At 46.3% G+C, this 144179-nt stretch overlaps 1 protein-coding gene across 1 annotated transcript; it reads left to right on the forward strand.

The window, feature by feature from the left end:
* The first annotated feature begins 22317 nt into the window (after positions 1-22317).
* Positions 22318-63357, forward strand: LOC139244972 (M1-specific T cell receptor beta chain-like). The gene is made up of 9 exons (XM_070871072.1): positions 22318-22509; positions 23821-24034; positions 25804-26008; positions 29120-29233; positions 54043-54080; positions 55932-56276; positions 58097-58117; positions 59812-59918; positions 62662-63357. Exons 1-9 carry the CDS (start codon positions 22318-22320, stop codon positions 62686-62688), a joined length of 1263 nt encoding a protein of 420 aa, XP_070727173.1. The 3' UTR covers positions 62689-63357.
* Positions 63358-144179: the final 80822 nt, after the last annotated feature.

Below are 144179 nucleotides of genomic sequence, written 5' to 3' on the forward strand. Positions count from 1 at the left end.
CATTTCCCTCTGAAATTGGTGGCCCCTTATTCTCAAACTATGCCCCGAGTTCTAGATTCCCCCCACGAGGGGAAACATTCACTCTCCATCTCCACTGTCGAGCCACTCAGAATCATATTCGTTTCAATAAGTTCACCTCTCTTTCTTCAAAACGGCAATATGTACAGGCCTAACCTGCTCAAACTTTCCTCAAAAGGCAACCCCATCATCTCAGGAATCAACCTCGTGAACCTTCTCTGAACAGACTCCAATGCAACTATACCCTTCCTTAAATACGGAGACCAAAACTGTACGCAGTACTCCAGGTGTGGTCTCACCAACGCCCTGTTGAAAGCAGTTTCAGCTTTTAAAAGGAGGATTGCTTATATACTTGAAAAAAACAACAACATTTCGGGCTATGGGGAAAGAGCAGGGGGTGGGGTCGTCAGATTAATTGCATCATTCAGACTGCACGGGCTGGATTGGCTGCTTCTGCGCTCTGTGAATTTGTGCAGATTTTCAGCCTCCAATTTAATTAAATCGTTGCATGCTGTCTGTCTTGATCCACAGAATATCGTGGTTAAAAAAAATTCAGGCAACTGCCTCGTTGATTGCATTGCTGATCGATCTTAGTTGATCCCCTATTCCTTTCCAGGTAATGTGCTGTCGGACCCGCTAGCCCAGTTGCCCGCTTCGATTGTTGTAGTATAGCGAGGCAGCGCAGAACTGAATGGTTTTCGCAGTGGATTCGCCTATCAGAGTCTGCTTTGGTATAAATTCGCCGGAAAAGGGCCCGTGTTAATTGGCTTTTTCATCTGGTGGTCGCAACGCCAAAGGGCAGAGTGATTAACGGGGAGATTTCACATGTCTTGAGAAAGAAAGGAAGAAAGAAGTATATAAGAAAGAAAGAAGGAAACAAAAAGGTGACAGTAAAATGGAGAGGAGTAACGAAAGAAAGAAAGAGAGAAAGAAAGGAGAAGGAAAGAATAGAAAGGAAGATGGGGAGAAAAAAGTTAGGCGAGAAAGATTGGAGGAGCGGAAGAAAGGAGAGAAAGAAGGAAGTGAGAAAGAAAGGAGAGAAAGATAGAATGTGATGTATCTGCACAAAGCTCATATATGTCAACCGTTCAAAACTTATTGCAACTCACAGAAACGTTGAGTCAATTGCACAGTGCAAAAGCAGTCCTGTGTACTGATTATTCTGACATTTACATCTTAGAAACAAGCATCCGCATAGCCCGGAGGAGGGGACGTTCTATTGGATACTCATGCAATGTCGTTACTTCCTCCACCAAACACTAAACGAGGAGCAGGGGGCGATAAGATCTCATTGATTGTCAGCAGGGCTGGGCTGGGAGGTGCTGAGTCTGTGATCATGGTGTGCACTGTTTGCCGATATACACTGTTGCTGGTTCTTGCAGGTAACTCTTTATACCTGTCGGGCAATTCGGGCACGATTTAATCTGGTAACTTATAGTCGGGATGCTGAATGTACGCTGCAATCTGTTAGATCACTGAAATATTTTATAATTTTGAGCTCAGCGAGTTGTTAGGATCAGGAGTGTCCTGCCTGAGAGGGAGGTGAAACACATTCAATAGTAACTCGCAAAAGACAATTGGATTAAAAGCTGAAGGAGGTATTCTGCAGGGCTGTGGGGAAAAGGTGTGTCGCAGTAGGAATAATCGGGAGGTTTTTTCAAAGAGACCGAACTGCAAGATGGACCAAATGCTTCCCTACCCTGCTGTAACACACCATGTTCCTAAACATCCATTATATTTTGGCCTAATTGGTTTCTAGAAATGCGTCACTTGCCTCGTTTCATCACTTTGTGCTGAAGGTTGGACGGGCCGAGGCGGCGGAATCGGATGCGCACGGTGTGATGGGTCCCGCTAACATTTTGCATCTCGCCACTACTCCCCCACGCCACCCCTCACCCCCAGCAATGTGCACTGGGACCAAGTGCAGCAATTTAACGCCGCTCCGGTCGTGTTCAGCTGATTCTAGACCATCCACTGATGACGAGTCTGTATTTTAGTTGGGCGAACTGTTCGACTGTGGTGTACATCGCGCGTTTGAGCAGAAAGTGTCTCTCTCTATCTCTCCATCTATCCCCGTTGCAGCTGTTTTGTTTAACGCGACCTGTTTCTCCTGTTCCTGTGTAGCCCCTTGCAGGAGCGCGCTGGTTTCACAGTGGCCGAACCGGCTGTCGCTTGGAGCCGAGCTCACGGCTGAAATGTACTGTTACCAGAACGACACCAGCGATACCTACATGTACTGGTACCGGCAGCATCGCGGGACAGTCTTTCAACTCATCGCGACCTCTGTCGGCACATCGGTCCCCACGTTTGAAGAAGGTTTCAAGGACAGGTTTGATGGTAGCAGATCCGATCTTAAATCTTGCAGCCTAAAAATACTGAGCGTGGATCTGGCTGACACGGCGGTGTATTACTGCGCTGCCAGTGATCACAGTGATTCAATCAGGTTTAGACCCGCTTCAAAAACATACCAGCCTCTCACACTGAGCCGAAAACTCACTTAAGCAGAGCTCCAAAAGTCTCCTGCACGTCGCTGAAAGCTTGCACCGTTTTCTGGTGACTGCAATGTGTTAAATATGGACATCTAATCTAATTTAGACACATCAAAAACGATTTCTGTATTTCAGATCAAAGGGATTAGGTCAACCAATTTCTTTATGAGAACATAAGAAGTAGGAGCAGGAGTCGGCCATACGGCCCCACGAGCCTGCTCCGCCATTCAATAAGATCATGGCTGCTCTGATCATGGACTCAACTCCTATCATGATAAGCCGACCCTCGGAATCTAGGAAGACATGCTTCCACTCTTAAAATAAGTCAGAAACAGATTGGTTTGTGCAGATCCCTTATACGTTTTGCGATCATTCGCTAGGTGTGCTCAATTGTCAGTGTTTCTTTCTCTCCGTCTCAAGAAAGAAAGGAAGGAAGAAATCAATACGAAAGAAAGAAGAGTAAAGAAGTCAGCAAAATAGAGAGAAGTTAAGAAAGAAAGAGAGAAGAAAAGAAGGAGAGAAAGAAAGAAGAGGAGAAAGAAAGAAGGCGAGATGGAAGGAAATAAAGAGAGAAAGAATGTCGTGTATCAGCACAAAGCTCATATATATCAACAGTTCAGAAATTAATGAAACTCGCATACACTATCAATAGATTGCCCATTGCAATAGTAGTTCTGTGCACTGATTATTCTTACATTTACATCTCAGAAACAAGAATCTGCATTGCCCGGATGAGGAAAATTTCTATTGGATACTCTTGCAATGACGTTACTTCCTCCACCAACCACAAAACGAGGCACAGGGGTGATAAGATCCCATTGAGTGTCAGCAGAGCAGGGTTGGGAGGTGGGGAGTCTGTGACCATGATGTGCACTGTTTGCCTATATACGCTGTTGTTAGTTCTCGCAGGTAAGTCTTTATACCTGTCGGGCAATTCGGGCACGGTTTAACCTGCTAACTGATAGTCGGGTTGCTGAATGTACGCTGCAATCAGTTAGCTCACTTAAAGGCTTTATAATTGTTCAGCGCAGCGAGTTGTTCGGATCAGAAGTGTCCAGCCTGAGAGGGCGGTGGAACTCACTAAATAGTAACTCGCAAAGGCAAATTGGATCAGTAACTGAAGGGGGAAATTCTGCAGAGCTGTTGGAAGAAGGTATGTCGGAGTAAGAATAATCGGGAGGGTGTTTCATTGAGACAGCACTGCAAGATGGACCAAATGGTCTACTCTGCTGTAATACCCCATGTTCCTCCAATTCTATTATATTGTGGTCTAATTGGTTTCTAAATATATGTCACCTACCTCGTCGCCTCCGTTTGAGCTGAAAGTTAGACAGGCCGAGACGGCGGGTCCAGGCCGATTGCCCAGGTGAGTGAACCAAACCAGTCCATCTCCATAGCCTGGTGGACAGAGAAAAGGAGCCAGAATCAGCGGCGCACTGGGTGAGCGGAGCCCACTAACATGTTACCACCAACCCTCCCAGCAATGGTCACTGAGGCCAAGTGTACCAATTTAGCACCACTCCGGTCGTGACCAGCTGGTAATAAGCCATCCACAGATGACGAGTCTGTATTTTAGCGGGTCGCACTGTTCGACTGTGTTGTGCATCGCGCGTTTTGGTAGAAAGTTTCTCGCTCCCTCTCTATCCCCGTTGTAGCTGTTTATATTTGACCCGAACTGTTTCTCCTGTTCCTCTGCAGCCCCTTGCAGGAGCGCTGTGGTGTCCCAGTGGCCGAACCGGCTGTCGCTTGGAGTGGGGCTCACCGCTGAAATGCACTGTTACCAGAACGACACCAGCGATAACTACATGTACTGGTACCAGCAGCGTAGCGGGGCAGGGTTCCAGCTCATAGCGACCTCGGTCACTACCAATGACCCCACGCCTGAAGACGGTTTCAAGGAGAGGTGTAAAGGCACCAGAACCGATCTTAAATCTTGCAGCCTGAAAATACTGAGAATGGAGCCAGGTGACACGGCGGTGTATTACTGCGCTGCCAGTGATCACAGTGATTCAAGCAGGTTTAGCCCTGCATCAAAAACACATCACCCTCTCACACTGAGCCGAAAACTCACTTAAGCAGCGCTCAAAAAGTCACCTGCACATCGATGAATGCTCACCACGTTTTCTGGTGACTGCAACGTGTTGAATGAGGACATCTATTCTAATTTAGAATAATCAAAAACGATTTCTGGATTCCAGATCAAAAGGATTATTTCAACCAAATTATTTATGAGAGCAAAAGGAATTGGAGCAGGAGTGGGTCATTCCCGCGCCTCGACCCTGCTGCACCACTCAATGAGATCATGGCTGATCTGATCATGGAATCAGCTCCACTTCACCGCCCGCTCGCACTGACCCTTGCCTCCATGATCGCTCAAAATCTGTCGATCTCCACCTTAAATATATTCAGTGAACCAGCCTCCACAGCTCTCTGCGGTGGACAGTTTAAAAGTTTCACGAACCTTTGAGACAAGAAATTCCTCCACATCTCCATCTTAAATGGGCGATCCCATTATTCTGAGACTGTGCTCCCTAGTACTAGATTCCACCACGAGGGGAAACATGCACACTGCATCTACCTTGTCGAGCCCCCTCAGAAACATGTATGTTTCAATAAGTTCACCTCTCATTCTTCTAAACTCCAATGGGTAGAGGCCCAAACATCTCAACTTTTCTCAAAAGGCAATCCCTTCAGCTCAGGAATAGACCGAGTGCACCTTCTCTGAACAGCCTCCAATGCAAGGATATCCTTCCATAAATACTGAGATCAATACTGTCGGCAGTACAGTAGGTGTGGGCTCACCAACGCCCTGTTGAAAGCAGATTCAGCTTTTAAAAGGAGGAATGGATATATACTTGAAAGGAACAACAATATGTCGGGCTATGGGGAAAGAGCAGGGGTTGGGGCAGTGAGGTGAGTTGCATGGTGCAGACTGCACGGGCTAGATTGGCAACTTCTGCGCTCTGTGAATTTGTTCAGATTTTCTGGCTCCAATGTTTTAATTAAATCGTTGCTTGCTGTCTCTCTTGATCGACAGAATAACGTGGCTAAAAAAAACTTCAGTCAAATGCCTCGTTGATTGCGTCTCTGATCGATTTTAATTGAGCCCCTATTCCTTTCCAGGTAATGTGCTTTCAGACCCGCTAGCCCAGTGGCCTGCTACCATTGTTGCAGTACAGCAAGGCAGCGCGGAACTGACTTGTTTTCGCAATGGATTCGCCCGTCAAAGCCTGCTTTGGTATAAATTCGCCGGAGAAGGGCTCGTGTTAATTGGCTATTTCATCTGGTCGTCGCAACCCCAAATGGCAGAGGGACTAAAGGCGAGATTTCACATGGCGCGAAGCGAGAGTGAAAGGAAAGCCATTCTCCGTATCAGCGGCTTGAGAGCGAGCGACCAGGCGGTGTATTACTGCGCCGATAGTGTTGGAGCACAGCGCTACAGACAGAGGCACAACCCGGCCCCAAACCGCCAGCAACTGATTCGTTTGTTCAGATCCGTTACACGTATTTGCATCATTCCCCGGGTGAGCTCAACTTTCAGTCTCTCCTTCTCTCTGTCTCGAGAAAGAAAGGATGAAAGAAAGAAAGAAGAATGAAAGAAGGAGAGAAAGCAAGACAGTAAAAAGGAGAAAAGTAACGACAGAAAGCAGAGAAAGAAGGAAGGAGAGAAAGAAAGGAGAGAAAGAAAGTTGGAGAGAAGGAAGGAAAAGAGAGAAGGAAAGAGAGAGAGAATGAAAGCAGGACAGAAAGCAAGGAGTGAAAGAACGAAGGAGAACAAGAAAGATGGATTGAAATCAAGAAGGAGAGAAAGAAAGAATGAGAGATAGAAAGAAAGAGTGAAAGAAAAAAGCACAGTAAGAAAGAAAGAATGGGTGAAAGAAAGACAGGTGAGAAAGGATGTTGTGTATCTGCACAAAGCTCATATATGTCAACCGTTCAAAACATAATCAAACTGGCGAACTCTTTGAACAGATTGCTCATTGCAAAAGCAGTCCTGCCGACTAATTATTCTGACATTGACATCATAGAAGCAAGGATTGACTTTGCCCGGTTAAGGGAACGTACTATTGGGCAATCTTGCAATGACGTTACTTCCTCCACCAACCAGAAAACGAGGTGCAAGAAGCGATAAGATCCCATTGCGTGCCAGCAGGGCTGGGCTGGGAGGTGGGGAGTCTGCGATCATGATGTGCACTGTTTGCCGATATACACTGTTGCTGATTCTCGCAGGTAACTCTTTATACCTGTCGGGCAATTCGGGCCCGGTTTAATCTGCTAACTAATAGTCGGGTTGCTGAATGTACGCTGCAATCAGTTAGCTAACTTACAGGCTTTATAATTGTTCAGCGAAGCAAGTTGTTAAGATCAGGAGTGTCCTGCCTGAGAGGGTAGTGAAACACATTCCATAGTAACTCGCAAAAGGCAATTGGATCAATAGCTGAAGGGGAAAATTCTGCAGGGCTGTTGGGAGAAGGTGTGTCGGTGTAATAATAACCGGTAGGTTGTTTCAAAGAGACAGCACTGCCAGATGGACCAAACGGTCTCCTTCCCTGCTGTAACACTGTATGTTCCTACAAATACATTATATTGTGGCCTAATTGGTTTCTAAATAAATGTCACGTGCTTCACCGGCTCCCTTTGAGCTGAAGGTTGGACGGGCCGAGGCAACGAGTCCCGGGTGATTGCCCAGGTGAGAGAGCCGAACCCGTCCGTCTCCATAGACTGGTGGGCGGTGCAAAGGAGCCAGAATCGGCGGCGCAGTGGGTGAGGGGAACCCGCAACCCCAACCATAATTTGGCACTGTGGCCAAGTGTAGCGATTAGCGCCGCTTCGGTTGTGAGCAGTTGATCGTAGGTCATCCACAGATGACGACTCTATATTTTAGCTGTGCGTACTGTTCGACTGTGGTGTGCATGCTGCGTTTTGACTGAAAGTGTCTCTCTCTATATATGTATCCGTGATATACCTGTTTATATTTGACGCGACCTGATTCTCCTGTTCCCCTGTAGCCCCTTGTAGGACAGCTCTCGTTTCCCAGTGGTCGAAACGCCTGTGGATAAAAAAGCTTCAGTCAAACTGGCCCGCTACCATTGTTGCTGTGCAGCAAGGCATCGCGGAACTTCTTTGGTATAGATCCGCCCGAGAAGGGCCGGTGTTAACAGGCAGGCAGTGACTAGTGGGGTACCGCAAGGTTCTGTGCTGGGGCCCTAGCTGTTTACATTGTACATTAATGATTTAGACGAGGAGATTAAATGTAGTATCTCCAAATTTGCGGATGACGCTAAGTTGAATGGCAGTGTAAGCTGTGAGGAGGCTGCTATGAGGCTGCTGACTGACTTGGATAGGTTAGGTAAGTGGGCAAATGCATGGCAAATGAAGTATAATGTGGATAACTGTGAGGTTATGCACTTTGGTTGTAAAAACAGAGAGACAGACTATTATCTGAATAGTGACATATTTGAAAAGGGGAGGTGTAACGAGACCTGGGTGTCATGGTACACCCGTCATTGAAGGTTGTCATGCAGGTACAGCAGGCGGTTAAGAAAGCAAATGACATGTTGGCCTTCATATCGAGGGGATTTGAGTACAGGGGCAGGGAGGTGTTACTACAGTTGTACAGGGCCTTGGTGAGGCCACATCTGGAGTATTGTGTACAGTTTTGTTCTCCTTACTTGAGGAAGGACATTCTTGCTATTGAGGGAGCGCAGCGAAGGTTCACCAGACTGATTCCCGGGATGGTGGGACTGACATATCAAGAAAGACTGGATCAACTGTGCTTGTATTCACTGGAGTTCAGAAGAATGAGAGGGGATTTCATAAAAACGTTTAAAATTCTGATGGATTTAGTCACGTTAGATGCAGGAAGAATGTTCCCAATGTTGGAGAAGTCCAGAACCAGGGGTCACAGTCTCAGGATAAGGGGGAAGCCATTTAGGACCGAGATGAGGAGATATTTCTTCACCCAGAGAGTGGTGAAGCTGTGAAATTCTCTACCACAGAAAGTTGTTGAGGCCAATTCACTAAATATATTCAAAAAGGAGTTAGATGAAGTCCTTACTACTCGGGGGATCAAGGGGTATGGCAAGAAAGCAGGAACGGGGTACTGAGGTTGCATGTTCAGCCATGAACTCATTGAATGACGGTGAAGGCTCGAAGGACCGAATGGCCTACTCCTGCACCTATTTTCTATGTTGCTATGTTTCTAAGTTATTTCACCTGGTCGTCGCAACACCAAATGGCAGACGGATTAAAGGCGAGATTTCACATGGCACGAAGCGAGAGTGACAGGAAATTCAGTCTCCGGATTAGCGGCTTGAGAGCGAGCGACCAGGCGGTGTATTACTGCGCTGATAGTGTTGGAGCACAGCGCTGCAGACAGAGGCACAACCCGGCCCCAAACCACCAGAAACTGATTGTTTTTTGCAGATCCGTTACACGTATTTCCATCATTCCCCAGGTGAGCTCAATTTTCAGTTTCTCCTTCTCTCTGTCTCGAGGAAGAAATGAAGAAAGAAAGGAATAAGAAAGAAAGAGAGAAAGGAAGACAGTAAAAAGGAAAGAAGTAATGAAAGAAACGACAGAAAGAAAGAGGGGCAAGAATAAAGAAGGAGAGAGAGGAAGAAGGATAGAAAGAAAGTAGAGAGTAAAAAGATAGAAGGAAATAAGGGGAGAGTGAAAAAAGGAAAAAAAAAGGAGGAGGGAAAAAATGAAGGGGAGAAAGAAAGACAGGATAGAAATAATTAAGACAGCTGTGTAAAAAGAAGAAGCGAAAGAAAGATAGATAGAAGGAAAGAAAGAAAGATGGAACGAAGGAAAGATGGAAGGAAATAAAGGAGGTGAGAAAGGGAGAAGGAGAGAAAGAAAGAAGGAGAGAAAGAAAGAAAGAGAGAAAGAAAGAAGGAGAGAAAGAAAGAAGGAGAGAAAGAAATAAGGAGAGAAAGAAAGTAGGAGAGAGAGAATGAATGCTGTGTGTCAGACAGAGCTCATATATGTCAACTGTTCAAAATGTAACGAAACTCGCGAATATAGTGAGTGGATTGCACTTTGCAAAAGCAGTCCTGTGCACAAATTATTCTTACATTTTCTTCTCAGCAACAGGGCTCTGCATTGCTCGGATGAGGGGCAGTTCTATTGGCCACTCTTGCAATGACGTTATTTCCTCCAGCAATAACAAAATGAGGTGCAGGGGGCGATAAGAACCCACTGAGTATCAGCAGGGCTGCGCTGGGAGGTGGGGATCATGATGTGCACTGTTTGCTTATATACACTATTGCTGGTTCTCGCAGGTAACTATTTACACCTGTCGGGCAATTCGGGCCCGGTTGAATCTGGTTATTTATATTCGGGTTGCTGAATGTTTGCAGAAATCAGTTAGATTGCTTAAAGATTTCATAATTGTTTAGCGCAGCGAGTTGTTAGGATCAGGGGTGTCCTGACTGAAAGGGCGGTGAAACACCTTCAATAGTAACTCGCAAAGGACAATTTGATCAATAGCTGAAGGAGGAATTCTGCAGGGCTGATGGAGAAGGTGTTTCAGAGTAGGAATAATCGGGAGGTTGTTTCAAAAAGACAACAAATCAAGATGGATCAAATGGTTTGCTACCCTGCTGTAATACCCCATGTTTCTGCAAATTCATTATATTGGGGCCGAATTGCTTTCTAGAGCTACGTCACGTGCCTCGTTGCATCTCTGTGCGCTGAAGGTTGAACGGGCCGAGGCTGCTGGTCCCGAGCGATTGCCACGTGAATGAGCCGGACCCGTCTCCAAGGACTGGTGGGTGGTGCAAAGGAGCTAGAATCGGGGGCACACGGGGTGAGGGGAGCCCGTTAACATGTAACAATTTCACACTTTTCCGGTCGTGATCAGCTGACACTAGGCCATCCACAGTTTACGAGTCTATATTTTAGCTGGGCGTACTGTTCGACTGTGGTGTGCATCGCGCGTTTTGACTGAAAGTGTCTCTCTCTATATATGTATCCCTGATGTACCTGTTTATATTTGACGCGACCTGTTTCGCCTGTTCCCCTGTAGCCCCTTGCAGGAGCGCTCTCGTTTCCCAGTGGTCGAAATTTCTGTCGCTTGGAGCGGGGCTCACTGCTGAAATGCATTGTTACCAGAACGACTCCAGCTATAGCTACATGTACTGGTACCGGCAGCGTAGCGGGGCAGGGTTTCAGCTCATCGCGACCTCGATCAACACCAACGACCCCACGGCTGAAGACAGTTTTAAGAAGAGGTTTAAAGGCACCAGACACAATCTTAAATCTTGCAGCCTAAAAATACTGAGCGTGGAGCCGACTGACACGGCGGTGTATTACTGCGCTGCCAGTGATCACAGTGATGCAAGCAGGTTTAGCCCTGCGTCAAAAACACACGACGCTCTCACACTGAGCACAGATCGACAGACAGAGGCACAACTCGGCACCAAACCGCCGAAAACGGTTTGCTTTGTGCAGATCCGTTACACGTATTTCAATAATTCCCAAGGTGAGCTGAATTTTCAGTCTCTCCTTCTCTCTGCCTCGGGAAAGAAAGGAAGAAAGAAATGAATAAGAAGGCAAGAAGGAGAGAATGAAAGTAAGAAAAAATGAGAGAAGAAATGAAAGAAAGAAAGAAAGAAAGGAGGAGAGGAAAAAGGAAGGGAGAAAGTAAGAAGTCGGGAAAGGAAGAATGTTTTGCATGTGCACAAAGCTCATATATGTCAACCGTTCAAAACTTAATGAAACTGGCGAGCACTGAATAGATTGCACATTGCAAAAGCAGTCCTGTGTAGTAATTATTCTTTCATCTCCACCTCAGAAACAAGCATTCGCATGGCCCGGATGAGGGGAAGTTCTATTGGATACTGTTGCAATGACGTTACTTCCTCCACCAACCACAAAACAAAGGCGCAGGGGCGATAAGTTCCCATTGATTGTCAGCAGGGCTGGGCTAGGAGGTGGGGAGTCTTTGATCATGATGTTCACTGTATGCCGATATACACTGTTGCTGCTCCTCGCAGGTAACTATTTATACCTGTCGGGCAATTCGGACCCGGTTTAATCTGGTAACTTATATTCCGGTTGCTGAATGTACGCTGCAATCAGTTACATCACTTAAAAGTTTTCTAATTGTTTAGCGCAGCGAGTTGTTAGGATCAGAAGTCTCCTGCCTGAGAAGGCGGTGAAAGACATTCAAAAATAACTCGCAAAAGGCAATTGGATCAATAGCTGAAGGGGGAAATTCTGCAGGGCTGTTGGGAGAAGGTATGTCGGAGTAGGAATAACCGGAGTGTGTTTCAAAGAGACAGCACTGCAAGGTGGACCAAATGGCCTCCTACCCTGCTATAACAACCCATGTTCCTACAAATATATTATATTGTGGCGTAATTCGTTTCTAAATATATGTGACGTTCCTTGTCGCCTCCCTTTGAGCTGAAGGACGGATGGACCGAAAAGGCGGGTCCTGGCCAATTGCCCAGGTGAATGTGCCGAACCCGTCCGTCTCCATAGACTGGTGGACGGTGCAAAGGAGCCAGAATCGGAGGCGCAGATGATGAGGGGAGCCCGCTAACATGTTGCCCCCACACCCGAAGCAATGGGCACTGAGGCCAAGTGTAGCGATTTAGCGCCGCTCAGGTCGTGATCAGCTGATAGTAGGCCATCCACAAATGACGCGTCTCTATTTTAGTTCGCTGGACTGTTCAACTGTGGTTTGCATCACGCGTTTTGTCAGAAAGTCTCTCTCTCTCTCTCTCTCTCTCTATCCCTGTTGTACCTGCTTATATTTGACTCGACCTGCTTCTCCTGTTCCCCTGCAGCCCCTTGCAGGAGCGCTCTGATTTCCCAATGGTCCAAACGCCTATCGCTTGGAGCGGGGCTCACGGCTGAAATACATTGTTACCAGAACGACTCCAGCTATAGCTACATGTCCTGGTACCGGCAGCGTAGCGGGACAGGCTTCCAGCTCATAGCGATCTCGTTTGGCATCAACGAACCCGCCACGCCAGAAGATGGTTTCAAGGACAGGTTTAAAGGCACCAGACCCGATCTTAAATCTTGCAGCCTCAAAATACTGAGTGTGGAGCCGGCTGACACGGCAGTGTATTACTGCACTGCCAGTGATCACAGTGATTCAAGCAGCTTTAGCACCGCGTCAAAAACACATCACCCTCTCACACTGATCCGAAAAATCACATAAGCAAAACTCAAAAAGTCACCTGCACATCGATGAATGCTCTCCACGTTTTTTGGTGACTGTAACGTGTTGAATAAGGACATATATCCTAATTTAGAAACATCAAAAACAATTTCTGGATTCCAGATCAAAAGGATTATTTCCACCAAATTATTTATGAGAGCATAAGAAATAGGAGCAGGAGTGGGCCATTCGGCCCCTCGAGCCTGCTCCGCCATTCAATAATATCATGGCTGATCTGATCATGGAAACAGCTCGCCGTCCCCGCCCGCTCCCCATAACCTTTCACTCCCTTATCAATCAAAAATCGGTCTATCTCCACCTTAAATATATTCAATGAGCCAGCATCCACAGCACTCTGGGGTAGGGAAGTCAAAAGTTTCACAAAGCTCTAAGTGCAGAAATTCGTGCACATCTCCATCTTAACTGGGAGGCACCCTATTCAGAGTCGATGCTCCCAAGTTCGAGATTCCCCCCACGAAAGGAAACATCCTCCATGCACCTAACCTGTCTATCCCCCACAGAATCTTATAAGTTTCAATAAGGTCACCTCGCCATCTTTCAAACGCCAATGAGTCGAGGGCAAAGTTGCTCAACGGCTCCTCGGAAGACAACCCTCTCATCGCAGAAATCAACCGAGTGCAACTTCCCTGGACAGCCTCCAATGCAAGTATATCCTTCCTTAAATACGGAGACCAAAACTGTACGCAGTACTCCAGGTGTGGTCTCACCAACACCCCGTTGAAAGCTGATTCAACTTTTTAAAGTAGTATTGGCTATATACTTCGCAATAAAAACAACATGTCGGGCTCTGGGGAAAGATCAGGGGGTGGGATATTCGGACTAATTGCATGATGCAAACTATACCGGCTCGATTGGCGCCTTCTGCGCTCTATGATTTTAGAATCACAGCAACAAAGTAATTTACAGTGCAGACAGAGATCTTTTCGGCCTGATCGTGCTCATGCTGGCCGACAAAGAGCTGCACAGCCCTTAGTCAGCAGCCATGAATGTTACACATAAACCAATGTACAACGACAGAAAGGCAATGAGCAACCGGCCCAACTAGTCCGCCTCACACAACTGCGACACCCCTGACACTGAAACATTCTGCACTCAACCACAACCGGAGCCATGTGATCTCCTGGGAGAGGCAAAAACCAGATAGAAACCCAGGCCAAGTTAGGGAGAAACAAATCTGGGAAAATTCCTCTCCGACCCATCCAGGCGATCAAAACTATTCCAGGAGATCAGCCTGGCTGTATTCCATTTCCTGCACTATTATATCAGCTGCGAACAACAAAAGGTCATCCAGTCGAATCCCAATTTCCACCACTCGGTCCGTAACCCTGCAGGTTACTGCAATTCAAGTGCCCATCAAATCATCTCTTAAAAGTGGTGAGGGTTTTCGAGATCCACCACTCTTCAGGGCAGCGAGTTCCAGATCTCCACAACCCTCTGCGTAAATAAGCCCTCCCCCCCTCAAATCCCCTCTAAACCTCCGAGCAATCAGATTAAACTGCAGATTTTCTATCCAGAAATTTTGATTATTCGTTGCTTGCTGTCTGTCTTGGTCCACAAAATAACGCAGCAAAAAAAAAAACGTCAGCCAAATGCCTCGTTGATTGCGTCTCTGATCGATCTTAATGGAGCCCTATTCCTTTCCAGGTAATGTGCTGTCAGACCCGCTAGCCCAGTGTACCGCTTCCATTGTTGCAGTATAGCAAGGCAGCGCGGAGCTGAGCTATTTCCGCAATGGTTTCGCCCGTCAGAGCCTGCTTTGGAATAAATTCGTCGGAGAGGAGCCCGTGTTAATTGGCTATTACATCTGGTCGGCGCAACCCCAAATGCCAGAGGGATTAAAGGCGATATTTCACATGGCACGAGGCGAGACTGAAAGGAAAGCCAGTCTCCGGATTAGCGGCTTGAGAGCGAGTGACCAGGCGGTGTATTACTGAGCCGATAGCGTTGCAGCACAGTGCTACAGACAGAGGCACAACCCGGTCCCAAACCGCCGGAAACTGATTGCTTTGTGCAGATCCGTTACACCTATTTCCATTATTCCCAATGGGAGCTCAATTTTCAGTCTCTCCTCCTCTCTGTCTCGATAAAGAAAGGAAGAAAGAAATGAATAAGAAGGATAAAAGGAGAGAATGAAAGAAAGAAAAAGTGAGAGAAGAAAAGAAAGATTGAAGGAGAGAAAGAAAGGAGGAGAGAAAAAAGGAAGGGAGAAAGTAAGAAGGAGGGAAAGGAAGAATGTTTTTTTATCTGCACGCAGCTCTGTGTGAATTTGTGCAGATTTTCTGCCTCCACATTTACTTTAAATCGTTGCTTGCTGACTGCCTTGATCTACAGAATACCGTTGCTAAAAAAAAATCAGTCAAATACCTCGTTGATTGCATTTCTGATCGATCTTAATTGAGCCCCTATTCCTTTCCAGGTAATGCGCTGTCAGGCCCGCCAGCCTAGTGACCCGCTACCATTGTTGCAGTACAGCAAGGCAGCGCAGAACTGAGTTGTTTCCGCAAAGGATTTGCCCGTCAGAGCCTGCTTTGGTATAAATTCGCCGGAGAGGGGCCCGTGTTAATTGGCCATTTCATCTGGTCGTCGCAACCCCAAATGGAAGAGGGATTAAAGGCGAGATTTCACATGGCGCGAGGCGAAACTGAAAGTAATGCCAGTCTCCGGATTAGCGGCTTGCGAGCGAGCGACCACGCGGTGTATTACTGCGCCGATAACCCTGGAGCATAGCCCGACAGGCAGAAGCAGAACCCGATCCCGAACCACAAGGAACTGTTTGCTTTGTGCAGATCCGTTACACGTATTGACATCAGTCCCCAGGTGAGCTCCATTTTCAGTCTCTCCTTCTCTCTGTCTCGAGAAAGAAAGGAAGAAAGAAATGAATAAGAATGAAAGAAGGAGAGAATGAAAGAAAGAAAAAAATGAGAGAAGAAATGAAAGAAAGAAGGAGAGAAAGAAAGGAGGAGAGAAAGAAGGAATGGAGAAAGTAAGAAGGAGGGAAAGGAAGAATGCTTTGTATCTGTACAAAGCTCATATATGTTAACCGTTCAAAACTTAATGAAACTGGCGAGCACTGAATAGATTGCACACTGCAAAAGCAATCCTGTATTCTAATTATTCTGACATCTACACCTCAGAAAAAAGCATTGGCATTGCCCGGATGAGGGGAAGTTATATTGGATACTCTTGCAATGACGTTACTTCCTCCACCAATCACAAAACGAGGTGCAGGGGGTGATAAGATCCCATTGAGTATCAGAGGTTTGGGCTGGGCGGTGGGGAGTCTGTAATCATGATGTGCACTGTTTGCCTATATACACTGTTGCTGCTTCTCGCAGGTAACTCTTTACACCTGTCGGCCAATTCGGGCACGGTATAATCTGGTAACTTATGTTCCAGATGCTGAATGTACGCTGCAATCAGTTTGATCGCTTAAATGCTTTATAATTGTTTAGCGCTGTGAATTGTTAGTATCAGGAGTGCCCAGCCTGAGAGGGCCGTGAAACACATTCAATCGTAACTGGAAAAAGACAATTGGAGCAATAGCTCAATTTTCAGTCTCTCCTTCTCTCTGTCTCGGGAAAGAAAGGGAATAAAGAAATGAATAAGAAAGAAAGAAAGAGAGAATGAAAGAAAAGAAAAAATGAGAGAAGAAATGAAAGAAAGAAGGAGAGAAAGGACGGAGGAGAGAAAGAAGGAAGGTAGAAAGTAAGAAGTCGGGAAAGGAAGAATATTTTGTATCGGCACAAAGCTCATATATGTCAACCGTTCAAAACTTAATGAGGCTGGTGAGCACTGAATATATTGCACATTGCAAAAGCAGTCCTGTATACTAATTATTCTTACATCTACACCTCAGAAACAAGCATTCGCATTGCCCAGATGTGGGGAAGTTCTATTGGATTCTCTTGCAATGACGTTACTTCCTCCACCAACCACAAAACCAGGCGCAAGGGGCGATAAGTTCCCATTGAGTGTCAGCAGGGCTGGGCTGGGCGGTGGGGAGTCTGTGATCATGATATGCCCTGTTTGCCTATATACACTGTTGCTGCTTCTCGCAGGTAAGTCTTTTTACCTGTCGGGCAATTCGGGCCCGGTTTAATCTGGTAACTTATATTCGGGTTGCTGAATGTACGCTGCAATTAGTTTGATCACTTAAGTGCTTTATAATTGTTTAGTGCAGCGAGTTGTTAGGATCAGGAGCGTCCTGCCTAAGAGGGCGTTGAAACACATTCAATAGTAACTCGCAAAAGGCAATTGGATCAAACGCTGAAGGGGGAAATTCTGCAGGGCTGTTGGGAGAATGTATTTCGGAGTAGGAATAATCGGGAGGGTGTTTCATAGAGACAGCACTGCCAGATGGAACAAAACGTCTCCTACTCTGCTGTAACACCCCATGTTCCTACAATTCTATTATATTGTGGTCTAATTGGTTTCTACATATATGCACCTGCCTCGTCGCCTCCGTTTGAGCTGAAACTAGGACGGAACGAGACGGCGGGTCCAGACCGATTGCCCAGGTGAATGAGCCAAACCAGTCCGTCTGCCTCGACTGGTGGACGGTGCAAAGGAGCCAGAATCGGCGGCGCACGGGGTGAGAGCGGACCCCACTAACATGTTACCAACAACACCCCCCCCCCCCCAGCAATAATCACTGAGGCCAAGTGTCGCAATTTAGCGCCGCTCCGGTCGTGACCAGCTGGTACTCGGCCGTTCAGAGATGACGAGTCTGTATTTTCGCTGGGCCGACTGTGCGACTGTGTTGTGCATCGCGCGTTTTGGCAGAAAGTCTCTCTCTCTCTCTCTCTCCCCTTTGTAGCTGTTTATATTTGACCTGAACTGTTTCTCCTGTTCCTCTGTAGCCCCTTGCAGGAGCGCTGTGGTTTCCCAGTGGCCGAACCGCCTGTCGCTTGGAGTGGGGCTCACCGCTGAAATGCACTGTTACCAGAACGACACAAGCCTATCCACCATGTACTGGTACCGGCAGCGTAGCGGGTCAGGTTTCCAGCTCATAGCGACTTCTGTCAGTACCAACAACCCCACGCCTGAAGACAGTTTTAAGGAGAGGTTTAAAGGCACCAGACACGATCTTAAATCTTGCAGCTTAAAAATACTGATCGTGGAGCCGGATGACACGGCTGTGTATTTCTGCGCTGCCAGTGATCACAGTGATACAAGCAGGTTTAGCCTTGCATCAAAAACACATCACCCTCTCACAGTGAGTCGAAAACTCACTGAAGCTGAGCTGATAAATGCTCCTGCAAGTTGCTGAAGGCCAACACCGTTTTCTGGTGATTGCAACGTGCTAAATAACGACAAATACTCTAATTTAATAAAATCAAAAACGATTTCTGGATTGCAGATCAAAGGGATTATTTCAAACAAAGTCTTTGTGGTAACATATGAAATAGGAGCAGGAGTGGGACATTTGGCCCCTCGAGGCTGCTCCGCCACTCAATAAGATCATGGCTGATCTGATCATGGGCTCAGCTCCACTTCCCCTCCCGCTCCCCATAACCCATGCCTTCCTTATCGATCAGAAATGCGTCTATCTCCACCTTAAATATGTTTAATGACCCAGCATCCACAGGGGTGGAGAACTCAAAAGTTTCACGAAGCTTTGAGAGAAGATATTCCTCCAATACTCCGTCTTAAATATGCGGACCCTTATTCTGAAACTATGACCCTTGTTCTAGATTCCCCCCACGAGGCGAAATGTCCTCTCTGTATCTCCCCTGTCGAGCCCCCTCAAAATCCTGTCGGTTTCAATAAGTTCACCTCTCATTCCTCGAAACGCAATGTGTACAGGCCCAAACTGCTTAACTTTCTCCAGAAGGCAAACCCCTCATCTCAAGAATCAACCTCGTGAAGCTTCTCTGAACAGCCTCAAATGCAAGTATATCCTTCCTTCAATACGGAAACCAAAACTGTCCGCCGTACTCCAGGAGTGGTCTCACCAACCCTCTGTTGAAAGTAGATGCAGCTTTTAAAAGGAGGATTGGATATATACTTGAAAAGAACAACAGCATGTCGGATTATGGGGAAAGTGCAGGGGGTGGGGTAGTCAGACTAATTGCATGATACAGACTGCATGGGCTAGATTGACTCCTTTTGCTCTCTGTCAATTTGTGCCGGTTTTCTGCCTCCACATTTACTTTAAATCGTTGCTTGCTGTCTGCCTTGATCGACAGAATACCGTCGTTAAAAGAAAATCAGTCAAATGACTTGCTGATTGCATTTCTGATCGATCTTAATTGAGCCCCTATTCCTTTCCAGGCAATGTGCTGTCAGACCCGCTAGCCCAGTGGCCCGCTACCATTGTTGCAGTTCAGCAAGGCAGCGCCGAACTGCGTTGTTTAAGCAATGGATTCGCCCGTCAGACCCTGCTTCGGTATAAATTAGCTGGAGAAGGGCCCGTGTTAATTGGCTATGTCATCTGGTCGTCGCAAACCCAAATGGCAGAGGGATTAAAGGCGAGATTTCACATGGCACGAGGCGAGACTGAAAGGAAAGCCAGTCTCCGGATTAGCGGCTTGTGAGCGAGCGACCAGGCGGTGTATTACTGCGCCGAAAGTGTTGGAGCACAGCGCTACAGACAGAGGCACAACCCCGTCCCAAACCACCAGCAACTGGTTGCTTTGTGCAGATCAGTTATACCTATTTCCATTATTCCCAATGGGAGCTCAATTTTCAGTCTCTTCTTCTCTCTGTCTCGAGAAAGAAAGGAAGAAAGAAATGAATAAGAAGGAAAGAAGGAGAGAATGAAAGAAAGAAAACATGAGAGAAGAAATGAAAGATTGAAGGAGAGAAAGAAAGGAGGAGAGAAAAAAGGAAGGGAGAAAGTAAGAAGTCGGGAAAGGAAGAATAATTTGTATCGGCACAAAGCTCATATATGTCAACCGTTCAAAACTTAATGAACCTGGCGAGCACTGAATAGATTGCACGTTGCAAAAGCATTCATGTGTACTAATTATTCTTACATCTACACCTCAGAAACAAGCATTCGCATTGCCCGGATGAGGGGAAGTTCTATTGGATACTCTTGCAATGACGTTACTTCCCCCACCAACCACAAAACGAGGCGCAGGAGGCGATGAGGTCACACTGAGTGTCGGCAGTACTGGGCTGGGAGGTGGGGAGTTTGTGATCATGATGTGCACTCTTTGCCTATATACACTGTTGCTGGTGCTCGCAGGTAAATCTTTATATCTGTCGGGCAATTCGGGCCCGGTTTAATCTGCTAAGATATATTCGGGTTGCTGAATGTACGCTGCAATCACTTAGATCACTTAAAGGGTTTATAATTGTTTCACGCAGCGAGTTATTAGGATCAGTAGTGTCCTGCCTGAGAGGGCGGTGGAACACATTAAATAGTAACTCGCAAAAGCCAATTGGATCAGTAGCTGAAGGGGGAAATTCTGCAGGGCTGTTGGGAGAAGGTATGTTGGAGTAGGAATAATCGAGAGGGTGTTTCAAAGAGAAAGCGCTGCAAGTTGGAGCAAATGTTCTCCTACTCTGCTGTAACAAACCGTGTTCCTACCAATATATTATATTGTGGCCTGATTGGTTTCTAAATATATGTCATGTTTCTCGTCACCTCCGTTTGATGTGAAAGCTGAACAGGCCGAGGTGGCGAGTCCCAGCCGATTGCCCAGGGTGAGTGAGCCAAACCAGTCCATCTCCATAGACTGGTGCACGGTGCAAAGGAGCCAGATTCGGCGGCGCAGGGGATGAGCGGATCCCGCTAACATTTTGCCCGCCTCCCCACCCTCAGGAACGGGCACTGAGGCCAAGAGTAGCGATTTGGCGCTGCTCCCGTCGTGATCAGCTGATACGAGGCCATTCACAAATAACGAGTCTGTATTTTAGCTTGGCGAAGTATTCGACTGTGGTGTGCATCGCGCATTTGACAGAACCATCTCTCTCTCTCTATCCCTGCTGTAACTATTTATATTTGACCCGACGTGTTTCTCCTGATTCTCTGTAGCCCCTTGCAGGAGCGCTCTGCTTTCCCAGATGTCGAACCAGCTATCGCTTGGAGCGGGGCTCACCGCTGAAATGCACTGTTACCAGGACGGCACCAACCTAAACTACATGTACTGGTACCGGCAGCGTAGCGGGACAGGATTCGAGCTCATGGCGATCTCATTCGGCACATCGGTCCCCACATTTGAAAATGGTTTCAAGGACAGGTTTAAAGGCACCAGGCACGATGTTAAATCTTGCAGCCTAAAAATACAGAGCGTGGAGCTGGCTGACACAGCGGCGTATTACTGCGCTGCCAGTGATCACAGTGATTCAGGCAGGTTTAGACCCGCGTCAAAAACACACCACCCTCTCATACTGAGCTGAAAACTTACTGAAGCAGAGCTCAAAAAGTCACCTGCACATCGATGGAAGCTCACAGCGTATTCTGCTAATGCAACGTGTAGAATGAGGACATCTATTCTATTTTAGAAACGCGAAAAACGATTTCTGGATTCCAGATCAAACGGATTATTTCAACCAAATTATTTATGAGAACATAAGAACTAGGAGCAGGAGTCGGCCATTCCGCCTGTCGAGACTGGCTTCAATAGGATCATGGCAGATCTGATCATGGACTCAGCTCCAGTTCCCCGCCCCCTCCCACTAGCCCTTTGCTTCGATATGGCTCAGAAATCTGTCTATCTCCCCCTTAATTAAATTCAATGACCCAGCCTGCACAGCTCTCTCTGGAAGAGAAGTCAAAAGTTTCATGAACCTCTGAGAGAAGAAATTCCTCCACATCTTCATCTCAAATGGGTGACCCCTTATTCTGAAACTATGCCTCCTAGGTCTAGTTTCTGCCACGAGGGGAAACATCCTCTCTGAATCTCCCCTGTCGAGGCCCCTCAGAATCATATACTTTTCAATAAGATCACCTCATTCTTCTAAACGCCAATGTGTATAGGCCCAACCTGCATAACCTTTCCTCAGAAGGCAACCCCTTCATCTCAGGAATCAACCTCGTGAACCTTCTCTGAACAGCCTCCAATGCAACTATACCCTTCCTTAAATACGGAGAGCAAAACTGTACGCAGTACTCCAGGTGTGGTCTCACCAAAGCCCTGTGGAAAGCAGATTCAACATTTAAAAGGAGTTTTGGATATATACTTGAAAAGAACAACAACATGTCGGGCTATGGGGAAAGAGCAGGGGGTGGGGTAGTCAGATTAATTGCATGATGCAGACTGCGCGGGCTAGATTGGCTCCTTTTGCTCTCTGTGAATTTGTGCAGATTTTCTGCCTCCATATTTTTAATTAAATCATTGCTTGCTGTCTGTCATTTGCACAGAATATCGTGGGTTAAAAAAAACTTCAGCCAAATGCCTCGTTGATTGGATTTCTGATCGATCTTAATTGAGCCCCTATTCCTTTCCAGGTAATGCGCTGTCAGGCCCGCTGGCCCAGTGGCCCGCTACCAATGTTGCAGTACAGCAAGGCAGCGCGGAACTGAGTTGTTTAAGCAATGGATTCGCCCGTCAGACCCTGCTTCGGTATAAATGCGTCCGGGAGGGGCCCGTGTTAATTGGCTATTTCATCTGGTCATCGCAACCCCAAATGGCAGAGTGATTGAAGGCGAGATGTCACATGGCGCGAAGCGAGACTGAAAGGAAAGCCAGGCTCCGGATTAGCGGCTTGCGAGCGAGCGACCAGGCGGTGTATTACTGCGCCGATACCGTTGGAGCACAGTACTACAGGCAGAGGCACAACCCGGCCCCAAACCGCCAGAAACTGATTGCTTTGTGCAGATCCGTTACACGTATTTCCATCATTCCCCAGGTGAGCTCAATGTTCAGTTTCTCCTTCTCTCTGTCTCGAGAAAAAAAGGAAGAAAGAAATGAATAAGAAAGAAAGAAGCAATGATGGAAATAAAGAAAAAATGAGAGAAGAAATGAAAGAAAGAAGGAGAGAAAGAAAGAGGAGAGACAAAAGGAAGGGAGCAAGTAAGAATTAGTGAAGGGAAGAATGTTTTGCATCTGCACAAAACTCACATATGTCAACCATTGAAAACGTAATGAAACTGGCGAGCACTGAATAGATTGCCCATTGCAAAACAGTGCTGTGTACTAATATTCATACAGTCTCAGAAACAAGCATTCGCATTTCCCGGATGAGGGGAAGTTATATTAGATACTCTTGCAATGACGTTACTTCCTCCACCAACCACAAAACGAGGCGCAGGGGGCGATAAGTTCCCATTGAGTATCAGCAATGCTGGGATGTGAGGTGGGCAGTCTGTGATCATGATGAGTACAGTTTGCCTATATACACTGTTGCTGGTTCTCGCAGGTAACTCTTTACACCTGTCGGGCAATTCGGCCCAGGTTTAATCTGGTAACTTATATTCGGTTGCTGAATATACGCTGCAATCAGTTAGATCACTTAAATGGTGTATAATTGTTTAGCACAGCGAGTTGTTAGGGTCAGTAGTGTCCTGCCTGAGAGGACGGTGGAAAACATTCAATAGTAACTCGCAAAAGACAATTGGATCAATAGCTGAAGGGGGAAATTCTGCAGGGCTGTGGGGAGAAGGCGTTTCGGTGTTGGAATAATCAGGAGGTTGTTACAAAGAGACAGCAGCTCCAGATGGACCAAATCGTTTGCTACCCTGTTGTGACACCCTATGTTCCGACAAATCCATTTTAATTGGTATCTCGATATAAGTCACGTGCCTCGTTGCATCACTTTGCGCTGAAGGTTGGGCGGGCCGGGGCAGCGGGTCCAGAGCGATTGCCCAGGTGAGTGAGCCGAACACATCCGTCTCCATCAAATGGTGGATGGTGCAAAGGAGCTAGAATCGCGGGCACACGGGGTGAGAGGAGCCCGCTAACATGTTGCATTCCCTCCCCCCCCCCACGCCCCCACCACCAGCAACGGGCACTGAGACCAAGTTTAGCAATTTTACAATGTTCTGGTCGTGATCAGCTGACGCTAGGACATCCACATTTGACGACTCTATATTTTATCTGGGCGTACTGTTCGACTGTGGTGTGCATCGCGCGTTTTGACAGAAAGTGTCTCTCTCTATATTTGTATCCCTGATGTACCTGTTTATATTTGACGCGACCTGTTTCTCCTGTTCCCCTGTAGCCCCTTGCAGGAGCGCTCTCGTTTCCCCGTGGTCGAAAACTCCTGTTGCTTGGAGCGGGGCTCACTGCTGAAATGCATTCTTACCAGAACGACTCCAGCTATAGCTACATGTACTGGTACCGGCAGCGTAGCGGGCCAGGCTTTCAGCTCATCGTGAGCTCGATCAGCACCAACAACCCCACGGCTGAAGACAGTTTCAAGGAGAGGTTTAAAGGCACCAGACCCGATGTTAAATCTTGCAGCCTAAAAATACTGCGCCGATAGCGTTGGAGCACAGCGCTGCAGACAGAGGCACAACCCGGCCCCAAACCGCCAGAAACTGATTGCTTTGTGCAGATCCGTTACACGTTTTTCCATCATTCCCCAGGTGAGCTCAATTTTCAGTCTCTCCTTCTCTCTGTCTGGAGAAAGAAAGGATGGAAGAAAGAAAGAAGAAGAGAAAGTAGAGATAGGAAGATAGGAAAAAGGAGAGAAGGAATGAAAGAAAGAAGGAGAGAAATAAAGACGGAAAGCATGAAAGAAGGGGAGAAAGTAAGACAGCAGGGAAGAAAGGAGAGAAAGAACGAAGGAGAGAAAGAACAAAAAGGAGAAAGAAAGAGTGAGCGAAAGAAAGATCAGAAAGAAAGAAGGAGATAAAGAAAGAAGGAGGTTAAGTAGAAGGAGAGAAAGAATGGAGAGAAAGGAAGAAGGCGTGCAAGAAAGAATGAAAGAGGAAAAGAAAACACGAGAGAAATAAAGAAGGAGCAAAAGAAATAAGGAAAGAAGGAAAGAAGGAGATAATGAAAGAAGTGGAGAAAGAAGGAAGGGGAGAAAGGAAGAAGGATAGAAAGGAAGAAGGAGAGAAAGAAAGAAGTAGAGAACGAAAGAATGTTGTGTATCTGCACACAGCTCATATATATCAACAGTTCAAAAGGTAATGAAACTCGCGAACACTGTCAATAGATTGCACATTGCAAATGCAGTCCTATGTATTGATTATTCCTGCATCTACACCTCAGAAACAAGAATCTGCATTGCCCGGATGAGGAAATTTTTTTTTAGACACTCTTGCAATGACGTTACTTCCTGCACCACCAACAAAAAGAGGAGCAGGTGGCGATAAGATCCTATTGTATGTCAGCAGGGCTGCTCTGTGAGGTGGGGAGTCTGTGATCATCATGTGCACTGTTTGCCTAAATACACTGTTGCTGGTTCTCGCAGGTAACTCTTTATACCTGTCGGGCAATTCGTGCCCGGTGTAATCTGGTAACTTATATTCGGGTTGCTGAATGTACGCTGCAATCAGTTAGATCATTTAAATGTTTCATAATTGTTTAGCGCAGCAAGTTGTTAGGATCAGGGGTGTGCTGCCTGAGAGGGCGGTGGAACACATTCAATAGTAACTCGCAAAACGCAATTGCATCAATAGCTGTCGGGGGAAATTCTGCAGGGCTGCAGGGAGAAGGTGTGTTGGAGTAGGATTAATCGGGATGTTGTTTCAAAGAGATAGCACTGCAAGTTGGAGCACATAGTATCCGACCATTATATAACACCGCATTTTCCTACAAATCCATTATATTGTGGCCTAATAGGTTTCTAAATATATGTCACATTCCTCATCGCCTCCCTTTGAGCTGAAATTTGGACGGGGTGAGGCGGCGGGTCCCGGCCGATTGGCCAGGTGAGTGAGGCGAACAAGTCCGTCTCCATAGACTGGTGGATGATGCAAAGGAGCCAGAGTCCGTGGCGCAGATAATGAGGGGAGCCCGCTAACATGTTGCCCCCACCCGTGAAGCAATGGGCACTGACGACTAGTGTAGCGATTTAGCGCCGCTGCGGTCGTAATCAGCATTCAAAGACAACGAGTCTGTATTTTAGCAGGTCGAACTATTTGACTGTGGTGTGCATCGCGCGTTTTGTCAGAAAGTGTCTCTCTCTCTCTCTCTCTATCCCCGTTGTAGCTGTTTATATTTGACCAGACCCGTTTCTCCTGTTACTCTGTAGCCCCTTGCAGGAGTGCGTTCGTTTCCCAGTGGCCGAACCGGCTGTCGCTTGGAGCGGGGCTCACCGCTGAAATGCACTGTTACCAGAACGACACCAGCGAAAATTACATGTACTGGTACCGGCAGCGTAGCGGGTCAGGCTTCCAGCTCATAGCGACCTCGTTCTCCATCAGCGACCCCACGCCTGAAGACAGTTTCAAGGAGAGGTTTAAAGGCACCAGACGCGATATTAAATCTTGCATACTGAGCCTGGAGCCGGTTGACATGGTGGTGTATTACTGCGCTGCCAGTGATCGCAGTGATGCAAGCAGGATTAGCCCGACGTCAAAAACACATCACCTCTCACACTGAGCCGAAAACTGACTTAAGCAGAGTTAAAAAAGTCACCTTCTCATCGATGAATGCTCAGCACGTTTTCTGGTGACTGCAACGTGTTGAATAAGGGCATCTATTCTAATTTAGAATAATCAAAAAAGATTTCTGGATACCAAATCAAACGGATTATTTCAACCAAATTCTTTATGATAACATATGAAATAAGAGCATGGGTGGGCCATTCAGCCCCTCGAGCCTGCTCCGCCTCTCAATAAGGTCAGGGCTGATCTGATTATGGACTCAGTTCCACTTCGCCGCCTATTCCCCATAACCCTTGCCTTCCTTATCAATCAAAAATCTGTCTGTCTCCACCTTAAATATATTCAATGACCCAACCTCCACAGGTCTGTGGGGTGGAGAATTCAAAAGTTTCATGAACCTCTGACCGAAGAAATTCCTCCACATCTCCGTCTTAAATATGCGGTCTCTAATTCTGAAACTATGTCCCCTAATTCTAGATTCCCCCCAGGAGGGGAAACATCCTCTCTGCATCTCCCCTGTCGAGCCTCCACTGAATCTTATACTTTTGAATAAGATCACCTCATTCCTCTAAACGCCAATGTGTACATGCGCAACCTGCTTAACCTTTCCTCAGAAGGGAACCACCTCATCTCAGGAATCAACCACGTGAAGCTTCTCTGAACAGCCTCCAATGCAAGTATATACTTCCTTAAATAGGGAGAGCAAAACTGCACACAGTACTCCAGGTGTGGTCTCACCAACGCACTGTTGGAAGCAGATTCAGCTTTTAAAAGGAATTTTGGATATATACTTGCAAAGAACAACAACATGTCGGGCTATGGGGAAAAAGCAGGGGTTGGGATAGTCCTATTCATTGCATGATGCAGACTGCACGGGCTAGCTTGGCTCCTTCTGCGCTCTGTGAATTTGTGCAGATTTTCTGCCTCCAATATAATTTTTAGTTGTTGCTTGCTCTCTTCCTTGATCCACAGAATTAAACTTCAGTCAAATGCCTCGTTGATTGCGTTTCTGATCGATCTTAATTGAGCCCCTATTCCTTTCCAGGTAATGCGCTGTCAGGCCCGCTCGCCCAGTGGCCCGCTACCATTGTTGCAGTACAGCAAGGCAGCGCCGAACTGAGTTGTTTCCGCAATGGATTCGCCCGTCAGACCCTGCTTTGGTATAAATTCGTCGGAGAGGGGCCCGTGATAATTGGCTATTTCATCTGGTCGTCGCAACCCCAAATGGCAGAAGAATTGAAGGCGAGATTTCACATGGCACGAAGCGAGAGTGCAAGGAAAGCCATCCTCCGCATTAGCGGCTTGCGAGCGAGCGACCAGGCGGTGTATTACTGCGCCGATAGCGTTGGAGCACAGCGATACAGGCAGAGGCACAACCCGGTCCCAAACCTCCTGAAACTGATTGCTTTGTGCAGATCCGTTACACGTATTTCCATCATTCCCCAGGTGATCTGAATTTTCAGTCTCTCCTTCTCTCTGTCTCGAGAACGAAAGGAAAGAAGAAAGGTAGAAGCAGGAATGAAGGAGAGAATGAAAGTAATAAAAATTGAGAGAAGGAATGAAAGAAAGAAGGAGAGAAAGAAAGGAGGGGAGGAAGAAGCAAGGGAGAAAGTAAAAAGGAGCGAAAGGAAGAATGTTTTGTATCTGCACAAAGCTCATATATGTCAACCGTTCAAAACTTAATGAAACTGGCGAGCAGTGAACAGATTGCACATTAGAACAGCAGTCCTGTGAATTAATTATTCTTACATCTATACCTCAGAAACAAGCATTCGCATTGCCCGAATGAGGAGAAGTTCTATTGGGCAATCTTGCAATGACGTTACTTCCTCCACCAACCAGAAAACGAGGTGCAAGAAGCGATAAGATCCCATTGAGTGCCAGCAGGGCTGGACTGGGAGGTGGAAAGTCTCTGATCATGATGTGCACTGTTTGCCTATATACACTGTTGCTGGTTCTCGCAGGTAACTCTTTACACCAGCCTGGAAATTCGGGCCAGTTTAATCGAGTAACTTATATTCGGGTTGTTGAATGTACGCTGCAATCAGTTAGATCACTAAAAGGGTTTACAATTGTTTATCGCAGCGAGTTGTTAGGATAAGTGGTGTCCTGCCTGAGAGGGAGGTGAAACACATTCAATAGTAATTCGGAAAAGGCAATTGCTGAAGGGGGAAATTCTGCAGATCTGTGGGGAGAAGATGTGTCGGAGTAGGAATAATCGGGAGGTTGTTTCAAAGAGACAGCACTGCAAGTTCAACCAAATGGTCTGCTACCCTGCTGTAACACCCGATATTCCTACAAATCCATTATTTTGTGGCCTAATTGGTTTCTAAATATATGTCACGTGCCTCATCGCCTCCCTTTGAGCTGATAGTTGGACGGGCCGAGGCAGCGCGTCCCGGCCGATTGACCAGGTGAGTGAGCCAAACCAGTCCGTCTCCATAGACTGGTGGACGATGCAATGGAGTCAGAATCGGCGGCGCAGATGATGAGCGGATCCCGCTAACATGTTACCCATCCCCCCGCCACCTCAGCATTGGGCACTGAGGCCAAATCTAGCGATTTGGCGCCACTCCGGTCATGATCAGCTGACACTAGGCGATCCACAAATGACGAGTCTGTATTTTAGTTCGCTGAACTATTCGACTGTGCTTTGCATCGCGCGTTTTGACAGAAATTGTCTCTCTCTTTCTCTCTATCCCTGTTGTAGATGTTTATATTTGACCCGCACTGTTTCTCCTGTTCATCTGTAGCCCCTTGCAGGAGCGCTGTGGTGTCCCAGTGGCCGAAGCGGCTGTCGCTTGGAGCGGGGCTCACCACTGAAATGCACTGTTACCAGAACGACACCAGCGATATGTACATGTACTGGTACCAGCATCGCAGCGGGGCAGGTTTCCAGCTAATAGCGACCTCGATTGGCATCAACGAACCCGCCACGCCTGAAGACCGTTTCAAGGACAGGTTTGAAGGCACCAGACCCGATCTGAAATCCTGCAGCCTAAAAGTACTGAGCGTGGCGCCAGCTGACACAGCGGTGTATTACTGTGCTGCCGGTGATCACAGTGATTCAAGCAGGTTTAGCCCCAGTCAAAAACACACCACCCTCGAACACTGAGCTGAAAACTCACTTAAACAGAGATCACAAAGTCTCCTGCACTTCGATGGCCCCTCGAGCATGCTCCGTCATTCAATTAGATTATGGCTGATCTGATCATGAAGTCAGCTCCACTTCGCTACCCGCTGCCCATAACCCTTCACTCCCTTATCGCTCATAAATCTGTCTATCTCCGCCTTAAATATATTCAATGATCCGGCCTCCTCAGCTCTATGGGTTAGGGAATTCCATACATTTTCTAGCTTCTGGGAGAAGAAATTCTTCCTCATCTTAGTTTTAAATTGGCGGCCCTTTATTCTAAGATTAAGTCCCCTACTTTTAGTTTCTGCTATGAGTGGCAATATCCTCTCTGCGTCCACATTCTCGAGCCTCCTCATTATTCTATACGTTTTCTTTACTTTATCTCTCAACCACCTCTTCTGCAGAATCAACCTCTTCAACTTTCCCTGAGCAACTTGCAATGCACGTATATCCATCCTTAAATACGGAGACCAAAACTGAACGCAGTACTCCAGATGTGGCCTCAACAATACCCTGTATAACTGTAGCAGGACTTCCCTGCTTTTATACTCCATCCCCTTTGCAATAAAGGCCAAGATTCCATTGGCCTTCCTGATCACTTGCTATACCTGCATATTATCCTTTTGTGTTTCATGCACAGGGATCCCCAGAACCTGCAGCACTTTGCAATTTTTCTCCATTTCAATTATAATTTGCTTTTCTATTATTTCTGCCAAATTTCATAAACTTACATTTTCCGAAAGTATATAGCATCTGCCAAATTTTTGCCCACTCACTTAACTTGTCCACATTCCTTTGCAAATCTTTTTGTCATCCTCACAATTTGCTTTGTCTCATCATCAAGCTTGGCTACATTGCACTCCGTCCCTTCATCGCAGTCATTAATAAAGATTCTAAATAGTTGAGGCCCCATCACCGATGCTTGTTCCACGCACTGGTCACTGTTTGCCAAAATGACCCGTTTATCCTGACTCTCTGTTTTCTGTTAGTTAACCAATCCTTTATCCATGCTAATATATTACCGCCAACCCCGTGAATTATTATCTTGTACAGTAACTTCTTGTGTGGCACCTTATCGAATGCCTTCGAGAAATCCAAATACACCACATCTACTGGTTCCCCTTTATCCACCCTACTCGTTGCATCCTCAAAGATCTCCAGAAAATGTGTCAAACATAATTTCCCTTACGAAAAACCATGCTGACTCTGCTTGATTGAATTATGCTTTTCCAAATGTCTCACGATGGCTTCCTTACTAATGGACCCCAGCATTTTCCGAACCACAGATGTTAGGCTAAGTGGTCTACAGTTTCCTTCTTTTTGTCTGCCTCCTTTTTTCAATAGGGGCGTTACATTTGCGGTTTTCCAATCAGCTGGGACGGCCCAGAATCCAGGGAATTTTGGTAGATTACACCCAATGCATTCACTATCTCTGCAGCCACTTATTTTAAGACCTTGGATGGAAGCCACCAGGTCCAAAGGGACTTGTCCGCCGTTAGTCTCTTTATTTAACCGAGTACTACTTCATTAGTGTCCTCCCTTCCATAGCCGCTTGATTATCCACTATTGGGATGTTTTAGTGTCATCTACCATGAAGACCGATACAAAATATTTATTCAACGTCTCTGTCCTTTTCCTGTTCCCCATTATTAATTCCCCAGTCTCATCCTCTAGGGGACCAACATTTACTTTAGCCACTCTTTTCCTTTGTATGGACATGTAGAAACTCTTACTATCTGTTTTTTATATTCCGTGCTAGTTTACTTACATAATCTATCTTTCCTCGCGCTCATTTTTTTAGGCGTTATTTTCTGGCTTTTTTAAAGTTTCCCAGGACTTTAGCCTTGGCCAATTTGTACGCTCTTATTTTCAATTTGATACCATCACATATTTCCATATTTAGCCACGGATGGTTACCCCTACTCTTAGTCTTTCATTCTCATGATTTCCCTTTCATAAAACTATGCTGACTGTGCTCGAGTACTAACCAATCTAGGCGAGCATTTAGCAAAGAACAAAGAAGTACTGAAAGTTTGCCTATTTGTGCACCGTGGAACTCGCAACCTATCAATTCTGCCATTGCTGTCATGCGATCTTTATGGGTGATATGCTACTACACCAGCAGATGGCAATGTTCGCCCATGTAATCCCCTTTCTCACTGGAATTCGCATATATGTAGAAAATATGCTTATACCTCTTACCTAAGTATATAGGAAATAAAAATATGATTAGAGTATAAGGACCCTCGAGCCTGCTCCAGCACGCAGTAAGATCATGGCTGTGTGTGTGTGTGTGTGTGTGTGTGTGGTGCATGAAACACAAAAGGTTTGAATGCAGGTACAACAAGTGATCAGGAACGCCAATGGAACCTTGGCCTTTATTGCATAGGGGATGGAGTATAAAAGCAGGGAAGTCTTGCGACAAAAGTGCAGGGTATTGGTGAGGCCACACCTGGAATATTGCGTTTCCATATTTAAGAAGAGAAATCCTTGCTTTGGAAGCAGTTCAGAGAAGGTTCACTAGGTTGATTTCGGAGATGAAAGGTTTGACTTATGAGGAAAGATTGACTAGATTGGGAATGTACTCATAGGACGTCAAAAGAATGAGAGGTGATCTTATCGAAATATATAAGATTAGGAGGGGGCTTGACAAGGTGAATGCAGAGAGGATGTTTCCACTGATAGGGGAGACGAGAACTCGGGGGATAATTTTAGAATAAGGGGCATCCCATTTAAAACTGAGATGAGGAGGAATATCTTCTCTCAGAGGGTGTACATCTGTGAAATTCGCTGCTGCAGAGAGCTGTGGTGGCTGGGTCATTGAATATATTTCAGGCGGAGATAGACAGTTTCTTAACCAATAAGGAAATAAGGAGTTATGGCGAGTGGGAGCGGGAAGTGGAGCTGTGTCCATGATCGGATCAGCCATGATATTATTAAATGGCGGAGCAGGCTCGATGGGCCGCATGGCCTATTCCTGCTCCTATTTCCAATGTCCTTGAGTTCTTATGATTTTTTAACTCGACTTCACTTTCCGCCCAATGCCCATATCCATCAGTGACCTTACTGTCCAAACATCCATAAATATCATTTCTGAATATACACAAAGACAGAGCACCCACATCACCCTGGGGAAGTGAATTCCGAAGATTCACAACATTCTGAGTGAAGGAAACTCTCCTCAGATCAGTTCTAAATGGTCAACATCTTATCCTGAGACTATCATGGAATGGTTACCGCACAGAACGATCACATTCGGCCCTTCGAGCACGTCAGCCAGTCCCCTTCCCCCTCCATTTGCCTTGGCCCTGCAAATTAATTTTATTCAGATTCTGATTCAACACCCTTTCGAAAGAACTCCCGTCTTTCAGGCAGCGAATTCCAGATCATAAACACTCGCTGCGTGAAAAGGTTTTCTTCTCATTTCGCCTTTGCTTCTTTTACCAAGGCTTCAGAGAGGGTGCAAGAGAAGATTGACGAGAGTTATTTCCGGGATGAGGGACCTCAGTTACGTGGAGATACTGGAGAAGCTGGGGCTGTTCTCCTTAGAGCAGAGAAGATTGAGAGGAAATTTTGTTGAGATGTTCAAAATTCATGAGCGGTCTGGACAGAGTAGATAGAGAAAAACTGTTCGCATTGGGAGAAGGGTCGAGAAGCAGAGGACACAGATTTAAGAACCAGAGACGATGGGAGAGAATACTTGTTTTGTGCAGCGAGTGGTATGCGCTGCCTGAGAGTGTGATGGAGGCAGACTCAATGTTACCTTTCAAAACCAAGATGGATAAGTATCTGAAGGGGAAAACTGCAGCTCTACGGGCAAAGGGTAGGGGATTGGGACTAGCTAAGGTGCTCTTGCAGAGAGCCGGCACGCGCTGGACGGGCTGAATGGCCTCTTTCCATGCTTTAACCATTTTATGATGCTATGAATACACGGTGGAAGAAGCTGCCAGTATTACTGAAGCAATGCTGCCACCTATGGACCATTTTTCCACAATGCACCTAACTAGCTTTTGTTCACCGTTAATCTGCAAATATCGCAGAACAGATCAACATCAATCAACTGCGGAGTGTCAAACCCTGTGGAAAAATGTTCCTGATGGATGTCAGCCGCGGCTTATTCGGTAGCAGTCTCACGTCTGTGTCTGAAGCTCCAAAGTACATATCAAACACCGGAGACTTGCAATTAAAATCCACGCTGACACTCCCAGTGCCGAGAGAGTGCAGCACTGCCGGAGGGACAGTACTGGGGGAGATCCGCACTGTCGGAGCGGAAGTAATGTGGGAGTGCTGCACTGTCGGAGGGGCAGTACTGAGGGAGCCCCGCACTTTCAGAGGGGCAGTACTGAGGGAGTGCTGCACTGTCGGAGGGGCAGTACTGAGGGAGCCCCGCAATGTCGGAGGGGCACAACTGAGGGAGCGCCGCACTGTCGGAGGGGCAGTACTGAGGGAGTGCCGCAGTGCCGGAGGGGCAGTACTGAGGGAGTGCCGCACTGTTGGAGGGACAGTACTGAGGGAATGTCGCACTGTCAGAGGGGCAATACTGAGGGAGCACCGCACTGTCGGAGGCGTGGTACTGAGGGAGCACCGCACTGTCGGAGGGGCAGTACTGAGGAAGTGACGCACGGTCGGAAGGGCAGTAGGGAGGGAGCACCGCACTGTCGGAGGGGCAGTACTGAGGGAGTGTTGCACTGTCGGAGGGGCAGTACTGAGTGTACGCTGCACTGTCGGAGCTATTTTCTATTGGATGAGACGTTAAACACAAGACCCGTCTGTCCTCCCACGTGGGACGTAATGGATTCCACAGAAAAAACTTGAAAAAGAGCACAGGGGTTCTGCCCAGCGTCCATGGGCCAATATTTATACCTCTACCAACATCACTAAAACTGTTTGTCGCTGCATTTATGTCACTGCTGATTGTGGGAGCTTGCTGTGCACAAATTGGCTGCCGCATTTCCTACATGACAGCAGCAGTGCTGCATTTGCAGCAGGTAATCAGGAAGGCGAATGGAATGTTGGCCTTCATTGCGAGAGGGATGGAGTACAAAAGCAGGGAGGTCCTGTTGCAACTGTATAGGGTGTTGGTGAGGCCACACCTGGAGTACTGCGTACAGTTTTGGTCACCTTACTTAAGGAAGGATATACTGGCTCTGGAGGGGGTACAGAGACGATTCACTCGGCTGATTCCGGAAATGAGGGGGTTACCTTATGATGATAGATTGAGTAGACTGGGTCTTTACTCGTTGGAGTTCAGAAGAATGAGGGGTGATCTTATAGAAACATTTAAAATAATGATAGGGATAGACAAGATAGAGGCAGAGAGGTTGTTTCCACTGGTAGGGGAGACTAGAACTAGGGGGCACAGCCTCAAAATACGGGGAACTAATTAAAAACCGAGTTGAGAAGGAATTTCTTCTCCCAGAGGTTTGTGAATCTGTGGAATTCTCTGTCTAAGGAAGCAGTTGAGGCTAGCTCATTGAATGTATTCAAGTCACAGAAAGATAGATTTTTAACCAATAAGGGAATTAAGGGTTACGGGGAGCGGGCGGGTAAGTGGAGCTGAGTCCACGGCCAGATCAGCCATGATCTTGTTGAATGGCGGAGCAGGCTCAAAGGGCTAGATAGCCTACTCCTGTTCCTAATGCTTATGTTCTTATTATGTTCTTATGTAGCAGTGACTGTACTTCAAAAGTAATTCATTGGCTGGAAAGTGCAGGATAGAAACGGAGAAACATGGAAAATAGGTGCAGAAGTAGGCCATTCGGCCCTTCGAGCCTGCACCACCATTCAATATGATCATGGCTGATCATGCAACTTCAGTAACCCATTGCTGCTATAGAAGTAAATGGAAGTTCGATCCTTAACTGCACGCATCATTCTGAGATAGCCACACAAAAATGGTCCTTTGTTTTCACATTTATCAATAACCGGAGCAGTGATCATGACATTAACGTTAATTAACATATGCTGGATTTTTCTTTACTTTTAGGTTTCCTGACAGTAATGTGATTACATATTTCACCATGCCTCAATACACCCAACTGTCCATTCAGGACAGAAGTGGCAGGAAGCGTATTTTCTTTTAAGTCAGTAATTTGCAAGAAATCCAAAATAAGCCATTTTGTGTTCCACCACTAATTTTCCATATACTGTATGCCGCTCCGTTAGAAAGCCATGATTGAATATGCCAAACCATCCTTTCATGCCAGATTCCAGATCCTAACCACTCACTGCGTGAAAAAGGTTTTCCTCATGTCACCTTTGTATCTTGTGCCAATCACCTTCAATTTGTATCCTCTGCTTCTCGACCCTTCTGTCAATGGGAGCAGTTTCTCTGTAATTACACTGTCTAGACCCCTGATCATTTTGAAGACCTCTATTAACTTTTCTCTCTACTTTCTCTGCTCTCTCGAGAACAACCCCAGCTTCTCCAGCCTCTCCACGTAACTGAATCCCTCATCCCCTTGAACCATTCTGGTCAATCTCTCCCTTAACCTTCTCTGCTCTAAGGAGAACAACCACGAATTCTGCACTCTATTCACGCAACTGAAGACTCTCATCCCTGAAACTATTCATGTAAATCTTTTCTGCATCTTCTGTAAGGCCTTCTCATCGTTCCAAAATTGTGGTGCTCAGAATTGGAAACAATACTCCACTTGAGGCCGAAACAATATTTCATAAAGCTTCATATGAGGAGAGACTGGATCAACTGGGCTTTTATACATTGGAGTTTAGAAGGATGAGAGGGGATCTCATAGAAACATGCAAGATTCTGACGGGAGGCGACAGGCTCGAAGCGGGTAGATTGTTCCCGATGTTGGGGAAGTCCAGAACCAGGGGATACGGTCTTAGGATAATGGGTAGGCCATTTAGGGCCGAGATGATGAGAAACTTCTTCATTCAGAGAGTTGTGAACCTGCGGAATTCCCTGCCACAGAAAGTTGTTGAGGTCAGTTCATTGGATATATTCAAGATAGAGTTAGATATGGCTCTTACGGCTAAAGGGATCAAGGGGTATGGAGAGGAAGCAGGAAAGGGGTACTGAGGTGAATGATCAGCCATGATCTTATTGAATGGTGGCGCAGGCTCGAAGGGCCGAATGAACTACTCCTGCACTATTTTCTATGTTTCCATGTTTCATCATAACTTCTTGAATTTTTACGTTTATGAAGCCCAGAATCCCGTATGCTGTTTCAATCGCTTTCTCAACCTGCCCTGCCATCTTCAACGATGTGTGCACATATACCCCCAGCTCTCTCTGCGTCCCTTTTAGAATTGCACCCTTTAAGAACATAAGAAATAGGAGCAGGAGAAGGTCATACGGCCCCTCGAGCTTGCTCCGCCATTTAATATCATTACGGCTGATCCGATCATGGATTCTGGTCCACTTCCCCGCCCGCTCCCCATAAACCCTTATCCCTTATCGTTTAGGAAACTGTCTATCTCTGTCTTAAATTCATTCAATGCCCCAGCTTCCACAGCTCTCTGATGCAGGGAATTCCACAGATTTAAAACCGTCTGAGAGAAGAAATTCCTCCTCATCTCAGTTTTAAATGGGCGGCCCCTTATTCTAAGACCATGCCCCCTAGTTCTAGTCTCCCCCATCAGTGGGAACATCCTCTCTGCATCCACCTTGTCGAGCCCCCTCTCATAATCTTATACGTTTCGATAAGATCACCTCTCATTCTTCTGAAATCCAATGAGTCGAGGCCCAACCTCATCAACCGTTCCTCATAAGTCAACCCCCTCATCTCCGCAATCAACCCAGTTTGTAGTTACCGTGTTTTTATTAGTTACTGTTTTATATTCGTGGGGCTAGTTCGAGACTCTCTCACAAGTGGAAGCATGTCCTTGGCAGGTCTACTCTGCCAAGCCCCTTCATAATCTTAAAAACCTCCATCAGGTGACCATCAGCTTTCTCACTTCTAGGGAAAAGAGCTGAGGTTTGTCCCATCTTTCCTGCTAGGTATAACTTCTGAGTCCTGATATCATCCTTGTAAAATTTTTTGTACTTTCTCCAGTACCTCTCTATCCTTTTTTCGGTGGTATGGAGACCCAGAACCCTGCACAGTACTCTAAAATTCTCACCAAGATTCGATACATTTTAACATAACTTCGAATAACTCTATTGCAACATTTCAAAGCAAAACTGGATTCATATTTTGGTACCATGTTTGCAAAAACATTTAATGAGGAATGTGCTTACCGTTAGTGCCTTCCCTTGCATTTATGTTGGTGCCCGTGCCCCACTTCGTCATTCAACAGCTGTCTGTCGTGTTGGACAGGTTTTTGCAGCAGCTCCAAGACAAAGTCTCGCACTGCATTCAGCTGCAGAGCGCGCTTCTTAAGAACTAAACGGGCTTTTAGTTTGGGAACAGGTGCGTGCCGAAGCGAGCAGAGATAACTTGAAGCGATGACAGTATCGCACGTATAACCAGGACACTGGATCACATTTCGCGCCTTTAGTTTTGCAGCTACACGCTGCCCTGAGGTGTATTGTATATACTAAGTGCGCTCTGTTTTATGGGACACCGGTGGGTACGTCCTGAACTCCTGTATTTTTTGTGGGAGGGAAAAGATGAATAATTACTGTCGGAGGTGCTGTCTTTCGGCTGAGACATGAAACCGCGGCACCGTCTGCCCTTTGAGCTAAACGATCCCAGGGCTCTATTTGGAAGAAGAGCAGGGGAGTTCTCCCCGGTGTCCTGTGGCCAACATGCATCCCTCAATAAACATCACAAAAAAACAGGTGATCTGGGTGATTATCACGTTGCTGCTTGTGGAAGCTTGCTGTGAGCAAACTGGCTGCTGCGTTTCCCACATTACAACAGTGACTGCACTTCCCAAAGTACTTCATTGGATGTAAAGTGCTTTGAGACGCCCGATGGTCGTGAAAGGCGCTATATAAATGGAAGTCTTTCTTTTATTTCTCTTTCTCTCCCTGTCTCTCTCACTCTTTCTGTTAACCTTTCTCTCTCCCCACCCCCTTCTCTCTCTTTCTCTCTTACCTCCTCTCTCTCTCTGTCACCCTTTCTATCTCTCTCACCTCCCCTCTCTCTCTATCACCATATCTCTCTCTCTCACCTCCCCCCTCTCTCTCTGTCACCCTTTCTCTCTCACCTCCCCCTCTCTCTCTCACCCTCTATCTCTCTCTCACCTCGCCCCCACCGTCCCCTCCCCCTTTAACTATCTCTCCCTCCTCTCTGTCTCTCTCAGTCACCCTTACTCTCTCTCTCACCTCCGCTCCTCTCTCTCTCTCACCCTCTATCTCTCTCTCACCTCGCCCCCACCGTCCCCTCCCCCTTTATCTATCTCTCCCTCCTCTCTGTCTCTCTCAGTCACCCTTACTCTCTCTCTCACCTCCGCTCCTCTCTCTCTCTCACCCTCTGTCTCTCTCTCACCTTCCCCCCTATCTCTCTCACCCTCTATCTCTCTCTCACCCACCCACCCCCGTCTCTGTCACCATTTATCTCTTTCCCTCCTCTTTCTCTCTGTCACCCTTTCTCTCTCTCTCACCTCCGCTCCTCTCTTTCTGTCACCCCCACTCTCTCTCTCTCACCCTTCCCTCTGTCTCTGTCTCCCTTTCTCTCTCTCTCCCTCCTCTCTCTCTCTCTCTCTCTCTGTCACCCTTTCCCTCTCTCTCCCCAGCCCCACCCTCTCTCTCTCTCTCTTCCTCCCTATCTCTATCTTTTACGCAGGATTACTTAGGGTATACGGCACTGAAACATTAGGCTCAACCAGTCCATGCCGGCGTTTATGCTCCACTCGAGCCTCCTCCCGTCTTTCCTCATCCAAATGTATTTGCAAAAGTAGGGAATTTATGCTATACCTCTATTGGACCTTGTTGAGACCACACTTGGAGCACTGCGCACATTCTGGTTGCCATATTATAGAGAGGCACGGGAAAGGGTGCAGAGAAGATTTACAAGAATGATACTAGAAATGCGAGGGTATACATATCAGGAAAGGATGAATAGGCTGGTTCTCTTTTCTCTTTTGAAAAAGAAGTCTGAGTGGTGACTTAATAGAAGTTTTCAAAATTATGAAAGTTTTTGATGAAGTGAATACAGAGAGAATGTTTCAACTTGTCGGGAAGAGCATAACTCGAGGCCATCAATATAGGATAGTCATCATGAAATCCAACAGGGAATACAGAAGGAAATTATGTACCCAACGAGTGCAAGAATATGGAACTCACTGCCACAGAGAGTGGTTGAAGCGAATAGTATCGATGCATTTAAGGGGAGGCTAGACAAGCTTATGAGGGAAACGGAAACCGAGGGTTATTGCTGATAGATTTAGCCTGTTCCTGTGTAATATCTCCAAAGTAATCATGTGCAAACCCTCCATTCCTTTCTCCCTCATATGTTTATCAAGCTGCCCTTTAAATGCAGCTGTACTATTTGCCTCAACCACTCCCTGTGGTCAAGATGTTTCTTCTGAATCGGCTATTTGACGTCTTAATGATGACAGTAAGGGAAGGAGGAAGAAAGGCTGCAGCAGAGAGAAGGAAGAGAGGAAGAAAATGTAATGGAATCAAGGGAGGGAGGCAGGAAGAAGGTAGGAATCGTGGAAGATATGTAGAAAGATGCAATAACAGAAACTTGTATTTATATAGCGCCTTTAATGTAAAAGAAGTGCCAAGGCGCTTCACAGGAGTGTTATAAGACAATAAATGTGAGACAGAGCCTCATAAGGAGAAGTTAGGACAGATTTGTAAAAGCTTGCTCAAAGCGGGAAGTTTTAAGGAACATCTTAAAGGAGAAAAGAAATGTAGAGAGGTGGAAAGGTTTAGGTTGGGAATTCCAGAGCTTGGGGCCCAGGCAACAGAAGGCACGGCCAGCAATGGTTGAGCGATTATAATGAGGGATGCTCAAGAGGGCAGAATAAGAGCGCAGACATCTCGCGGGGCGGCGAGGCGGAGGGGGTGGGGGGTTGCGGTTGTGGGCTGGAAGAGATAGGGAGCGATGAGTGGCCGTGAAGCGATTTGAAAACAAAGATGAGAATTTTGAAATCAAAGGCGTTGCTTAACCGGGAGCTAATGTAGGTCATAGGGGGTGATGGGTGAACGGGACTCGGTGAGAGTTAGGACACGGGGCAGCAAGCACACGGGGTGATGGGTAAGCGGGACTCGGTGCGAGTTAAGACACGGGGGCAGCTGAGCTTTGCATCACCTCTAGTTCACGTCGGGTAGAATGTGGGAGACCAGCTCGGAGTGTGTTGGAATAGTCATGTCTGGAGGTAACAAAGGCATGGATGAGGGCTTCAGCAGCAGATGAGCTGAGCCAGCGGGCAGAGATGGGCGATGCTACGGAGGTGGAAATAGGCAGTCTTAGTTATGCTGCGGAGATGTGGTCAAAAGCTCATTTCAGGGTCAAATATGACACCAAGATTGTGAACAGATGGGTTCAACCTCAGACAGGAGTTTGGGAGAAGACGGAGTCGGGGACCGGCGAATGAAGTTTGTGGTGGAGACCGAAAACAATGGCTTCTGTCTTCCTAATTGGAGGTAATTTCTGCACATCCAGAACAGGATGTCGGACAAGCAGTCTGACAATTTGGAGACCAAGGAGGGGTCGAGAGAAGTGGTGATCGAAACATTTCAGCCTCCCTCGAGCTAAATGGGCCCCTTCCTGTTACTGTATAACAGGGTCGAGCGGGTTAATGGGCCTCCTCCTGTTCCGGTCTAACAGGCTCGAGGGGATGAATGGGCCTCCTCCTGTTCCTTTGTAACAAGGTCGAGCGGCAGAACGGGCCTCCTCCTGTTCCTTTGTAACAGGTTCGAGAGGCTGAATAGGCCTCCTCCTGTTCCTGTGCAACAGGCACGAGGGACTAAATGGGCCTCCTCCTGTTCCTGTGTAAGAGGCTCGAGGGGCTGAATGAGGCTTCTCCTGTTCCTGTGTAACAGGCTCGAGGGGCTAAACGGGCCTCCTCCTGTTCCTGTGTAACAGCCTCGAGGGGCTGAATGAGCCTTCTCCTGTACCTTTGCAACAGGATCAAGAGGGTGAATGAGCCTCCTCCTGTTCCAGTGTAACAGCCTCGAGGGGCTGAATGGGCCTTCTCCTGTTCCTGTGTAACAGGCACGAGGGACTGAATGGGCCTCTTCCTGTTTCTATGTAACAGGCTCGAGATGCTGAATGGGCCTCCTCCTGTTCCTGTGCTACAGGCTCGAGGGGCTGAATGCGCCTCCTCCTGTTCCTGTGCTACAGGCACGAGGGATTAATGGGCCTCCTCCTGTTCCTGTGTAACAGGGTCGAGAGCATTCCTGTTCCAGCTCTGTCCCGAAGACCTAACCAACCATGGAGACCACAATATCAAGTGAGGTCACCAGCTGACGCCCCCGGGACCCGTTTAAGAGGGGGTGGGGGGCGTGTATCTTTTTGTATGACAGTATAACACCGTGGGGACAGGGGGGGGCACGGTGATAAAACACAATGTACACCTCGTACAAAAACCTCGCCCTGCCTGTGTGTCAGAAGATCAGCAGAAGAGGAGGTGGCAACGGGTTAAAAGCTTTAACATGGGCCATCGAGGGAACGTTTTTTTTGCAAGGGTACATTCGAATAGTCCACCTATAAAAGCCAGGGCACATTTACGGAAAATGTTCATCAATTTATGTCCTTCTGTGTGAAAACTATTTGTTCATCAACCCGCGCCTCCAGCCACCCACACCACCAACACCACCGGTGTCCTGAGACCAATATATGTCCCTCAGTCAAGAGAACAAAAAATGGACTGGTCCGTAATCACATTGCTGTTTGCTGGAGCTTGCTTTGCAAGTGTTACCTGCCTCAGTTCCCTGCATTTCAACAGTGACCACACTTCGTTGACGGCAAAGTGCTTGGGGAGGTCCTGAGGGTCGCGAATAGTGCTGTGGAAAGATGCTTAAAGGTCCAATTTCAGCCGTATGATTTCCAACGCTGTTGATGTAACGGGGTCAAGCGATGTGGACTGGGACAACCGTTTACTTCGGAACCGGCACCACACTGTCGGTCGTAGGTAAGAAACGGGAATGTTTTCTCTAAATGCACGTCCAGTTGTTGGCATTTCAAACTGGTCACCATACCGCCATTGCGTCCCTTTTGAACCACAGAAAGTCATTCTCTGTGAATTCAGTAAAAGTGGAGACGGCTGTACTAATTTCTTAAATATAAAGGCTGAAGAATCGACAGTGCCCTGAACACAGAATTAACATAACCCAGGCTAAAAGGGTACAGGGTATTGGTGAGACCACACCTGGAGCACTGCGTACAGTTTTGGCATCCTCGTTTAAGGAGGGGTATACTTGCGATGAAAGTAGTTCTAGAGAAAATTCACTCGGTTGATTCCAGTGATGAAAGGGGTTACCTTCTGAAGAAAGGTTGCGCAGGTTGGGACTGTACTCATTGGAGTTTAGAAGAATGAGAGGTGACCTTATTGAAACGTATATGATTCTGAGGGGGTTTGACAGAGCATTAGCATACAATCGTGCAGGTTAGTACAGTCAATATTTAGTATGGAAACAGGCAGATTGGAGTGGGATCAATCGGGACTCGCAGTGGAACCATACACTTTGGGACGGGACGGCACGGATTAGAATGCGTCCCAGGTTTGACTCCTTTTCAGACGGCGTGGAATCACCGTGTAAACGACGTGAATTACTTCGGAGAAGGCACGAAATTAACAGTTGTGGGTGAGCCAGTTATCTATCTGCTTTCTCTTTAGTCTCTCTCTCTCTCGCTCTCTCTCGGGAACAGTAGGCAGATCGGTAGAAATGCTTCCTTTTGCGGGACTGACTTTGAGTGAATATGTGTCGGTCGAGGCCTCAGAGGCTTTCCGTAGGAAGGAAGCATTCCCCGGGTCTGTTCTTGAGCGAGTCTTGGACATTGTGCAGGCAACATCGTCTACTTCGGCAGTGGAACAAAGTTAACGGTTCTGGGTAAGGTAACGGCGCATGCCTTTTCCACCAATCGGTCAGAATCTAAGTCTAAACACAATTAAAAAAACGGTAGCGATAATGTTGAGATATTTGATATGTAAAAGTGTAAAAGAACGAGGACAGTTTGCTCAGACTAGGCTTGTATTCCTAAAACATTAAGGGGTAACATAATAAGAGCAGAAGAACATAAGAATGCAGAGCAGGAGTCGGCTATTTGCCCCCTCGAGCCTGCTCTGCCATTCAATAAGATCGTGGCTGATCTCATCATGGACTATGCTCCACGTCCATGCCTTCTCCGCATAACCCTTGAATCCCCTGTCGCTAAAAAATCTGTCTATTTCTGCCTTAAATATATCCAGTGACCCAGCTTTCACAGCTCTCTGAGGCAGCGAATTCCACAGACTTACAATCCTCTGAGAGAAGAAATTCCTCCTCATCTCAGTTTTAAACGAGCGGCCCCTTATTCTTAAACTATGTCCTCTAGTTCTAGTCTCCCCCACCAGTGGAAACATCCTCTCTGCGTCCACCTTTTCGAACCCGCTCATTATCTTATAAGTTTGAATAAGATCACCTCTCATTCTTCTGAACTCCAATGTGTATAGGCCCCAATCTTATCAACCTGCCTTCAGAAGACAACCCCATCATCTCTGGAATCAACCGAGTGAACCTTCTCTGAACTGTCTCCAGTGCAAGTATATCCTTCCTTAAATACGGAGACCAAAACTGCACGCAGTATTCCAGGTGTGGCCTCACCAATATCCTGTACATTGTAGCAGGACTTCTCTGCTTTAATCCTCCATCCCCCTTGCAATAAAGGCCAATATTCCAATTGACTTCCTGATCACTTGCTGGACCTGCATGCTAACTTCTTGTGTTTCATGCAGAAGGACTCCCAGATGTTTCAGGGTGTTGACAGTGTAGAGAGTTAGAAACTCTTTCCTCTGGCGAGTGGGGAGGCGAGAACAAGGAGTCAGCACTTTAAATTAGAGCAGGGGCGATCAGCAGCGATGTCAGGAAGCACTTCTTCACCCAAAGGGTGGCAAAAAGTGGGAACTCTCTCGCCCATAATGCTGCTGAGGCTGAGTGTCGAGCGAAAATGTCACAACTGAGAGAGCTAGAATCTTGTTAGGCAAGGGTATTAAGGGCTACTGAACCAAGGCGGGTTAAGATATCGGGCAGCCGTGATGTAAATGAATGATTGAACATGATGGGCTGAATGGCCCCTCTCCTGTCCCGATGCACCCAATGATCCTAAGTTCCTATAAACTTTGCGAGACTTTGTCGGGGCCGATACCCTCACAGGTTCCACTAGAACAGACCTACCAAACCAAACTCTAGGGGGGTTATTGCAACGGCCCCGTACCGCTGTGTTCTGCTAGTGAAGCTTACTTCGGAGGTGGAACAAAACTCGTCGTTTTAGGTAAGTGAATGGTTGCCTAAGCCCAGAAAAATTGATAGAATTCGCGAATTTATGCGGCGGGTTGTTGGGAGGCGAGTGAAAATATTGGAACATAGGCAATTAATGTCAACACTTTCGATAACGATGAGAAACTCGCAATTGACAAAGTCACCTTCACAATAGGAAAGGAGATTGGAATTTTCTCTAAAACATACGGAACAGCCCGCAATGTAGGTGCAAACTGAATTATTGAACGTGGCCCGTGAGAGCAACTCAAAAACTCGTAAAATATGACATTCCCTTATTCTGTGCGCAGTCCTGGTCCCCATGTTATATAAAATGGTATTTAGAGGCACGGGAGAAGGTGACAGAATTGACCATGATGATAATGAGAGGTTGAAGAGGCTGGCGCGGGATAGTCCAGAACCAAGGGGCATTACTTCAATTTAGAGCCAGATCGTTCAAGGAAGGACATCTTCACACAATGGGTAGTGGGAATCGGGAACTCTCTCCTCCCAAAAAGCTGCTGAGGCAGGAGGGTTTAAGTATCAATAACACAACTTGGGTAGCTAGATTTTTGTTATGCAAGGGTATTAAGGTTTTCGGGAACAAATGCGGGGATTTGGAGATAAAATATAGGTCAGTTGTGACCTAACTGAGTGGTGCAACAGGGGCTCGGGGCTGACTGGCCCCACTCCTATCCCTATACACCCCCCCTCCCCCTTCATGATCCCTGATTCCTATAAACTTCCCGGATCATTGGCGCAGTTGAAACCGTCACAACCTCCACTAGAACGATTCAGACTGCAGGGTGAGGTTTTGCAACAGGCCCGTACCGCTGTGTTCTGGAAGAGAAGCTTATTTCGGAGGTGGGACAAAGCTTGTCGTTTTAGGTAAGTGAATAGTTGCCTGAGCCCAGCAAAGTTCGCGAATTTATGTGGGTTTGAGTGAGGGAGGGAGAGGAATTGAAAATTTAGGAACAGCGTAAATTAAGTTCGACTCTTCAGATAACGATGACAAACTCGTAATTACCGAAATCATCTTCACTGCAGGAGAGGAGATTGAGATTTTCCAAAAAATACCGAACAGCCCGCAATGTGGGTGCAAAGGGAATTATTGAAAGTAGCCTGTGAGAGAAGGGCAGGAGAAATACTACTGGCAAAAAATGATATCCCACTATTCCGTGCACAAGTCCTGGTCCCTATATTATAGAAAATAGCATGTCAAAGGCAGTGGAGAAGGTGGCAAAGGTGATCATGATGATGATGACACGATGATACATATCAAGACAAACTGAATTAGATGTGGGACTTTGCTCTAGAAAAGAGAAGGCTGATGAGTGTCCTGGTAGGGGTCTTTAAGAGTCCGAATTGCGTTTGATAAGGTAGGCGAAGTTAAGATGTTTCCACTTGAGGAGAAAAGGATAATTCAGAGGCAATGAATATAAGTTAGTCACTAATAAATCCTATAAGGAATTCAGTAGAAACTTCTTTACCCAGAGAGTGGTAATGTGTAACTCACTACCACAGGGAGAGGTTGAACCAAATGGTATAGATCTATTTAAGCTAGCTTACATATTACACCGGACTACATCGGATATATGGCACAGAGACAGGCCTTTCGGCCCAACCAGTCCATGCTCATCGTTTATGCTCTACTCGAGCCTCCTCCCGTCTTTCGTCATCTACATCTATCCACATAACCCTCTATTCCCTTCTCCCTCATGTGCTTGTCTAGCCTCCCCTTAAATACACCAATAGTATTCGCCTCAAATACTCACTGTGGCAGTGAGTTCCACATTCTCACCACTCTGGGAAAAGAAGTTTCTCCTGAATTCACCATTGGATTTCTTGCTGACTATCTTATATTGATGGCCTCTACTTATGCTCTTCCGCACAAGTGGACACATTCTCTCTGTATCCACTCTATCAAACCCTTGCATAATTTTAAAGACCTATATTTGGGCACCCCTCAGACATATTTCTTCAAGAGAAAAGAAACCCAGCCTGTTCATCCTTTCCTGATGTGCATACACTGGCAGAGCAGGCTCGAGGGTCCAAATGACCTACTCCTGCTCCAATTTCTTATGTACCCTTGCACTTTTGGTATCATCCTTTTAAATACTCTCTGCACACTCTGCAGTGATTCTATATCCTTTGCTTCTCTCAGAGGGTTGTAAATCCATGGAATTCTCTGTCCCAGAGAGAAGTGGAGGCTGGGTCACTGAATATAATCAATACAGAGATAGACAGATTTATGAGCGACAAGGGAGTGAAGGGTTATGGGGAGCGGGCAGGGAAGTGGAGCTGAATCACTGATCAGATCAGCCACGATCTTATTGAGTGGCCGAGCAGGCTCGAGGGGCCAAATGGCCGACTCCAGCTCCTATTTCTAACGTGTTAATGTGTATAATATGGCGACTAGAACTGTTCACAGTACTCCAAGTGTGTTCTAACCAAGGTTCGATACACGTTTCGCATAACTTGACTACTTTTCAATACAGTACCTCTAGAAATAAGCCCACGAGGGAGAAAAGGACAGAGGGTTATTCTGATCTGGTTCAATGAGGAGGGTAGGAGGAGGTTCGTGTGGAGTATAACCACCAACCTGGACTGTTGAGCCGAATTACCTCTTTCTGTGCTGTAAATTCTACATAATTCCACATACTTCCCATCAGCCTAAAGCAGCAAAGGGATTCACAAAATGTAGAAGCATCAGGGGTGTAACTTCTGATAAAATTGGTGATTTCTCCAGACTGATTTCTCTCTCTGTCTGTATCTCCCTGTCTCTCTCTCTCTCTCTCTCTGTCTCTCTCTCTATCAATCTATCCATCTGACTCTCTCTCTCTGTCTATCTCTGTCTCTCTCTCTCTATCTATCTATTAGATTCTCTCTCTCTCTTTCTCTCCCTCTCTCTCTCTCTCTCTCACTGTTAGACTCACAACTCATGTCACCCCTTGTGAATCATGAAGGATGACATGACATGTGAGTTAGATGGCAATGGGGAGCATCAGTCGAGATTCCAAATGCAACTTTCGATATCAGCAAAAGGAGATCCTTGCCGATGTACAATGCAGCAATTAAAATTAAGAAAAGTGCAGAGTTTGATGAATTTTACTTTCAGGAGGAGCATTGAGAGGCATATTTGCAGTATTCCCTATTTTGAGTTTATTAAACCCATTGGACAGCGTCAGGGAGCTAGCGGGTCTGAGGAAGACGAGGCCTTCATGGGCCGAATAACCTGTCCTCGTTCGCCAGAACGATACTGGGGCTAGGAGAGTGAAATTGTGAGGACATGTTTCACAGAATAGGCTTGTAGTACCTTGAGTATTGCAGATTCAAGGGCTGGTCATTATGAGATGTTCGAGATGATTAGAGGATTTGATAGAGTCGATAGAGAGGACTTCTTTCATCTATTGGGGGGGTCCACAACAACCTTAAAGCTATACCGTCCGCGTGGGGGGTGGGGCAGGGATGCCACGAACTACACATTTATACAAAGGGCAGGAGAAATGTGGACATTTCTACCACCCAAGAAACTGTTGACACTAGGCGTCAACTGTAAATTCCAAATCTGAGGTCGGTAGATTTTTGTTAGGCAAAGTTATAAAAGGATATGGAACAGCGAGAGGTTGATGGAGCCAAGTACAGATTGGCCAGGATCTCATGGAATCGTGGAAGAGGCTCAAGAGGTTAAAAGTCCTACTCCTGCTCCTAAGTTCCGAAGTTCCTTTGTTCCTATGTTCCCATGCACATTTATTCCAATATTGCTGTAGCCCAAAGCTGGTCCATGTTAGGAAGGGCCCCCTCTCCGCAGCAATCACTGACAGGTAAGAGGTTTTAATACAAGGATTTGCTTTTGTGCTCTGCTGATATTTATTATTTCGGAGCTGGGACCAAGTTGTATGTTTTAGGTAAGGTTATGTATACATATGTATAAATATCAATATATATAACTATCTCCATAGATATATATTCATAGTACCACCTGTCGGTCTGTTTGTCGGTCTGTTTGCCTCTCTTTCTCTCTCTGTCTCTCTCTCTCTGTCTCTCTCTCTCTCTGTCTGTATCTCCCTGTCTCTCTCTCTCTCTGTCTCTCTCTCTATCTATCTATCCATCTGACTCTCTGTCGCTCTCTCTCTCCCTCTCTCTGTCTCTATCTATCTATCTATCTATCTATCTATCTATCTATCTATCTATCTATCTATCTATATATCTATCTATCTATCTATCTATCTATCTATCTATCTATCTATCTATCTATCTGACTCTCTCTCTCTCTCTCTCTCTCTCTCTCTCTCTCTCTCTTTGTGTCTCTCTCTTTCTCTCCCTCTCTCTATCTATCTATTAGACTCTCTCTCTCTCTCTCTCTCTCTGTCTCTCTCTCTGTCCCTCTCTCTCTGTCTCTGTCTCTCTTTCAGTCCCTCTGTCTCTCTCTATGACTCTGTTTCTCTTTCTTTCTCTCTTTGTCTCTCTGTAACTTTCTATCTCTCTGTCTCTCTCTCTCGCTCTCTCTCTCTCTCTCTCTCTCTCTCTCTCTATCTCTCTATCCATCTGACTACCTGTCTTTATATATATCTATCTATAATTATTTCTGTCAGTCTGTTTATCTGTCTACCCAGCTTGGTGTTTTGATACTGTTGTTTAATGCAGTGCGCTGGGTATAACAACCCTTTACATTTTGGAGAAGGGTCGACGCTAACGATTTTGGGTGAGTTCGAAACAAATTGAATTCAGCAAATATGACCGTTTTCATCTTGCATGAGAAAATGTTCCACTGTTGCCACGACTGTAGCGGTGGGCAACTGACAAAATGTTTGACAGATCGATAGATAGACGCCTTTGGGAACGCTGTTCTCTTAATTGCAAATCTCTGGGTTCGTTTATGTGTTTACATGACCATATATTTAGCTCATGTTAACCAAGGGCCAATATAAGATGTTAATGAGAGGGGCAATGCGTGTTGTCAGGAGACTGACGAGAAATGTTTTTGTGATGTGAAATTATGATGTGGGATCAGCAAATAGCCAACCATTGCATTTTGGAGATGGCACAATGCTAACCGTTCTGAGTGAGTAAGATAATGGCCAAATTGTTTCAGTTAACACCCGGTAATTGGGCTCAAGAAGCACTGAATCTCTCGACTCATTTGCTCTCTTCAGTTTCATGAAAGGGAGATAATATGTAAAGTGGGAAAAGAGTAAACATTGTATTAAGGGGGGAAAATAAACAACTAAAGGTGGGGGGAAAGGGTGATGTGGGCGGAGCATAAGTACACAAGAAATAGCAGCAGGAGCAGGATATTTGGGACCTCGAGCCTGCTCCACATTCACTGAGATCATGGCTGGTCTTCGAAGTCAATTCCACTTTCCTGCACTATCCTCGTATCCCTCTATTCCATTAATATGCAAAGATCTATCAATCTGTGTCTCTGGGTCTTGAATATACTCAACGACAGAGCCTCCACATCTCTCTGGGGTAGAGAATTCCAAAGCTTCACCAGCTCCTGAGTGAAGAAATTCCTCTTCATCTTAGTCCTAAATGGCCGACCCCTTAATCTGAGACTGTGTGACGGATGGATCTAGACTCCAAAGCCACGGGAACACATCCTCTCAGCATCGACCCTGTCAAGTCCTGTAATAATTTTGTATGTTTCAATGAGACCACTTCTCACTCTTCTCATGTCTAAATATAGGCCTAGTCTTCTCAATCTCTCCTCATAGGACAATCCCCCGATCCCAGGAATCAGTCTGGTGAACGTTCGGTGCACACCCTCTATGGAAAGTATAACCTTCCTTAGGTAAGGAGATCAAAACTGTACACAATACTCCAGGTGTGGTCTCACCAGGGCCCTATTTAATTGCAGTAAGACTTATTTACTCTAATACTCAAATCCTCTTGTAATAAAGACCAACATACCCTTTGCTTAATGAATTGCTTGCTGTACCTGCATGTTAACTTTCAGTGATTCGTGTACAAGGACACCCAGGTCTCTCTGAACAACAACATTTCCCAATCTCTCACCATTTGAAAAGAACTTGATTTGCTGTGTTTGCTACCAAAGTGGATGAGTTCATATTTGGTGGTGGTGGCGGGAGTGGGGTGGGGATGCGAGTGAGAGAGGAAAAGGCAGTGAGCTGTAGAGAGAGACAGGCGGAGAGCAAAATGCAGACAGGACGGGAGGCAAATGGAAAATTGCATCGAAAGAAGAAGGAAAGAGGCAGAGATGGGCAGAGAAACGTTTGACAGAAAGAGACAGAGAGCAATAAGGCGGGAGAATGAGTGTAACATAATGAACCAATTGTGCAGATCAACTGATGTTTCGAGAGATAACGAGTAACTAGTTTTGTTGCAGCAGTGTAACATTGTGTCAGGAAACTACGATTATACGTTTGGAGCTGGTACAAAACTTGTGGTTTTAGGTGAGTGATACTGGCTCTTCAAATTAAAGTGGCGTCAGTGAGAATAATTTAGCGAGTATTGTTTCATTGACATTTAAATTTGTTAAAAATAATTGTGAGGTAATGCATTTGGGAAGGGCTAACAAGGCAAGGGAATACAGATTAAATGGTAGGATATTGATAAGTGTAGAGGAATAAAGCGACCTTGGAGTGCAGGTCCACAGATACCTGAAGAGAGCGGGCCAGGTGGATCAGGTGGTTAAGAAGGCATACGGGATACTTGCCTTTATTAGCCGAGGCATAGAATACAAGAGCAGGGAGGACATACCTAAACTGTACAAAACACTAGTTGGGCCACATCTGGAGTACCGCGTGCAGTTCTGTTCACCACATTACAGGAAGGATGCAATTGCATTAGAGAGGGTACAGAGGAGATTTACGAGAATTTTGCCTGGACTGGAGAATTTTAGCTATAAGGAAAAATTCGATAGGCTGGTGTTGTTCTCTTTGGAGCAGAGGCGGCAGAGCGGAGACCTTACTGAGATGTATAAAATTATGAGGGGTCTGGATAGAATGCATTGGAAGGACCTATTTCCCTTGGCAGATGAGTCAATATCCATGGGGCACAGATTGAAAGTAATTGGTAGGAGATTAAGAGGGGATTTCAGTGGAATTCTTTTCACCCAGAGGGTGGTGGTGGTCTGGAACTCACTGCCAGAAAGGGTGATAGAGGGAGAAACTTTCACCACATTTGGATGTGCACCTTGAAGTGCCATAACCTGCAGCGCTACAGACCCAGAGCAGGAAAGTGGGATTAGGCCGAATAGCTCTTGTTCGGCCGACGCGGACACGATGGGCCAAAACGACATCCTTCCATGATGTACATTTCTACGATTCTATGTTTTAAAACTCGCTACAGAGACACGGGCCTGATACATGAGTGTAACCCTGATTATACATGTCTTCCCGTTGCATTCCTTGCTTCCCAGCACTGTGTAGAATATCCAAAATTTGCTGAAACGAAATGACTGACCAATTGTGCTTGTGGGAAACTACATGATAAGTACCTAGCTTATCAGGGGCCTAAATGACCTCCTGCTGCTCCGAATGTTATTATGTCGGTTTAGCACACGTTGATCATAGGGCTGAGATAGTGTGACAAATCGGTCACAAAAGAGTCAAGAGTGAATAGTTCTCGAAGGTGTCGTTGATTAAAGATTTACGAGGAGTTGAGCAAGGAAGTCATGCTTAACCTTGATGAGAGTCCTTTAATGCCCCTTAACTGCTTAGGACGCGGTGGGGGTACTGCATCCAATTCTGAGTTCCACACGTTAATGACGATGTCAAGGCCTGAGGGAGGATGCAGCAGAATTGTTACCATGGATCAGGGACTTCAGTTATATGTAGGGCCTGGAGAAGCTGCGGTTGTTCAATGTGGAGTACAGGCGCTTAAGAGGAAATTTAACAGAGGTGTTCAAAACAATAAAGGTTTTGGATAGCGCTAATAGACAGAACCGCTTTTCATTGGTAGAAGGCTCGATAACCCGAGGACACAGATTTCAGACAAAATAACCTGAGGCGGGATGAGGAGACTTTATTTTTTCAGGCAGGTGTTTTATATGGTCTGGGTTTCACTAGCTGAAAGGTTAGTGTAAGGAGCTTCATTGGTAACTTTCACAAGGGGAATTGGATAAATACTAAAATGGGTAACCTTTTCAGATCTATGCCTGAATGACAGGGGAGTGGGATTAATTGGATAGCCTTTTCAAAGAGCAGGCACAGTCTATACGGGCCAAATAGTTTTCTTCTGTGTTATACATAAGAACATAAGAACATAATAAAAATGAGCAGGAATGGGCCATATGGCCTCTCGAGCCTGCTCCGCCATTTAATAATTCCACCCACAGTATTTTGCTTTTGTACGACTGATCTGATCTTCGCCTGAACTCTACTTTCCTGTCTGTTCCCAATAATATATGACTCCCCTATAGTTGAAGAATCCATCTATCTCAGTCTTGAATATATTCAATGACTCTGCTTCCATAGCTCTCTGGGTAGAGAATTTCCAAGATTCATGCCCTTCTGAGAAAATTAATATTTTCTCATCTCCATCTTAAATGGGCGGCCCCGTATTCTGAAACTATACCACCTAGTTCGAGATTCCCCCACGAGGGGAAACATCCTCTCTGCATCTACCCTGTCAATCCTCCTCAGAATCGTATACGTTTCAATTAGATCACCTCTCATGCTTCTAAACTCCAATGAGTACAGGCCCAACCTGTTCAACCTTTCTTCATGAGACAATCCCCTCATCTCCGGAATCAACCGTGAACCTTCTCTGAATTGCCTCCAATACGAGTATATCTCATTTAAATAAGGAGACCAAAACTGTACGCAGTACTCCAGGTGTGGGCTCACCAATACGCTGCAAAGTTGTAGCAAAACATCTCTACTTTTAAACTTCACCCCCTTGCAATGAAGGCCAACATTCAATTTGCATTCCTGTTCTATCATCATATGATTTTATGTCGGTTTATGAAGCACACATGTAGAGTTGAGAATACATGAATTAAATGAAGTAGAATAAATCAATAAACGTGCAAGAGAGCAGGGGGCCAAATTTAACACGCGCCAGAAACCCTGCCTTGTCTCATGAGGTTTAGATACTAGGGTCTCTCACTGTGTTCTGCCAACCAATATTACTTTGGAAGTGGTACAAAGTTGGTCGTGACAGGTGAGTCGAGAAATGTTAAGCCAACTCTGAAAATGCCTGCTGCCCAAATTGACAGAAAAGAGGTTTAATGTTGCGGGCCCATTGCTGAAAGAGTGTTTGTTTAGAGCGCTCCCAGGCTAGTAAACAGAAAGACAGAGACAACGGACAAGACTGATTCTGGAATTGTATGCGTGTTCAAAAAGCGTATTTCTCACTATTAGCTCCTTATGGACTTTTTCGTTCCTCCAAAAATCCCGCACCCTTTTAGAGCCCAGATTAGTTTTGTTACAGTGTTGAAACACTGTGCTCTTCAGGCTACAGTTATTACTTCGGTGCAGGGACTAAGCTGACGGTGCTGGGTGAGTTGACGATTTAAAAAAAAAATTATTGTAGTCGATGCTGTTTATAGTTTTCGGTTTACAACTGAATAACTGCATTGGAAAAGCGATCATTTCGCCCTTACTTCTGAAACGTGGATTTGAGGTCGGCAATCAGAATGAGCATTACTGTCAGGCTTGAATGTAAAACACAATAATTGGTGACTTCACTGTAAAATATGCAGATAAATATTTTAATTTTCTTAGAGAACAATTTACATTCGTGTAGGATATTCATTTCTAAAAATGGATATAATCGTTGTTACGCAAAACACAACAAAAGAAGGATACTATAATTAGAATGATAGAATTTACAGAAATATTCGGTCCAACTGGTCTGTGCGGGTTAATAGGCTCCACATAAGCCTCCTCCCAGCCCTGCTTCATTGAGCCTGCTAATCCTTTCTCCCTCCCGTCGTTATCAAGCTTTCCGTTTAATGCAACTATACTATTCGCCTCAAGCACTCTCTGTGGCAGCGAGTTCCACATTCTCACCCCACTCTGGGTAAAAATTGGGAAATGTTGGTGTTCACAGGGACCTGGGTGTCCTTGTACACCAACCACTGAAAGTTAACATGTAGGTACAGCAAGCAATTTAGAAAGCAAATGGTATGTTGGCCTTTATTGCAAGAGGATTTGAGTACAACAGTAACGACGTCTTATAGCAATTAGACAGGGCCTTGATGCGATCCCACCTGGAGTATTCTGTACAGCTTTGGTCTCCTTACCTAAGGAAGGATATGCTTGCCATTCAGGGAGTGCAGCGAAGGTTGATCAGACTGATTCATGGGATATTGGGATTGTCCTATGAGAAGTGATTGAGTAGACTTGGCCTATATTGACTAGAGTTTAGAAGAATGAGAGGTGATCTCATTGAAAGATACAACATTATTACATGGTAGATGGAGGAAGGATGTTACCCTTGGCTGGGGAGTCTAGAACTCGGAGTCACAGTCTCAGAATAAAGGGTCAGCCAGTTATCACTGAGATGAGGAGAAATTTGTTTAATCACACTGTGGAGATTGATTGGATTTCTCTAGCCCAGAGGGCTGTAGCACCTCAGTCGTTGAGCATATTCAAGACAGAGATCGATAGATAAGAACAAAAGAACATAAGAGATAGGAGCAGGCGTAGGTCATAAGGTCCCTCGAGCCAGCTCCACCATTTAATACGATGATGGCTGATACGATGGCTGGTCCACTTCCCGACCCGCCCCCCATAACCCTTTATTCCATGATAGGTTAAGAAACTGTCTACCTCTGTCTTAAATTTTTTCAATGACCAGCTTCCACAGCTCTCTGAGGCACAGAATTCCAAAGATGTACAACCCTCTGAGCGAAGAAATTTCTCCTCATCTCAGTTTTAAATGAGCGGCTCCTTATTCTAAGATTATGCCCTCTAGTTCTAGTTTCCCCCATCAGTGGAAACATCCTCTCTGCAACCAGCTCGTCAAACCCCATCATAATCTGATACGTAGCCATAAGTTCACCTCTCATTCTTCTGAATTCCAATGATTAGGGGCCCAGACTTCTCAACCTTTCCTCATAATTCATCCCCTCATTTCTTTTGGCTATTAACGGAATCAAGGGATGTGGGTATAGTACGACATTGTGCTTGCGGTAGAAGATCAGCCATTATCTCATTGAATGGCAGAGCTGGCTCGAGGAGGAGAATATAAAAAATAGGGCAGAAGTCGGCCATTTTGTGATGTTTTTCTTATTCTCTAATGTTATGTTCTGGCTAAGTTTGAAAGGTCTACTGTTCGAGGATTTAAAACTCTCAGAAATATTTAATTTTTTTCTGTGTTCCCTCTGTTTCTTAATTCCGGTACAGAACATGACATTAAGTCTCCCAAAGTTGTCGTGTTTGACCCCTCTCCCGAAGAGATTAAAAGAAGAAACCGAGCCACTGTGGTTTGCCTGGTAACCAACTTCTATCCAGACAACATCAAGATTCAATGGCTCGTCGACGGCAAGTTGAAGGAGTCAAACGATACCAGCATTCACACGGACCTCAAATCCATCGCAGGGGAAAAGAATGAGGCTTACAGCATCAGCAGTCGAATCACATTCGACGCCAAAGTTTGGATCCGCTTGAGGAAGGTCGAATGCCAAGTGGAACACTATCAGAACGGATCAGATCCAGTAAAATTTTTTGAACCCTTAGCCATCAACTCTGGTAGGGGCACGAGCGAGACACTTTGGGAAAAATCCATTGAAACAGCGCCACCCATTAGCACACTAGAGCGGTGTTAACGGGCCGCTAAGCGTTTACCGCCATCGTGCCGCACTGTCAGTGCCTACTGGGAACTTCAGTGAAGGTTTATCGGCAGCTCTAACAGTTAATGCCGCGCACGGTCGATGCGTGTGGAATGTCCCATTAGCGCCGCGTTCCTGAACATCAATCGGTTTGCCTGGGACTAATCGCGACAGAGAACAATGTAAATTTACAGCGCGGAAGGAGGCCATTTTGGCCCATTTTGTCTGCGCTGGCCGATAAAGAGCCGCACGGCCCTCGGTCAGCAGCTCTGAAGGTTACAGATAAATCTATCAACATTGAACAATGGCGGAAAGGTAAACAGCACCCAGTCCAACCAGTCCGCCCAATACAACTGCGGCGCCCCTTACTCTGAAACATTCCACACTCCTCCCCAACCGGAGCAATGCGATCTCCTGGGAGAGGAAAAATATCTGATAAAAACCCAGGCGAATTTGGGGAAATAAATCTGGGAAAAATCCTCTGCGACCCATCCAGGTGATCGAAACTAGTCCAGGAGATCACCCTGGCCGTATTCGATTCCCTGCAGTACTTACCAGTTCGCTTCACAGGACCGTTATAAAATATATTTTGAAACCCTGCCACGTGCAGATATTCGGGCAGATGACCAAATGGTTGGCCAATAAGGTAGGGTTTAAGCAGCACGTTTAAGGATCAGGGAGAGTAGGAGAGGTTTAGGGAATGAACTCCAGAAATCTGGACCTCGCCGGCTGAATGCACGGACGCTGATGGTGGAGCGATGGAAATCGGGGGAATGCGCAAGACGCCAGAACTGGAGGAGCGCAGAGCTCTCCGAGGGTTATAGGGGCTGGAGGAGGTTACAGAGAGAGAGAGGGGTGTAGGGGCTGGAGAAGGTTAAAGAGATAGGGAGGGGTGTCGGGGCTGGAGGAGGTTACAGAGAGAGAGAGGGGTGTAGGGGCTGGAGAAGGTTAAAGAGATAGGGAGGGGTGTAGGGGCTGGAGGAGGTTACAGAGATAGAGAGGGGTGTAGGGGCTGGAGGAGGTTACAGAGATAGAGAGGGGTGTAGGGGCTGGAGGAGGTTACAGAGATAGAGAGAGTTGTAGGGGCTGGAGAAGGTTAAAGAGATAGGGAGGGGTGTCGGGGCTGGAAGAATTTACAGAGAGAGAGAGGGGTGTAGGGGCTGGAGAAGGTTAAAGAGATAGGGAGGGGTGTAGGGGCTGGAGGAGGTTACAGAGATAGAGAGGGGTGTAGGGGCTGGAGGAGGTTACAGAGATAGAGAGGGTTGTAGGGGCTGGAGGAGGTTACAGAGATAGAGAGGGGTGTAGGGGCTGGAGGAGGTTACAGAGATAGAGAGGGTTGTAGGGGCTGGAGGAGGTTACAGAGATAGAGAGGGGTGTAGGGGCTGGAGAAGGTTAAAGAGATAGGGAGGGGTGTCGGGGCTGGAAGAAGTTACAGAGAGAGAGAGGGGTGTAGGGGTTGGAGGAAGTTAACATGATAGGGATGGGCGACGACCATGGAAGGATATTAAATGAAGGGTGAGAATTTTAAGATAGAGGCGAAAGTGATTGAAAAAAATAACTGAATAAGTAAATAAATATGTCAATAAATAAATGCACTGGGCTACATCAGCAAACCCTCAACTAGACTGACTCTCTCATATATGAGGCTGCAGTGTGACTTAGAACTCTGATAATTTGCATCACCACAGGCTTTCATGTAATATTCCGATACTGAATGTTATCTTTTTTCTTTGTTTTCAGTGCCCTGTGGAATAAGTAAAGGTGAGTTCATCATAGAATCATAGAAAGTTACAGCACGGATAGTGGCCATTTCGGCCCATCGTTTCCGTGCCGGCCGACAAAGAGCTATCCAGCCTAGTCCCACTTTCCAACTCTCGGTCCATAGCCCTGTAGGTTGCAGCACTTCCAAGAACATATCAATATGTGGAGAGGGTTTCTGTCTACACAATCCTTTCAGGCAGTGAGTTCTGCCCCAGACCTCCACCATATTTTGGTGTAGGAAATTCCCCTCAAAACCCTCTAAACATTCTATATCCCTCTGGTTGCTGACGCCTCTGCTATGGGTCCTTCCTAGCCACTCTATCCAGGCACCTCATAATCTCGTACACCTCACTCAAATCTCCCCTCAGCCTCCACTGTTCCAAAGAAAACAACCCCAGCCTATCCAATCTTTCCTCATCGATAAAATGCTCCAGTTCTGGCAAGATCCTGGTAAATCTCCTCTGTACCCTTTACAGTGCAATTACATATTTCATGTAATGCGGTGACCAGAACTGCCCATAGTACTCTATCTGTGGCTTAGTAATATTGTATACAGTTCAGGAGTAACCTACTGATCTACTATATTTATGCCTCGGCTTATAAAGGCAAGTATCCCGTATGTCTTCTCAACTAACTTATCGACCTGTCCGGCTAACTTCAGGGATCTGTGGACCTGTGCTCCAAGGTCCCTCTGTTCCACTACACATTTCAGTGCCCTAAAATTTAATGTTATTCCCTTGCCTTGCTAGCCCTCCTCAGCTGTATTTCTATTTGCTTTTGTCAAATCGTCACCACGTATAATTGATAATTGTGGAATTATTTACCATGTGAGACATTTCAACTGCTTTCTCAGTTCAAAATTTTCAAACTGCTGTTCTAATTTGACGAAAATGTTACGTTCACCAATGAATTTATGAGCAACACCTTGATGGAGAGGGAGGTCAGATCAATTGGTTTGCCAGACGAGGTTGGTCCAAATGGATGAGCCTCGTGGTCAGGGGAGAAACGTATAAGATTATGAGGAGGCTTGACAAGGTAGATGCAGAGAGGATGTTTCCAATGATGGGGGAGACTAGAACTAGAGGGAATGAACTTAGAATAAGGGGCCGCCCATTTAAAACAGAGATGAGGAGAAATTTCTTCTCTCAGAGGGTTGTAAATTTGTGGAATTCGCTGCCTCAGAGAGCTGTGGAAGCTGGGACATCGAATGCAGTGAAGACTGAAATAGACAATTTCTTAAACGATAAGGGGATATGGGGTTATGGGGAGCGGGCGGCGAAGTGGAGCTGAGTCCATGATCAGATAAGCAATGATCTTTTTGAATGGCGGAGCAGGCTCCAGGGGTCGCATGGCCTACATTTTTCTTTAGTTATATTCTTATGTCATCTGGGACAGGGTTTCAAGTCACCGACACCGACAGGAAGATTATATTTCCCTGTGATGATGGGGAAGAAATGCCTGGGAGTTAGCGGGTGAGGAGGGGGGAGACATTTGTGTTAAACCTTAACCTTCCTTCTGTGAAATCCTTGTACGCATCTGTTCCAGCATTAAGACGTGTTTTTTTTCCTCTGACCTGAGAACTCACTTTTAGCGTGGAAGCAAGTCTTCCTCGATTTCGATGGATTGCCTTTGATGATGATTCTTACACTGAGAGATCAAAAATGCCAACATTGTTCATTATATTCACTTCACAGATGCTAAAATGCAAAGTATGACGACAGCCAAATTGACATATCTGATCCTGATCTGTAAGAGCATCTTTTACGGAGCGTTCGTGTCGATACTTGCTTGGAAAGCTAAGGTAAGATTAAACTAATTAAAGACCTTAAAAATAGTCATTAAAAGCTGAAGCTGGGTCCTTTCCACAGTTAACAGTAACACCAGAAATGAACAACAACAGTTTGCTGTCACTGGCCCTTTCCCGAAACTCCTCTGCAAAATATTTTAGCAAGCAAAACTTGACTCCACATTCATTCCAACTATTCCAACTGCATATAACATTATTGGATAACTCCATCCCCGTCTTGTTATTACACAAAATTAGGACTCGTGCAATTGGGGATAATATATTCGCATGGATTGAAAACATAAGAACATAAGAAATAGGAGCGGGAGTATGCCCTTCTGCCGGTCTAGCCTGCACCGCCATCCAATGAGATCATGGTTGAACCGATCATGGACTCAGCTCCAGTTCCCTGCCCTTTCTCCATAACCCCTGACTCCCTTGTCGCTCAAAAATCTATCTATGTCCATCTGAAATATATCCAATCACTCAGCCGCCACAACTCTCTGAGACAGCGAATTCCACAGATTTACAACCCTCTGAGAGAAGAAATTCCTCCATATCTCAGTTTGAAATGGGCGGCTCCTTATTCTGTCGGAGGACCTGTAGAATTTGTATTCGATGCATAGAAACTTAGAAAATAGGTGCAGGAGTAGGCCATTCGGCCCCTCGAGCCTGCACCATTCAAAATAATCATGACTGATCAGGCAACTTCAGAAGGCTATTCCTGCTTTCTCTCCATACCCCTTGATCCATTTAGCCATAAGGGCCACATTTAACTCCCTTTTGAATATATTTAACGACTGGCCTCAACAACTTTCTGTGGAATAGAATTCCACAGCTTCACAATTCTCTGAATGAAGAAGTTTCTCCTCATCTCGGTCCTAAATGGCTTAATCATTATCCTTAGACTGTGACCCCTGGTTCTGGACTTCCCCAACATCAGGAATATTCATCCTGCATCTAACCTGTCCAATTCCTTCAGAATTTTATATGTTTCTAAGAGATCCCCTCTCAGTCTTCTAAATTCCAGTGAATATTGGTCTAGTCGATCCAGACATTCTTCAGATATCAGTCCAGGCTTCCCAGGAATCAGTCTAGTGAACCTTCGCTGTACTCCCTCAATAGCAAGAATGTTCTTCCTCAGATTAGGAGACCAAAACTGTACAAAATATTCAAGATGTGGCCTCACCAAGGCCCTGTACAACTGCAGTAAGACCTCCCTGCTCCTATACTCAGTTCCTCTCGCTATGAAGGCCAACATGCCATTGGTGTTCTTTTTCACCTGCTGTACCTGCATGCCAACTTTCAATGACTGATGTACCATGACACCCAGGTCCCGTTGCACCTCCCCTTTTCCTAATCTGTCACCATTCAGATGATATTCTGCCTTCCTGTTTTTGCCACCAAAGTGGATAACCTCACATGTATCTACATTATAGTGCATCTGCCAAGCATTTGCCCACTCAACTAACCTGTCCAAGTCACCCTGCAGCCTCTGAGCTGCCTCCGCACAGCTCACACTGCCACCTAGCTTAGTGTCATCTGCAAACATCATTCAATTCCTTCGTCTAAATCGTTAATGTAGATTATAAATAGCTGGGGTCACAGCACTGTCACTGACCACTAGTCACTGCCTGCCAATCTGAAAAGGACCCGTTTGTCCCGACTCCCTGCTTCCTGACTGCCAACCAGTTCTCTATCCACATCAATACATTACGCCCAATACCATTTGCTTTCATTTGGCACACTGATCTCTTGTTTGGGGCCTTGTAAAAAGCCTTTTGAAAGTCCAAATGCACCACATCCACTGGTTCTCCCTTGTCCACTCTACTAGTTACATCCTCAAAAAATTCCAGAAGATTTCTCAAGCATGAATTCCCTTTCACAAATACATGCTAACTTGGACCGATCCAGTCACTGCTTTCCAAATAAGCTGCAATTACATCTTTACTAATTGATTCCAAGCCGGTCTATAATTCCCTGTTTTCACTCTCCCTCATTTTTTAAAAAGTGGGGTTACATTAGCTACCCTCCAATCCATAGGAACTGATCCAGAATCTATAGAATGTTGGAAAATGACCAGCAATGCATCCACTATTTCTAGGGCTATTACCTTATATACTCTGGGACACAGACTATCAAGCCCTTGGGGATATATCGGCCTTCAATCCCGTCAATTTCCCGAACACAATTTCCTGACTAACAAGGATTTCCTTCAGTTCCTCCTTCTCGCTAGACCCTCGGTCCCCTAGTGTTTCCGGTCGGTTATTTGTGTCTTCCTTCGGGAAGACAGAACCAGAGTATTTATTCATTTGGTCTGTCAATTCTTTGTTCCCCATTATAAATTCACCTGATTCTGACTTCAAGGGAGGAACTTACTTTCGTCTTCACTAATCTTTTTCTCTTCATATATCTATAGAAGCTTTTGCAGTCAGTTTTTATGTTTCCTGCAAGCTTACTCTCGTACTCTATTTCCCCCCTCCGAATTAAACCCTTAGTTCTCCTCTGCTGAATTCTGAATGAAGCGAGTTGTCACAATCTGCATCGCACTGCTTGAAAGGGCAGTGGGCGCACATTGATTAGTAACATTCAAAAGGGAGTTGGATAAATATTGGAAGGCGGGTGGGATTCAGGGCGATGGGGAATGAGCAGGGGGAGTGGGAATAATTGGATCGCTCTATAAAATTGCCAGCACAGGCAGGTTGGGCCGAATCATTCTTTGCAGATAATAACACCCTCTGTTTTTTTTATATACTAGGCCTCTTACAGTAAAAGGTTTGACTGATCATTAAGGGAGTAATAAATTCAGAAAACGGATAAACGGAGGAATACAAGAGCGGAAGGAGAGAGGAAATATGAATATTGTGAATACCTCGGAGGTGATTTTCTTTGGATGCACTCTCCCCACTGCACCAGTGTAACTTTGACCCTATATCCCTACTGGCGGGAGGCTGTCAGAGAAAATTTACACCCCACTCTTTCGTTTCTATTAGATCCTGTTGTTTAAGTAGGTTATCTTTGAGGAATATATTGCTTGGTTGAATATTAACAGTCAGTAACTGTTCTTAAAAGCGTTATATGTGGTCACAGAGTCTTATGAGGCCAATCAAACCATCATCCATCTGCTGGCTCTTTGAAAGAGCTATTCCTTAGTCCCAATTGCCCAAGGAGAACAATCTCAGCTTCTCTAGTCTCTCTGCATAACTGAAGTCACTCATCCCTGGTACCATTTACGTAAATCTGTGTATAATATCTTGCTCATTGCGACTATTAACGTTTTTTTTTACAATTTTTATTCATGCAAAAATGTTGCTAGTTGTCGAATTCTCTTCATAGATTGTGGATGTTTCCATTGTTTGATCAAATCTGTAGATCAGATCCTGACAGCTCGCTTGCGAAATTCACATTTTATCTGCACTTGTTCATTTATTAAGAAATAAAAAGAATTCTTCTTCACGGAAAACTTTTTCTCCTCACTGCCATTTTCCATTTTGCCTCTGCGTTGCGAAACAAATTTAAACTATGTAGGAGATCTTTGATGTTTGTTTACTGGGTATAGATATCAAGCAAATTTGGGAGAATAGGTCTGACGTACTCATGAGACACGATCTGATTGAATGGCAGACGAGGGCCGAGGGGCAGAATGGGTTTCCTCCTGTTCCTGTGCAACAGGCTCGAGGGGTTGAATGGGCCTCCTACTGCTCTTGTTTTACAGGCTCGAGGGGCGAAGTGGACCTCCTCGTATTCCTGTGTAACAGGCTCGAGCAGCTGAATGGGCCTCCTCCTGTTCCTGTGTAACAGGCTCGCGGGGCTGAATGGGCTTCCTCCTGTTCCTGTGTCACAGGCTCGCGGGGCTGAATGGGCCTCCTTCTTTGCTGTGTAACAGGCTCGAGCGGCTGAATAGGCCACCTCCTGTTCCTGTGTAACAGACTCGAGGCGCTGAATGGGCCTCCTCATGTTTCTGTGTAACAGGCTCGAGCAGCTGAATGGGCCTCCTCCTGTTCCTGTGTAACAGGCTCGCGGGGCTGAATGGGCTTCCTCCTGTTCCTGTGTCACAGGCTCGCGGGGCTGAATGGGCCTCCTCCTGTTCCTGTGTAACAGGCTCGAGGGGCTGAATGGGCCTCCTCATGTTCCTGTGTAACAGGCTCGAGGGGCTGAATGTGCAAAATTTTGAAGGGCTTGGATATAGTGGATCGTAAGTGCCTATTTCCATTGATGGAGGGTTCAATCATGAAAGGGCATAGTTCCAAGGCGGTTAGTGGAAGGTTTAGAGGGGATTTTAGGGGTGGGGGTGGGGGTCTTTTTTACGCAGAGGGTTGTGGGGTTCTGCAACTCACTGCTGGAAGGGTTGTGGATGCCGAAACACTCACCACATTTAAAAGTGCTTGAGTAGGCACGTGAAGTGCCGTAGCCTGCAGGGTGACGGACCTAGAACTGGTAATTGGGATTCGACTGGATAACCTCTTGTTGGCTGGCGCAAATACGGTGGTAAGTACTGCAGGGAATCGAAGACGGCCAGGGTCAACTTCTTGACTAGTTTCGATTACCTGCATGGGTCGGAGTGGAATTGTCCCAGATTTTTTTCTCCCTAAATTGGCCGGGGTTTTTATCTGGTTTTTGCCTCTCCCACAAGAGATCACATGTCTCCGTTTGAGTTTGAGTGTAGAATGTTTCAGTATAAGGGGTGTCGCATTTGTATTGGACAGATTGGTTGGTCGGGGTGCTCTGTGCCTTTCCGTCATTATTCATTGTTGCTAGGTTTAAATCTAGCCTTCAGGGTTGCTGAGCGAGGGCCGTGCTGCTCTTTGTCGGCCGGTGTAGACACGATGGGCCAAAATGGCCACCTTCTGCACTGTAAATTTCTATGTATATATGATTCTATGTGGGTTCAAATCCCTTTACGGGAGATATGTAGTTTAGGATTCGATTCAATAAATCTGGATTCATAAAGCTAGTATTGCTAATGATGACCACGGAGCAGTCATTTAAAAATCCATTTGGTTCATTAATGTCCTTAGAGAAGGAAATCTGCCGTCCTTACCCGGTCTGGCCTATATGTGACTCCAGACCCACAGCAATGTGGTTGACTCTTAACTATTGGTTGAAATGGCCCAGCGAGGCATTCAGCTGTTTGCAAGAAGGCGGCTCACCACCACCTTCTCGAGGGCTATTAGGGATGGGCAATAAATGCTGTCCTTGCCTTTGAATAAAATAAACGATGCTATTCACCTCAAACACTCCGCATGATAGCGAGTTCCACGTTCTCACTACATATCGATGATACCAGGAAAACGAGGACGTACCTATCAGGAAAGAATGAACAGGTTGGGCCTATTTTCACTTGAAAAGGGAAGGTTTATGGGGGATCTAATAGAGGTATTTAAATTTATGATAGGTTTTGATAGAATATTTCTCTCTGTCTGTCTCTCTGTAAATCTCTCTCTCTGTCTTTTTCTATCCCTCTCTCTCTCTCTCCCTCTCTCTATTTCTGTCTCTCTCCTCTCCCTATCGCTCTCTCTCTCTCTCTCTCTGTCTTTCTCTATCTCATCCTCTCTCTCTCTCTCTCTCTCTGTCTCTCTCACTCTGTCTCTCTCTATATATATTTATCTCTCTCTCTGACTCTCTATTTGGATTCTCTGTGTCTTTATTTGTCTCTCTGTGCCAGCTCTTCCTGTCTCCCATTCTCTCTCTCTCTCTCTCTCTCTCTCTCTGACTCTCTCCATCTGTCTGTCTGTCTCTCTCTCTCTCTCTCTCTCTGACTCTCTCCATCTGTCTCTCTCTCTCGGTCACTCTCTCTCTCTAACTCTCTTCATCACTCGCTCTCTCTGTCTCTCTCTCTCTCTGCCTCTCTCTGTCTCCCTCTCTCTGCATCTCTCTGCCTCTCTCTGTCTCTCTCTGCCACTCTCTGCCCCCTCTCTCTCTCTCCGTCTCTCTGGTTCTCTCTCTCTGACTGTCTCTTTGGATTCTCTCTGTCTTTAACTGTGTGTGTCTCTGTCTCTCTCTCTCTGTTTCTTTCTGTTTCTCTCTGTCTCTCTCGCTGTCTCTCTCTCTGTCTCTCTCTCTGTCTCTCTCTCTCTCTGTCTCTTTCTGTCCCTGTCTCTCTCTCTCTGTCTCTCTCTCTCTGTTTCTCTCTCTGTCTCTCTCTCTCACTGACTCTGACTCTCTCCATCTGTCTCTTTCCCTATCTGTCTGTCGCTCTTTCTCCCGCTCTGTTTCTAATTCCCTTTCTCTCTCACTCAGTAACGATTACTCTGCTCACTGATAACCTCCCTTCACTTTCCCCAAGTACGTGGCGACCCGTTTTCTCATTCTTAATTTCAAACATCGAGCTCAGTGCAAAACTTTCAGCAGCAGCAATGGAAGGTGCCATTAAGGGAAGGCATGTTATGTTGTGTGCCAAAGCAATCGATTCCTTGAGTGCAGAACTGTTTTCAATTTAAAATTCACTTCCAGACGTTGATTTAGTAGGTCGATCAAACTTGTCTGGAAAATAATGACTCAATGCAAGACTCGAGCTGAAAAACAATGCACAGGTGCACGGAAAGCATTGAAACGGAAGTGGTGGGATTGGAAAATGCGAAAGGAGCATAAAAGCACGCCGCATGGTTGCTAAAGCAGGTCACTGCACCCGAGCTTCGCGCTGCGGTTGAACGGAATGTGCCGCTTATCGATGCCGTGGCTTTGGTTCAGAGGCTGGCAGATATGGGCTGTTGTGTATCGTTTCCTGCTGGGTAATGTGCTCTCCCGGAGCCCGAGCACCTGCCACCTCCTTGTGTGCAGCAAACAAAGTTGTTAATCAACCTCGCACCTGCAGATCTTGCCTCAGTATTTATTCATTCTTTCATCCAATTAATCTTTCTTTCTTTATGTCTTCCACTCTTTCTTTCTTTCCTGCTTTCATTCTTTATATCCTTTTCTTTCTTTCATGCAATCACACACCTTTCCACTTACTCATTAGTTTCATCCCTTCGTTCAAAGTTCTGTCTTCCATTTCATCAAACTTGTCTTGCTTCTTTTGGTCAAACCTTCTCTCGTTACTGCCCTTCTTCCCTTCCTTCTTTCTTTCTGTCCTTCCTTCTTTATTTATTTATTTATTTATTTATTTCTGTCCTACCTTCTTTCTTTCACTCTTTCCTTTTTTCTTACATTCCTTCTTTCTTTCTTTCTTTCTTTCATTCTTTCCTTCTTTCTTTCTCTACTTCTTTTTTTTTCTCTTTCCTTCCCTCTCTGTTTCTTTCTCTCCTTCTTTCTTTCTTTCTCTCTTTCTTTCTCTCTTTCTTTCTTTCTTTCTTTCTTTCTTTCTTTCTTCCTTTCTTTCTTTCTTTCTTTCTTTCTTTCTTTCTGTCTGTGTTCCCTTCCATCTATCGTTTTTCTTTAATTTCACTCGGTAATTATTTCCGTAAATCTTTGTTTCCTTTCATCGATTCAAACATTCAATATTTCCAGCTTGTTTCTTTCTTCCAACCTTCGTTTTTTGTTCTTGTCTTGCTCCCTTTTAAACTATTCTCCTCCCTTTGCCTTCATATTTTCTCCATTTCCTATTTCAGTCCGTTCCTCCAACTTTTATTTTTCTTTCAACCAATGAAACTTTCTTTATTTCGAGCTAGATTTCATTCTTTAATTCTATCCTTCCTACTCGAGAGGAACAAATGTGATCGATGCTGTCCCCTGCTGACCATAATGTTATATATTCGACCCCTTAACGAGCGGGTCTAACTGGTGTACGGACAGCCAGACAGACAGACAGACAGTCAGATACACAGTCAGGCTGACAGTCAGACAGACAGATACACAGGCAGACAGACACACACAAACAGACAGACTGACAGATAGACAGACAAATAGACAGACACACAGTCAGACAGACAGACACACAGACAGACACACACACACACACAGACAGATAGACAGACAAACAGACAGGCAGGCACATTGACAGACAGAGACACACAGAGACAGACTGACAGATAGGCAGACAAAGAGACAGACAGACAGCCAGACACACAGTCAGACAGACAGACGCACAGAAAGACAGAGACACGCACAGACAGACAGACAGACAGACAGCCAGACACACAGAAATACAGAGACACACACAGACAGACAGACAGACAGACAGCCAGACACACAGTCAGACAGACACACAGTCAGACAGAGAGACACACAGACACACTGACAGATAGACAGACAAACAGACAGACAGACAGACAGACAGATAAATAGAATGACAGACGGTCGATCTGTATTTTTGTTATGTTTATTGAGGTATAAATATTGGCCAGGCCAGGACAACAGGGATAACTCGCCTGATTTTTCTTCAAATTAGTGCAGCATGAACAGAGGGACCTTGGGCTATCATTAAAGGTGGCAGCGCTGGTTTAGAAAGCTATTAAACAGGCTTACTGGTCAATCTCCCCTTAACCTTCAATGGTCCAAGGAGAACAACCCCAACTTCTCCAGTCTCTCCACGTCATTGAGTACTTCATCCCTGGAATCATTCTTGTGCATGAACAGAGAGATCTAGGGGTATGTGTGCATTACTCATTGACGGTGGCAGGGCAGGCTGAAAAAGCGGTTCAAAAGAATTATGGGATCCTGGGCTTCATAAATGGAGGCATAGATTGCAAAAGCTAGGAAGTTATGATGAACCTTTATAAAACACTTGTTCGGCCGCAACTGGAGTATTGTGTCCCATTCTGGGCACCGCAATTTAGATGGGATGTGAAGGCCTTGGAGAGGGTGCAGGAAAGATTTAGTAGAATGGTTCCAGTGATGAGGGACTTCAGGGATGTGGAGAGACTGGAGAAGCTGAGGTTGTTCTCCCTCGAGCAGAGAAGATTGAGAGGAGATATGATAGAAGTGTTCAAAAATCATGAGGCATCTGGCCAGAGTAGAGAGAGAAACTGCTCCTATTGGCAGAAGGGGCGAGAACCAGAGGACACGGATTTAAGGCGATTGGCAGAAGGCTTGGTAAGAGTAAACATTTTTACGCAGCGAGTAGTTAAGATTTGGAATTCACTGCCTGAGAGGGTGGTGGAGGCAGAATTACTGTTATCTCGCAAAACGGAATTGGATAAGTATAAGAAAGTTAAAAATTGCAGTGCTGCGGGGCAAGGGTTCGATGGGCCGAATGGACATCCTCCGTCCTTTAAACATTTTCTGATACTTGTCTAATTCCCTTTTGAAAGCCATGATGAATTAAGCTTTCATCACGTTACAAGGCAGGGCATTCCAGATCATAATCAGTGGCTGAGTAAAATGTTTTTTCCTTATGTCTGCTTTAGTTCGGTTTTTCTGGATTTCAACTTCAGAGGGAAGAGTTTGTAGCTATATATGATCCTGTCAACTCCAGTAACCATCTTGAACACCTGCATAGTTTCTCTGCCCTCTTTTGTTTCGATGCAAACTGTGGAAACATATTGTCAGAAAAAATGAAGCAGTGACTGAATTAAATTGCGCAGGAAGGCAGAGACAGTAAGCTAGCGGGCAGGATCTGCGGTTACCCACAGCAGAGAGCTGTCAACACTTAAATAGGTCAACAGATGTAAAGTGGAAGGATCGACAGCCGGGTGCGTGGGTTTAACAGCAAGCGATCAGAGCGTCACACGCCACTTGCAGAAAAAACCCACCCACATTGTAATTTTCCATTCGTGCGACTGAGCTGAAAAGTAGGTTACAGGGCTCAACGCGCTCTGCCACACCCCACCCCTCCCACACCGCCAAGGCGCATTAGCTGGTCTATTCCAATCCTTCCCCTAAATTCTCCGTATCTCAGTCCACATTCAAGTGAAGCATCTATAATTAGTTGGTTCTGCAAAACAATCCCCAGCCCGCATCCATCGTAAGAACATAAGAAATAGGAGCAGGAATCGGCCATACGGCCCCTCGAGCCTACTCCGCTATTTAAGACGATCATGGCTGATCCGATCATGGATGCTGTTCCACTTCCCTGCCCGCTCCACATAACCCCTTATTCCCTTAGCGGTTAAGAAACTGTCCATCTCTGTCTTAAATTTATTCAATGACCCTGCTTCCTCAGCTCTCTGAGGTAGCGAATTCTACAGATTTACAATCCTCTGAGAGAAGAAATTCCTCCTCATCTCACTTTTAAATGGACGGCCCCTTATTCTGAGTTCATGCCCCCTAGTTCCTGTCTCCCCCATCAGTGGAAACATCCTCTCTGCATCCACCTTGTCAAGCCCCCTCACAATCCTATACGTCTCGATAAGATCACCTCTCATTGTTCTGAATTCCAATGAGTAGAGGCACAATCTCCTCAACCTTTCCTCATAAGTCAACCCCCTCATCCCCGGAATCAACCGAGTGAACCTTCTCTGAACTGCCTCCAAATCAATTATATCCTTTCATAAATAATGAAATCAAAATTGTACACAATATTCCTGGTGTGACCTCAGCAATACCCTGTATAACTGTAGCATGACTTCCCTGTTTTTATACTCCATCCCCTTTGCAATAAAGATCAAGATTCATTTGGACTTCCTGATCATTTGCTATACCTGTATACTAACATTTTGTGTCTCATGCACCAGGACCAGCACGTCCCGCTGTACTGCAGCCATTTGCAATTTTCGTATAATATCTGTGCACTAACCCTCACCCCTGAATTCATAGACAATAATAGCGTGCACTCTCTATTTTTTGCAATTTCAACTGTTCCTTTAGACCAACATCTGCTGCGTATTTCTGCAAATGCTGTTGTCCATTTAGACCCTGCAACTTTTGCTGTTTTCCCTGCTAATTCTGTCCCTCCAGATCCTATATTTGTTGTGTATTTCATGTAAATATTGGTGTCCCTTTAGAAAATATATCCTATGGGCCTGTGCTCACTGGAGTTTAGAAGAATGAGAGGTGATCTCATTGAAACGTACAAAAACATGACGGGAGTTGACAGGGTAGATGTTCAGATGCTGCGGTGTCAGGGGTCACAGTCTCAGGATAAGGTAGAGATGAGGAGGAATTTCTTCTCTCAGAGAATGGTGAAACACAGAAACATAGAAAATAGGAGCAGTAGTAGGCCATTCGGCCCTTCGAGTCTGCACCACCATTCAGTATGATCATGACTCACCCTCTATCCCAATACCATATTCCCGCTTTCTCCCCATACCCCTTGTTGCCTTTTGTGTCTAGAAAACTATCTATCTCCCTCTTAAATATGTTCAGTGAGTTGGCCTCCACATCCTTCTGCGGTACAGAATTCCACAGGTTCACCACCCTCTGAGTGAAAAAAATTCACCTCATCTCAGTCCTAAATTTCCGACCTCTTATCCTCAGACTATAACCCCTTGTTCTAGACTTCCCAGCTCGGGGGAAACATACTCCCCGCATCCAGTCTATCCAACCCAGCCAGAATTATATACGTTTCAATGAGATCCCCTCTCATTCTTCTAAATTCTAGTGAATACAGGCCGAGTCGACCCAATCTCTCCTCATACGACAGTCCTGCCATTCCAGGAATCCGTCTGGTGAACATTTGCTGCACTCCCTCTATGACAAGTATATCGTTTCTTAAGTAAGGAGACCAAAACTGCACACAATACTCCAGGTGCGGTTTCATCAAGGGCCTGTATAACTGTAGTAAGACATCCTTGCTCCTGTACTCAAACCCTCTTGCAATGAAGGCCAACATACCATTTGCCTTACTAACTGCTTGCTGCACCTGCATGTTTACTTTCAATGACTGGTGTACACGGACACGCCGATGAAGCTTTGGAATTCTCTGCCCCAGTGATCTGTGGATGCTGATTCTGGACCTATTCTAGGTTTTTTAGATTCCAGGGGAATCGAGAGATATGGAGGTGGAGCGTGTAAGTGGAGTTGGGGGTCGATGATCAGCCATGATCTTCGTGAATGGCAAAGCAGGCTCTAAGAGCCATTTGGTCGACTCCTGCTCCTAATTCTTATGTCCTTATGTGTGTATTTTAGCAATGTCTGGATTCCCTCTAGTTCTTGTATCTGTTTTGCATTCCTGCAATTTCTGATCTCCGTCTCGTCCCTGTATTTGGTGTGTGCTTTTGCAATTACTGGGGTTCCTTTAAAACCTTTTTCTGCTGTGTGTATCCTGGAGTTCTGTATCCGCCTCCGTGACTTTACCCGTGTCCACCCGTCCCTGAGCTGATCCGCTGCTGAATCCCTCATCCATGCCTTTGTTACCTCCAGACTTGACTATTCCAACGCACGCCTGACTGGCCTCCCACATTCCACCCGACGTAAACGTGAGGTGATCCAAAACACGGCTGCCCCTTGTCCTAACTCGCACCGAGGCCCACTTACTCATCACCCTTGTGCTCGCTGACTTACATTCGCTCCCGGTTAAGCAACGCCTCGATTTCAAAATTCTCATCCTCGTTTCCAAATCCTCCATGGCCCTCGTCCCTTTATATCTCTGTAATCTCCTCCAGCCCTACACCCCTCCCTATCTCTGTAACCTCCTCCAGCCCCTACACCCTTCCCTATCTCTGTAACCTCCTGCAGCCCCTATACCCTCCCTATCTCTGTAACCTCCTGCAGCCCCTACACCCTCCCTATCTCTATAACCTCCTCCAGCCTCTACACCACTCCCTATCTCTGTAACCCCTCCAGCCCCTACACCCCTCCCTATCTCTGTAACCTCCTCCAGCCCCCACAACCCCTCCCTATCTCTGTAACCTCCTGCAGCCCCTACACACTCCCTATCTCTGTAACCTCCTCCAGTCCAACACCCCTCTATATCTCTGTAACCTCCTCCAGCCCCTACACCCCTCCCTATCTCTGTAACCCCCTACACCCCTCCCTATCTTTATAAACTCCTCCAGCCCCACAAACATCCCTATCTCTGTAACCTCCTCCAGCCCTTACACCCCTCCGTATTTCTGTAACACCCTCCAGCCCCTACACCCCTCCCTATCTCTGTAACCACCTCCAGCCCTATATCCCTCCCTATCTCTGTAACCTCCTCCAGCCTCTACACCCCTCCCTATCTCTGCAGCCACCTCCAGCCCTATATCCCTCCCTATCTCTGTAACCTCCTCCAGCCCCTACACACGTCCCTATATCTGTAACATCCTCCAGCCCCTACACCCCTCCCTATCTCTGTAACCCCCTCCAGCCCGTACACCCCTCCCTATCTCTGTAACCTCCTCCAGCTCCCACAACCCCTCCCTATCTCTGTAACCTCCTGCAGCCCCTACACCCTCCCTATCTCTGTAACCTCCTCCAGCCTCTACACCCCTCCCTATCTCTGCAGCCATCTCCAGCCCTATATCCCTCCCTATCTCTGTAACCTCCTCCAGCCCCTACACACGTCCCTATATCTGTAACCTCCTCCAGCCCCTACACCCCTCCCGATCTCTGCAACCCCCTCCAACATCACAACCCCCTGAGATGTCTGCACTCCTCTAATTCTGCCCTCCTGACCAGCCCTGATTATAATCGCTCCACTGTCGGTGGCCGTGCCTTCTCTTGCCTGGGTCTCAAGCTCTGGAACTCCCTCCCTAAACCTCTCCGCCTCTCTACCTCTCTCCTCCTTCAAGACGCTCCTTAACTCCGACTAATTTGACTAAGCTTTTGATCACCTCCGCTAATTTCTCCTTATGTGGCTCGGTGTCTCATAATACTCCTGTGAAGCACCTTGGGACGTTTCACTGTGTTGAAGGCGCTATATAGATGCGCGTTGGTGTTATTGTTCCTTTAGACCCTTTATCTTTTGATAAATTCCAGCAATAATTGGTGTTCAATTAGATCATGTTTCTTTTGTGAATTTCCTGCAATTATTGTGTTCCTTTATATCCTATATCAGCTGGTTGTTTCCTCAATTCATGGTGTTCCTTTCGACCGCATGTGTGTTGTGGATTTGCTGAAATTACTGGTGTTCTTTACACCCTGTATCTCTTGTCAGTTTTTGCAATTACTCGTTCCCACATAGACGCAGTGTTCCCTGCATTAAGGTGGCGAACTGAAAAGTTTTGAACACGTTTCTTTCAAGGTAGCAATGCATGGAAAGAACATTTGTGACAGATAGTTTATTAACACTTTTATTAATGAGTTACAAAGAGAGAAGTCCATTCCGGAGAGATAAAGATAAAGAAATATACGTTGTTAGCAGCCTAGTCGAAGAGAGAAAGGAGGCATCGCTTCTAGCTCAACCAGTTCAGCTAGCGTAACTTCTCAGCCAGCTTAACCAAGCTTTAATAGGAAGAATAAAGAGTTAACGGATTACTCAGAGGGTGCAAGTCTAGGTGGGGTAGAGGAATAAAGGGATCTCGGAGTACAAATACACAAATCGCTCATAGTTGCGACACAGGTTCACAAGGGCATGAACAAAGGCAAACCAAGAACTAGGGTTTATTTCTAGATGTATAGAATTGTAAAATAGGGAACTATTGCTACACCTATATCAACCTTGGCTCGAACACATTTGTAGTACTGCATACAGTTCTTTTCAGCATATTATAAAACTGTTATGGAGACATTGGAGAGGGTGCAAAGAAGATTTACAAGGATGATACCAGAAATGCGAGGATATATATATGAGAAAAGGATGAAGAGGCTGGGTCTCTTTTCTCTTGAAAGGGGTGATCTAATAGAGATCGTTAAAATTGTGAAAGGTTTTCAAAGAGTGGACACAGACTTGTGAGGAAGAGCCTAACTGCAGGCCATCAATATAAGATAGTCACCAAAAAATCCAGCAGTGAATTCAGAAGAAATGTCTTCACCCAGAGAGTGATGAGAATGTGGAACTCGCTACCACTGGGAGTGGTTGAGGTGAATAGTAGAGATGCATTTAAGAGGAGGCTAGACAAGCATATAGGAAAAAGGGAATAGAGGGTTATGCTGAGAGTTAGATGTGGAAAGATGGGAGAAGGCTCGAGTGGAGCATAAACGCCGGCATGGACTGGTTGGGCCGAATAGCCTGTGTCTCTGCCGTATATCTGATGCAATTGCCGATGCAAAATCAGCCTGCTACAAATGGTTAAATAGAGAAAACAGAAATTTGGGCATAAATTCTAATGTGCTGTAATCGCACAGTATCCAACAAAACTATTATCTTTAAGCATAATGGGTCTTCAATGACGGGAAGTGGCAAAACTTACAGTAATCAGCAGAAATGACAACATGTCAATTGCACAATTATAATCCCATCGCCTTCTGCTTAGTTCACATTTCTGTTTGAAGGACATGTTGTATAGCTGACTCTCTGGCCCCAGGAGTTTAATCAAAGCCTTTTGCCAACTTGCCCGAGTACTGCAAGAGGAAGGAAAAAGAGCGTGTCAGTAACAGATTTATTCCTTGACCATTGCATTTTTAAAATTCGTTCCTGAGATGAGGGTCAGCATTTATTGCCCATCCCTAATCGCTCTGAAGAAGGTGGTGGTGAGCCGCCTTATTTAACTGCTGCAGTGCGTGTGGTGAAGGTACTCCCACAGTGCAGCTCGGGATGGAGTTTCATGATTGTGACCCAGCGATGATGAAGGAAAATCCGATATATTTCCAAGTAAGGATGGTGTGTGACTTGGAGGGGAGCGGGGAGGTGATGGTCTTCCCATGCGCTTGCTGCCGTTGTCCTTCGAGGTGGCAGAGGGCACGGATTTGGGAGGTGCTGCCGGAGAAGCCTTGGCGAGTTGCTGCAGGGCATCTTGCAGATGGTGCAAACTGCAGCCACGGTGCGCCGGTGGTGGAGGGAGTGAATGTTGAAGGTGGTGGGTCGTGTGCCGATCAGGCGGGCTGCTTTGTCCCGCATGGTGTCAGAGCAGCACACTAGATTGCACTCCTCCCCCAACCCCCACGCCCCGGTTACATAGAAACATAGAAACATAGAAAATAGGTGCAGGAGTAGGCCATTCGGCCCTTCTAGCCTGCACCGCCATTCAATGAGTTCATGGCTGAACATTCAACTTCAGTACCCCATTCCTGCTTTCTCGCCATACCCCTTGATCCCCCTAGTAGTAAGGACCTCATCTAACTCCTTTTTGAATATATTTAGTGAATTGGCCTCAACAACTTTCTGTGGTAGAGATGGATTGACAACCAGAGGAAACAGGTTTAAGATAATTGGCAAAAAAACATAGCGAGAGATGAGATTTATGGGAGCAGATTCAACAGTAAATATCATGAGGGAAAGAGGTTTGAAAGGGGAAAAGTTTGTAGAGCTATGGGAATTGAGCTGAGGAGGGGAATTAACTGGATTCTGTGCTGTGGGATTGAAATGATTCTCAATGATTCAACGCCATCGCTGGTTGAATTCAATTGATGTCTAACGAGGGAGCAAAATGTGGAGATGAATGAAGAGAGTGTTCGACGACCAGGCCCTCAAATCTGGCACGAAGCTCATGGTCTACAGGGCTGTAGTAATACCCGACCCTCCTGTATGGCTCGGAGAATTGGACCATGTACATTCACACTTCCCAAGCCATCACCATTTAAATAATACTTTGTCCTTATGTTTTTCCTCCCAAAGTGGATAACTTCACATTTATCCGCGCTAAACTGTATCTGCCATGTGTTTGCCCACTCACTCAACCGGTCTCAATCGCCCTGCAGCGTCTCTGCATGCTCCTCACAACTCACAATTCACCTAGTTTTGTGTCGTCAGAAAACTTGGAAATATTAACAATCACACGACACATTACCAGTTCATCCACCAGGCTAACAACCACCTGCCCCATCGTGGATCCCCCGAACCCAACTGGTCGGGGTTTTATTGAGTCTTGTGAACATCACGTGACCGGCTCAGTCACTCCCAACTCTACCAACCTGTGAGCATTACTCACAGGGGCACACATTACTGCTGTTCCAAGTGTTCGACAATCAGGCCCTCATATCCATCACCAAGCTCATGGTCTACAGGGCTGTCGTAATACCCGCCCTCCTGTATGGCCCAGAGACATGGACCATGTACAGTGGGTATCTCACCCCCAGCTCATGGACTACAGGGCTGTAGTGATACACACCCTCCTGTATGACCCAGAGACATGGACCATGTACAGTAGGTATCTCACCCCCAGCTCATGGTCTACAGACTGTCGTAACACCCGCCCTCCTGTATGGCCCAGAGACATGGACCATGTACAGTAAACACTTCAAGTCGCTGGAGAAATACCACCAATGCTGCCTCCGCAAGATCCTGCAAATCCCCTGGGAGGACATCCCCAGCATTGAAGACTGACCACACTCGTCTGCATGCCCCGACACGAGACTCCCAAAGCGCTCTACTCGGAACTCCTACACGGCACGCGAGCCCCAGGTGGGCAGAGGAAACGATTCATGGACACCCTCAAATCCTCCCTGATAACATGCAACATCCCCATTGATATCTGTGAGTCCCTGGCCAAAGATCGCCCTAAGTGGAGGAAGTGCATCCGGGAGGGCGCTGAGCACCTTGAGTCTCGTCGCATGCAGAAAGCAAATGCAGGCAGCGGAAGGAGGGTGTGGCAAACCAGACTTCCCCACCCACCCTTTGCTGCAACCACTGAGAGTCGCACCTGTGACAGAGACTGTAATTTCTGTACTGGATTGTTCAGTCACCTGATAATTCACTTTCAGAGCGGAAGCAAGTCTTTCTCGTCAGGGAGGGACTGCCTATGATGACCGCCAGACAGCAACCTGGTTGGTCAAGTACAAACTTGGTCCAATGCAGTTTAGTATGACGTACGTTGGCATAGGGGCGGTATTACTGGATTAGTAATCCCGCAGGTCTAAACTAATGATTTGGGGACATGAGTTCAATGCCCACCTCAGCAAGTGAAGAATTTAATTCCGGTTCAATAATCTGAAACTTAAAGATGGTTATTAGTAATGGTGACCATGAACTTGTCAGACTGTTGGAAAAATCCATCTGGTTCATTAATGGGAAGGAAATCTGCTGCCCTTACCCGGTCTGGCCGATATTTGAATCTAGATACATATTTGACACATCACTGCCGTTTGAAATGCCCAGCAGACCATTCAATTGTATACAGAGGTTCAGGACCATCTTCTCAGGGGCAATTAGGGATGGGAAATAAATGCTGGCCTTCAACGAATAAATAAATAAAAATGTGGCTATACGGGTTAAGCTAATTTTGGGATATTTCACCTCTAATCTTCAACTTCCTACCAGGAACCATTCCCTCTGTCATACACTCCCTCTCACTGTCTCTGTCTTTGTGTGTGTGTCTCTCCGTCTCTCTCTCTCTCTCTCTCTGGAAAACTCTCACTGTCTCTGTCTCGTTCTCTCTCTACCTCTCTCTCTCTCTGTTTCTCTGTCTCTGTCTGTGTCTCTCTCTCTCCGTCTCTCTTTGTCGATCTCTTTCTCTGTCTCTCTTCCTCTCTCTCTTTCTCTTCCTCTCTCTATTTTTCTCTCTCTGTCTCTCTCTCTCTCTGTCTCCCTTTCTCTCCTCCTCTCTCTGTCTCCCTCTCTCCACTCACTCCCCTCCCCTCCATCTCTCCTTCTCCCTTTCTCTGTCTCGCTCGCTCTATCTCTCTTTGTCTCTCTCCCTCAATCTATCTCTCCCTCTCTGTGTTCCTCATTGGGGAGGGGAGAAACATTCAGAAAGCCTTCATGCTGGATCTTGCTAAATGCGTTGTCTATTAGTATTATTGGAGGTTGTGCCTCACTCAGTTGAATCAAAGCACATCGTGGTCAAATAGCTGTCTGTCTCTCCTTCTGTCTATTTCACTGTCTATTCTCGGGCACGATTGACTTGAATTGGGGGCAGTAGGAGTCACTCAATGGGACCTGAAACTTTGCGAAAGAGGGAATTAGATACATTCTACAGTGGAACAAAATGTCTAACCTGTATAGAAATAGGAGCAGCAGTAGGCCATTTGGCCCCTCGAGCCCGCACTGCCAATCAATATGATCATGGCTGATTCTCTGTCTCAACAACACATTCCCCCTTTCTCCCCGTAACCCTTGATGCCCTTTGTGTCCAGAAACCTATCCATCTCCCTCTGAAATATATTCCTTGAATTGGCCTCCACAGCCTTCTGTGGCAAAGAAATTAGGGAAAATTTCTCTTCATCTCGGTCTTAAATTTCCTACCCCGTATCCTGAGACTGTGACGCCTTGTTCTAGACTTCCCAACCCGGGTAAACATCCTCCCCGCATCCAGTCTGTCCAGCACCAAAAGAATTTTACAGGTTTCAATGAGATCCCTTTCATTCTTCTGAACTCGAGTGAATACGGGCCTACTCGACCCAATCTCTCGTCTTACGATAGTCCTGCCATCCCAGGAATCAGTCTGGTGAACCTTCGCTCAACTCCCTCTATGGCAAATGCATCCTTTCTTAGGTAAGGAGACCAAAAACTTTAACCTTTATAATAGATCTAACATTTTCCCTACTACTGCTGTTAGGCTAACCGGTCTGTAGTTCCCGTTTTGTCTCTCCCTCCTTCATTAAATAGTGGGTTACATTTTCCATGCTCCGGTCTGCAGGGAACTTCTCATACCTTCAACTTGAGCACCAGGATGGTGACTACGGCCATGTAAAGTATGCTCTTGGAGATGAGTAAAGTATACGTTGTTTTTGCGAGAATTTGTTGATTTTGGACACGCTCCGCTGCAAGACACAGGAAGTAGGAGAAAATTGATTGCCGCGAAATTCCACTTCAGTGAAAACAACTTGCATTGACATAGCACCCTTCCCATCCTGTTCTCAGAAGCATAAATCGGACAAATATTGACACCGAGCCACAGGATGAGATACTGGCGCTGAAATTGCGTTCTGAGGCCTCCCACCTGAAACACTTCTACGCCAGTATCTGGTGGTCCCGGAGGGGCGTGGGCTTGCGGGGGAGGGGGTGGGTGGTGTGCTTTTCTTCCCGCGCTGCGAAGTGCGCTCCCTTCCTCCAGGTTCGAACCGCAGACGTGTGACTGATCAGACAATCAGGTACAGTATACTTACTGTAATATCAATGGGAACTCATTGATATTAGTTGAGAGAAAATAACCCAAACACAATAACACCGCATTAAAAATTAAAAACACACCTCACATAATTAAAATTAATTGAAATTAAATGTAATAAATGAATCAGAGAAAAAAAGTTGCGAGTTTTCAAAAAGTTTTTAAAATTATTGTTTAAAATAAATTTAACATAGTGGGCTGGGATTTTAAAAATAAAGTGTGTTCTTTAAAGTTTATTTTATTATATTTTTGCAAGTTTTTAAGCACTTACACCTGTAATAGTGGGCGATATACTGCTTTTATCAGGCGCAAAAATTTTGAGGCTATTTTCTGGGCAACATATGTGAATGCTCGCAATCTTGCCCTTACAAATGTTCTCCCTCCCGAGATACGTGCGATCTGTCAAGCTCCACCTTGACAGATCGGAAAAGGCGGTTTTCTGTGCATGCATCGGCTTTTGCGATGCCATCCCAAGTAAGTCCAAGATTTCCAGGCCATTAATACAGGCGACCAAATACCGGTATGTATTCAGGAATCTAAAAAGAGAGTTAGAGGGGCAGAGGTGGACAGATATAGGGAGGGACTGACAGAGCTTCGCACCAAGGTAACATAGTTCTCAGAGGGGATAGTTCAGCTGGAGGGGTGTTACAGAGATAGGGAGGGGTGCAGAGGCTGGGGGCGGGGGGTTACAGAGATAGGGAGAGTTCTAGGGGCTGGAGGAGATTACAGAGGTAGGGAGGGATGTAGGGGATGGAGGAGGTTACAGAGATAGGGAGGGGTATAGGGGCTGAACAAGGTTGCAGAGATATGGAGGGGTGTAGCGGCTGGAGGGGATTACAGTGAAAGGGAGGGGTGTAGGGCTGGCGGAGGGTACAGAGATAGGGAGGGGTGTAGTGGCTGGAGGAGCTTACAGGAATAGGGAGGGTTGTTGAGGCTGGAGGAGGTTACATAGATAGGGACGGTTGTATGGGGTTTGAGGACATTACACAGATATGGATGGCTGTCGGGACTGGAAGAGGTTACATAGATAGGGAGGGTTGTACGGACTGGAAGGGTTACAGAGATAGGCAGGCGTGTAGGGGCAGTAGGAGGTTACAGAGATAGGGAGGGGTGTAGTGTATGGTGGAGGTTACAGAGATAAGGAGGGGTGCAGGGACTGGAGGAGGTTACAGAGATACGGAGGGGTGCAGGGACTGGAGGAGGATACAGAGATAGGGAGGGGTTTAGGGGCTGGAGTAGGATACAGAGATAGGGAGGGGTGAAGGGGCTGGAGGAGCTTATAGAGTGATGGAGGGGTGTAGGAACTGGAGGCAGTTGCAGAGCAAGGGAGTGGTGTAGTCGGATGGAGGATGTTGCAGAGATAGGGAGGGGTGCATGGCCTGGAGGCGATAACAGAGATCGGGAAGGGTATATCGGCTTGAGGTGGTTACAATGATAGGGAGGGCTGTAGAGGCTGGAGTAGGTTACAGAGCTATAAAGGGGTATAGGGTCCTGAACAGATTACAGAAACAGGGAGGTGAGTAGGGGCTGGAGGAGGTTACAGGGATAAGGATGGTGTAGGGTTTGGAGGAGTTTACAAAGATAGGAGGGGTGCAGGGGAAGGAGGAGGCTGCAGAAATAGGGAGGGGTGTAAGGATTTTTGAGTGTTACAGCGACAGGGAAGTGTGTATGTTCTGCAGGTCGTGTAGAGGCTGGAAGCGGTTAAAGACATAGGGAGCGGTGTATCTGCTGATGGAGGTTACAGAGGTAGGGCGGAGTTTAGGGGCTGGAGGAGGTTACATAGATAGGGAGGGTTGTACGGGTTGGAGGGGGTTACAGAGATACAGAGGGGTGCAGGGGCTGGAGGAGGTTACAGAGATAGGGAGGGGTGTAGGGGCTGGAGTAGGATACAGAGATAGGGAGGGGTGAAGTGGCTGGAGGAGGTTACAGAGATAGGGAGGGGTGTCGGAGCTGGAGGAGGTTACAGCGATAGGGAGGGGTGTAGGGTCTGGAGCAAGTTGCAGATATAAGGAGGGGGTAGAGGCTTCAGGAATTTACACAAATAGGGAGGGGTGTAAGGGCGGGATGGGATAACAGAGGTAGGGAGATGCGCAGGGGCTAGAGGAGGTTGCAGAGTTAGGGGGAGGTGTGGAGGCTGGAGGAGGTTACAGCGATAGGAATGGTTCTAGGAGCTTAAGGAGGTACAAGAGATCGGGTGGTGTGCAGGGGAAGAAGGAGGTTGCGGAGATAGGGAGGGGTGTCGGGGTGTCTTGAAAGTTGCAGTGATAGGGAAGAGTGTATGGTCTGCAGGTGGTTACAGAGCTAGCGAGGGGTGTAGGAGCAGGAGTTGGTTACACAGCTAGGGAGAGGTGTAGGGGCTGGAGGATGTTACAGATATAGGGTAGAGTGCAGGTGCTGGAGGATGTTACAGAGATAGGGACGGATGTAGGGGCTGGAGGAGGTTACAGAGATAGGGACGGCTGTCGAGGCTGGAGCAAGTTCCAGCGACATAAAGGGGTGTAGGGTCTGGTGGTATTTACTGAAATAGGGAGGGGTGTAGGGGCTGGAGGAGGATACAGGGATAGGGAAGGGTGTATGGTCTGCAGTTGGTTACAGAGCTCGGGATTGGTGTAGCGTCTGGAGCAGGTTACAGAGATTGCGAGTGGTGTAGAGGCTGGAGGCGGTGACAGAGAAAGGGAAGGGTGTAGGGGCTGGGGGAGGTGACAAAGATAGGGAGGATTAAACGGGCTGGAGGGCATTACAGAGGAAGGGATGGGTGTAGTGGGTTGGAAGACGTTACAGAGATAGGGACGGGGTAGAGGGATCGTGTTACAAGGATAGGGAGGGGTGTAGGGGCTGGAGGAGGTTACAGAGATAGGGGGGGGTGTAGGGGCTGGAGGGGGTTAAAGAGATAGGGAGGGGTGTACGGGCTGGAGGAGGTTACAGCGATAGGGAGGTGTGTAGGGGCTGGATGAGCTTACAGAGATAGCGCGATGATTGTAGAGTCTGGAGGGCCTTACAAGTTAGGGAGAGGTGCAGGTGTGGACGGGGTTACATAGATATGAACGGGCATAGGGGCTGGAGGACGTTACAGAGATAGGGAGGGATGTAGGGCTGGTGGAGGTTAAGGAGATAGGGAAGGGTGTAGGGGCTGGAGGAGGTTACAGAGATAGGGAAGGGTGTAGGGGCTGGCGGGGATTACTGAGATAGGGAGGGGTGTAGGGGCTGAAGGAGATTACAGAAATAGGAAGTGTATCGGGGCTGGAGGAGGTTACAGAGATAGGGAGGGGTGTAGCGGCTGGAGGAGGTTACAGAGATAGGGAGGGATGTAGGGGCTGGAGGTGTTTACAGAGAAAGGGAGGGATGTAGTGTCTGGAGGAGCTTAAAGATATAGGGAGGTGTGTACTAGCTGGAGGAGGTTAAAAAGATAGGGAGTGTTGTAAGGACTGCAGTAGTTTACAGAGATAGTGAGTGATGTATGGGCTGGAAGTGGTGACAGATATTGGGTGGGGTGTTGGAGCCCGAGGAGATTAAAGGGATCGCGAAGGGTGCTCGGGCTGGAGAACGTTACAGAATTTGGGACGGGTGTAGGGGCTGGAGGATTTTACAGATTGTGGAAGGATTTTACGGGCTGGAGGAGGTTACAGAGATGGGGTGATTATAAGGATTGGGGGAGGTTACAGGTATAGAGGCGGGTGTTGGGGCCGGAGCAGGTTACAGAGTTAGGGAGGTGTTTCGTGGCTGGAGGAGCCTACAGTGATAGGGAGGTGTTTCGTGGCTGGACGAGTTTACAGAGATAGAGAGTGGTGTAGGATCTGGAGGAGGTTACAGAGATAGGGAGGGGTATAGAGGTGGAGGAAAAACATAAAAAACCTCACAAAAAAAACAAACCCGCCCCCAAAAAAAAACACAGAAAAGGGCACTAGAAAACTGTTTGCAATGTTCCTCCTATTTTTAATCAGGTGGCACTTGATTTAATTGTTTATTTTGTCTTCAACTACAAGATTTGCCGAGGTGGAGGAGGTTACAGTCATATGGAGGTGTGTAGGAGCTGGAGGAGCAAACGCACATCGGGATGATTGTAGGGGCTGGAGGGGTGTACAGAGTTAGGAAGAGGTGCAGGGGCTGGAGGGGGTTACAGAGATAGAGAAAGGTGCAGGGGCTGGAGGAGGTTACAGAGATAGGGAGGGGTGTAGGGGCTGGAGGAGGTTACAGAGAAATGGAGGGGTGTAGAGGCTGGAGGAGGTTACAGAGATAGGAAGGGGTGTAGGGGCTGGAGGAGGTTACAGAGATAGGGAGAGGTGTAGGGGCTGGATGAGGTTACAGAGATAGGGAGGGGTGTTGGGTCTGGAGGAGGTTACAGAGGTAGGGAGCGATGTAGGGGTTGGAGGAGGTTACAGAGATAGGTAAGGGTGGGGTGGCTGGAGGTAGTTACAGAGAAGGGAATGTTGTAGGAGCAGGAGGAGGTTGCAGAAATCTGGAAGGACTATCGGGGCTGGAGGTGTTTACAGATATAGGAATTTGTGTAGTACTGGCGGTGGCAACACAGTCAGCGAGGGGTGTAGAGGCTGGAGGACGTTGCAGATTTAGCGAGGTTTTTTGGGACTGTAGAAGGTTACTGAGGCAGGGAGGGTGGAGGAGCTGGAGGAGGGAGGAGGTTATAGAGTCAGGGAGGGCTGTAGGGCTGGAGGGGGTTACAAAGATAGGGAGTGTTGTAGCGGCTGATGATAGGGAGGGTGGAGGTGCTGGATTGGGCTACAGTGATATGGCGGTGTGTAGAAGTTGGAGGGGTTTATAGTGACCGTGATGATTTTAGGGGCTGGAGGGGATTACAGAGGTTCAGCGAGGCTGGAGCATGAAACAGAGATAGGAAGGTGTGTACGGGCTGAAGGAGGTTAGAGAGATAGGGTGGGTTTCGGGGCAAGAGTAGGGTTTTAGCGATTGCAGGGTTTTACAAGAGGATGTTACAGAGATCTCGATGGTTGGGGGAGGGGGCGTTACAGAGGTAGGGAGGCGTGTATAGGCTGGGAGAGGTTGCAGAGATAGGGAGGGTTCTAGGGGCTGGAGGAGTTTACAAAGATAGGGAGGGGTGTAGTGACAGGAAGAGATTTCAGAGATCGGGATAGGTATAGGGGCTGGAGGAGGTTACAGAGTTAGGGAAGGCTGTGGGGAATGGAGGAGGTTACAGAGATAGGGACGGGTGTAGGAGCCAGAGGAGGTTACAGAGATAGGGAGAGCTGTAGGGACTGGAGGTATTTACAGAGATAGGATGTTGTTTGGTGCTGGAGGTGGTTACACAAATAGCGAGGGGTGTAGGGGCTGGAGGATGTTCCAGGTATAAGGAGGGGTGTAGGGGCTAGAGGATGTTACACAGATGGGGCGAGGTGTAGGGACTGCAGGGTGCTACAGAGATGGGTGCCTTGTAGTGGTTAGAGGCGGGTGTAGGATCTGCAGGATGTTACAAAGGTAGGGAGGCATGTAGGGGCTGGAGGACGTTACAGTGATAGGGAGGGTGTAGCGGATGATGGAGATTACAGAGACAGGGAGGGTGGAGGGGCTGGAGGGGGTTATCGTGAAATGGAGGCGTATAGGAGCTGAAGGATGTCACCGGGATTGGGGTGGTTGTAGAGGCGGGAGAGGGTTGGACATGTAGCAAGGGATGTAGGGGCTGGAGGAGGTTAGAGAGTTTGGGAGGATTTTAGGGGCTGGAGAAGGTTACAGAGATCGTGGGGTTTTAGGGGTTCGATCAGGTTAGATAGATAGAAGGGTGTGTAAGGACTGGAGGAGGTCGCAGAGATAGGGAGGGGTGTAGAGACTGGACGAGTTTACAGAGATAGGGAGGTGTTTACTGGCTGAAGGAGGTTACAGAGATGGGGAGTGTTGTATGGGCTGAAGGAGCATTCTGAGCTAGGGAAGGCTTTCGGGGCTGGAGTTGCTGACAAAGATAGTGAGGACTTTAGGGAATGAAGGAGGATACGGAGAAAGGGCGGGGTGTGCGGGCTGGAAGAGAGTACAGAGATAGGGAGGGGTGTAGGAGCCTTCGGATGTTACAGAAATAGGGAGAGCTGTCGGGGCTGGAGGTGTTTACAGAGATAGGGAGTTGTGTGGTGCTGTTGGAGGTTACCCCTCCCTTTCTCCGTATTCTCCTCCATTCCCTATAGCCCTCCCTCTGTCGGTAAGCACCTCCAGCCCTTATAGCCTTCTCTAGCTCAGTAAACTCAGATAGCGAGGTTCGTAGAGGCTGGAGAAAGTTCCCGGTATCAGGAGAGGTATAGGGCTGGAGGATGTTACACAGATAGGGGGCGATGTAGGGACTGGAGGATGTTACAGAGGTGAGTGCGCTGTAGTGGCTGGAGGAGGTTACAGAGATATAGCGGGGTGTAGGAGCTGGAGGATGTTACATAGATCTCGATGGTTGGAGAGGCGGGGGTATTACAGACGTAGGGAGGCGTGTATAGGCTGGGAGAGGTTGCAGAGATAGGGAAGGGTGAAGGGGATGGAGCAGTTTACAGAGATATGGAGGGTTCTATGGGCTTGAGGACTTTACAGAGATAGGGAGGGTGGAGGGGATGGAGAGGGTTACAGTGAACTGCATGGGTGTAGGAGCTGGAGGATGTTACAGAGATAGAGATGGTTGCAGGGATTGGAGGGGGTTGCAGAGCTAGGGAAGTGTGTAGGGGCTGGAGGAGGTTACAGAGATATGGAGAGCTGTGCTGGCTGGAGGTGTTTGCAGAGATGGGGAGCGGTGAAGGGGCTGTAGGGGTTTGCAGAGATGGGGAGCTCTGTAGTGAATGGAGTGGGTTACAGAGAAAAGGAGGGGTGTAAGAGCTGGAAGATGTTACAGAGATAGGGAGGTTTCTAGAGGCTGGATGAGGTTGCAGAGAAAGGGAGGGGTGTAGGGGCTGAATGAGGGTCCAGGTATAAGGAAGGATGTGGGGGCTGGGTGATGTTAAACAAATTGGGAGTGGTGTAGGTGTTGGCTGTGATACAGAGCTCGGGAGCGGTGTAGTGGTTGTAGGGGGTTAAAGAGATGGGTGCTTTGTTGGGGTTGGAGGAGGTAACATGGATAGGGAGGGGTGTAGGGGCTGGAGGTGTTTGCAGAGATAGGGAGCAGTTTCGAGACAGGAGGAGCTTACAGAGCTAGGGATGGCTGACGGGGCTGGATGGGATTTCAGAGATAGGGAGGGGTGTTGGGGCTGGAGGATGTTTCAGGTATAAGGAGGGGTGTAGAGGATTAGCGTCATACAGAGATCAGAAGCGGGCGAGGCCATGAAGGATTACGACAACAAGAATGAGAATTTTGAAACTGAGTTTTCGTCAGACCGGTGACCCATAGCGGGCGATTGGTGAAAGGGATTTGATGCTTGTTAGGGCACGGCAGGGGAAAGTAATAATAATAATATAGGATTTATTCCTGTCTCAACTTTAACAAAGCAGTCGACAATGTCCCCACAAGTCTCGGTTGGAAACGCTTTCCATTACCTCGATCTCGAAAGCAGGGACTCCCTTGCTGGCCACCTCACGTTTGGAAGAATGCGAAATTATTTGAGAAGGTGCAGAAAAGCTTCCAGACATAAGGGATTTCAGTTACGTGGAGGGACTGGAGAGCTGGGATTGTTCTCCTGAGAGTAGAGAAGGTAGAGAGGAAATTTGATAGAGGTATTCAACAACGTGAGCGGTCCGGACAGAGTAGTTTCCCGGCATCTCAAATGTTAGTGGCCCGAAACGGGGAGGTAGTGAATGTCTCTCCCTATAAGAACAGAAGAACATAAGAAATGCGATCAGGACTAGACCATTCGGCCCCAGGAGACTGCTCCGCCACTCAATAAGATCATGGCTGATCTAATCATGGACTCAGCTCCACTTCCCCGCCCGCTCCCCATAACCCTTCACTCCCCTATCGTTCAAAAATCTGTCTATCTCCGCCTTAAATATATTCAATGAACCAGCCTCCACAACTCTCTGGGACAGAGTATTCCACAGATTTACAACACTCTGAGAGACAACATTCCTCATCAGCATCAGTTTAAAATGGGCGGCCTCTTATTCTAAGACTATGTCCCCTAGTTTTAGTTTCCCCTATGAGTGGAAATATCCTCTCTGCATCTACCTTGTCGAGCCCCCTCATTATCTTATATGTTTCGATAAGATCACCTTTTATTCGTCTGAACTCCAATGCGTAGAGGTCCAACCTACTCAACCTTTCCTCATAAGTCAATCCCTTCATCTCCGGAATCAACGAGTGAATCATCTCTGAACAGCGTCCAATGCAAGTATATCCTTCGTTTAAAAATGGAGACCAAAACTGCACGCAGTACTCCAGGTGTGGCCTCACCAATACCCTGTACAGTTGTCGCAGGACTTCTCTGCTTTTATACTCCATCCCCTTTGCCCTTTGCAATGAAGGCCAATATTCCATTTGCCTTCCTGATCACTTGCTGTACCTGCATGCTAACATTTTGTGTTTCATGCACAAGTACCCCCAGGTCCCGCTGTACTGCAGCACTTTGCAATGTTTCTCCATTTAAATAATAACTTGCTCTTTGATTTTTCTTCTGCCATACTTTCCAACTTTATACTCCATCTGCCAAATTTCACTTTAACTATCCTGTCTGTGCCACTGAATATATTTTAAACTTCGATCAAATCAGCCCCTCATCTTCTACATTGCAGGCAATGCAACCACAGTACGTGTAATATTTCCATTTAATTTAACCCTTGGAATACTGGTATCATTCCAGTAAATTTCCGCTGCTGTTTTTCCAAGGCGCGGTGCCCAGAACTGAACAAAGTCCTTCAGTTGTGGTCTAAACAGGGCTTTGTAGAGCTGTATCAGGACTTCTAACAGCTTATATTCTAGTCATTTAGAAATAAAGGTAAGCACGGAAGCACAGAATACAAGAGAACTGTATAAAACACAAGTTAGGTCACAGTTGGAGTACTGCGTGCAGCTTTGTTCACCACATTTCAGGACAAAATATGATTGAATTGGAGAGGATACAGAGGAGATTTACCTGGATGTTGGATGAGAGAGGGTACAGAGGAGATTTACCAGGATGTTGCACGAGAGAGGGTACAGAGGAGATTTACCAGGATGTTGCACTGGAGAGGGTACAGAAGAGATTTACCAGGATGTTGGATGAGAGAGGGTACAGAGGACATTTACCAGGATGTTGCACTAGAGAGGGTACAGAGGAGATTTACCAGGATGTTGCACTAGAGAGGGTACAGAGGAGATTTACAAGGATGTTGCATGAGAGAGGTTACAAAGGAGATTTAAAAGGATGCTGCACTAGAGAGAGTACAGAGGAGATTTACCAGGATGTTGCACGAGAGAGTGTACAGGGGAGATTTACGAGGATGTTGTCTGAACTGGAGAATTTTAGCGATGAGGAAAGATTGGAGATGCTGGGGTTGTTTTCTTTGGAACAGAGTTGGCTGAGGGGAGATCTGATTGAGGTGTACACAATTATGAGGGGCCTTTATAGAGTGGATAGGAAGGACCCGTTTCCTTTGGCAGAGGGACAACAACCAGGGGGCATAGAATTAAAGTAATTGGGGGTAGGTGCAGCGGGGATTTCAGATGAATTAATTTTACCCAGAGGTTGGTTGCCTCTGGATCTCAATACCTGAAAGGGTGGAAGAGGCTGAAACCCTCACCACATTTGGATGTGCACCTTGAGGTGCCGTAATCTACAGGGCTACGGACCGAGAGATGGAAAGTGGGCTTCGGCTGGATAGCTGTTGGTCGGTTGGCACGGACACTTTGGGCCGAAATGGCCTCCTTCCGCACTGTAAATTTCTATGATTCTATAAGTCCGTGAGCGTTTTTAATTGTTAATTCGGACCTGTCCAGGACAAATTAAAACGAGCCCCTGAATGTGTGCGCGGGAAGGAGAGACAAAAACAGATCAACGCAGACATATAAAATATTGGGTGTGCTTACCGGTCCCTTCACAGATGCCTGTAAGAAATAAAATGAAAGTAGAAATTACTTCAATTATTTGTGCATCAAACATAGCTTTCAAATCAAACCCAGAGCATAAGGTAGGGTAGAATTCTTCACCCAGAGAGTTGTGCATTTATCAACAAAGCAGAAACGGTTTTCCGTCCAGTAAACAGTGCAGAGGATAATAATGGGCCAGAATTTTGGGTCGGATTCCTCTGACCGCGCAAATTCTACGAAAGTAAACAATGGTTTCTGATGTTCAGGGTCTGGCGGACCTGCGTTTTCACGTGAAGGATTTATAAAGGCCCATGTATCCCAGGAGCATATGGGTTGCGTACGCCACAGTGCAACCACGTGGACAGGCCCAACCTCTCAGAGGAGGGGGATCCCCATTCATAAAAGGTTATTATGCAGTTACAGCAAGCGATCAGGAAGGCCAATGGAATCTTGACCTTGATTGCAAAGGGGATGGAGTATAAAAGCAGGGAAGTCTTGCTGTATCTGCATTCTAACTTGACAAGGTGGATGCAGAGAGGATGTTTCCACTGATGGGGGAGACTAGAACTAGGGGGCATGGTCTTAGAATAAGGGGCCGTCCATTTAAAACTGAGATGAGGAGGAATTTCTTCTCTCAGAGGGTTGTAAATCTGTGGAATTCGCTGCCTCAGAGAGCTGTGGAAGCCGGGACATTGAATACATTTAAGGCGGAGATAGACAGATTTCTGAGCGATAAGGGAGTGAAGAGTTTATGGGGAGCGGGTGGGGAAGTGGAGCTAGACATGTACATGAAACACAAAAGGTTAGTATGCAGGTACAGCAAGTGATCAGGAAGGCCAATGAAATCTTGTCCTTTATTGCAAAGGGGATGGAGTATAAAAGCAGGGAAGTCTTGCTCCAGTTATACAGGGTATTGGTGAGGCCACACCTGGAGTACTGCGTGCAGTTTTGGTTTCCATATTTACGAAAGGATAAACTTGCTTTGGAGGCAGTTCAGAGAAAGTTCACTAGGTTTATTTCGGAGATGAAGGCGTTGACTTATGAGTGAAGCTTGAGTAGGTTGGACCTCTAATCATTGTAATTGAAAAGGATGAGAGGTGATCTGATCAAAACGATAAGATTATGAGGGGGCTTCATAAAGTGGATAAGGGAGGATCTTTCCACTGATGGTGGAAACCAGAACTAGGGGGCATGATCTTAGAATAAGGGGCTGCCCATTTAAAACTGAGATGAGGAAGAATTTCTTCTCTCAGAGGGTTGTAAATCTGTGGAATTCGCTGCCTCCGAGAGCTGTGGAAGCCGGGACATTGAATATATTTAAGACAGAGATAGACAGATTCTTAAATGATAAGGGGATTAGGGGTTATGGGGAGCCGGTAGGTAAGCGGACATGAATCCATAATTGGATCAGCCATGATCATATTAAAGGTTGGAGGGGCATTATGGCCTACAATTGCTCCGACTTCTTATGTTCTTATGTTTTATATTTATGATAATTCCATACATATGAAACTCACCTAAGTATGGATGGGAATACCCCTCAAAGCACAGAAACACTGAAAATAGCTCCAATGAATAAACTCACATATTTCAACTTAAATAAAATGGAAATTAATTGATTAGTTAAAAGAAAAATTTGGTCTTTTTGAAAAATAAGTTTACCAATTTTAATCGGTCTAAAAATAAACCTCCATTATTTAACAGGGTTTTACATGTTTCAATTATATTTTTAATGTATTTTACGCTGACAAAAGCAGGCCTGACGTTTGTGTTTGAGGAGCAATTTTAACCTTGTCCGCTTGTTTGGAAGCTGATGCGAATGGGTGCGACGATATTTTTACACTACCTCCCGATCTTATCTCACCGTTGGAGTCAATATTGAGCCATTGCCTGAAACCAGTGTTGCACTTTCCTGGGTCGAGATAGGTTAGAATTACCCCGCTCCCTTTAGCACCCAGCCCTCCCCACCCTCCGCCCTCATGAATGATCCCTCGTGCAGGTAAACCCAGTAGATGAAGCAACTCACCCCTCTTACTGTGGGTCTTGGCCTCCTGATGCACCTCCTCCCCATCTTTGCTATAATGGGTCACCTTGCATGAATATTCCTTGCTACCCCATTCTGCCATGGGCACAGTCACCCTGCTGGCCGCACTGTAGTAGCGGCCTGCCTCGTCCTTAATCGGCTTGTCGGTCACGACATCCTTCTGCTCGATGGCCTGCTTGTTCGCCGTCCAGGAGAACTGCAAGTAGTCGGGGAAGAAGTCACGGGCCAGGCACACGATGGTGGCTTTCTTCAAGTTGTCAATCTCTTCGTCTGATGGGTCGAAGATGGTCACAATTGGGTGCTTGATCTCTTGATCTTTCTCTGTGGGGTGGGGCGTTGGGGTAGGTGGGGTTACAAAACAACAGCACGTGTTAAGATTGGGGTCGTGGGGCGAATTTCCCCCAGGGTTCGCTCTGCGCCAACTTCGGCGAACAAAGAACGTTTGTTTATTTAGCTATTCATACAACATAGAAACATAGAACATAGTCGTCCTTTTCGGAATGGGAGACAGTGACTAGTCGGGTGTCGCAGGGCTCAGTGCTGGGACCACAGCTCTTTACAATATACATTACTGATTTGGATGAAGGAACTGAGTGTAATATCTCCAAGTTTCCAAATGACACTAAACTGGCTGGCGGTGTGAGCTGTGAGGAGGTTTCAAAGAGGCTGTATGGTGACTTGGACAGGTTAGGTGAGTGGACAATTGCATGGCAGATGCAGTATAATGTGGATACATGTGAGGTTATCCACTTTGGTGGCAAAAACACGAAAGCAGAATATTATCTGAATGGCGGCAAATTAAGAAAAGGGGAGGTGCAACGAGACCTGGGTGTCATGGTTCATCAGTCATTGAAAGTTGGCATGCTGGTACAGCAGACAGTGAAGAAGGCAAATGGTATGTTGGCCTTCATAGCTAGGGGATGTGAGTATAGGAGCAGGGAGCTCTTACGGCAATTGTACAGGGCCTTGGTGAGGCCTCACCTGGAATATTGTGTGCAGTTTTGGTCTTCTAATCTGAGGAAGGACGTTCTTGCTATTGAGGAAGTGCAGCGAAGGTTCACCAGACTGATATCAGGGATGGCTGGACTGACATATGAGGAGAGACTGGGTCAACTGGGCCTTTACAAACTGGAGTTGAGAAGGATGAGAGGGGATCTCATAGAAACATATAAGATTCTGACGAGACGGGACAGGTTAGATGCGGGCAGAATGTTCCCGATGTTGGGGAAGTCGAGAACCAGGGGACACAGTCTTTGATAATGGGCAGACGATTTAGGACTGAAATGAGGAGAAACTTCTTCATTCAGAGAGTTGTTAATCTGTGGAATTCCCTGCCGCCGAGTTGTTGATGCCAGTTCATTGGATATATTCAAGAGGGAGTTAGATATGGCCCTTTTCGCTAAAGGAATCAAGGGGTATGGAGAGAAAGCAAGAAAGGGGTTCTGAGATGAATGATCAGCCATGATCTTATTGAATAGTGGCTCAGGCTCGAAGGGCCGAATGGCCTACTCCTGCACATATTTTCTATGTTTCTATGCTTCTATGTTTCTAGTAGTAGGCCATAAGGCCCTTCGAGCCTGCACCGCCATTCAACATGATCAACACCATAATTCCGCTTTTTCCCCATGCCCCTTGACGCCGTTTGTGTCTCGAAATCTATCTATCGCCCTCTTAAATATATTCAGTGACTTGGCCTCCACAGGGTTCTGTGGTAGAGAATTCCACAGGTTCACCATCCTCTGGGTGAAGACATTTCTCCTCATCTCTGTCCTACATTTCCTACCCGAAATCCTCAGACTGTGACCCCTTGTTCGAGACTTCACAGCCCCGGCTACGTCAGAATGTTAGACGTTTCATTGAGATCCCCGCTCATTCTTCTAAACTCTAGTGAATACAGGTCTAGTCGACCCAATCGCTCCTCAAACGACAGTCCTGCCATCCCAGGCATCAGTCTGGTGAACCTTCGCTGCACTCCCTCTATGGCAAGTATGCCCTTCCTTAGGTAAGGAGACCAAAACTGTGCACAATACTCCAGGCTCCAGGTGTGGTCTTAGCAAGGCCCTGTATAGCTATAGTAAGACATTCTTGCTCCTGTACTCAAATCCTCTGGCAATGAAGGCCAACATACCATTTGCCTTCCGAACAACTTGCTGCACCTGCTTGTTTGTTTTCAACGACATGTGTAACAGGACACCCAGGTCCGTCTGTACATCGACACTTCCCAAGCCATCACCATTTACATAATACTTTGTCCTTATATTTTTCCTACCAAAGTGGAAACGTCTTATTTATCCACGTTAGACTGCATTCGACCTTGGGTCGCATCACACCAAAATCTATTCTGCCCTTTTATTAATCGGAGTGCAGGTTTACTGACTTTAAAGGCACAAGGTTATACGTGTGCGAGAAATAACATTTGTTTATTCAGCTGTTCGGCCTTGTGTTGCTTCACTGCAAACCTTGATTCTGCCGTTTTTCGTTTTCCAAACGGCCATCGCATCAAGCACAGCTCATTGAGCAATGATCAGGTTGATATGCCAGCTGCGTTAAGGATCCTTAAGGGGCTTTTTTCATTCGTTCATGCGATGTTTTATTGCCCATCCCTAATCGCCCTTGAGAAGGTGCTGGTGAGCTGCCTTCTTGAACCACTGCAGCCCGCGTGGTGAAGGTGCTCCCACAGTGCTGTTAGAGAGGGAATTCCAGGATTTTGGCTCAGCACCGCTGAAGGAACGGCCGATATATTTCCAAGTCGGGATGGTGTGTGTGACTGGGAAGGGAACGTGGAGGTGGTGGTGTTCCCATGCGCCTGCAGCCCTTGTCCTTCTAGGCGGTAGAGGTCTTGGTTTGTGAGGTGCTGCCGAAGAAGCCTTGGCGAGTTGCTGCAGTGCATCTTGTAGATGGTACACACTGCAGCCATGGTGCGCCGCTGGTGGAAGGAGTGAGTGTTTGAAGGTGGTGGGTAGCGTGCCGATCAAGCGGGCTACTTTGTCCTGGATGGTATCGAGTTTCTCGAGTGCTGTTGAAGCAACAACTCATCCAGGCAAAGTGGAGAGTATTCCATCACACTCCTAACTTGTGCCTTGTAGATGGTGGAAAGGCTTTGGGGAATCAGGATGTGAGACACATCTCTCTCTCTCGCTCTCTCTCTCAATCTCGCAATCTCTCTCTCTCTTTCTCTCTCCCTTACTCTGCCTCCATCTTTTTTCATCTCTCTATCTGTTTGTCTCTGTGTATGTCTATCGATCTCTCAATCTCTCTCTCTGTCTCTCTCTCTCTCTCTGCGTGTCTCTCCGTCTCTCTCTCTATCTATCTATCTCTCACTCGCTTTCTCTGTTCCTTACTCTCCCTCTATCCTTTTTTCCTCTCTTTCTGGTTGTCTTTGTGTATGTATATTTCTCTCTCTCACTTTCTATCGATCTCTTAATATCTCTATCTCTCTTTCCCTCTTTCTGTCTCTCAATCTTTCTCTCTCTCTGTCTCTGTCTCTCTCTCTCTCTCGCTTTGTGCCTCTCTCTGTCTCTCTGTCTCTCTCTCTCTATCGAACTCTCAATCTCTCTCTCGCTCTCTCTCTGTTTCTCTATCCCTTATTCTCCCACGATCCTTTTTTCCTCTTTCCATCTGGTTGCCTCTGAGTATGTCTCTCTCTCACTCTCTATCGATCTCCCTCTCTCTTTCTCTCTCTCTCTCTCAATCTCACTCACTCTCTATCTCAGACTGATTCCCGGGATGGCAGGGCTGATATATGAAGAAAGACTGGATCGACTGGGCCTTTATTCACTGGAGTTTAGAAGAATTAGAGGGGATCTCATAGAATCGTATAAGATTCTGACAGGAATGGACAGGTTAGATGCAGGAAGAATGTTCCCGATGTTGGGGAAGTCCAGAACGAGGGTAAGGGGTAGGCCATTTAGGATCGAGATGAGCGGAAACTTCTTCACTCAGAGAATTGTTAACCTGTGGAATTCTCTACCACAGAGAGTTGTTGGGGCCAGTTCGTTGGATATATTCAAGAGGGAGTTAGATATGGCCCTGAAAGCTAATGTGATCAAGGGGTACGGAGAGAAAGCAGGAAAGGGGTACTGAGGGAATGATCAGCCATGATATTATTGAATGGTGGTGCAGGCTCGAAGGTCCGAATGGATACTCCTGAACCTATTTTCTATGTTTAGATGTCCCTCTCTATCTCTTTCTATCTTTCTTTATCTCGCTCTCTGTCTCTCAATCTCTCTCTCTCTTTCTCTCTCTGTCTCTCTCTCTCTTTCGCATTCTCTGCTTCTCTCCCTTACACTCCCTCTATTATTTTCTCCTCTATCGATTTGTCTGTGTATGTCTGCCTCTCACTGTCTATCGATCTCTCAATCTCTCCCTCTCTCTGTGTCTCTCAATGGCACTCTCTCTCACTTTCTCTCGGCTCTCTCTGCTTCTCTCTCCATTACTCTCCCTCTATGTTTTCATCTTTCTATCTATTTGCCTGTGTATGTCTGCCTTTCGCTGTCTGCTGAGCGCTCAATCTCTCTCTCTCTCTCTGTCTGTCTCTCTGTCTCTCGCTCTCTATCGATCTATCTCTCGCTCGCTCTCTATCTCTCCCTTACTCTCCCTCTATACTTTTTCCTCTCGCTATCTGTATCTCTTTGTGCCTTTTTCTTTGTGTCTGTCTCTTTCTCTCTCTGTCTATCGATCTCTCAATCTCTCTCTCTCTCTCTCTCTCTCCTTCTCTCTCTCTCCGTTTCTCTTTCTCTCTCTCTCCCTGTCTCTCTCTTGCTCTATCTAACTTTCTCTATCTTTCTCTCTCTCAATCTCTCTCTCTCAGTCTCTCAATGTCTTTCTTTCTGTCTGTCTCTCCCTGTCTCTCTCTCTCTGTCCCTCTCTCTTTGTTTCTCCCTCTGTGTCTCCCTTTCTCCCTCTCTCTGTCTCTCTCCTTCTCACTCTCTCTGTCTCTCAATCTTTCTCTCTCTCCCTGTCTCTCCCTGTCTCTCTCTCTCTCTCTGTCTCTCTCTTTCTCTCTCTCTCTCTCTCTCTCTGTCTCTCTCTTTCTCGCTCTGTCTCTCTCTCTTTCTCTCTCTCTCTCTAGCTCTCAATCTCTCTCTCTCTTTCACTCTCTCTTTCTGTCTCTCTCTCTCCCACTCTCTCTGCTTCTCACCCTTACTCTCCCTCTATCCCTTTTTCCTCGATCTCTCAATTTCTCGCTCTCCATGTCTCTCCCAGTATCTCTCTCTCTCTCCTCTCTCTCTGTTTCTCTCTCCCCTACTCTCCCTCTATCCTTTTTTCCTCTCTCTATCTGTTTGTCTTTGCGTATGTCCCTCTCTCAATATCTATCGATCTCTCAATCTCTCTCTCTCTCTCTGTCTCTCAATCTTTCTGTCTCTTTCTCTCTCTGTCTCTCTCCCTTTCGCTCTGTCTGCTTCACTCTCCCTTACTTTCCCTCTATCCTTTTCTCCTCTCTTTATCTACTTGTCTGTGTATGTCTGTCTCTCACTGTCTATCGATCTCTCAATTTCTCTCTCTCTGTCTCTTTCTCTGTTTCTCTCTCCCTTACTCTCCTTCTATCCTTTGTTCCTCTCTCTATCTGTTTGCCCCTGTGTATGTCTGTCTCTCATTGTCTTTTATCTCTCAATCTCTCTCTCTCTCTCTCTCTCTGTCTCTGTCTCTCAATCTCTCTCTCTCTCTCTCTCTCTCTCTCTCTCTCCTCTCTCTCTCTCTCTCTCTCTCTCTCTCTCTCTCTCTCTCTCAATCTCTTCCTCTCTCCCATTAATCTTTATCCTTCGTCCGAGTCTCTGATCATAAAATTATAGAATCATAAAAATGTACAGCACGGAAGGAGGCAAGTTCTGCCCATCGTGTCCGCGCCGGCCGACCAAGAGCTACCCAGCCTAATCCCACGTTCCCGCTCTCGGTCCGGAGCCCTGTAGGTTACAGAACTAAAAGGTGCACTGCCAAATGTGGTGAGGATTTCTGCTTCTACCACGCTTTCAGGCAGCCAATTTCACCCCAGACCCCCACCACCCTCTGGGTGAAAAAATTACCCTCAAATTCCCTTCTACCTTCGACAAGTTACTTTAAATCTGTGCCCTCGGCTGGACATGATAGGCCGAAATGGACTCCTTCTACTCCGTAAATGTCTACGTTTCTATGTTTCTGTCTGCCAAGGGAAACAGGTCCGTCCTTTCCACTCTATCCAGGGCCCTCATCATTTTATACACCTCAATCAGGTCTCCCCTCAGCCAGCTCTGTTCCAAAGAAAACAGACCCCAGCCTATCCAATCTTCCCTCATCGCAAAATGTCTCCAGTTCAGGCAACATCCTAATAAATCTCCTCTGTACCCTCTCTAGTGCAACATCCTGGTAAATCTCCTCTGTACCCTCTCTAATGCAACATCCTGGTAAATCTCCTATGCACCCACTCTAGTGCAACATCCTGGTAAATCTCCTCTGTACCCTCTCTAGTGCAACATCCTGATAAATCTCCTCTGTATCCTCTCTAGTGCAACATCCTGATAACTCTCCTCTGTACCCTCTCTAGTGCAACATCCTGATAAATCTCCTCTGTACCTTCTCTAGTGCAACATCCTGGTAAATCTCCTCTGTACCCTCTCTAGTGCAACATCCTGGTAAATATCCTCTGTACCCTCTCTAGTGCAACATCCTGATAAATCTCCTCTGTACCCTCTCTAGTGCAACATCCTGATAAATCTCCTCTGTACCCTCTCTAGTGCAACATCCTGGTAAATCTCCTATGCACCCTCTCTAGTGCAACATCCAGGTAAATCTCCACTGTACCCTCTCTAATGCAACATCCTGGTAAATCTCCTATGCACCCTCTCTAGTGCAACATCCTGGTAAATCTCCTCTGTACCCTCTCCAGTGCAACATCCTGATAAATCTCCTCTGTACCCTCTCTAGTGCAACATCCTGATAAATCTCCTCTGTACCCTCTCTAATGCAGCATCCTGGTAAATCTCCTCTGTACCCTCTCTAGTGCAACATCCTGGTAAATCTCCTCTGTACCCTCTCTAGTGCAACATCATGGTAAAACTCCTCTGTACCCTCTCGAGTGCAACATTCTGATAAATCTCCTATGCACCCTCTCTAGTGCAACATCCTGGTAAATCTCCTCTGTATCCTTTCTAATGCAACATTCTGGTAAATCTCCTATGCACCCACTCTAGTGCAACATCCTGGTAAATCTCCTCTGTACCTTCTCTAGTGCAACATCCTGATAAATCTCCTCTGTACCCTCTCTAGTGCAACATCAGATAAATCTCCTCTGTACCCTCTCTCGTGCAACATCCTGGTAAATCTCCTCTGTACCCTCTCTAGTGCAACATCCTGATAAATCTCCTCTGTACCCTCTCTAATGCAACATCCTGGTAAATCCCCTATGCACCCTCTCTAGTGCAACATCCTGGTAAATCTCCTCTGTACCCTCTCAAGTGCAACATCCTGATAAATCTCCTCTGTACCCTCTCTAGTGCAACATCCTGATAAATCTCGTCTGTACCCTCTCTAGTGCAACATCCTGGTAAATCTCCTCTGTACCCTCTCTAGTGCAACATCCTGGTAAATCTCCTCTGTACCCTCTCTAGTACAACATCCTGGTAAATCTCCTCTGTACCCTCTCTAGTGCAACATCCTGGTAAATCTCCTCTGTGCCCTCTCTAGTGCAACATCATGGTACATCTCCTCTGTACCCTCTCCAGTGTAATGATATCTTTCCTGTAATGTGGTGACCAGAACTGCACGCAGTACTTATGCTGTGGCCTAATCAGTGTTTTATACAGTTCAAGCATAACCTCCCCGCTCTTGTATTCTATGCCTCGGCTATTACAGTCAACATAATAAGAACATAATAACATTAGAAATAGGAGCAGGAGTCGGCCATACGGCCCCTCGATCCTGCTCCACCATTTAATACGATCATGGCTGATCCGATCATGTGCACAGGTCCACTTTCCTGCCCGCTCCCCATAACCCCTTATCCCGTATGTCTTCTAAACCACCTGCTACCTTCAGGGATCTGTGGACAAGCATTCCAAGATCACTTTATTTCTCTACACTTCTCAGTGTCCAACCGTTTAATGTATATTCCCTCGCCCTCCCTGCATTACCTCACACTGAACTGCATTTGCCAGTGTTCTGCTCACCTGACCAGTTGATTGATATCTTCCTGCAGTCTGCAGCATTCTTATCCATTAGCGACCACTCGGCCGATTGGAGTATCACCTGCAAACTTCTTAATCATGCCCCCAACATTACAGTCCAAATCATTGATATATACCACAAAAAGCAAGGGATCTAGCACTGAGCCCTGCCGAACCCCACTGGATACAGCCTTCCATTCACAAAAACATCCATATTTTGTGGAAGACTGAAGAAACTGCCATCGCCACGGACACTTGGTAACTTGGCGAGACTTACCTAAGACAGTCAGCCGGGTCCCATTTCCGAAGTACTGCTCAGCATTACACGGTGTTGAAGCGCCAGACAAGAACTGCTGGCCGCCAGCCAGCGCTTGCAGCGACGGGGCACGTTCCCCGGGGGGTCGGGGGGAGGGGTGGGGGACGGGTAGAGAGGGGTGCATTCGGGGTTCCCAGTCCTCCGCCCGTTCCCGAGACAAGCACCGCTTTGCAGACCGTGTGGGAGACACACCCAGCTTCTCGGGAGCACTCGCCCGAAACAAAGCTCAATGGGTTGAGGTTCTGGTAGAAGCGACGACGGCAACTCACGCACCGTGGTAGTTGTTGTCCCCACGGTGATACAACTGGGCTCAATAACACAGCCCGGGCACACAGCCCGTCTCTGCTATCTCAATCGAGCAGCTTCTCATCTCTCTGCGTTGTATCCCTGGTTCTAACGTCTCTGTCTCTCCCTGTATCTCTCTGTCTCTCTCTCTGTCTCTATCTCTCCCTCTCTCTCTGTCTCTCTCTCCCCCTATCTCTCACTGTCGCTTTCTGTCTCTCTCTCACTCACTCTTCGTGTCTTTCTCCCTCTCTCTCTCCCTCTCTCTCTCTCTCCCTATCTCTCTCTGCCTATCTCTCTCTACCTATCTCTCTCTCGCTCTCTCATACTCGGCCTACCTCTCTCTCTCTCTCTCTCTCGCTCTCTCCGTGCGGTCTCTCTCTACGTCTCTCACTCTCTCTCTCTTGCTTCCTCTCTCTCTCTCTCTATCCCTATCTCTCTCTCTCTCCCTATCTCTCATTCGCTCGCTATCTCCCTCTCTTTCCCTCTCTGTCCCTCTCTCTCTCTGAATCTCTCTCTCTCTCTCTCTCTGTCTCTCTCTCTCTCTCTCTCTGAATCTCTCTCTCTCTCTTTCTCTCTCTGTCTCTCTCTCTCTCTCTGACTCACTCTCTCTGACTCTCTCTCGTTCTCTGTCTGTCACTGTCTGTTTCTGTCTGTCTCTCTCTCGGTCTCTGTCTGTCTCTCTCTCTCTCTGGCTCTCTCTCTGTCTGTCTCTCTCTCACTCTCTCGCTCTCTCTCTCTCTCTCTCGCTGTTGTCCCATATCTATCTCTATCTCGCTCCCTGTCTATTCCTTTATCTCTGTGTCTCTCTGCCTCTCTCTTTCTTTCTCTATCTTCCTATCTCTATCTCTGTCTCTCTTCCTTTATTTCTCTCTGTGATTCCCTATCTCTCACACTCTGTCAATCTCACTTTATCTCTTTCCATATTTCTCACTCTCTTTAATTCACCACCTCTGTCTCTCGTAAATCTTCAGTAAAACCCTATCTCTCCTGGAGGAGATATGCACAATATCAATGCAGCGTGTGGAGGAGCTGTCACGGTGATGATCTATTGGATAAGAATACAAGAAATTGGACCTCGAACCTGCTCCGCCATTTAATACGATCAAGGCTGAGCTGATCACGGACTCAACTCCACTTCCCTGCCCGCTCCCCATAACCTGTTATTTCCTTATCAGTGAAATAATTATCTCAGTCTTAATTTTTTTTCAGTGACACAGCTTCCACACATCTCTGACGCAGCGAATTCCACAGAATTCCAACCCTCTGAGAGCAGAAATTCCTCCTCAGCTAAGTTTTAAATGGGCGACTCGTTATTGTACGACTATGCCCTCTAGTTCTTGGGTCCCCTATGAGTGGAAACATATCTCTGAATCCTGCTTGTCGAGTCCCCTCATAAGCTTATACGTTTCGATAAGATCACCTCTCATTCTTCTGAACTTCAGTGAGTAGAGGCCCAACTTACTCAACCTTTCCTCATAAGTCAACCCCCTCATCTCCGGAATCAACCGAGTGAACCTTCTCTGAACTGCCCCCAACGCAAGTATATCCTTTCGTAAATACGGAGAACAAACTGTATGCGGTATTCCAGATGTGGCCTCACCAATACCCTGTATAACTGTAGCAGGACTTCCCTGCTTTTTTTCTCCATCCCCTTTGCAGTAAAGGCCAAGATTCTATTTGCCTTCCTGATCACTTGCTGTACCTGCATACTAACCTTTTGTGTTACCTGCACACGGCGCTCAAGGTCCCGCTGTACTGCAGCACTTTGCAATTTTGCTCTATTTAAATAATAACCTGCTCTTCGACTTATTTTCTGCCAGTTGTCGATTGTTGGGCAATGGCGCCCTCTGGTGGAGCGGTGAAGGGATGTTAGTGCTGGAGAACGGAACAAGAATATATTCGACAGATCAGGCGGCCTGAACTTTTGCAGCATCCCAACGCTTTTCACAAGAGAGGAAATCAGAAATGACACCGAAAGACATAAGGATAAGAAAGTTTGGCCAAAGAGGTGGTTATTAAGGAGTGAGTTACAGATATATTCGGCTTGGAGTGGGTGCAGCTCAGATTCATCAGAATGATGCTGTGACTACAAGGGTTAAATTACAAGGACAGTTAATTGCAGCTAATACTCTGGTAAATTATCGACCTGGTTGGGAAGAATGGTGAGTGGCAGGAGGCAGGCGGTAAAGTATAATGGGTAATTATTCAAATTGACTGAATGTGACTTAATGGTGCCCCGCAGAGATATTTGTTGGGTCCTCAACCAGTCTCAGTAATTATTAACGAATTGCATGAGAGAAACATAGAAATTTACAGCGCAGAAGGAGGTCATTTTGACCCATCGTGTCCGCGCCTGCCGATAAAGAGCTGCACGGCCCTCGGTCGGCAGCCCTGAAGGTTACGTAAAAACCAATGAACAATGAACAATGGCGGAAAGGTAAAGAGCAGCCAGCCCAACCAGTCCGCCCCACAGAACTACTACACCCCTTATACTAAAACATACTCCACCCCGCCCCAAACGGAGCCATAGGATCTCCTGAGAAAGGCATAAACCAGGTAAAAACTCAGGCCTATTGGGGGAAATGAATTCTGGGACAATTCCTCTCTGACCCACTCAGGCGATCGACACTAGTCCAGGAGATCACCCTGGCCGTGTTCGATTCCCCGCAGTACTTACCATTATCCCTGCACCGTCCAACAAAAGGTCATCCAGTCTAATCCCAATTACCAGCTCTTGGTCCGTAACCATGCAAGTTACGGCACTTCAAGTGCCCATCCATGCAAATTGTTAACGTGGTGAGGCTTTCTGCACCCACCACCCTTCCAAGCAGTGAGTTCCAGAGCCCCACAACCACATGCTTGAAGAAGCTTCCGCTCAAATCCCCTCTGAACCTTCCACCAACCACCTTAGAGCTATGTCCCCTCGTCAAGGACTTATCCACCAAGGGAAATACGCCCTTGCTTTTCGTTATATGCAGGCCCCTCAATATTTTATACACCTCGATGAGGTCTCCTGTCAGCCTCCTCTGTTCTAAGGAGAACAAACTCAGCCTATCCAATCGATCCTCATAGCTTAGTTTCTCCATTCCAGGCAGCATCCTAGTAAATCCCCTCTGCACCCTCTCTCGTGCAATCACGTACATCCTATAATACGGTGACCTCCACGCAGTAGTCCAGCTGTGGCACAACCAGTATATGATACCATTTAAGCATAACACCCCTGCTCTTGTATTTTATGTCTCGGCCAATAAAAGCAAGCAACCCGCATGCCTTCTTAACCAATTTATCCACCTGGCCTGCTACTTTCATGAATCTGTGGACAAGTACTCCAAGGTCCCTTTGTTCATCTGCACTTTAAAGTGGCCTACAATTTAACGTGTATACGCTTTCCTTGTTTGCCCTCAAGTGCATTACCTCACACTTAATGAGAACACAAGAACATAAGAAATAGGAACAGGAGTAAGCCATACGGCCCCTCGAGCCTGCTCCACCATTTAATGCGATCATGGCTGATCCAATCATGGACTCAGGTCCACTTCTCTGTCCGCTCCCCATAACCCCTTATTCCATTATCATTTAAGAAACTGTCTATTTCTGTCTTAAATGTATTCAATGACTCAGCTTTCACAGTTATCTGAGGCAGCGAATTCCTCTGAGAGAAGAAATTTCTCCTCATCTCAGTTTTAAATCGGTGGCCCCTTATTCTAAGATCATGCCCCCTAGTTTTGGTCTCCGCCACCAATTGAAACATCCTCTCTGCGTCCACCACGTCAAGCCCTCTCATTATCTTATACATTTCCATAAGATCACCTCATTCTTCTGAATTCCAATGAGTAGAAGCCCAACCTCCTCAACCTTTCCTCATAAGTCAACCCCCTCATCCGCGGAATCAACCGAGTGAACCTTCCCTGAACTGCCTCCAAAGCAAGTATATCCTTTCGTAAATACGGAAACCAAATCTGCACGCAGTATTACAGTAATCCACTTCTTCGAATTAATTTACATTTGCCACTGCACTGCCCACCTGACCAGTAGATTGATATCTTCCCGCAGCCCATGACTGTCCTCTTCATTATCAACCACACATCCAATTTTTGTGTCATTTGCACACTTCTTAATCATAATCATTCTAGGTTTCTATGCAAATGTGAAGGTATCCATTTTCCAGGATAGAACTGGGTACTTTCTAAATGGCGAAAAGCGAAACAAAATGGATGTCCAAAGAGATATTGAGGGTGTAGGTACATACATCATTAAAATGACATGAACTACGACAGAATTAATCAGAAAGCCGAATGTGATACTGCACTTTATATCCAGAGGACTAGAATAGAACGGGGGTAGAAGTTATCCTGCAGCTATACAAAACTCTGGTTATACCACACCTGGAGCACTTTGAGTAATTCTGGGCACCACACCTCAAGAATTAAAAATTTTCTATGGAGGGAGTGCAGCGTTGGTTTGCCAGAATGATATCAGGACTCCAAGCATTAAGTTACGAGGAAAGATTACACAAATTGCTGTCATACACTCTGGAATTTAGAAGATTTAAGTGGCGATGTGATCGAAGTTTTCAAGATATTAAGGGGGCCAGGTAGAGAGAATTTTTTCCCGCTGTCTGGGTATTCTCAGACTCGGGGGCAGACTGTAGAAATGAGAGCCATTCCTTTCAGGAGTGAAATTAGAAAACATTGTTTTCTAAAACAAAGGGCAGTAAAAGCTTGGAGCTCTTGATCGATTGATCGATTGTTAATTTTAAATTGGAGATTGATAGCTTTATGTTAACCAAAGATATTAAGGGATATGGGTCCAAGGCGGGTATTTGGACCTAGGTCGCAGATCAGCCATGATCTCAGTGGTTGGTGGAACAGGATGAAGGGCTGAATGGGCCTCCTCCTGTTCCTGTGTAACAGAATCGAGGGGCTGAATGGGCCTCCTGTTCCTGTGTAACAGGCTCGAGGGGCTGAATGGGCCTCCTCCTGTTCCTGTGTAACCGGCTCGAGGGACTGAATGGGCCTCCTCCTGTTCCTGTGTAACCGGCTCGAGAGGCCGAATGGGCCACCTCCTGTTCCTGTGTAATGGAATCGAGGGGCTGAATGGGTCTCCTCCTGTTCCTGTGTAACAGAATCGAGGGGCTGAATGAGCGTCCTCCTGTTCCTGTGTAACCGGCACTAGAGGCTGAATGGGCTTCCTCCTGATCCTGTGTAATCGGCTCGAGGGGCTGAATGAGCCTCCTCCTGTTCCTGTGTAACATGCACGTGGGGCCGAATGGGCCTCCTCCTGTTCCTGTGTAACAGGCTCGGGGACCTGACTGGGCCTTCTCCTGTTCCTGTGTAATAGGCGCGAGGGGCTAACTGGCCTCCTGCTGTTCCTGCGTACCAGGCTCGAGGGGCTAACTGGCCTACTCTTGTTCCTATGCACGTTTATTTTCAAATCCTTCTAAGGCCTCCAACTTCCCTATCTCTGCAATATCCCCACCACCATCCTGCGAGAGATCTGCGCTCTTCTAATTCTGGCCTCTTGAGAATCCCCCTATTTCCATCTCTCCACCATTGGTGCCCGTGCCTTCTATTGCCTGGGCCCCAAGCTCTGGAACTCCCTCCCTAAACCTTTCTACCTCCCTCTCTCCTCCTTCAAGACCCTCCTTAAAACCGACCTCTTTGACAAAGCTTTTGGTCACCTTTCTTTCTTTCACTCTCTCTTTCTAACCTTCTTTGTTTCTTCCATTTACTCGATCCTTTTTTCATGTTTTAATTGTCTCTTTCTCTCATTATTTCCTTCTATCCTTCTTTCTTACTTGCTTCCATTTACTCTTTCTATCTTTCTTTCGTTCTTTCTTTCTATACTTCTTTCTACCTTCCTATCTTTCTCTCGTTCTTTCCTTCTTTCCTTCTCTCCTTCTTTCTCTCTATATTCTCCCTTCCTTTCTTTCATTCTTAATTTTTCTGTTCACTTATAACCTTCCCTCTTTCCTACTTACTTTCTGTGTCTGTGTTTCGTTCTATCATTCTTTTTTTCATTACTTTCTTTCTGTTACTCTTTCTCTAAATCAGTTTCCCTTCCATCGAATCAAACTCTCAATGTTTCTTTAATCCTTTCTCTCCCTTTCATTGTTTATGATTATTTCCCTCTACTGCCCATTGATGTTATTTCTTCCTCACTTTAATTCTTTCCATTTTCCTTTATTTCTCCCACTTTCAGTTCCTCTTTCTCTTTTTTACTTTCTTTTGTTCATTCTTGATCCTATTTTACTTTTTATCCCCTCCCTTGCATTCCCGTTGGCTTCCTTTCATTTCTCATTCCACTACTTCAATTTTTATCTTTCTTTCATCCAATTCTTTATTTCCAGCTACGGTTTATTCTGTCAGCCTATCTCTCCAACTCGAGTGGATCAAATCTGATCTCTGCTGCCCGCTGCTGACTATTATGTTACATGTTCGTCCCCTTGCCGAGCGTGTCCAACTGCAGATATCGTGTACAGACACTCAGACAGACAGTCAGACAGACATGCAGATACATGGATAGATTGATATAGAGATAGATGGATAGATTGTTAATGAATATACGGATGGACGGACAGACGGATAAACAGACACAGAAGCAAACAGACAGATCTATCTCCCACAGATTTTTCCAACCATGGGAGGGTTTGTGTCGAGCCCCTCCATCTCCCTGAGTCACTGTGCAGACTCCAGGCGCAGTAATACACGGCCGACTGATCCGCCCGCAGGCCGGAGGTCTCCAGGTAGAAGTGGGTGTTGTCGGGTCTCTTGGCGGTGAATCCGACCACCTCACCGGAGGGGTCGACCATTTTGGCGTAACTGGAAATGAAAAGTTTCTGAGGCTCCCGGTCAGGATGCCACCGGTACCAGTAGAAATACGAGTTAACTTCCGCTTCTGTGTAAAGACACTCGATGCTAACCGGAGTGCCCGGGGAATTGGATATGGAAGCGGGGGTCTGTTTGATCAGCACGGCCCCCACATCTGTAAAACCGAGAAAGAGAGAAGTTCAGAGACAGAGTTGAAGCCAGGGAGAAATGGCTAATAGACACCCGCCAGAGGAGGGGAGAGAGAGTGAAGGGAAGAGGGGGCAAGAGAGGCAGAGAGACAGAGCGAGATGGAGAGAGCCAGTGAAGTGGGCCAGCGGGACAGACAGAGAGAGAGAGAGGCAAAGATAGAGAGAGAATGAGATAAAGAGAGAGAGAGATAAACCGAGCGACAAACTACACATCACTCGAGATGAGAAGGCGCACATGAAGAGAGTGCGATAGAAACGAGAAAGTGAGAGAGAGAGAGAGAGAGAAAGAGAGTGAGAAAGACAGAGACAGAGAGCGAGAGAGAGAGAGAGAAAGAAAGAGAGACATAGAAAAAGAGAGAGAGAGAATGAGAGAGACAAACAGAGAATGCGAAATAGAGACAGAGAGAGACACAGACAGACAGAGACAGAAGAGAGTGGCAGTGAGGGTGGGAGACAGAGAGAAGGAGACAGACAGACAGACAGAGAACACACTATAAACCGAGGGGGAGAGAATCTAGACCAGCCCGCGGTGTGAAGGGACACACGGGGAAATTAAAGTGAGGATCGCTGAGATCTCACAGCCCAGCTCCACCTTACCCGTTAACACCAGCAACACAAGCCAGAGCTGGGACATAGGCATCTCTGGGGGGAGGGAGATCCGGGGGTTCATGGTGTGCAACCTTTGAATATCTCACAGTTCTGGGCAATGTGGCATTTACTGACCCCCTGCTCTCCAATGTTCAATGTGCGGGTGGGAGGGGCCAATCTCTCTTCACCAGTTCATTGGCTCCCTCATCTGGAGTGGTCTTTACCGGGGCGGGGCTAACAGGGACTGAGGTTAAAGGGCGGTCCATGGACCCTTCGTCTGAGAGGGCAGTGATGGTGAAAAGAGAAGTATACTGTGAGTCTGACTCACTCTCAGGGTTTATTCAGGGAATGAGAGGTTTTAACTCTGTATATAACCAGTAAGAGAGAGATTTATCCCCACATAACAAGTTAGGCGTGGACTTTACTCTGAATGTAATAAAAATGCAGGTCTTCCTTTGCTTTTCCTTTCTTTCTAACCTTCCCTCTTTTTTTCCTTCTTTCCATCATTCGCTTTCCTTCTTTCTTTCATCCACTCCTTCTTCCCTTCGTTCTCTCTTTCTCACTTTCTCTCTTTCTTTCAGTTACACATTCTGTCCTTTCTTTTCTTTTTTCCTATCTGTATTATTTTCGTCTTTCTTTCAGGCTCTCTTTCTTTTGTTATTCTTTCTTTCTTTTCTTCTTTTCTCCTTCTTTCTTTCTTTTTTTCTTTCTTACTTTATGTCTCTCCGTCTCTCCTGTTTCTTTCTGTCTACCCTTTTTTCTTTCTTTCAGTATTTCTTTCCTCCGTTCCTTCGTTTTCTTTTGATTTATTTCCGTCTTCCAATAAATGTTTATTATCTTCTATCTTTCCCCTTTTCTTCCCCAGTCTCACTTTCTTTCTTTCACTCTCTGTTTATACCTTTTTTCTTTCTTCCATTTACACTTTCTATACATCTTTCTTTCTGCAATTGTCTCTTTGTATCGTTCTTTCCTTCTATACTTCTTTCTTACTTTCTTTATTTCTTTCATTTACTCATTCTCTCCATTTTTAGTGAATTAATTCATTCTCTCTTTCTATCCTTCTCTCTATCTTGCTTTCTTTCTCTCTTTCTTATCTGCTTTCCTTCTTTCTCTCTCACCTATCACTTTTTCTCTCCTTCTTATTTTACCTTTTCATTTCTAACCTTCCCTCTTTCCTACTTCATTTCTTTCTGTCCGTTTTTTCTCCTCTGTTTCGATCTATTTACATTATTTCTGTAACTCTTTCTCTAAATCTGTTTTACTTTCATCGAATCAAACTCTCAATGTTTCTTCCATCCTTTCTCTCCCTTTCAATGTTCATCATTATTTCCCTCTCCTGCCCGTTGATGTTATTTCAGCCTTTATTTCTTGCTTACGTTAATTCTCTCCCTTTTTCTTTAATTTACACATTCTCTTTCTTTCTTTCTTTCCTTTTTTCTTTCATTCATTAGTTCCTTCTATCTTTCAGGCTCTCTTTCTTTATGTGTTCTTTCTCTCTTTGTTCTTTAATTTTTCTTTCTTTTTTTTCCTTCGATCTTTCTTTCTTTCAGACTCTCTTTCTTTCTTTCCTTCTTTGTTTCCTTCATTCTTGACCTTTTTTATTTTACTCCCCACCCTTGCATTCCTTTTCACGTCCTTTAATTTTTCAGACCGCTCCTTCAGCTTTTATCTTTCTTTCATCCAATGAAAATTACTTTATTAGAGCTATGGTTTATTCTTTCATTCCATCTCTCCAACTCGAGAGGATCAAAAGTGATCTATGCTGCCCCCTGCTGACCATTATATTACATGCTCCTCCCCTCCACGTCCAAGTCCAACGACAGGTATTGTGTACAGGCAGAAAGACAGATAGACAGATCGATAGCTAGATAGATCGATTGCTAGATAGATAGATAGATAGATAGATAGATAGATAGATAGATAGATAGATAGATAGATAGATAGATAGATAGATAGATAGAGACTCAAAGACAGACAGATAGATAGAGAGTCAGATAGACACATACCATGGGGAAATAGACATAAAAACAGAACATAGAAAACGAGACAGATCTATCTCAAACAGTTGGCTCCTGTCCCCTTTGAAATAGGTAGGTAGACAGATGGACAGGCAGACAAACAGACAGATGGATAGATGGTATTGCTGTTTAGACAACCGACACACAGATAGACATTTCGACTCAGAGATAAATGGGTAAGGAGACAGAGAAACAGATGCACAGACAACGAGAATGATCTGTCGCCAACAAGTGTTTCCTGCCATGGTGGGGTTTGTGTCGAGCCCCTCCATCTCCGTGAGTCACTGTGCATACTCCAGGCGCAGTAATACACGGCTGCCTGATCCGCCCGCAGGCCGGAGGTCTTCAGGATGAACTCCATGGCATTCGTTCGCTCTGCAGTAAAACCGTGCACCGTCCCCTCTGGATTGACCTGATTGTGGCCCGTGGAGTAAAACATAAACTGCGGCTCCTTCCACGGGTCCTGTCTGTACCAGAACATGTAACCGCTACTGGTGCCCTTCACAGCACACATCAGGTCCACTCCCTCCCCGGGAAATCTGGAGACAGCGGGCGGAGTCTGGCGGATAGTCTGTGAGCTCACGCCTGGGAAAGAGATGGGGAGAGGAGGTGGTCAGTAAACAGGGATAATCTGGATTTTGGAGAAAGAAAGAAAGAAAGAAAGAAAGAAAGAAAGAAAGAAAGAAAGAAAGAAAGAAAGAAAGAAAGAAAGAAAGAAAGAAAGAAAGAAAGAAAGAAAGAAAGAAAGAAAGAAAGAAAGAAAGAAAGAAAGAAAGAAAGAAAGAAAGAAAGAAAGAAAGAAAGAAAGAAAGAAAGAAAGAAAGAAAGAAAGAAAGAAAGAAAGAAAGAAAGAAAGAAAGAAAGAAAGAAAGAAAGAAAGAAAGAAAGAAAGAAAGAAAGAAAGAAAGAAAGAAAGAAAGAAAGAAAGAAAGAATGAAAGAAAGAAAGAAGCAAAAAAAGATAGCTAGAAAGAAAGAAAGAAGGAAGGAATGAAAAGCAGGTAGAAAAAGTATAGAAAGAATATTATAAAGAATGATTGTTTGAAAAAGTCCCTTACGGTGGAGTAAGACCATTAGGCCCAGTAATAGATACATCTTTGACTTGAAGTTTTCCCTCAATAATGAAAGGAGCGAGAGCAGCAGAGTAGAGTCTGTGAGGGCCCCGTCCCTCCGACTCTGATGGGCAGTCCGGCCGCTCTCCCTCTGATGGGCAGCCCAGCCCCTCCCCCTCTGTAGGGCAGCCCAGCCCCTCCCCCTCTGATGGACAGCCCAGCCCCTCCCCCTCTGAATGGCAGCCAGGCCCCTCTCCCTCTGATGTGCAGCCCAGCCCCTCTCCCTCTGATGTGCAGCCCGGCCCCTCCCCCTCTGATGGACAGCCCAGCCCCTCCCCCTCTGATGGGCAGCCCAGCCCCTCCCCCTCTGATGGACAGCCCAGCCCCTCCCCCTCTGATGGGCAGCCCGGCCCCTCCCCCTCTGATGGACAACCCGGCTCCTCTCTGACAGACACACAGACAGAGATATCTATCTCCCACAGGTGTTTCCTGCCATGGTGGGGTTTGTGTCGAGCCCCTCCATCTCCCTGAGTCACTGTGCAGACTCCAGGCGCAGTAATACATGGCCGCCTGATCCGCCCGCAGGCCGGAGGTCTCCAGGTAGAAGTGGGTGTTGTCGGGTCTCCTGGCGGTGAATCCGTCCACCTCACCGGAGGGAGTGACCATTCCAGCGTAGGTGGAATAGAAAAGGTTCTGAGGCTCCCGGTCAGGATGCCACCGGTACCAGTAGAAATAGGAGCCAGCTGTTGCTTCTGTGTAAAGGCACTCGATGCTCACCGCAGTGCCCGGGGAATGGGATACGGAAGCGGGGGTCTGTTGGATCAGCACGGCCCCCACGTCTGTGAAACCGAGAAAGAGAGTCAGAGATAGAGATAAACCCAGGGAGAAATTGCAAAACAACACACGCCATGAAGCGGCAGAGGAGGGGAGAGAGAATGAGGGAGAGAGGGGGCGAGATAGACAGAGAGACAGAGCGAAACGGAGCGAGCGAGAGAGGGAGTGAGCGACGGAGTGAGACAGTGACACCGACAAAGAGAGCGAGGCAGAGACAGAGAGAGAATGAGATACAGAAAGAGAGATAAACCGACCGACAATCTACACATCACTGCAGGATGAGACGGAGCACATGAGGAGAGCGAGATAAAAAAGAGAAAGGGAGAGCGAGAGAGAGAGAGAGTGAGAGAAGGACAGACAGAGAGAGAGACAGAGAGACATAGAGACGGAGAGAGAGTAAGAGAGAGAGACAAAGAGAGAATGACAGACAAGGGGAATATATAGAGAGAGAGCGAGAGAGAGAGAGAGACAGACAGAGAGAGACACAGAGAGCGAGAGAGAGAGAGAGACAGTCAGACAGACAGACAGACAGACAGAGACAGAGAGAGATGGTGGCAGTGAAGGTGAGAGACAGAGAGGGAGACAGACAGACAGAGGACACACTATAAACCGAGGGGAGGGGGCGAAATCTAGACCAGGCCGCGGTGTGAAGGGACACACGGGGAAATTAAAGTGAGGATCGCTGAGATCTCACAGCCCAGCTCCACCTTACCCGTTAACACCAGCAACACAAGCCAGAGCTGGGACACATGGATCTCTGGGGGGAGGGAGATCCGGGGGTTCATGGTGTGCAACCTCTGAATATCTCACAGTTCTGGGCACTGTGGCATTTACTGACCCCCTGCTCTCCAATGTTCAATGAGCGGCTGGGAGGGGCCAATCTCTCTTCACCTGTTAATTGGCTCCCACATCGGGGCTGGTCATCCCCGGGGCGGGGCTAATGGCGATTCTGGGTAATCGACGGTCCGTTTCCTCCCTTGCTGGCGGCATCTTGGTTTCTAGAAACCTGTAATAACTCGAAGGGAGTGACAAAAGGGAAGTTATAGTGTCTGCCTGACTCATTCTATATTAAACTAGTGAGTGAATAAATGGATGACCCTGTATCTAACCCGTACTATATCTGTATCTAAACTGTACTGTTCCTGTATGTAACTCGCACTGTTCCTGTATCTAACCCGTGCAATTCCTTTATCTAACGTACTGTTCCTGTAACTACCCCGTGCTAATCCTGTGTCTAACCCCGTACTGTTCCTGTATCTAACCTGTACTGTTCCTGTATCTAACCTGTACTGTTCCTGTATCTAACCTGTACTGTTCCTGTTCCTACACCTAACCGTAGTTTTCCTGCATCTAACCGTACAGTTCCTGTATCTAACCCGTGCTGATCCTGTATATAAACCGTACTGACCCTGCATTTAACCTGTGCTGTCCGTGTATCTAACCCGTGCTGTCTCTGTATCTAACCCGTACTGACCCTGTATCTAACCCGTACTGACCCTGTATCTATCCCGTGCTATTCCTGTATCTAAACCGTTCTGACCTTATATGTAACCCATACTGTTCCTGTATCTTTCCCGTGCTGACCCTGTATCTAACCCGTGCTGACCCAGTATCTAACCCGTGTTGACCCTGTATCGAACCCGGATGTCCTTGTATCTAACCCCTGCTGAACCTGCTCATGCACATTCTGTACTGGCTCCACGCCCAACAAACCAGCACCTGGTCCGGCCCTGAGCCCCGTTCTCTGCTGCCCCGGGTTTGTGTTGCACCGCCCCGGCCCCTTTGTCACTGTGAAGACTCCAGCTGCAGTAATACACCCCCGAGTGCTCCGCTCGCTGGCTGGCCGTCTGCAGGTGGAAGGTGGACTGGTCGGCTCTGGAGGCGGTGAATCCGTCCACCTCTCCCGCCGGCTCGATGCTGTCGGCGTTGCCAGAGAAGAAGAGAAGCGAGAGCTCTCCGTCTGGAAGCTTGCGGTACCAGGAAAACTCTGAGCTGAAGGATCCCTCCGCAGAACAGCGGACGAGCAGCGGGGAGTGCAGGGAACTGGAGATTACAGACGGAATTTGCTGAACTTTGCCGCTTGCGACACCTGCGAATATGAGCAGAATAAGTGGGTTTATAACATACGGCCGCTGACATTGGGAGACAAACTACGCCCATGCAATTGCAGAGAGAGACTTACTGTGCAACAGCAGCGCGGAAACAAGGCACTGCGTTAAATGCATTTTCATTGCGAGTTTGCAAAAAAGAAATAGAGCGAGGAATTTGCAAGAATCTGCACACTGGCGCCCACGCAAGTTTCTGTCTCTGCAATTCGGTGTGATTGGCAGCTCCAGAACGTATTCCTTGCAGTGTGATGACAACTGTGCAGTGCCAACCCCGCCCCTCCCAGCTTCTGCAAACTCTTACTTAAGAATATAACATAAGAACACAAGAAATAGGAGCAGGAGTGGCCATACTGCCTCTCGAGGCTGCCTCGCCATTTAATACGATCTTTACTAATCTGATCATGGACTCAGCTCCACTTACCTGTCCACTCCGCTTAATTCCTTATTCTCTTATCGCTTAAGGAAATGTCATCACTCTGTCTTAAATATATTCAATGAACCAGCTTCCACAGCTCTCTGAGGCAGCGACTACCATAGATGTACAACCCTCTGAGAGAAGAAATTCCTCCTCATCTCAGTTTTAAATGAGCGGCCCCTTATTCTAAGATCATGCCCCCTAGTTCTAGTCTCCCCCATAAGTGGAATTATCCTCTCTGCATCCACCTTTTCAAGCCCCATCTTAATCTTATATGTTCTTCTGAATTTCAATGAGCAGAGGCCAAACCTACTCAATCTTTCTTCATAAGTCAACCCCCTCATCCCCGCAATCAACCTAGTGAACCTTCTCTGAACTGCCTCCAAAGCAAGTGTATCCCTTCTTAAATATGGAAACCAAAACTTCACGCAGTACTGCAGGTGTGGCCTCACCAATACACTGTATAGCTGTAGCAAGACTTCCCTGTTTGTATACTCCATCCCCTTTGCAATAAACTCCAAGATACCATTGGCCTTCCTGATCACTTGCTGTACGTGTGCACTATCCTTTGGTGTTTCATGCACAAGTGCCCCCAGGTCCGGCTGTACTGCAGCACTTTGCAAATTTTCACCATTTTAATAATAACATGCTTTTTCAATTTTTTTCGGCCAAATTGCAAGACCTCACACTTTCCAACATTATCCGCCAGATTTTTTATGTCCTCTTCATATATTGCATTTCCTCCCACCTTCATATCATCATCAAACTTGTCTACGAATTAAAGGGTTACACTTTTGGCGGGGCTGCACTCCGATATTCTTTGACAAACACTTCGAAAGGCACCGACAATCTGTCAGACAAGTGGGCTAACGGTTTGCAGCAGTAACTCGAGCACCTGCTCGGTGGGGCAGCTGTCCCCGTGAGAAACGGATCTGCAGCGCCATGTCGCGTCTGCCCAGCGAGCAACACCCGTCACACGGCTCAGGGTTCTCAGATGAACTGTCTCATGTCTGTGTGGTGTTGTTCCTCTTATAGCGGTGAATGTGAAGGGCAGGGTTCAAAAAGGTGCATATATTAATTTAAGGTTTTGATAGAGTAACGAAGGAGAAACGGGATCCAGTGGCAGGAGAGTCGATAAAGAAAGGAGACAGATTTAGGTAATTTGCTCAAGAACCAGAGCCGGAGGTGAGTAAAAGCTTTCTCCTCAGTGAATCATTGTGATCTGGAACGCGCTGCCTGAAAGGGTGCTGGAAGCACACTCAATAGTAACTTTTAAACTGGAGTGGGATAAATATATGAAGGGGATATTTTCAATGCTGTGCGGAACGGGTCAGGGGATTGGGACTAATTAGATAGCACAGACACGAAGGAGCGAATCGCCTCCTTCTGTAATGTAACCTTCTATGATTCTATGGAAATCAGCTCTTCTCGTTGCGATTGCGATAGGCAAGTAACAGGAGTGATAAACACCTCCTCTGACAGTATGAGCCTGGAAACTATTCACTGGCATAATCGGGAGCTAGCCGCAATCCCGACCCTCTTCCTGCATTTGTTCCTTCAATATTAGCATTCTCCCATTTAACAAATGTCATAATCGTTGCGGACACACAGAGTATATTTTATGATTAGCACATCCGAAAGATTGATACATCATTTTTAATATTGAATAATATGTTGAAGTAATATCAAGTGAAAGGGAATAAGAAGATGTAACAATGTAAATAAAAATAAGTTCCAAAATATATCATTTATTTAAATGGTGTGAGATAAACCGTAGAGATAGGTAGATAGAAAGATAGATAGATAGATAGATAGATAGATAGATAGATAGATAGATAGATAGATAGATAGATAGATAGATAGATAGATAGATAGATAGATAGATAGATAGATAGATAGATAGATAGATAGATAGATAGATAGATAGATAGATAGATAGATAGATAGAGAAATAGATAGTATAAACAAATATACGAATAGATGGATAGATCTTTATTCAGACACGCAGACAGACAGATACTCAGATCGATAAATGGCTAAAGAGACACATAGAGACTCAGATAAACATGCAGACAGGTACAGATCTATCTCCCACAGGTGTTTCCTGCCATGGCGGGGTTTGTGTCGAGTCCCTCCATCTCCCTGAGTCACTGTGCAGACTCCAGGCGCAGTAATACACGGCCGATTGATCAACCCGCAGGCCGGAGGTCTCCAGGTAGAAGTGGGTGTTGTCGGGTCTCTTGGCAGTGAACCCCTCCACCTTACCGGAGGGAGTGACTGTTCCGCTGACGGTGGAATAGAAAAGGTTCTGAGGCTCCCGGTCAGGGTGCCAGCGGTACCAGTAGAAACGGGAGCTAATTGTTGCTTCTGTGTAAAGGCACTCGATGCGCACTGGAGTACCCGGAGAATTGGATATGGAAGCGGGGGACTGTTTGATCAGCACGGCCCCCACATCTGTAAAACCAAGAAAGAGAGTTAGAGATAGCGATAAACCGAGAGAGAAATGTTATATAAACACCCGCCATGCATGAACAGAGGAGGGGAGAGAGAGTGGGGGAGAGAGGTGGCGAGAGATGCAGAGAGATAGAACGAGACGGAGAGAGCGAGAGAGTGAGGGAGGGAGTGAGAGCGGGACGCACAGAGAGAGAGAGGCCAAGACAGAGAGAGAATGAGATGTAGAAAGAGAGATAAACCGAGCGAAAATCTACAAACACCGGAGGATGAGAAGGAGCACATGAGTAGAGAGAGATATTAACGAGAAAGTGAGAGAGAGAGAGAGAGAGAGAGAGAGAGTAAGAGGATGGGAGAGAGAGAGAGAGGGAGACAGACAGACAGAGAACACACGATAAACCGAGGTTGAGAGAATCTAGATCAGTCCGCAGTGTGAAGGGACACACGGGGAAATTAAAGTGAGGATCGCTGAGATCTCACAGCCCAGCTCCACTTTACCCGTTAAGACCAGCAACACAAGCCAGAGCTGGGACACAGGCATCTCTGGCGGGAGGGAAATCCTGGGGATCATGGTGTGCAACCTCTGAATATCTCACAGTTCTGGGCACTGTGGTATTTACTGACCCGCTGCTCTCCAATGTTCAATGTGCGGGTGGGCGGGGCCAATCTCTCTTCACCAGTTCATTGGCTCCCCCATGAGGACACCGGGTAATCGGCGCCCTGTCTCCTTCCTTTGAGGGTGGAGCTGGGGTTTCCTTAAACCCACAACACGACCGAGGCTTCATTGGAGAGGGAGGTGAGGGGATGAGGAAAGGGAGTTATATTGTCTGTCTGCCTCTTACTGTTCATTTCATTTGTATCTAATCGGGGAGTGAGGGGCTTTACTCTGCATCTAACCAGTGAATTATGGACTTTACTCTGTATCTTACCAGTGAGAGGTAGGTAATCCCATGCCCTGCCGTGTATCAAGCAGGCGCCCCATGTATCTAACCACCAGAGATTGCTATTGGAACTGCAGCGTTTGACAATGGCTTCGGTCTTCTGACTATTGAGTTGGGGGAAATATCTGTTCATCCAGCACTGGATGTGGGACAAGCATTCTAATTAATCAGAGTCAGTGGAGTGGACGATTCTGGTGGTGATGAGCTGGAGCTGGGTGTCTTCAGCGCCGGTGTAGAACCTCATATTGCCTATTCAGATAATGTCGCCAAAGGGAAACTTGCAGACAGGAATTAGGAGGCGGCGGGGGGCGAGGACAGATCCTTTGGGGGACACCAGAGGTAACAGTGACGGAGCGGTAACTCAATCACAATGTGCACATCATTAAGAACCATTTGCAAATCAAAACAAACAGTAAAATAAATAATGTGGCTTGCATATTGTTGAGCTGTCCCGGGTCATAACGCATCACGAGAAAGCAGCAGACATGAGGAAGTCCAACTGCGTTTTTGTGCCAAATGGTCGGGAAATGAAAGGGTTACAGAACCAGCAGAGTGGAGCATTAAGGGGAGGGACTCATACATCTGCCGCGGCCTTGCTCATTCTGTGCCAAAGGTAGATCATGGCCCAGGCTACAGTGAAGCTACAGCGCCAGCTAGTGCCAGCAACGTGCAACTACATGCACCTGGGTTTTATTAATACCGCAGTACATGATTTGGGAGGCGTTTTCAAGTCAGGCCTGAAATTGAAGCTCCTTGCAATTATGTTCTGCCCTCCCTCAGATGTTGCCGTTTCTTACATTGAATGAAATCTAATTTACTCCACGGAATCTGGCCCTTTGGCACGACTGGTCCATGCTGCTTTTTATGCTCTAAGGTTCTTCGTCCACCCCTCTCCAACTCACTCTATCAGCAGAACCTGCTATTCCTTTCTCCCTCCTGTCTTTACCCAGCTTCCACGGTTTTTGCCTCAAGCAATCCTTGTGGTAGCAAGTTCCCCATCCTCGCCACTCTCTGGGTGAAGAGGGTACTCCTCAGCTCCCTATTGGGCTTATTAGTGACTATCTTATATTTGTGGCCTCTGATTCTGGTATCCGCCCTCAAGTCAAAGGTTCTTCTCTACGTTCATCCTTTGATAATCATAAATTACTCCAATTGTGGTCCACCAACGGTATACGGAGACCACAACAGTGCTTTTTATATTCAATCAGCGGCTGACCGGCCAGCATTTATTGCCAATTCCTAATTACTCCCGAGGAGGTAGTGATGAGCTGCAGTCTTATTTACAATTGAGTGGCTCTAAAGGCCATTGAAGAGTCAACCACATGGCCGTGGGTCTGGAATCACTATAGGCCAGCCTGGGTAAGGACGGCAGATTTCCTTCTCTGAAGGGCATTAGTGAACCAGATGGCTTTTTATGACATTCCGCTAATTGTCACCGGTTCTGTTACTGGCTGTGTATTCCAGATGTGATTAATTATTTTATTTTATATTTCCCAGCTGCCATGCAGGCATTTTAATTTATGTCTCTGGATTATCAGCAAACTAACCACTATGCTACCGCACGCCATGTAGCCCTGTACGGTGGTCTAATTGTGATCGAGTGAAGGCAACAGAAGAACAGAAGAAATAGGAGCAGGATTCGGCCATTTGGCCCCTTGAGCCTACTCCGCCATTCAATAAGATCATGGCTGATCCGATCATGGACGCAGGTCCACTTCCCTGCCCACTCCGCATAACCCTTCAATTCTTTATCGCTTAAAAATCTGTCTATCTCCCCCTTAAATATATTCCATGACCCAGTACCCACAGCTCTCTGGGGCAGAGAATTCCACAGATTCACCAGCCTCTGAGAAAAGAAATTCTTTCTCCTCAGATTTACATGGCGGTCCCTTATTCTGAAGCTCTGTGCCCGAGTTTAATTTACCCTATGAGTGGAAACATCCTCTCTGCATCCACCTTGTCGAGCCCGCTGATGATCTTATTAGCTTCAATAAGATCACCTCTTATTCTTCGGAATTCCACACTGCATCGGCCCAACTTGCTCAACCTATCTTTATAATTCAACACCCTCGTCCCGGGAAACATCCTCGTGAAGCTTCTCTGAACAGCCTTCAATGCAATGATATCCTTCGTCAATACGAAGATCAAAACTGCATGCAGTACTCCAGGTGTGGCCTCACCCATACCCTGCACAATTGTAGCAGGACTTCCCCGCTTTTATACTCTATTCACCTTTGCAATAAATGCCAACATTCCATTTGCTTTCCTGGAGAAGAGAACTGAACTCTGGCCGGCGTTTGCTCAATCCATGTAAAATTACACCAGCCTGAGGGTTTTTGTCAAGCTGGCGAATGAGTCTGTGCCGCTGTGTCCCATCAGCAGTGGCACAGAAATACAGCGCCAGGTCGCTGGGTTCTACTGTCTCGATCTTCAGTGTGGATTTCTTATTTTCCACCGTCCTGGTGATGGTGAACCCGCTCTCAAAACCCTTTTCATATCGAGCATCGCTGCTGAGGTAAATAGACCCGATTAACGCCAATCCTCCGCCGGCGGACTGACGATACCACAGCATGTTATTGCTAACTGTCCCGTTCTGAAAACAGTTCAGCTCGGCGGATTCTCGCTGGCGTACGCTGAGCGAGCGGGGCCACTGATACGGCACCTCGCCCCGGGAACCACCTGGAAACAGAAATTCGGGGCAACAGAATTAGCATCGTTGAAGTGAAACTCTCAGTGATACATGTTGGCGTTGGACCGATTTATCGATAGATATTTAGCCTTTCCCGAATTCGCAACAAGCAGCAGAAACAATGCAACTGTAAAATAAAACAGAGGACTTTGCAAAGTTCAATCAATTATTAAACAATGGAAGTTATATTCATAGCATTTCAGGTTCAAAATAGAGCAGATTATTGATTCAGTTATCTGACGTTAATTAATTGATTGTTTATCTATTAGTCCACTGTATCTCACCGACACGGGACATTATTTTGATCAGTTAAAAACCCTTTCAGTTGAGAAAGTATATCACAGTAATTGCAAGGTGAATTTTAACATACTCAGCGTCAGAAAGAACCCAGCAGTAAGGAGGAAAAGGAATCGCATCTTTGCCGGATTTCTAGGACATGTTCCGCTGCATGTTCTGGCTTTAAGAGAGCGACGCAAACTGAGCGAGTGCAAAATACAACGCCACAAGAGGAAGTTGCGTCACCGCAACTATATCCGCCACTACCTTCAATCATCGAACCACAGAATCATAGAAATTTACAACACGGAAAGAGGACATTACGGCCCAAAGTCTCCGTGCCGGCCGACCAAGGTTACCCAGCCTAATCGCACTTTCCAGCTCTCGGTCCGTAGCTCTGCAGGTTATGGCACTTCAAGTTGCACATCCAAGTACTTTTTAAATGTGGTGAGAATTTCTGCCTCTACCACCCTTTTAGGCAGTGAGTTCAAGATCCCCACCACCCTCTGGGTGAAGAAATTTCCCCTCAAATCTCCGCTAAACCTCCCCACAATTACTTTAAATCAATGCCCGCTGGTTATTGACCCCTCTGCCAATGGAAACAGGTCTTTCCCATCCACTCTATCCAAGCCCCTCATAATTTTACACACCTCAGTCATGTCGCCCCTCAGCCTCCTCAGTTCCAAAGTAAACCAACCCAGCCTATCCAATTTTTTCCTCATCGTTAAAATTCTACAGTCCAGCCAACATCCTTGTAAATCTCCGAGAACAAAATAACACAAGAAGTAGGGGCCTTTCGACCCCTCGAGCATGCTCCACCGTTCAACTAGCTCATAGTTGATCTGATCATGGGCTCAGCTCCACTACCCTGCTGGTTTCCCAGAACACCTTACTCCCCTATCGCTCAAAAATCTATCTCCGCCTTAAATATATTCAATGTCCCAGCCTCCACAGCTCTCTGGGGCAGAGAATTCCACAGATTTACAACAGTCTTAGAGAAGAAATTTCGCCTCATCTCAGTGTCAAATGGGCGGCCACTTATTCTGAGACTATGTCCCATAGTTTTGATTTCCCCTATGAGTGGAAATATCCTCCCTGCATCCACCTTGTCGAGCCCGCTCATTAACTTATCAGTTTCAATAGGATCTTTCTGTATGCTCTCCAGTGCAATCACATCGTTTCTGTAAGCTGACCATCTTTTCTGGTTTCCATCTTTCTTCCTTGTTTCTCTCTTTCGTTCTATCCTTTCTTTGAGTCTGTCAAACCATTACTTCCTTAGCTTTCTTTCTTTCCTTCCATCATTCTTTCAGGAGAATACTTTTAACTCGGCAAGTTACCGTGATACTGAATTCACTGCCTGAAAGTGCGATGGAAGCAAATGCAATAGTTAGTTTCCAATGGCAATTGTGAACATACTTAAAAAGGAATATAGATTGTGGACTATTGGATGAGAGCAGGGGGTGGAACTAATTGTATAGGGGAGACCACAACTTGAGGTCACTAATATAGCATAGTCAGGAATACATCTACACGGGAATTCAGGAGCTCTACTCACCCAAAGTGTGATGAGAATGTTTAACTTCTTACCACCAGGTGTGATTGAACTGAATAGCATAGATGTACTTTTGGGGAAGATAGACACGGAATGAGCGAGACAGGCATAGAGGGATATGCCGATGGTGTGAGATAAAGAGGGTGGGAGGATTATAACATGGGACTAATTGGAAAGCATCTTCTAGCACCCAGAACAGGCTCGATGGCGCGAATGTCCTCCGTCTGTGCTGTACGATTCTCTAATTCTATACAACACAGAGCATTTTGTTGGGTGAATATACCCTCCAGTTTCAGGCACTGCGGATTTCAATTCCCATATGCTAATCGAGAATTAAAGGGTTCAATACTTGGTGGGGCTGTATTCCCAGATTCGTTCACATACACTTCAGACTATATTAATGACTTGGATGAAGCGACCGAGTGTATTGTAGCCAGGTTTGCTGATGATACAAAGATGGGTGGGAAAGCAACTTGTGAGGACACAAAAAATCTGCACAGGGATATAGACAGGCTAATTGAGTGGGCAAACATTTGGCAGAGGGAGTATAATGTGGGAAAATGTGAGGTTATCCACTTTGGCAGAAATAATAGAAAAGCAAATTATAATTTAAAAGGAGAAAAATTGAAAAGTGCTGCAGTACAGAGAGACCCTGTGGTCCTTGAGCATGAAACATAAAAAGTTAGTATGCAGGTACAGCAAATGATCAGGAATGCAAATGGAATGTTGGCCTTTATTGCACGGAGGATAGTGTGCAAAAGCAGAGCAGTATTGCTACAACTGCATCGCGTATTGCTGAGGCCACACCAGGAGTACTGCGTACAGTTCCGGTATCCGTATTAAAGGAAGGATACACTTGCATTGGAGGCTCTTCAGAGAATGTTCAGTTGGTTTGATTCCCCAGATGAGGGGGTTGATTTATGAGGATAGGTTGAGTAGTTTGGGTCTGTACATATTGGACTTTTGAAGAATGAGAGGTGATCTTATCGAAACGTATAAGATAATGAGGGGGCTCGACAAGGTGGTTGCTAACAGGATGTTTCTACTGATGGGGGAGACTAGAACTAGGGGACATAGTCTCAGAATAAAGGACGCCCATTTAAAACTGTGACGAGGAGGAATTTCTTCTCTCATAGGGTTGTAAATCTATGGAATTCTCTGCCCCAGAGAGCTGTGGAGGTTGGGTCATTGAATATATTTAAGGCGGAGACAGACTGTTTTTTGAGCGATAAGGGAGTAAAGGGTCATTGGGAGCGGGCGTTGAAGTGGAGCTGAGTCCATGATCGTATCAGCCATGATCTTATTGAATGGCAGAACAGGTTCGAAGGGCCAGATGGCAGACTCCGGCTCCTATTTCTTATGTTCTTATGTTTTTGAAGACATTGAGAGTATGACAGACAAGTGGGCTAAAGGTTTACAGCAGAGACTCGAGCACCTGTGCGGGGGCAGGTGTCCCAGTGAGAAACGGATCTGCAGCGCCATCTCGCGACTGCCCAGCGAGAAACACCCATCACACGGCTCAGGGTTCTCAGATCAACTGTCTCCTGTCTGCATGGGGTTGTTCCTCTTCTAGGTGAAAGTGAGGGGCTGGATTCAAAAAGGTGCTAACATTAATTTCAAGATTTTGACAGAGTAACTATGGAGAAACTGGACACAATGGCAGAAGGGTCGATAAAGAAAGGAGAGAGAATTAAGGAAAAATTGCTGAAGAACCGGAGCCGCTGGTGAGTAAAAGCTTTCTCCTCAGTGAATTATTGTGATCTGGAACGCGCTGCCTGAAAGGGTGCTGGAAGCAGATTCAATAGTAACTTTAAACTGGGTGGGCTAAATATATGAAGGGTATATTTTCAGTGCTGTGGGGAACGGGTCAGGGGAATTGGACTAATTGGATAGCACAGACACGATGGACCGAATGGCCTCCTTCTGTGCTGTATCGTTCTAGGATTCTATAAAAATCAGCTCTTCTCGTTGCTATTGCGATAGGGCAAGTAACAGGAATGATAAAGATCTCCTCTGACTGTATGTGCCTGGGAACTATTTACTGGTATAATCGGGATCGAGGCATAATTCATTCCCTTACACCTGTATTCGTTCTTTCAACACTAGCATTCTCCCATTGACCACAGCTCATAATCTGTTGTTGACGCATAGAGTATTTCTTAATTTGCAGCACATCAGAGACATTGATATGGCATTTTTAGTAATGAGTAATCTGTTGAAGTAATCTCAAGTGAAAGAGAATAAGAAGATGCAACAATGCAAATAAAAAGGAAATCCAAAATATATCATTTATTTAAATGATACGACTTAAAGAGTAGAGGTAGGTAGATGATAAAAGGATAGATAGATAGATAGATAGATAGATAGATAGATAGATAGATAGATAGATAGATAGATAGATGGATAGATAGATGGAGAGATAGATAGATAGAAAGATACAGAGATAGATAGAGAGATAGATAGATAGAGAGATAGATAGATAGATAGATAGATAGATAGATAGATAGATAGATAGATAGATAGATAGATAGATAGATAGATAGATAGATAGATAGATAGATAGATAGACACATGGATAGATAGACACAGAGATAGATGGATATCTCTGTGATGGATGTGATTAATGAATGTATAGATAGACAGACAGAGAGTCAGTCAGAGACCGACAGACAGACAGACAGAGAGACAATTAGACAGATGGATAGACCGACATCTAGATAGATAAAGAGGCACAGAGATAAATGGGTGAAGAGACACGCAAACAGACTCAGTTTAACACACAGACAGATCTATCTCCCACAGGTGTTTGCTGCCATGGTAGGTTTTGTGTCGAGCCCCTCCATCTCCCTGAGTCACTATGCAGACTCGAGGAGCAGTAATACATGGCCACCTGATCTGCCCGCAGGCCTGAGGTCTCCAGGTAGAAGTGGGTGTTGTTGGGTCTCCAGGCGGTGAATCCTTCCACCTCACTGGAGGGATCGAACATTTTAGCGTAGGTGGAATGGAAAAGGTTCTGAAGCTCCCGGTCAGGATGCCACCGGTACCAGGTGAAATAGGAGCCAGCTGTTGCTTCTGTGTAAAGGCAGTCGATGCCAACCGGAGTGCCTGGGGAATTGGATATGGAAGCGGGGGTCTGTTGGATCAGCACTGCCCCCACATCTGTAAAACCGAGAAAGAGAGAGAGTTAGAGAGAGAGATAAACCCAGGGAGAAATTGCATACAGACACCCACCTTGAAGGGGCACAGGAGAGGAGAGAGAGTGAGGGAGAGAAGAGGCGAGTGAGGCAGAGCGACAGAGCGAGACGGAGGGAGCGTGAGGGAGGGAGTGAGACAGCGGGACGGAAAGAGAGAGAGAGGAAAACAGAGAGAGGAGATACAGAGAGAGAGAGTTAAGCCGAGCGACAATCTATCCATCACCAGAGGATGAGAAGGAGCACATGTGGAAAGAGAGATAGAAACGAGAAAAAGTGAGAGAGAAAGAGAGAGACAGAGACAAGGGAAATATAATTAGCCAGTCAGGCAGTAAGACTCACAGAGAGAGGGGGAGAGACAGACAGAGAGAGAGTGGCAGTGAGGTAGGGAGGCACACAGACAGAGAGAGAGAGTTGGATACAGAGAGAGGGAGACAGGCAGACATACAGAAAGGGAGAGAGTTGGTGGCAGTGAGGGTGGGAGACAGAGAGAAGGAGTGAGATAGACAGACAGAGAGAGAGGACACACTATAGCCCGAGGGGGAGAGAATCTGGACCAGCCCGCGGTGTGAAGGGATACACGGGGAAATTAAAGTGAGGATCGCTGAGATCTCACAGCCCAGCTCCACCTGACCCGTTAACACCAGCAACACAAGCCAGAGCTGGGACACAGGCATCTCTGGGGGAAGGGAGATCTGGGGGTTCATGGTGTGCAACCTCTGAGTATCTCACAGTTCTGGGCACTGTGGCATTTACTGACCCCCTGCTCTCCAATGTTCAATGTGCGGATGGGAGGGGCCAATCTCTCTTCACCAGTTTATTGGTCCCCTCATCGGGACTGGTCATTAGCGGGGCGGGGCTAATGGGGACTCTGGGTAATGGGCGATCCGTTTCCTCCCTTGCTGGCGGTGTTAAGGTTTCTATAAACCTGTAATAACTGGAAGGAAGACAGAAAAACGGCGTCATACGCTCTGCCTGTCTCATTCCACATATAACCAGTGAGTGAATAAATGGCTGTTCCTGTATCTAACCCGTGCTGACCCTGTATCTGTACCATGCTGACCCTGTATCTATCCCATGCTGACCCTGTATCTAACCCGTAATTTTCCTGTATCTAACCCGTGCTGTCCCTGTATATAACCCGTTCTGACCCTGTATCTAACCCAGATTTCCCTGTATCTAACCCATGCTGACCCTGTATCTAACCGGATGTCCCTGTATCTAACCCGTGCTGTCCCTGTATATAACCCGTTCTGAACCTGTATCTAACCCAGATGTCCCTGTATCTAACCCATGCTGACCCTGTGTCTAACCGGATGTCCCTGTATCTAACTCGTGCTGTCCCTGTATATAATACGTTCTGACCCTGTATCTAACCCAGATGTCCCTGTATCTAACCCCTACTCATGCACCCTCTGTGTTGACTCCACCTGAAGCAACGCAGCGCTTGCTCCGCCCCTGAGCCCCGTTCTCTGCTGCCCCGGTTTTGAGTTGCACCGCCCCAGCCCCTTGTGTCACTGTGAAGACTCCTGCTGCAGTCATACACCCTCGAGTGCTCCGCTCGTAAATGGCTGTCTGCAGGTGGAAGGTGAACTGGTCGGCTCTGGAGGCGGGGAATCCGTCCACCTCTGCTGCTGGCTCGATGCTGTCGACGTTGCGAGAGAAGAAAAGCAGCGGGAGCTCTCGGTCTGGGAACTGGCGGTACCAGGAAAACCCTGAGTTGAAGAATCCCACCGCAGAACAGCTGACGAGCAGCGGGGAGTGCAGGGAACTGGAGATTGCAGCCGGAATTTGCAGAACTTTGCCGCTTGCGACACCTGCGATTATGAGCAGAAGAAGTGGGTTTTAACACAGGGCCGCTGACATTGTGAACCAAACTGCGACCAAGCAATTGCGGAGAGAGACTTACTGTGCAACAGCAGTGCGGAAACAAGGCACCGCGTTAAATGCATTTTCATTGAGAGCTTGCAGAAGAGAAATAGAGCGTGGAATTTGCAAGATTCTGCACACTGGCTCCCATGCAAGAGTTTCTGTCTCTGCAATTCGGTGTGATTGACAGCTGCAGAACCCATCCCTTAAAGCCTGATTGACAAATGTGCACGACAAGCCCCGCCCCTCCCAGCTTCTGCAGGCTCTTACATAAGAATATAACATACGAACACAAGAAATAGGAGCAGGAGTTGGCCATACTCCTCCTCGAGGCTCCTCCGCCATTTAATACAATCTTTACTGATCTGATCATGGACTCAGCTCCACTAACCTGCCCGGTCCGCTTAACTCCTAATTCCCTTACCGATTAAGGAACCACCTCTCTCTGTCTTAAATATATTCAATGAAACTGCTTCCACAGCTGTCTGAGGCAGCGACTACCATAGATTTACAACATACTGAGGGAAGAAATTCCTCCTCATCTCCTCATCTTAGAATAATGGGCGGCCCATTATTCTAAGATCATGCGCTCGAGTTCTGGTCTCCCTATTCAGTGGAATTATCCTCTCTGCATCCACCTTGTCGAGCCCCCTGGTAATCTTATATGTTTTGATAACACCACCTATCATTCTTCTGGAATTCAATGAGTAGAGGCCGAACCTACTCAATCTTCCTTCATAAGTCAATACCCTCATGCTCGGAATCAACCGAGTGATCCTTCTCTGAACTGCCTCCAAAGCAAGTATATTCTTTCTTAAATATGCAAACCAAAATTTCACGCAGTACTACAGGTGTGGCCTCACCAACACACGGTATAGCTGTGCAAGAATTCCCTGCTTGTATACTCCATCCCCTTTGCAATTAACGCCAAGATACCATTGGCCTTCCTGATCACTTGCTGTACGTGCGCACTATCCTTTTGTGTTTCATGCACAAGTGCCCCCAGGTCCGGCTGTACTGCCGCACTTTGCAAATTTTCAACATTTTAATAATAACTTTCTCTTTGAATTTTTTTCGGCCAAATTGCAAGACCTCACACTTTCCAACATTATACGCCATCTGTCCGATTTTGGCCCACTCACTTCCCCTGTCTATGTCCTTTTGCAGATTTTTATTTCCTCCTCATACATTGCATTTCCTCCCACCTTCATATCATCATCAAACTTGGCTACGAATTAAAGGGTTACACTTTTGGCGGGGCTGCTTCAGAAGGCACCGAGAATCTGTCAGACAAGTGGGCAAACGGTTTGCAGCAGAAACTCGAGCACCTGCTCGGGGGTGGCAGCTGTCCTCCTGAGAAACGGATCGGCAGCGCCATCTCGCGTCTGCCCAGCGAGCAACACCCGTCACACGGCTCAAGGTTCTCAGATTAACTGTCTCATGTCTGTATGGTGCTGTTCCGCTTATAGCGGTGAATGTGAAGAGCAGGGTTCAAAAAGGTGCTTACATTTATTTAAGGTTTTGATAGAGTAACTAAGGAGAAACAGGACCCAGTGGTAGGAGAGACGATAAAGAAAGGAGAAAGATTTGAGGTAATTTGCTAAAGAACCAGAGCCGGAGGTGAGTAAAAGCTTTCACCTCAGTGAATTATTGTGATCTGGAACGCGTTGCTTGAAAGGGTGCTGGAAGCAGATTCAATAGTAACTTTTAAACTGGAGTTGGATAAATATATGAAGGGTATATTTTCAGTGCTGTGGGGAACGGGTCAGGGGACTGGGACTAATTGGATAGCACAGACACGAAGGAGCGAATCGCCTTATTCTGTAATGTATCGTTCTATGATTCTATGATAATCAGCTCTTCTCGTTGCAATTGCGATAGGGCAAGTAACAGGAGGCAGAAACGTCTCCTCTGACAGTATGAGCCTGGGAACTATTCACTGGTATAATCAGGAGCTACGCGCAATTCCGACCCTCTTCCTGCATTCGTTCCTTCAACGCAAGCATTCTCCCATTTAACCGATCTTATAATCTGTTGCAGACACACAGAGTATATTTAATGATTAGCACATCCGAAACATTGATACGTCATTGTTAATAATGAATAATATGTTGAAGTAATCTCAAGTGAAAGAGAATAAGAAGATCTAACAATGTAAATAAAAATAAAATCCAAAATATATCATTTATTTAAATGGTGTGAGTGAAACAGTAGAGATAGGTAGATAGATAGATAGGTAGATAGATAGATAGATAGATAGGTAGATAGATAGATAGAGAGAGAGGGAAAGATAGATAGATAGATAGATAGATAGATAGATAGATAGATAGATAGATAGATAGATAAACAGACAGACAGATAGATAGATAGATAGATAGATAGATAGATAGATAGATAGATAGATAGATAGATAGATAGATAGATAGATAGATAGATAGATAGATAGATAGATAGATAGATAGATAGATAGATAGATAGATAGATAGATAGATAGATAGATAGATAGATAGATAGATAGATAGATAGATAGAAAGAAATTAGTATAAACAAATATACGAATAGATGGATAGATCTGTATTCAGACACGCAGACAGATAGATACTCATATAGATAAATGGCTAAAGAGACACATAGAGACTCAGATAAACATGCAGACAGGTACAGATCTATCTCCCACAGGTGTTTCCTGCCATGGTGGGGTTTGTGTCGAGCCTCTCCATCTCCCTGAGTCACTGTGCAGACTCCAGGCGCAGTAATACACGGCCGCCTGATCCGCACGCAGGCTGGAGGTCTCCAGGTAGAAGTGGGTGTTGTCGGGTCTCCTGGCGGTGAATCCGTCCACTTCACCGGAGGGAGTGACCGTTCCACTGACGGTGGAATAGAAAAGGTTCTGAGGCTCCCGGTCAGGGTGCCACCGGTACCAGGTGAAAGTGGAGCTAACTGTTGCTTCTGTGTAAAGGCATTCGATGCTAACCGGGGCGTTCGGGGAATTGGATATGGATATGGGGGACTGTTTGATCAGCACGGCCCCCACATCTGTAAAAACGACAAAGAGACTAGATTTAGAGATAGAGATAAACCGAGAGAGAAATTTTATATAAACATCCGCCATGAATGAACAGAGGAGGGGAGAGAGAGTGAGGGAGAGAGGTGGCGAGAGATGCAGAGAGACAGAGCGAGATGAAGAGAGCGAGAGAGAGAGGGAGGGAGTGAGAGAGGGACGGACAGAGAGAGAGAGGCAAAGACAGAGACAGAATGAGATATCAAAAGAGAGATAAACCGAGCGACAATCAACAAACATCGGAGGATGAGAAGGAGCACATGAGTAGTGAGAGATAGAAACGAGAAAGTGAGCGAGACAGAGAGAGAAATAGAAACCCGAAGGTGAGAGAGACAGAAAGAGAGAGTCGGAGAGAAAGAAAGAGAGAGAGAGAGAGAGAGAGAGAGGGTGGGAGACAGAGAGAGGGAGATAGACAGACAGACAGAGAACACACTATAAACCGAGGGGGAGAGAATCTAGACCAGCCCGCGCTGTGAAGGGACACACAGGGAAATTAAAGTGAGGATCGCTGAGATCTCACAGCCCAGCTCCACCTTACCCGTTAACACCAGCAACACAAGCCAGAGCTGGGACACAGGCATCTCTGGGGGGAGGGAGATCCGGGGGTTCATGGTGTGCAACCTCTGAATATCTCACAGTTCTGGGACTGTGGCATTTACTGACCCGCTGCTCTCCAATGTTCAATGTGCGGGTGGGCGGGGCCAATCTCTCCACCAGTTTATTGGCTCCCCCATCGGGACTGGTCATTCCCGGGGCGGGGCTAATGGGGACTCCGGGTAATTGGCGCCCTGTCTCCTTCCTTTGATGGTGGAGTTGGGGTTTCCTTAAACCCACAACACGACCGAGGCTTCATTGGAGAGGGCAGTGAGGGGATGAGGAAAAGGAGTTATACTGTCTGTCTGCTTCTTACTGTTCATTTCATTTTATCTAATCGGGGAGTGAGGGGCTTTACTCTGCATCTAACCAGTGAATTGTGGACTTTACTCTGTATGTAACCATTGAGAGATGGAATTTACTCTTTAGTTAATCCCATGCGCTGCCGTGTATCAAGCAGGCGCCCCATGTATCTAACGGCTGGAGGTTGCTACTGGAACTGCAGAGTTTGACAGTGGCTTCGCTCTTCTGACTATTGAGTTGGTTGAAATGTATGTTCGTCCAGCACTGGATGTGGGACAAGCAGTGTAATTCATCAGAGACAGCAGAATGGACGAGTCTGGTGATGATGAGGTAGAGCTGGGTGTCATCAGTGCCAGTGTAGAACCTCATATTGCATATTCAGATAATGTCGCCAAAGGGAATCTTGTAGAAGGGAATTAGGAGGCGGCGGGGGGCGAGGACAGATCCTTTGGGGGACACCAGAGGTAACAGTGCCGGAGTGGTAGCTCAATCACAATGTGCATATCATTAAGAACCATTTGCAAATCAAAACTAACAGCCAAATAAATAACGTGGTTTATGTATTGTTAAGCTGTCGTGGGTCATAACGCATCACGAGAAAGCAGCAGACATGAGGAAGTCTAACTGCGTTTTTGTGCCAAATGGTCGGGAAATGAAAGGGTTACAGAACCAGCAGAGTTGAGCATTAAGGGGACTCGTACATCTGCCGCGGCCTTGCTCATTCTGTGCCAAAGGTAGATCATGGCCCAGGCTACAGTGAAGCTACAGCGCCAGCTAGTGCCAGCAACGTGCAACTACATGCACCTGGGTTTTATTAATACCGCAGTACATGATTTGGGAGGCGTTTTCAAGTCAGGCCTGAAATTGAAGCGCCTTGCAATTATGTTCTGCCCTCCCTCAGATGTTGCTGTTTCTTACATTGAATGAAATCTAATTTACTCCTCGGAATCTGGCCCTTTGGCATGACTGGTCCAGGCTGCTTTTTATGCTCTAAGGTTCTTCGTACACCCCTCTCCATCTCACTCTATCAGCAGAACCTGCTATTCCTTTCTCCCTCCTGTCTTTACCCAGCTTCCACGGTTTTTGCCTCAAGCAATCCTTGTGGTAACAAGTTCCCCATCCTGGCCACTCTCTGGGTGAAGAGGGTACTCCTCAGCTCCCTATTGGGCTTAGTCGTGACTATCTTATATTTGTGGGCTCTGGTTTTGGTCTCCCTCATCAAGTCAAAGGTTCTTCTCTGCGGCTACCCTTTGTTAATCATAAATTATTCCAATTGTGGTCCACCAACGGTATATGGAGGCCACAACAGTGCTTTTTATATTCAATCAGCTGCTGACAGGCCAGCATTTATTGCCAATTCCAATTACTCCCCAGGAGGTGGTGGTGAGCTGCAGTCACATTTAAAATTGAGTGGCTCGCTAGGCCATGAAGGAGCCAACCACATGGCAGTCGGTCTGGAGTTACATATAGGCCAGACAGTGTAAGGACAGCAGATTTCCTTCACTGAAGGGCATTAGTGAACCAGATGGGTTTTACAACATTCGGCTAATTGTCACCAATTCTGATGCTGGCTGTGTATTCCAGATGTGTTTAATCATTTGAGTTTAAGTTCCCCAGCTGCCATGCAGGCATTTTAACTCCTGCCTCTGGCTGATCAGCAAACTAACCACTATGCTACCACACGCCATGTAGCTCTGTGCGGTGGTCCAATTGTGCTTTAGCGAAGGCAACATAAGGACGTAAGAAATAGGAGCAGGATTCGGCCATTTGACCCCTCGAGCCTGCTCCGCCATTCAATAAGATGATGGCTGATCTGATCATGGACTCAGGTCCACTTCCCTGCCCGCTCCCCATAACCCTTCATTTCTTTGTCGCTCAAAAATCTGTCTATCGCCCTGTTAAATATATTCAGTGACCCAGTCTCCACCGCTCTCTGGGGCAGAGAATGCGACAGATTCACCAGCCTCTGAGAGAAGAAATTTCTCCTCCTCAGATTTACATGGCGGTCCCTTATTCTGAGGCTATGTGCCCGAGTTTTCCTTTCCACTATGAGTGGAAACATCCTCTCTGCATCCACCTTGTCGAGCCCGCTGATTATCTTATCAGTTTCAATAAGATCACCTCGCATTCTTCTGAATTCCAAAGTGTATAGGCCCAACCTGCTCAACCTATCTTCATAATTCAACACACTCATTCGGAATCAACCTCGTGAACCTTCTCTGAACAGCCTCCAACGTAAGATTATGCTTCATTAAATACGGATATCAAAACTGTATGCAGTACTTCAGGTGTGACCTCACCAATACCCTGCACAGTTGTCGCAGGACTTCCCTGCTTGTATATCTATCCCCTTTTGCAATAAAGGGCAACATTCCATTTGCCTTCCTGGAGAAGAGAACTGAACTCTGGTCACTGTTTGCTCAATTCGCTGTAAAATTACACCAGCCTGAGGGTTTTTGTCAAGCTGGCGAATGATTCTGTGCCGCTGTGTCCCATCAGCAGTGGCACAGAAATACAGCGCCAGGTCGCTCGGTTCTACTGTCTCGATCTTCAGTGTGGATATCTTATTTTCCAACGTCCTGGTGATGGTGAACCCGCTCTCAAATCCCTTTTCATATCGAGCATCGCTGCTGAGGTAAATAGACCCGATTAACGCCAGTCCTCCGCCGGCGGACTGACGATACCACAGCATGTTTTCGCGAACCGTCCCGTTCTGAAAACAGTTCAGCTCGGCGGATCCTCGCTGGCGTACGCTGAGCGAGCGGGGCCACTGATACGGCACCTCGCCCCGGGAACCACCTGGAAACAGAAATTCGGGGCAACAGAATTAGCATCGTTAAAGTGAAACTCTCAGTGATACGTGTTGGGGTTGGGCCGATTTATCGATAGATATTTAGCCTTTGCCCGAATTCCCAACAAGCAGCAGAAACAATGCAACTGTAAAATAAAACAGAGGACTTTGCAAAGTTCAATCAATTATTAAACAGTGGAAGTTATATTCATAGCATTTCAGGTTAAACATATAGCAGATTATTGAGTTATCTGACGTTAATTAATTGATTGCTTATCTATTAGACCACCGTATTTCACCACCACAGGACATTATTTTGATCACTGAATAACCCTTTCGGTTGAGCAATTATAGCACTGTGATTGAAAGGTGGATCTTAACATACTCAGCGTCAGAAAGAACCCAGCAGTGAGGAGGAAATGGAATCGCATCTTTGCCGGGGTTCCAGGACATGTTCCGCTGCTTGTTCTGGCTTTAAGTGAGCGACGCAAACTGAGCGAGTGCAAAATACAACGCCACAAGAGGAAGTTGCGTCACCGCAACACTATCCGCCACTACCTTAAATGATCGAATCAAAGAATCTTAGGAATTTACAACACGGAAAGGGGCCATTTCGGTCCGACGTGTCCGCATCAGCTGACCAAGATTACCCAGCCGAATCCCACTTTCCAGCTCTTGGTCCGGAGGTAACGGCACTTCAAGGTGCACATCCAAGTACTTTTTAAATGTGGTGAGGGTTTCTGTCTCTACCATCCTTTCAGGCAGTGCGTTCCAGACCCCCACCACCCTCTGGGTGAAGACATTTCCCCTCAAATCGCCTCTAAACGTCACCACAATTACTTTAAATCAATTCCCGCTGGTTATTGACCCCTCTGCCGATGGAAACAGGTGCTTCCTATCCACTCCATCCAGGCCCCTCATAATTCTACACACCTCAATCAGGTCGCCCCTCAGCTTCCTCTGCTGTAAAGTAAACAAACCCAGCCTATCCAATCTTTCCTCATAGTTAAAATTCTCCAGTCCAGGCAACATCCATGTAAATCTCCTATAACATAATAACACAAGAAATAGGGGCCTTTCGACCTCTCGAGCATGCTCCACCATTCAACTCGATCATAGTTGATCTGATCATGGGCTCAACTCCACTTCCCTGCCCGTTCCCCATAAACCTTTACTCCCCTATCGCTCAAAAATCTATCTATCTCCGCCTTAAATATAGTCAATGTGCCAGCCTCCACAGCTCTCTGAGGCAGAGAATTCCACAGATTTACAAGACTCTGGGAGAAGAAATTTCTCCTTGTCTCGGTTTCAAATGGGCGGCCCCTTATTCTGAGACTATTTCCCATATTTTTAGTTTCCCTGAGTGGAAATATCCTCCCTGCATCCACCTTGTTGAGCCCGCTCATTACCTTATCAGTTTAAATAAGATCATTCTGTACCCTCTCCAGTGCAATCACATATATTCTGTAAGCTGACCATCTTTTCTGGTTTTCATCTTTCATCCTTGTTTCTCTCTTTCGTACTATACTTCCTTTGAGTCTGTCAACCTTACTTCCTTTGCTTTCTTTCTTCTTTCCGTCATTCTTTCAGGAGAATACTTTTAACTCGGCGAGTTACCGTGATATGGAATTCACTGCCTGAAAGTGCGATGGAAGCAAATTCAATAGTTAGTTTCCAAAGGCAATTGTGAACAAACTTGAAAAGCATAATATATTGTGGACTATTGTATAATGGTAGGGGGTGGGACCAATTGTATAGGGAAGACCACAATTAGTGGTCACTAATATAGCATAGTAACTAACATATCTACAAGGGAATTCAGGAGCTCTACTCACCCAAAGTGTGATGAGAATGTTTAATTTCTTACCCCAAGGAGTGCTGAACTGAATAGCATAGATGTACTTTTGGGGAAGATCGATACGGAATGAGTGAGACAGGAATAGAGGGATATGCCTATGGAGTGAGATGAAGAGGGTGGGAGGATTATACATGGGACTAATTGGAAATCTCCTTCTAATACCCAGAACAGGCTCGATGGGCCGAATGCTCTCCTTCTGTGCTGTACGATTATGTAATACTATAAATCACAGAACATTTTGTTGGGTGAAAGTTCCCTCCGGTTTCAGGCACTGCGGATTTCAGATCCTATGTGGTAATCGAGAATTAAAGGGTTCAATACTTGGCGGGCTGCACTCCAAGATCGTTAGACAAACACTTCAGACTATATTAATGACTTGGATGAAGGGACCGAGTTCAATGTAGCCAAATTGGCTGATGATACATAGAGAGGTGGGAAAGCAACTTGTGAGGAAACATAAATCTGCAAAGGGATATAGACAGGCTAATTGAGTGGACAAACATTTGTCACATGGAGCATATTGTGGGGAAATCTGAGGTTATCCAATTTGGCAGAAATAATAAAAAAGCAAAGAATAATTTAAAAGTAGAAAAAAATGAAAAGTGCTGCAGTACAGAGTGACCTTGTGGTCCTTGTGTATTAAAGAAAAAAGTTAGTATGCAAGTGAAGTAATCAGGAAGGCCAATGGAATGTTGACTTTTATTGCAAGAGGGATAGAGTGTAAAAGAAGATAAATCCTGCTACCACTGTATAGGGTATTGGTGAGGCCACACCTGGAGTACTGCGTACAGTTTTCATATCCGTATTTCAGGAAGGATATACTTGTATTCGAGGCTGTCCACAGAAGGTTCACTTGGTTTGATTCTGGAGATGAGGGGGTTGACTTATGAGGATAGGTTGAGTAGGTTGGACCACTACTCCTTGTAGTTCAGAGGAATGTGAGGTAATCTTATTGAAACTTAAAAGATTATGACTGGGCTCGACAAGGTGGATGCAGAGAGGACATTTTCACTCCTCGGGGAAGCAAAAACTAGGGGACATAGCTCCGAATAAGGGGCCGCCCATTTAAACCTGAGATGAGGAGGACGTTCTTCTCTCAGAGGGATCTAAATCTATGGAATTCTCCGCTCCAGAGATCTCTGGGGGCTGGGACATTGAATATATTTAAGGCGGAGAGAGGCAGATATTTGAATGATAAGGGAGAAAAGGATTATGGGGAGCGGATCAGATCAGCCATGATCTTATTGAGTGGCGCAGCAGGCACAAGGGGCCCTATGGCCGACTCCTGCTCCTATTTCAGATGTTGTGATGTAGCTAGAAGGCACAGAGAGTCTGACAGACAAGTAGGTTAACGGTTTGCAGCAAAGACTCGAGCACCTGTCCGGGGGCAGGTGTCCCAGTGAGAAACAGGTCTGCAGCGCCATCTCGCGTCTGCCCAGCGAGAAATAACCGTCACATGGCTCAGGGTTCTCAGATTAACTGTCTCATGTCTGTCTGGGCTGGTTCCTCTTATAGCGGTGAATGTGAAGGGCAGGATTCAAAAAGGTGCTTACATTAATTTCAGGGTTTTGATAGAGTAACTAAGGAGAAATTGGACCCAGTGGCAAGAGGGTCGATAACGAAAGGTGACAGATTTAAGGATATTTGCTGGAGAACCAGAGCCGGAGGTGAGTAAAAGTTTTCACCTCAGTGAATTATTGTGATCTGGAACGCGCTGCCTGAAAGGGTGCTGGAAGCAGATTCAATAGTAACTTTTAACTGGAGTGGGATAAATATATTAAGGGTATATTTTCCCTGCTGTGGGGAACGGGTCAGGCGACTGGGACTAATTGGATAGCACAGACACGATCTAACAAATCGCCTTATTCTGTAATGTATCCTTCTAGGATTCGAGATAATCAACTCTTCTCGTTGCTATTGCGATAGGGCAAGTAACAGGAGTGATAAACACCTCCTCTGACTGTATGTGCCTGGGAACTATTCACTGGTATAATCGGGAGCGAGGCATAATTCCTTCCCATATTCCTGCATTCGTTCTTTCAACATTAGCGTTCTCCCATTTACCCCAGCTCAAAATCTGTTGTTGACACATAGATTATTTCTTAATGAATAGCACATCCGAAACATTGATTGGGGATATTTAATAATGGAGAATCTGTTGAAGTAATCTCAATTGAAAGAGAATAAGAAGATGCAACAATGTAAATAAAAATGAAATCCAAAATATATCATTTTTTTTATTGGTATGACTTAAACAGTAGAGTTAGATAGCTAATAAAATGATAGATAGATAGATAGATAGATAGATAGATAGATAGATAGATAGATAGATAGATAGATAGATAGATAGATAGATAGTCAGACAGTCAGTCAGAGAGACCGACAAACAGACAGACAGATAGATAGATAAAGAGACATAGAGATAAATGGGTAAAGAGACACACAAACAGACTCAGATAAACAGACTAGAGATATCTGTCTCCCACAGGTGTTTCCTGCCATGGTGGGGTTTGTGTCGAGCCTCTCCATCTCCCTGAGTCACTGTGCAGACTCCAGGCGCAGTAATACACATCCGCCTGATCCGCCCGCAGGTTGGAGGTCTCCAGGTAGAAGTGGGTGTTGTCGGGACTCCTGGCGGTGAATCCGTCCACCTCACCGGAGGGAGTGACCGTTCCAGCGTAGGAATAGAAAAGGTTCTGAGGTTCCCGATCTGGATGCCACCGGTACCAGTAGAAACGGGAGGCAGAATCTGCTTCTGTGTAAAGGCACTCGATGCTAACCGGGGTGTGCGGGGAATTGGAAATGGAAGCAGGAGACTGTTGGATCAGCACAGCCCCCACATCTGTAAAACCGAGAAAGAGAGAGAGTTAGAGATAGAGATAAATCCAGTGAGATATTGCATATAAACATCTGCCATGAGAGGCAGAGGAGGGGAGATAGAGTGATGGAGAGACGGGGCTAGCGAGGCAGAGAGGCAGAGCGAGAAGGAGAGAGCGATCGAGACTGAGGGAGGGAGTGAGACAGCGAGACCGACAGAGAGAAAGGTATAGACTGAGAGAGAGTGAGATACAGAGATAGAGAGATTAACCGAGCGACAATCTACACATCATCGGACGTTGAGAAGGCGTACATGAGGAGTGAGCCATAGAGAGGAGAAAGTGAGAGGGACAGAGAGAGAGAGCGACAGATAGACAGAGAGAGAGAGAGAGAGAGAGAGAGAGGAAGAGAGAGAGAGAATGGGAGAGGAGCGAAATATAAATGGACAGTAAAGAAGTAAGACATACAGAAAAAGAATGGAAGGGAGAGAGAGAGAGTGGCAGAGAGGGTTGGAGACAGAGAAGGAGAGGGACTGGCAGACAGAGAACACACTATAAACCGAGGGGGAGAGAATCTAGACCAGCCCGCGGTGTGAAGGGACACACGGGGAAATTAAAGTGAGGATCGCTGAGATCTCACAGCCCAGCTCCACCTTACCTGTTAACACCAGCAACACAAGCCAGAGCTGGGACACAGGCATCTCTGGGGAGAGGGAGATCCGGGGGTTCATGGTGTGCAACCTCTGAATATCTCACTATTCTGGGCACTGTGGCATTTACTGACCCCCTGTTCTCCAATGTTCAATGTGCGGGTGGGAGGGGCCAATCCCTTTTCACCAGTTCATTGGCTCCCTCTGGTCTTTCCTGGGGCAGGGCTAATGCGGACTCTGGGTAATCGGCGCGCTGTCTCCTCCCTTTGATGATGGAGTCTGGGGTTCCTTAACCCACAACAACACGGAGGCTTTACTCTGAATCTAATGAGTAAATTATGTGCTTTACTCTGTATCTAATCAGTAACAGTGAGCTCTTTCTTTCATTCTCTCTTTCTTCCCTTCTTACTTTCCATCCCATTCTTTCCTTCTTTCTCTCTTTCTTTCTTTCTCTCTTTTCTTTTTTCTATCGTTCTCTCTTTCTTTCTCTGTTTCATTCTTTCTTTCATTCTTTCTTGCTTGCTTTCATTCTCCCCTTCTAGACTTGTTTCTTCCGATTTCATTCTCTCTTTCCATCCTTCTTTATCTCTTCCTTTATTTAATTATATCGTTCCTTCCTTCCTTTTTTCACTCTAACCTTCTGTTTTTCCTTCTCTCTTTCCATTCTTCTTTTTCTCTCTTATTTCTTTCTCTCTTTTTTCTTTACATGTGTCTTTCTCTCTTTTCTTCCCAGTTTCTTTTTTTTCTTTCTTTCATTCTGTATCTCGTTGTTTGCTTATTTCTTTCTTTCTCTCCTTCGTTCTATATTTCTCAACTTCCTTCCTTCTGTCCTTCTTCTTTCCTTCCTCCTTTCTGTTCTATCTTTCATATTTTCATTCCTTTCTTTCTGCCATTCTTTATCTAAATCCTTTTTCCTTTCATCGAATCAAACTCTCGATATTTCTTCCTTCAGTTCTTTCATTTTCATTATTTATCTGTCTTTCGCTCTCTTGGTCAGTTGACTTTATTTCTGCCTTTCTTTGCTGTTTTCATTCATTGGCTACTTTTTTCTTTTTTTTCTCGCACTTTCATTTCCTCTTTCTCACAAGAGGGCAGGAAAAAGAGTGGGAGAGCGATAGTGACAGGGGATTTGATTGTAAGGGGAATAGATTGGCGTTTCTGCGGCCGCAACCGAGACTCCAGGATAGTATGTTACCTCCCTGGTGCAAGGGTCAAGGATGTCACGGAGCGGGTGCTGGACATTCTAAAAAGGGAGAGTGAACAGCCAGTTGTCGTGGTGCACATTGGTACCAACGATATAGGTAAAAAAAAGTGATGAGGTCCTGCAAGACGAATTTAAGGAGCTCGGAGCTAAATTAAAACGTATGACATCAAAAGTAGTAATCTCGGGATTGCTACCAGTGCCACGTGCTAGTCAGAGTAGGAATCGCAGGATAGCTCAGATGAATACGTGGCTTGAGCAGTGGTGCAGCAGGGAGGGATTCAAATTCCTGGGGCATTGGAACCGGTTCTGGGGGAGGTGGGACCAGTACAAACCGGACGGTCTGCACCTGGGCAGGACCGGAACCAATGTCCTCGGGGGAGTGTTTGCAAGTGCTGTTGGGGAGGAGTTAAACTGATATGGCAGGGGGATGGGAACCAATGCAGGGAGACAGAGGGAAACAAAAAGGAGACAAAATCAAAAGACAGAAAGGAGATGAGTAAAAGTGGAGGGCAGAGAAACCCGAGGCAAAAAACAAAAAGGGCTACTGAATATAAAGGGGCTGCAGGAGGGGTCAAAACTAAAAACCATGGTTTAAAAACTAGTATTAAAACACTCTACCTAAATGCACGCAGCATTTGAAATAAAGTAAATGAGTTGACGGCACAAATCATTACAAATGGGTATGATTTGGTGGCCATTACAGAAACGTGGTTGCAGGGTGGCCAAGACTGGGAATTAAACATACAGGGGTATCTGACGATTCGGAAAGACAGACAAAAAGGGAAAAGAGGTGGGGTAGCTCTGTTAATAAAGGATGATATCAGGGCAGTTGTGAGAGACGATATTGGCTCTAATGAACAAAATGTTGAATCATTGTGGGTGGAGATTAGAGATAGTAAGCGGAAAAAGAAACTGGTGGGTGTAGTTTATCGGCCCCCAAATGATAACTTCACGGTGGGGAGGGCAACAATCAAGGGAATAATGGAGGCATGTGAAAAAGGAACGGCAGTAATCATGGGGGACTTTAACCTACATATCGATTGCTCAAATCAAATTGCACGGGGTAGCCTTGAGGAGGAATTCATAGAATGCATACAGGATTGTTTCTCAGAACAGTATGTTACAGAACCTACAAGGGAGCAAGCTATCGTCGATCTGGTCCTCTGTAATGAGACAGGAAAAATAAACAATCTCCTAGTAAAAGATCCTCTCGGAATGAGTGATCACATGTATGGTTGAATTTGTAATACAGATTGAGGGTGAGGAATTAGTGTCTCAAACGAGCTTACTATGCTTAAACAAAGGGGACTAGAGTGGGATGAGGACAGAGTTGGCTAAATTAGACTGGAAACACAGACTAAACGGTGGCACAATTGAGGAACAGTGGAGGACTTTTAAGGAGCTCTTGCATCGTGCTCAACAAAAATATATTTCAGTGAAAAAGAAGGGCGGTAAGAGAAGGGATAACCAGCCGTGGATAACCAAGGAAATAAAGGAGAGTATCAAATTACAAACCAATGCGTATAAGGTGGCCAAGGTTCGTCGGAAAATAGAAGATTGGGAAAATTTTATACGACAGCAAAGAATGAATAAGAAAGCAATAAAGAAAGGAAAGATAGATTACGAAGGTAAACTTGCGCAAAACATAAAAACGGATAGTAAAAGCTTTTACAGATATATAAAACGGAAAAAGACTGAATAAAGTAAATGTTGGTCCCTAAGAAGATGAGAAGGGGGATTTTATAATGGGAAATATGGAAATGGCTGAGACCTTAAACAATTATTTTGATTCGGTCTTCACAGTGGAAGACACAAAAACCATGCCAAAAATTGTTGGTCACAGGAATGTGGGAAGGGAGGACCTTGAGACAATCACTATCACTAGGGGGTAGTGCTGGACAGGCAAGTGGGACTCAAGGTAAACAAGTCCCCTGGTCCTGATGAAATGCATCCCAGGGTATTAAAAGAGATGGCGGAAGTTATAGCAGATGCATTCGTTATAATCTACCAAAATTCTCTGGACTCTGGGGAGGTACCAGCTGATTGGAAAGCAGCTAATGTAACGCCTCTGTTTAAAAAAGAGAGCAGACAAAAGGCAGGTAACTATAGGCCGGTTAGTTTAACATCTGTAGTGGGGAAAATGCTTGAAGCTATCATTAAGGAAGAAATAGCGGGACATCTAGATAGGAATAGTGCAATCAAGCAGACGCAGCATGGATTCATGAAGGGGAAATCATGTTTAACTAATTTACTGGAATTCTTTGAGGATATAACGAGCATGGTGGATAGAGGTGTACCGATGGATGTGGTGTATTTAGATTTTCAAAAGGCATTCGATAAGATACCACACAAAAGGTTACTGCAGAAGATAAGGGTAGGCGGAGTCAGAGGAAATGTATTAGCATGGATAGAGAATTGGCTGGCGAACAGAAAGCAGAGAGTCGGCATAAATGGGTCCTTTTCGGGTTGGAAATCGGTGGTTAGTGGTGTATCACAGGGATCGGTGCTGGAACCACAACTGTTTACAATATACATAGATGACCTGGAAGAGGGGACCGAGTGTAGTGCAACAAAATTTGCAGATGACACAAAGAGTACTGGGAAAGCGGGTTGTGTAGAGGACACAGAAAGGCTGCAAAGAGATTTAGAGAAGTTAAGCGAATGGGCTAAGGTTTGGCAGATGGAATACAATGTCGGAAAGTGTGAGGTCATCCACCTTGGGAGAAAAAACAGTAAAAGGGAATATTATTTGAATGGGGAGAAATTACAACATGCTGCGGTGCAGAGGGACCTGGGGGTCCTTGTGCATTAATCCCAAAAATTAGTTTGCAGGTGCAACAGGTAATCTGGAAGGCGAATGGAATGTTGGCCTTCATTGCGAGAGGGATGGAGTACAAAAGCAGGGAGGACCTTCTGCAACTGTACAGGGTATTGGTGAGGTCGCACCTGGAGTACTGCGTGCAGTTCTGGTCGCCTTACTTAAGGAAGGATATACTAGCTTTGGAGGGGGTACAGAGACGATTCACTAGGCTGATTCCGGAGATGAGGGGGTTACCTTATGATGATAGATTGAGTAGACTGGGTCTTTACTCCTTGGAGTTCAGAAGGACGAGGGGGGATCTTATAGAAGCATTTAAAATAATGAAAGGGGTAGATAGATAGAGGCAGAGAGGTTGTTTCCACTGGTCGGGGAGACTAGAACTAGGGGGCACAACCTCAAAATACGGGGGAGTCAATTTAAAACCGAGTTGAGAAGGAATTTCTTCTCCCAGAGGTTTGTGAATCTGTGGAATCCTCTGCCCAAGGAAACAGTTGAGTCTAGCTCATTGAATGTATTCAAGTCACAGATAGATAGATTTTTAACCAATAAGGGCATTAAGGGTTATGGGGAGCGGGCGGGCAAGTGG

The sequence above is a fragment of the Pristiophorus japonicus genome, unplaced genomic scaffold (assembly GCF_044704955.1).
Source record: "Pristiophorus japonicus isolate sPriJap1 unplaced genomic scaffold, sPriJap1.hap1 HAP1_SCAFFOLD_208, whole genome shotgun sequence".
NCBI lineage: Eukaryota > Metazoa > Chordata > Chondrichthyes > Pristiophoridae > Pristiophorus > Pristiophorus japonicus.

Coding starts and splice junctions, on each gene's coding strand:
- LOC139244972 (XM_070871072.1), top strand. CDS start 22,318: ATGGCGCGAAGCGAGACTGAAAGGAAAGCCAGGCTCCGGATTAGCGGC. Junction 22,510..23,820: donor GTATTTCCATCATTCCCCAG/GTGAGCTCAATG, acceptor GTTCCCCTGTAG/CCCCTTGCAGGAGCGCTCTC. Junction 59,919..62,661: donor TACTTGCTTGGAAAGCTAAG/GTAAGATTAAAC, acceptor TTTATATACTAG/GCCTCTTACAGTAAAAGGTT.